General features: G+C 40.6%; 1 protein-coding gene across 3 annotated transcripts; it reads right to left on the reverse strand.

Annotated features, from left to right (window-relative positions):
• Positions 1–4,903: 4,903 nt before the first annotated feature.
• ammecr1.L (Alport syndrome, mental retardation, midface hypoplasia and elliptocytosis chromosomal region gene 1 L homeolog) lies at positions 4,904–96,464 on the reverse strand. 3 transcript variants are annotated; one of them, XM_018228936.2, is made up of 7 exons: positions 96,275–96,458; positions 42,245–42,831; positions 28,787–28,897; positions 18,181–18,295; positions 15,604–15,694; positions 12,559–12,655; positions 4,904–10,553 (listed from the first exon to the last, which is right to left on the reverse strand). In XM_018228936.2, exons 2-7 carry the CDS (start codon positions 42,628–42,630, stop codon positions 10,439–10,441), a joined length of 915 nt encoding a protein of 304 aa, XP_018084425.1. In that variant the 5' UTR covers positions 42,631–42,831; positions 96,275–96,458; the 3' UTR covers positions 4,904–10,438.
• Between the last annotated feature and the right edge of the window lie 23,984 nt (positions 96,465–120,448).

Genomic DNA, 120,448 nt, shown 5'->3' on the forward strand with positions numbered 1-120,448 from the left:
ACAGGTTTCCATATAATGGATCCTATACATATATGGGGTATATTATATATGGCAAAGTGACCAAATCTTATTCAAGTACATAGTGGGCTGCTGGACTACATTTGGGGTGCTACTTGGTGGGAGTACTTCAGTACATGTGCTGATATAATAAGAAACCATCACTGCAGTAGTTACTATGTGGAATCAATGCAGTGGACTATGGAATGCAAGATAAATCTTTCATCTACTGTAGTTCATGTCAGTGGTACTATTTACTCCAGTTTTTTCCCCTCCTTTAGCATACAATACTATAGGGGGCACACTCTTGCCTGATATCCCTCTCTCTATTCTGTTCAAAAGTAACAATGAATATAGTGAATAAAGTAGCCCCTGTTGTAAAATAAGGATATTATAGGCCACGAGGAGTTCAAAGCTTACTTCTAATATCCTCATTTTCCAAAAAGTGGTACTTTATTATAATACACAAGTTTTAGTGAGTCAGGTGACAAAAATTACATCACTACACAAAAGCCATGAATATCTTGTAAATTATATTCTTATAAACGGTGAGTTCTGATGTCATCAGTTATAAACAGTGAGTTCTGATGTCATTTCTGTCACATGACTCACTGAAATTTGTGTATTATAATAAATAAAGTACCCCCAGTTGCAAAATATGAGGATATTAGAAGTTAACTTGGAGTTCCATGACCTGTATAAAAACACTCGGCCTTCAGCCTCAGACTTTTATATGGTCATGAAACTCCTCGGTAACTTATAATATCCTTATATTTTACAAAAGGGGGTACTTTATTCACTTTATAATTCACTAGATATTCATGGCTTTTGTGTATTATAAGATGATACTACACGGGTAAATTTGGGACCAAGTACCTCTCTTCACTTCCTATAATATAAGCCACACCTCAGGCCAGTATATAATAAAATGGCCTACTTTATTTATTGAATATAAAGCCTAAATAATAAAACCAGTTAAAGGGCATGTAAAGGCAACAAAATAAAATCCCATTTTAACTTTCTTTGATGTAAAACAATCCTATCTCCAATATACTTTAATTAAAAAATGTGTACCATTTTTATAAAAAACCTGACTGTATGCAGTGAAATTCTCCCTTCATTTACTGCTGTGGATAGGAATTGTCAGACGGTCCCTAACTGCTGAGCAGGGAAACAATCATACTTTTGAACAGCAGGGGCCTTACTTCCCAGCCATGCAGAACTCAAGCAGCTTTGTTTCTGACAATCCCTAAGCAGCCCAGACCACACTGAGCATGTGCACAGTCTTAGTCTTGCAAAGATGTTTAACAAAGTTACAAGATGGTGACCCACCTGTAGCCAACTTTGAAAGCATAAATGATTTGTTTGATTAGGCTTGTGGTCCAGTAAGTTCATGTTTATGTTTAGTATACAAAATACAGCTTTTCTAGCCTTATTCTATTTTAGAATTTACATGCCCTTTAAAGCACAAACAAGCACTGATACGTTACCCTTCTTGTACAGGGATTGTGGCTGATTGGTGCTTGTGTGTATTTATTATTTAGGCTGTACATTCAGTAAAGTGGGCCTTTATATTATACCGGCCTGGGGTGTGGCGTATATCACAGGAAGGTTCAAATTATTAGATCTCTCATAGAGCCCCTCGCCCCATGGAACAGTTATAATAGAGAGGGGGTGAAGGTAATTTCTGCTCAAGGTGTTAAATATATATATAGATGGACCTATGCAAGTACACAGCAGGTGCCAGTGTGGCTCTGATATCCCTCCCATGCAGTCATGTGTTAATGTAAATGTTAATATTTGGGTGACCATTGAGTGATGTGGGTCAGACAGATCCTGCTCCTGACGATTTCCATTCTTGAAACCAAAGGCAAGTGCACAAGTAGAAAGAAGACACAGGTATTGGTTGGCGTGTGTTTCCTACAATAGCAACACATTGCTGGTTAGGGTCAGGAGTGCGTGGTTTGACCTGGCCTCAGACCTGGATTTGTGGGCAAACCACAAGCTACACTGGAAGATTTTGAGTGACAGTTAAAGCTCACACCTGCCCAATCCCCAGTGGAGAAGAATTGTGTAGGAGAGGGTGGCAGCAGTGGTTAGAGGTTGGTGTGAGCAGCTGGGCTTAAAGGAGAACTGAAGCCTAACTAAAGTAGGTAGAAATGTTGTACATTATGTTTTGGGCTTCTGTACCAGCCCAAGGCAACCACAGTCCTTTAGCAGGGAAAATCTGTGTCTCTGAAGATGCCCCAGTAGCTCCCCATCTTCTTTTCTGCTGATTCACTGCACATGCTCTGTGCTGCTGTCACTTACTGAGCTTAGGGACCCACTCACAATATACAGTACACATAGAATAGAAAATGTCACAATATAAGGCTGATTAGTCATTAATACCGATAATTATACATGGCAGCACAGAAACCAGTGCAACTAGCATCAGAATTTAATAATCAGCCCTGTAGCATCAGCTTATATTACAGACAAACACCTAAGCTTAGCTTCTCAACAGCTGCTCAGAGCCCACTGAGCATGTGAGTATCACAGACACTTTCCAAGATGGTGACCCCCTGTGACAAGTTTGAAATCCTGGATCATTGCTGCTATTGAGAAACTGAAACTTTAGGCTGGTGCAGTTCAGTATATAAAATATGGCATTTTTAGCCATTCATTTTTAGGGTTTAGTTCTCCTTTAAGTGTGAGCTGGGGACAGGTAGGTGCGCGCAATTTTTAAATCCAGCCCTGCCTCACCTGCACATCATTACTTCTATGTACTGAATTCTGTTTGGTTTTTGTGCCACTCAGTAAATGGCAACAGCCCTTCACATACTGGGCTCAAGATCTCCCTCTACATTTAAAAAAAGTGGCAGTGGGTTTCTAGTAGAAAGAGGCATGATTTGGAGTGTATGTAACAAGCAGGACATTTCCAAAGGGAGCAAGAGCATTCATTGGCTGTTGCATGGCATCCTTGCAGCAGGATCTTGACGACTAAGCAGCAGACGAGATTCAATGTTGATAAATGTAAAGTCATGCACCTGGGATGTAAAAATATCCACTTATATCCTTAATGGGACTGCACTAGGCAAATCCATTATGGAAAAGGAGCTTGGAGTTCTTGTAGATGATAAACTTGGCTGTAGCAAGCAATGCCAGTCGGCAGCATCAAGGGCAAATAAGGTCTTGAGCTGTATTAAAGGGCATGTAAAGGCAAAAATATAAAATCCCATTTTTACTTTCTTTAATGAAAAATAAATCTATCTCCAATATACTCTAATTAAAAGATGTCTACAGTTTTTATCATAAACCTGACTGTATGCAGTGCAATTCCCCCTTCTTTTACTGCTGTTGATAGGAATTGTCAGATGGTCCCTAACTGCTGTGCAGGTAAACGATCATACTTTCAAATGGCAGGGAGCCCCCCCACCTTACTTCCCAGAACTCGAGCAGCATTGTTGGATTCCCTGTAGAGATTTGTATCCAGAGACGCAGTGCAGTCTCTATATTATGATTATTAATCAGTCTTGCTGTATTGGCTTCTATGGCAGATATTATTTGACTTGTGCTGTTTTGATAATTTATGACGATCCCTAAGCTTAACCTCCCAACTGAAGCCCAGACCACACTGAGCATGTGCGAGTCTTGATATTGCAGAAATGTCTAACAAAGTTAGGCCCCCCGCGCCAACTTTGAAAGCATAAATCATTTGTCTTATTAGGCTGCTGGTGCAGTAAGTTCATGTTTATATTTAGTATACATAATACAGCATTTCTAACATTATTCTATTTTAGACTTTAGTTGCCCTTTAAAAGGGTTATTCTTCCACTGTATAGAGCACAGGTAAGGTCAGAATATGCAGTACAGTTTTGGTCTCCATCACTCAAACAGGACATTATTGTATTAGAGAGGGTACAGAGAAGGGCAACTAAGCTGGTAAAAGGTATGGAAAATCTTAGCTATGAGGAAAGACTGGCCAAATTGGGGATGTTCACGCTGGAGAAGAGGTGCTTAAGGGGTGATATGATAACTATGTATAAATATATAAGGGGATCATATAATAATCTCTCTAATGCTTTATTTACCAGTAGGTCTTTCCAGCTGACACAAGGTCACCCATTCCGATTAGAAGAAAAGAGGTTCCGCCTAAATATTCGGAAGGCGGTTCCCCATACCCCACCTCATGGTAGACATGACAATAGCTCCTAAGGAGGAGAAACCCTGCTTTGCTATTATAGGACTTGCTTTGTACTGACATTGAGTAGGAGAAACAATAGCCTGTCTATAAGCAGTTCCATCCTAAAGTGCCGGCTCTTTCTGAAAGCTCAGAATCAGGCACAATGCACAGAGATGGCTGCCTCCACACCAATATTACAGCTAAAAAAGAAGTTTGTTGGTTCAAGACCAACAATTGTAATGGTATAGAGTGACTTATGCAACCAGTGTCATTTAGAAATACAAAGGATCAAATAAAAATCATGCCAGAATCCCTTTAGCATGGACACGCTTATGTTTACTGCTGTAAAGCTGGCCATAGATGTCAAGATTTTTAAAAGATCTTTTCGTTATGGTGAGACCACGATTATCTTGAATTGTACGATTTGTCCATCAACTAAAAAGACCATTCCAGGCGATGTTGTCTGGTTGAAGCCAGGAAAACGCAGAGGAGCTGCCTGCTTGGCCCTGCAAACAGATAGATTTCAACGGGGCCGGTAACATTTTTCAACCTGGTTTAATTCCCACTAACTTCACGACGGATTGCGCTAAAATCGGTCACCAAAGAAAAAGCTTTGCGTCTATGGGGACCCCAACACGGGATAATTGGTGTATTGGTCAGTGGAAGTCGCCAAAACAATGCTGATCATGTGACACCCTGCGGGCCAATAATTGAGCTCCATAAAACAGCAGACATTTCTCAGATTTTCCATATATTTTATTGGGTAATTTAAAAGGTAACAATAGTGTTAAAACTACTACAATATCTTTCCACAGCCATATCTCACAAACAAATAACTTTCTAGAGATTTTATTTTTTTTTTGCCTTTTCTCCATTTTTAACCTTTTTTTCGTCTTACCTATCAGAATAAAATGCCCATTTTCTTGAACGGTTTCTTCACACTAATAGAAAGTATATGAGGAAGGAAGGATCTAGTATTAATGAAAAGGGGAGGTTATGCGATTTGTGATGTCATAATTGTAATCCAAGTTAATAAGAAAGAAACGAGGGAAGGGGCGGCCACTCCAGGCAGCTGTTGCCCCTCCCCCTTAATAGAACACCCTTCTTTGCTGAAGAGACCCACAATGCAATGCTCTGCACCGCAATTCAGGCATCTGGAGGTCCGAAGAATGAGCAAAATCACCATTTCATTGCAGTCAGGCTGGTGATACAAAGCAATCTGTTTCTGTAACATATAAAAACACTAACTTAGAAACTAGATCCCAAGTTTTTTTTTTTCGTTTTGTTTCCTTTCCGAAAAAGAAAAAAAAATCAACTTTGATATACAAAAACAGTCATTTAAGGTTTTATACAAAAGTTTGTTTTCTCAGTGCGTTTAGCAACCAGCTCAGTTACTGGGTCCAGCACAATATTTGCTTTTTTTTTTTTCGTTTTCTTCATGATTTAAGTCTCTCTGGAACAGTAATTAAAAGAAGAAAAAAAAACCCCAAACATTGTATAGAAAGAATCATTGCTGGTCTTAAGAATGAATGTAACACGGAACCCTAGAAGACTCGGAGGCACACGGCAGGGTTCCTTTCCAAAGTAAAAGTCATGAAAATGAAAACGTAAGCATCAAGTTTATTTCTGCGGGAGGACGCGGTCTTTCCAGGCTCCCCGAATAAACTTCAATTAAACATCACTAGAAAAAAATCCATTAGAAACTGTACAAAAATAAAAAAGTTCTTTTTTTTTTGTTTTCTCTTTAAACATGGAATCCTGCAGGGCGCTTTGATAGGACGAGAAGGCTTTAAGGAGCAGCATTAGAGTATGGCCAGAGGTTTCTTTGGTTTGGTCGAACATATACAATAGATGGAATCTATCTCTGGACAGATTGTACTTCTATTTCATTTAAAGAAACCTGTACATTTGAAGACGGGTGCTAAGAACGACGTTATACACGCGAGAGGTGCCAGCGCTATTCAGTGGGGGGTTATTCTGCAGCCTGGTCAGTAGCCAGTGGTTTTAATGATGGACTGTTTAGAAGAAGAAGCCCCTCCCATTGCGACTGCGCTGAAAAGGATTGAATGTCTGAACGTTATTCAGGATAAAAGAAAAAATACAGGGGGGGGCATATTTATCAAAGAGTGAAGTTAGGGATCGTCACAGTTCTCTAGAGTGAAATTCCACCACGCTCCATTCATTTCTACGGCATATTTATCAAAGGATGAACTTTCACTCATTGAGAAATACTCCCCCATAGAAGTGGCGGAATTTCACTCTAGAGGACTGTGATGATCCCTAACTTCACTCTTTGATAAATATATAACCCAGTGTATGACCTGCGCTTTAGCCCTGGCGCCATCAACACAGGCAGCTGGGAATTAATAGTTACTGATGTTAGGGGGGAATTATATGGAAATCATGGATTTGCTCCCATTCTCTCAATCTTTGCTTTTTTAGCAGACTTTATGCCAGTCTGATAACGCAGATCAGAATCACTGAGGGTGCTTATGGGAAACTGCCATAGAGATTGGGCTTATGGGAAACTGCCATAGAGAGGGTGTTTATGGGAAACTCATAGAGATTGGGTTTATGGGAAACTGCCATAGAGATTGGGTTTATGGGAAACTGCCATAGAGAGGGGGGTTATGGGAAACTGCCATAGAGATTGGGTTTATGGGAAACTGCCATAGAGAGGGGGCTTATGGGAAACTGCCATAGAGAGGGGGCTTATGGGAAACTGTCAGAGATTGTGTTTATGGGAAACTGTCATAGAGATTGTGTTTATGGGAAACTGCCATAGAGAGGGGGTTTATGGGAAACTGCCATAGAGAGGGGGTTTATGGGAAACTGCCATAGAGAGGGGGCTTATGGGAAACTGCCATAGAGAGGGGGCTTATGGGAAACTGCCATAGAGAGGGGGCTTATGGGAAACTGCCATAGAGAGGGGGCTTATGGGAAACTGCCATAGAGAGGGGGCTTATGGGAAACTGCCATAGAGAGGGGGCTTATGGGAAACTGCCATAGAGAGGGGGCTTATGGGAAACTGCCATAGAGAGGGGGCTTATGGGAAACTGCCATAGAGAGGGGGCTTATGGGAAACTGCCATAGAGAGGGGGCTTATGGGAAACTGCCATCGAGAGGGGGCTTATGGGAAACTGCCATCGAGAGGGGGCTTATGGGAAACTGCCATAGAGAGGGGGCTTATGGGAAACTGTCATAGAGAGGGGGCTTATGGGAAACTGCCATAGAGAGGGGGCTTATGGGAAACTGCCATAGAGAGGGGGCTTATGGGAAACTGCCATAGAGAGGGGGTTTATGGGAAACTGCCATAGAGATTGAGTTTATGGGAATCTGCCATAGAGAGGGGGCTTATGGGAAACTGCCATAGAGAGGGGGTTTATGGGAAACTGCCATAGAGAGGGGGCTTATGGAAAACTGCCATAGAGATTGGGTTTATGGGAAACTGCCATAGAGAGGGTGCTTATGGTAAAATTCCATAGGGAGGGTGTTTACTGGGAAAATGCCATAAGGAGAGTGCTTATGGGAAACCGCCATAGGGAGGGTGCTTATGAGAAAAGGCCTGGTCTCAGGCAGAAGGGCCCATATGGAGACCCTCGCAAGGACAGTGACAATATTTAAAACCCACTTAAATGAGAAAAGCAGCAGCAGATTCCCTGCAGCCAATGGCAAGGGTCTTATAAAACAGCCCGGGAATCTGCAGCATGTTGACTTTCAGTTCTTTATTGGGATAAAAGCTCTGCCCGGCTCTGCAGTTAAAAATCATTTAAAAAAAAAAAAAAAAAAAAAAAAGAGGGAAAGAGAACTGTTAATGCATTTAATATGGGATAAAACAAAGGACTTAAAATAAGTAACAAAATAAAATCCAAATTCATGATTTCACCATTTGGTGACAAGAACATGCTTTTATCACAAAAATAAAATCAAAGGAGGGAATTCAGACATTAACCCCATAACAGACGACGTGTTAGAAGTATAGAACAATGTCCCAGAATCCCCTAGTTTTGGGCTGCCTCTTGCGCGTGTATAACAGCCTTTAGACGACATTATTTTGTCAAGTCACAGCTACTAGAAGACAAATATTTTATGCACTAAGCTGGATACAAAAAGGACACACAGACAATCCTTTGTGTATTTCATTTTCTCCCCTAAGCCATGCTGGGAAGTATTGCTGACCTTGTGCTATCAAAACCTGCAGGATTGGCATTGAATTCTCAGTAACGCAATTATTACACTGGTAAGAAACATCTGTAGAACATCTGCATATATCGAGGATTAGTAAAAATCTGATGTGATCTAGAGTTGGCATGACCAGTCACGTGACCTTGTGCAAGAATCATTAGCACCTTTAAATAGAGTTTAAAAGAAAAAGGCTCATTTCAGACGGACGAGTACAACTGGGCAAGCTGAAAAACCTTGTGTCTGTGTTGGTAAAAGTTTTTTTTTTTTCTGCAGCAGAAAGTATGACTTAGCTTGTGCTCACTTTGTATGATGGATGCAAAACAAAACTGATGTGAAGCCATGGATTGCCACCCACTGGGTTCGGCCGACCGTTGGCAGCACAGAATGAGATGAACGTTTACCATGTGACGGCTAAACCTTGCTCCCAAATCCAGGAGGCTCCTGCGCAAGCAATGAAAAGGTTTAATTAAGGCATCCGCACAGAAGAACAAACCAAACCTCATTTTACTGCTCTAAGGAAGTGCCAAAAGCCCTTTACTCAGAGAAAGGCTGCAATGGTTTGAATAGCAACTGTCACGTGAGACGGCACAACCTCCATTCTGCGGGTGCAAAGGGTGACCGACTGCAATGAATTCATTCTAGCTCTGAGCTTCCTGAATAATGGATAACAAGCAAATCCAGGTGAGGTGTTCCATCAATGAAATGTGTATGACTGGCCTTCCTAAGCTGCCCCCTCCCCTTCAATGGGGCCTGAAATGCTGTAGCATTGAAACACCTACTCAATAGCACCATGGGTAATGACAAACAGAAGTCAGCCTTTCCATGACTGAAAGATCTGTAAAGCTATGAAAAGGATAATGGCACTTGAGGATGAAACCAAGTGACCTTTACCTGAACAAATGGAAACCTCAAACTGCTCCTTGGTATTATACTAGACTTACTCTGCGGGGTCCATCACTACCACACAAACTATGGCTAGTGCTCACCAGAACAACGAAGAGCAGCAACACAGACAAGCACAATTACTGGGATGGAAGGTAATCCTCTAGCCTCTACCTTGCTCTGATTCAAATATGATGTTCTTCACAATAACAAAACCAACAACTGTCCAGAGCAAGTTCCGCAGCATCTATAGATCCGTAGACCTGCCTTCACCCAACGGCGGGGATCATAAATCCCATGGCATCTACATTGATTGAATGAAGATTGAATGGCTCCATTGGTGGTGCCGTACTGCAGGGAGAATGCGTGGGCTATGGTGGGAACTAGAGGTCCAGGCAGATATCACTCTACCTAAAGAACATTGGTAGTAAAGTATTCAAGGTAACCAAACGCTAACACTGCAAGTCAATCATGAGGTAGTGATTAAAATATTCACCCTATATATGGATGTACCAATTTGATGATTTTTTTTCTTTTATATTGACTTAACACGTCTTCAGCTGTAGATGGATATATGGGTTGGTTTTGGTTATGCTCACAAGATCAGCAGCTGGCATACAACCATTTAAGGACTGAGTAAAAGCCGGCGACTGAAGTAGGTAAATCCGTGGAAATGCCAAGGGTCAAAGTGATAAATGTAGGACATGCAGCGACACTAGGACTGCCAGAGAAGATTAGTGTCATGGACTTGATGCTACCACCTGCAACTCTCAACCTTCTCATTTATACAAGAAACTCAGCAGCTCAGATTGAGACATCTCAATTATCCGCGTGTCAATCGCAGATCCGCCATAAATCAAGCCTTCCTTCCATCCAACCACAACTATAGAAAAGGCCATACAAGATAAGGTTAGCATCACATCAAACGGAAAAAGCATAAATGCTGCAAAAAAAAAAAAAAAAAAAGTCACACACACAACCTCAGTAGCTCAAAATAATTCTACTAAAAATGTGTTCTGGATACTTATTAAAGAGTCTTCCCACCCGTTGCCCTGATGAGCGTCACCACAAGAGGTGGAGCTTGAACAGGACAACGGAAACAATCATCATAAAATGGTACAGTAATAGAGATAGCTAGACCACGAGGGAGCCGGGTCCCCTGGGAAGAGTTCTGCAGAAAGGTCTAGTGACTGGTCATGCGGCTCAGTGTCAGGAATAATGGTTGTAGGGTGGGAGAGGGTGCCCGATGCCATTTTGAAAATGATGGTGCTGACGGTGGGAAAGGTATTCAGCATAACTCATAGTCATCTTCTCACTACGGTATCTGCAGAAGGAGAGAGAGAGAAATACAGGGTGTTGCTATGGTGATCTATATATTGACACATTATATGATGAAGACTATTCTCCGGCGTATAATACGACACTTACAATTAACAGACCATTCACTCATGACAGTGTCTTTCAATGTATGGAGGTCTTTTTCTATCATCAGATGAAAACCATTACCGGCTGCTCATAACACATCAACTCTTCTGGTGTGGTCACCAATCAAGCTGATCTTAAAGGAAAATTAACACCAAAAAAATGAAAGTTGTTTTAAAGGAATGATAAAATAATGCACTGTTGTCCTGCACGGGAAAAACGGGTGTGTTTGCTCCAGAAACCCAACTATAGTTTTCAGGGATCCCCAACCTTTTGAACCCGTGAGCAACATTCAGAAGTAAAAGGAGTCGGGGAGCAACACAAGCATGAAAAATGTTCTTGAGGTGCCAGATAAGTGCTGTGATTGGCCGTTTGGTAGCCCCTATGTGGATTGTCAACCTACATTGAGGCTCTGTTTGGCAGTGCACCTGGTTTTATACAAGCATATAATTAAAAAATAAACTCCTGCTTTGAGGCCTCTGGGAGCAACATCTAAGGGGATAGAGAGCAACATGTTGCTCACGAGCTACAGGTTGGGGATCACTTGTTTGTATAAACAAGCTGCTGTATAGCTGTGGGGGCAGCCATTCAAGCACAGGATACTCCGCAGATAACAGATAAGCTCTGAAGAATCCTGTTGTATGCTACAGAGCTTATCTGTTATCTGCAGTGTATCCTGTGCCTTTTCTCCTTTTTCAGCTTTAATGGCTGCCCCCATGGCTACTCAGCAGTTTGTTTATATAAACTATAGTAATATATGGACCACTTTTACAAGTGCAGAGCTACAGTACATTATATTATCATTCCTTTAAAACACAAATTTTTTGGTGTTACTGTTCCTTTAACCCGGATCTGGCCACTAACATGCTGGACCAAATCAGATCATAATGGGTCTACAGAGACCTGTCGGGATAGTACTACATCAACGTGTGACGTGTTTCTTGCCCAACAGGATCTTCATACAGACACACAGATATCAGCCCAATCAGGGAGGCCAATTGAAGGGCCCCATAGATGGCCCAATAAGCGGTCGATGGTCTGGAAAAGTCAATCAGGCAGTTGTAACGGGCCTGTGTATAACCACTGCTAAAACAGAAACCCCCAAAACAGTAGGAATAATAGTGAGCCTGCTTGAATGGCGCCCTCTGAACAGCTGTCATTTGATTCACACAGCAGACAACATTATTATGGGCAGGGAAACATGAGGCCGGTTGCTATTCTGGGTGATGGCTGCAGTAGTACTACACCGGGCAGATTAGCCACGTGTTTGAGCCATTCAGTTGTGGAGGCAGCAAGCTTTTGCTCATGGTAAGAATGGTCTATTCCGTTCTTATCCGAACGAACAGAAGCCAAATAATAGAAATGGAAAGTGCATTTATGTAGGTCAGATGTACTTGAGCTTTGTAATCTGCTGGATCTGAAAGATTGCTCAAACAGCACCCAAAGCATTCCACCTATAAGCAGATAATCTGCGAAGCAACGCACCAGGGCAAGAAAGCAGAATGAATGGCTGGAGCAGTGCAAACTCCATCCATATATCAAACAAGTGCATTGCTTCTTCTATACACATATTATATAATACACATATATTTGTGCAACAACATTCCCAGTGGTGCTGCAGAATATGTGACTAGAGGGAAAGCTGGAGATCAGAATGTAAAGGAAAGAAAATCTGCTTTAGCTCAGTAAGCTGATCTGCCAACCAAATCCCCTGGTGTGCGGAAATGTAACCAGCAGCTTGGCAACTAATGAAGTCGCGGAATGTAGGTCAGGGCAGGACAAGGGCAACCCCAACGAAACACAAGCTGCGGTGGATGTGTGCTAATCCCATTCTCCATTGGGCACAATGCGGTGCTGCGGAGCTCACTCTGCCTACAACTGTGCCGCATGGAACGCCATTCACCTACCTGGTCAGTTTAATCGTTTTCCTGAAGTCATTACTGATTGCAGCTTTATATCCACCTTTTCTCAATAAGGAATCTATGGTCTGTATGTGGTCCCAGCCTGCAGAAAATAAATACTTTTATAAGAGTGACTGCTGACGTTGCATTCTATGAGCATAACAGGATATTCATTGTGACAAACAGTTTGGAAGAAGAGCAAGCCTAGTGTATATATATCTATCCATCAGCAGTTAAATGGAGTGGGGTTCCTATAACATTCCTCGGGAATAATGCAAAGGACTTGGAGTTTTGCCTTTCCTGCCTACGACGCTATATATTAAAATAGGACTAACTGATAGCAGCATCACAGACTCTCAGAAAGACAAATGTCTTCATTATAATCTACACTGCAGACCTATTGTAAATAAAATACATAACAAGGCTGTACAGTGCGCTTTCACACAATGGCAGGAATTACACTGCAGATAAGTCCTAAACAAGATATTGTGTAACACACACACTGGGGGCCATTAAGAAACACTGGGCAAAAGTGCACCTGGGCAGTTACCCACAGCAACCAATCAGATGCTTGCATCATTGTTTTCCTTGCAGCTGGCTGGAAAAATCTAATCACCAAATGGTTGCTATGGGTTACTATTCCCTACACTAGCGGCTGCATTTGTAGCGGTGAGCAATACACACACTAAAATTGATGCAGGTCCTTCACCCACCTTGAGGTGGGCAATATCGGGCTGATCCAATGGTGGGCCCTAGGGCCCAACGATCGGATCCTAACGATCGTTAGATGCGGCCGCAATCCAACGGGATTTTTCGTCCCATCCGATCGAGATCTGGCCGACTTTCGGCCAGATCTCGATCGGTGAAGCCCGTCAGGGGGCCCCATACACGGGCCAATAAGCTGCCGACACGGTCTGACGGCAGCTTTTATATCTCTTAAGATGGCCCGTGTATGGCCACCTTAAGAGATGTAGCAAAATCAGGTAATGTGCCTCCAAATGTGGTGCTAACGTCCCCCTACACCCCGTGTAATGATCTGATTCACCACTTACATACATGTTTGTGTTCTGAGGTAGCCGACAAGCTAAAGGGAACCAGTGTGCATGTGTTCAGTATAAAAATAAAAACTGGGTAAATAGATAGGCTGTGCAAAATAAAAAATGTTTCTAATATAGTTAAGGTGGCCATAGACACACAGATCCTATCGTACGAATCGAGGATTCGTACGATTTTCGGATCGTGTGTTGCGTGTGCCGACATCTTTCGTCTGGCGGAGATCGTCGTTTGGTCGATCGGTCAGGTTTGATTTTGACCCGACCGGTCCCGACGGCAGATCGTAATCGGTTCATTCGAACAATCAGATTACACCCAATATAGCCATGTTTGTTAATGGCATAACGGGGAAAGATCCGCTCGTTTGGCGATTTTGCCAAACGAGCGGATCTTTGCATCTATGGCCACCTTAAGTTAGCCAAAAATTGTCATCTATAAACACTGGAATCACTGGATGTGTAACATAATAGCCAGAACACTACTTCCTGATTTGCAGTCCCTTGGTTTCAATTGGTTACCAGGCAGTAACCAATCAGTGACTTGAGGGGACCACATGGGTCATAACTGTTGCTTTTGAATCTGAGCTGAATGCTAAGGGTAAGGCCAGACGCAGCGTTTTTTTTAAAGAGCTCCGTCGGGCATAAATACGCCACTGAAACCACATGCTTTTTTCAGCACGTAGGTTTCTTTTCCCAACAAGCACTTCTCATTGTTCCCGTTCCCCATAATTCTGCTGGCTAGAAATAGAGAATTTATTTAGAAATAGAAAAGCCAATTTACATGCAAAATGGAGCAGGAATGATCGTCAATACGCAACGTAATTACGTCACCAGCCTAATACGCCGTAAAAACGTACGAGTAATTTATCTCGCAAGAATTTGGACTCCATATTTAAAATATGCTGCATATTTACAAAAAGTATGCTTTCAAACTTGCAGATCCCATAGAGTATATTGATTTGGTAGTTTCTTGATTTGCGTTTCTGCTGAAAAACGCCAATACTGGTGTCCCGTGGCGAATTTCATCTTGCAAGAGCCCTGTGAGAATTGCCATAGTGAGTTTTCCATTAGTTTCAGTGGTCATGCAGATTATGCGCCCGACAGGGCTTTTTTAAAAACACCACGTCTGGCCTTGCCCTAAGGATCAACTGCACACTCACTGAACAGTTCTGTCCCATGTGGGCCCCCTTATAGTCGCTGACTAACTCAGAGTTAGAGAGCTGAAAAGCAGGAAGTAGTGTTCTGTTCGACATCCAGTCACTCCAGCCTTTATACATTCCATTTTTGGCTAACAACTATATTAGAAATGTTTTTTATTTTGCACAGGCTATTTGCCCAGTTTTTATTTTCACACTGAACTGTTCCTTTAACTGCAAACAAAGGCAGATGTGTGCATGTGTAGTGGAGTTTTATTTAGGAACAGTGTGATGGCACTGATGCTTTCAGAGCGCAGTATGAGCACAGATACAATAAGGACATGCTCAGCCTCTCTGTGCCATGACTTTTATAGTGGGCATCCAAATGGGCACATAATGGGTAAGGGAGGATCTGGATTGTTTTCAGATGACACTTTAAACAGGTCTATATGTCACACACAGAGAAGCACAAGTAGGCTGCCCAGTGACATTAGCATACAAGTCTGGTGACATATCATATACATATCTAACACTACATACTCAACCTTCTCTACTAGCTAAGGGGTGTATCACACATCAGTATAATGGGGCTCACCAGCCAAACTAGAATTCCCAGCAACCTCTACCAGCCCATGACATGACCTTATACAGCCAAAGGCAATGGCTAGAATAATGCATGAGTGAACACAGACAAAAGAATACAAATTGAATGTAAGAGAGAAGCCTTACAATTAGAAATTGATCCACCATCTGACATCAGTGCAAGGTCACATATTGAATTTGGGTTTATATGAATTTTTTTTTTTTTTTTGTTTTTTTTAAATCTTTAAACCAGTTCTTATGAAATAAAGTGCATCAATGACCTTGCTCCTTTGCAACCTCCGGTAAGTACGTGGCGGTTCGTTTGGATCCTTTTTCATTGATGAATTCTATTCTAATGCCATGTACACCCACCTGAAAGAAAGCAGCAGTGTGATTAGTACAATTCAGGAGAATACATTCAACAAGTGCTCAGAAAGCACTGGCTGCTCTTATCCTGCTCTTATCCTCGTGTTACTGCTGCAAAGAAAAAAGGCAACTCGTTAACCACCGCAGGGCTGGTCTGTCACCCTCCCCCCCCTACACACAGACTCTGGGCTGATAGACAAGGAAAAATAACCCTCCAGCTGTTATAGACTCCCATGGGTCTTGTTACTTGCATTGCAGACAGCTGACAGTCTCACATCCCGCCACAGTCAGTCACAGGCATCACATGACATTCCGCCTCTGACAGTTTGCATTGGGGTTGAGGGAAAAAAAAAAAATCCCTGAGGTTCCACGCTCACACTTAACCCATTTTTTTTTTTACTGACCCTGACATTTTTATTTGAAGGCTTCAGTTAGAAAGGGACAGCTACATCATTCAAAATAAATAAGACCAATTGAAACGTTTCTTAGAAAAAGTTGAGCTATACATAAATTCATCTAACCTCTTTGCTGCTGTAGACTGGAAAACATATCAAGGGGCCGACTGCCAGTGCCATGATTTTATATTTCTGGAGTGTGAGAGAGTGAGTGTGAGAGAAAGTGCACAGCAATTAACACTATATATGTGTGTGTATGTGTGTGATCCGTTATCCATAAACCAGTAATCTAGAAAGCTCTGAATTACGGAATGGCAGTCTCCCATAGACTCCATTATAATGAAATAATCCAAATTATTTCCCTTTTCTCTGTAATAATAAAACAGTAACTTGTACTTGATCCCAACCAAGATATAATAAATCCTTATTGGAAGCAAAACCAGCCTATAGGGTCTATTTAATGTTTACATGATTTTCTAGAAGATCCAAACTACGTAAAGATCAGTTATCTGGAAAACCCCAGGTCCCGAGCATTCATAACAGGTCAGATACCTGTATATATAAAAATACATGTTTATTTTTTTCCCCATAGTTGTACTTGTTTGTGTTTGAATGGCACTTATTGTCACAATAGCCCAGACAAGTCTAACTAGGGTGGCTGCTAATCTTCACATCTCTCAGGGGATCACACATTTTAGACACCGCAGCTGAGAAGAGGTTTGCCGTGTATTTACCTATGTGCTGCCAAATGCATTTTTACCTCCTTTCAAGCTGGATTCTTTCCAAGGCCACGGACTGGGCTCCCTTATACTGTATATAAAGTAGCCAAAGCAATTCTTTTACATTACTGGTTTGTTCCAGGCACAGAACATTCCCTACATACTTTAAACAATAGAAAATGTTAAATTATGCACAGACTGTTGGAAAACAACAGACAGAGATTGTTCCAGTGCGTGTTACTTATTGTTGCTTAGCAATGTGATGTCATGTTTGACCTGTAACCCTGTGTGATTTTCTTCTTCCTGTGTGTGTCTCTATGAAAACTTCCTGTTGCGCACATGTTATACTGAAGTGTTTATCTATAAAGCAACCAAGTTATGGTGGCCATACACGGGCAGATAAAGCTGCCGATATCGGTCGTTTAGACCGATTTGACAGCTTATCTGCCCGTGTGTGGGGGCTTCCGACGGGTCTTCCCGATCGATATCTGGCCACGATATCGATCGGGAAGGTTGGATTTTTACCCGACCAACCCGTCGGAGCCACTTGGCGCATCGTAATTCGATCGTTCGGCCATACGGCCGAACGTTCGAATTACCCCCGATATAGCCATGCAGTTTAGTGGCATATCGGGGAAAGATCCGCTCGTTTGGCGATGTTTGATCTTGGAGTCTATGGCCACCTTGACTGTTCACACAGAGGTTGGTGTGTCTGTCCTCACTTACAGAGAAGCTGCACAATTTAGCAGTCATTGCAACACTGGAAACGTCCACTGAATGAACAGTAGAAAACCAGGTCTTTTCCTTGTTTCTTGCCAGCGAGTTATTGGTCAGGTTCCATTCTCTTGCAATAAGCCATCCAGTATGGTTATTGAGCCCGTTTTGCAGGCAGTCTTGTGTTTTGACTGGGGCAGAAGAAGTGATCACAAGGAACATCTGCTCCTCGCAAAGCTTGCCGAGTCTATGTGCACAACACACGTCACACACAAACTGCTGTCAAGATCTCAAATCTCTGCTGCAAATCACAAACAGGCCACATAAGTGTGCGCCAACTCCACTTGAGCTCACACACGCAACAATACAGCTACACACACTCTCAATACACTCAGCACCCCCGAAACACTCACACAATCACCATGAATATATAAGGCGTGTATCCACAAACCCCTTGCTCCATTTAGTCAATTTCAGAAAGATGGAGATAAACTGGCAAAAATGTGTAACTGACTTTTTGACATTGAATTATTTAGACGTAGGGCGTCGTAAGAAAAAATTGTTCACTTTGTCATTGAATGATTTTCTGCTTTAAATCCCCCTGCCCCTGTATTATTGGTAACAGCATTTCCATTCAGCCAGCGTACAGGTGCCATGCACTTACCTCCCAGTCCAAGTAATCACATACATCCTCAAAGTTTGTAAGTAGAGATACTGAGCAGAATAGCCGGGGCAGCTCATCCCTCGTCATTGGAGGAAAACGGCTATCTTTAAGGGCACTGCAGAAAAAGAGAGAGAGACGGTCAGGAAATTAGAATTAGCAAAATACATTGATTATACCTAGTATAATGCACAGATCTGTATGAGGGATGGGCAATCGTGTTTAACTAAAGTGATTCGGAGCTGTCCTGATGGTTCGTCTATATACAGCAAACAGATTCTAGCTGTGATGTGGGCGTACGTGCCTTTATCCTAAGATAGTAAAGCTGAAATTTGTAGATTAAAGGAATTCTGCAGACTTCTGCACTAAAATCCATTTCTCAAAAGAGCAAAGTGATTTTTATATTTATTTTTGAAATCTGACATTAGGCTAGACGTATTGTCAGTTCCCCAGATGCCCCCAGTCATGTGATTTGTGCTCTGATAAACTCCAGTCACTCTTTACTGCTGTACTGAAAGTTGGAGTGATAATCACCCTCCCCCCCCAGCAGCCTAACAAAAGAACAATGGGAAGGTAACCAGATAGCAGCTCCCTAACAAAAGATACAACTGCCTGGTAGATCTAAGAACAACACTCAATAATTAAATCCAGGTCCCACTGCGACACATTCAGTTACATTGAGTAGGAGAAGCAACAGCCTGCCAGAAAGCAGTTTCATCCTAAAGTGCTGGCTTTTTCTGAAAGCACATGACCAGGCAAATTGACCTGAGATGGCTGCCTACACACCAATATTACAACTAAAAAATGTTATATTGTAGAGTGAATTATTTGCAGTGTAAACAGTTAATTTAGAAATAAAAACTACATCATAAAAATTATGACAGAATCCCTTTAAGTTTGGTGAAACAGGGTGCATATGGCACATTTCCATTGACAGTGGCCCGACGCTTACTGCAGCTCCCACTTATACAAACGTGACTAAACATGGTACCCTAGACATATTACATGGCAAAATATCCATAAGGCTGAATTGTAAATCAGCATCTCAGTATTGTGCATTTATATGCTTTTAACTGCCTGTGTATGATCAGCTTAATGCCAGGAGTGATAACTGCTCCATTGTCCTTGTTGTTCATAGCATCCAACTATATTGCCGTTTTCCATTATAGTAAGAAAATAACATATACGGCACATGGACGTTATTATGATCGAAAAGTCTTGCTATATAATCAAACTAGCCAACCACACTTGTAGGAGACTTGTAGTTTTCATGAAGAATATGCAAACCATGGCCTGGGCTGGAATGTACAGCAATATTTTTAATGCTAGGTCTAATAGGGGCACATGAGAATTTCTTTCAGAGAGGAGCTATAATTAGACTTAGATCTTATGATAGTGCTGCCACTCCATACACAGTACTGTTTGGGTAATATAAAGATAAGACTGGATGAAATGTAACATCTAAAACTAGACTATGAAATATTAAGGTTAGCACATCTCACTATATGGGCAGATTCTGGACAATGTGATCCCCACCTCCGGTGATATTAAAAGAAAAGGGCAAAATTATCCAAATCACTAGGGCCCAAATGCTATAGTCAGATAAACCAGTGACGGAACAACCGGGGGAGCGGGGGGTGCGAGCGGGCCAGGGCCCACCGGCAGTTCGCACGCCGCTTTTGCGCAGTTCCGGGTGTACGGAGGGGGGCGGGGGCCCGGCTGCGCGTCCTGCGCCAGGGCCCGCGCCCCTCTAGTTACGTTGCTGAGACAAACAGTATTTTTATTTCTCAAATATCAGCCTGCTCTTCGACTGTCAGAACACCGGTCCCAACACCAGGATCAATGCCATTTATTTTAAATGCTCATTAATGTACAGGAGTGGGATCCGTAATCCGGAAACTCATTCAGAAAGCTCTGAATTACTGGAAGGCTGTCTCCCATAGACTCCATTTTATCCAAATTTGTAAAAATGATTTCCCTTTTCTCTAAAAAATAAAACAGTAGCTTGTATTTGACCCCAACTAACATATACAGTAATTCATCCTTATTGGAAGCAAAACCATCCTATTGGGTTTATTTACAGTTTTAATGCTTTTTTTTGTAGACAATGTATGGAGATCCAACTTACAGAAAGACCCTTGATTATGAAAACCCCAGATCCCGGCCATTCTGGATAACGGGGCCCATACCTGTACTTAGCAATAGGGATGCACCGAATCCAGTATTTTTGATTCGGCAGAACCCCTGAATCTTTTGCGAAAGACTCGGCCGAATACCGAACTGAAAGCTAATTTGCATATGCAAATTAGAGGTAAGTGGAAAACATTTTTTACTTCTTTGTTTTGTCAAGTTATTACCCTCCTTGCCCCTAATTTGCGTACACAAATTAGGATTCGGTTCGGCTGGGCAGAAGGATTCGGCCGAATCCTGGATTCGGTGGATCCCTACTTAGCAATAAGCCAATTACGATACAGGACACCCAGATAAGTGTAGGATGTATGAAAAGCTTCACGTGCAAGTACATGCTAGATAATGTGAGGAAATGAAAGGCAGGTGCCGTTCCTCACAATTGAAAGGATTTCCTAGGCAAAACAATGCAATGGGACCTGCTTACCATACCATTTGTGCTATTACAATTTCCTGCCCAGAGAAAACAGACACTATTTCTCCTCACAAAAACAGGACTGGAAAAGATGCTCGGCAGCTGGGGCTTTCAGAACTCATTGCTTTCACCCTCCCCTCTTATCACTCGCACAAGTCTGACGCTCACACAAACTCAATGCAAGTTGTCTCATCATATAATTAGTGACAATGAGAGAGAATTAGATTAGTGGGAGGTCATCAAAGTGCTTTACTGCTACTATCTGGGAACTAACTTCATTAATCAATTCTCTAAAGCAATTACAGGAACCATTCGGCGTCATTCTGCTGCACTAATAAGAGTATATGCCTGCAGAAGAACCTGCCTTATGCCACATAATCTTATTTACCTTTAAAGCGGCCCACACATACACATCAGCTACCATCTCAGCCAAGCCATGGATTGGAAACCCTGCTCTTTTCAGAGAGTATCCCATAACTCATTATTACCATAAAAAGCTACTTTTATTCAGTCATATTAAAGGAGAACTAAAGCTCAACTAAGAAGTAGCTAGAAATATTGTACATTATGTTTTGGGTTTCTGAACCAGCCCAAGGCAACCACAACCCTTTAGCAGTAAAGATCTGTGTCTCCAAAGATGCCCCAGTAGCTCCCCATCTTCTGCTGATTCACTGCACATGCTCTGTGCTGCTGTCACTTACTGAGCTTAGGGAACCACTCACAATATACAGTACATATAGAATAGAAATGTCAATATTAGTAATCAATACAGATTAAGGATAAAGTACAGCAGAGAAACAAGTGCAATTAACATCAGAATTTAATAATCAGCCCTGTAGCATCAGGTTATATTACAGACAAACTCATTTTCTCCTTGATCATTTGCGACAACCCCTAAGCTTAGCTTCTCAACAGCTGCTCAGAGCCCACTGAGCATGTGAGTGTCACAGACACTTTCCAAGATGGTGACCCCCTGTGACAAGTTTGAAGTCCTGGATCATTGCTGCTATTGACAAGCTGAAACTTTAGGCTGGTGCAATAAGGTCATTATATAAAATTTTTAGCCATTTTTATTTTTAGGGTTTAGTTCTCCTTTAAAAGAATAACAAGCATACAGACCCCATGGTATTCTGCCTCACATGTTTCATACCCTCAGGTACTTAATCATAGGCATTGATGGTACCAAATTGACAAACAAGAATTTAAACCCAAATAGGTTCCTTAAATATAATTTTAAAACCAGAAATTGCAAATTCTGGGCCTTTTTGACTGGTCATTTCTACCCCAGCATATAACTAACTTTTTCACTTTATATAGGGGGATAAGGAGGTATTTCCGTAATTTGGAACTCCATATCTAAGTCTACTAGAAAATCATGTAAACATTAAACAACCCCAATAGGCTGGGTCTGCTTCAAATATGGATTAATTATATCTTAGTTTGGATTAAGTACAAGCTACTGTTTTATTATTACAAGTATGAGACCTGTTATCCAGAAGGAAATCATTTAAAAAAAAAAAAAAGTGGCTTATTTAGATAAAATGGAGTCTATGGGAGATGGCCTTTCTGTAATTTGGAACTTTCTGGATAATGGGTTTCCATATCCTATACCTGTACAGAGAAAAGGGAAACTATTTTCTAAAATTTGGATTAACAGGATTTAATAGTCTGTGGGAGATGGCCTTTCTGCAATGCAGAGAGAGAGAGAGAGAGAGAGAGAGAGAGAGAATGTGTGTGTGTGTCTTAAAGGTACACCATCCCTGTTTTAAGGGGGAAAGCATGGAGGAAGGGACTATGGCATGCATGCAAATGGTTAACTGGATTCATGGAAAGTGTCAGGAAACAAACTTTGAATTTAACGACAGAGGTGTGAGGTTTGCCTGCTATGAAATCTATAGTTTATATACATTAAATGGTGAACAGACGAGTTGCCTCCAGGCAAATGTGTTAGGTTTGCCGATGTAGGAGCGCGGTGTCTGGAATAAATTCACTGGCAGACATGAATATGTATGAGCTCTAATAACCCTTGTCTAATGTTACAGCACTCAGTGCTTAAAGTAAAGGAGGAAAACGACAGGCAAGTCCCATGTATTTGTTTTCTGCCACAGGTATTTCTATACAGATCCGCAGTCTATTCAGCTCCCTATTCTCTCTGGTTACAACATAGCACTACATATACAGTAATATCAACCAGGCCGAATCAGAAAGGGCAGATTCTACAGTTACACTGATACAGTTAGTGCACATTTCTAAAAATATACTGCCCCCCGGGACTGACTCCAACACTCCCACCTCATTCCTCATTTCCAGCCATTCTACGCTCCCTCATTCATGTTACTGCTGACGATCCCCTGTGCAGCCATTTTTAGAAGAGACATGCAAAGAATCCAACAAGACCCACAATCTTAGGTTCACATGTGCATCTATAGGAACAAACTTGCTTAAAGGCATAGTCGCCCCAACAAAATAATTTTTTTGCCCAATAAAAGACAACCTCATTCTAATAAACTTTATAATATGTATTCAATACACTTTCTATATGGTTTTAAAGTTATTTATATATGTATTGCTATTGAAAGCAGTGTTTGTCTGTCCCTTGTGGTGGCTCAGATTGTTGATATAATGTAAAGGTGGTCATAAACGTAACAAGAAAGATCATTCGTTTCAATGGTCAGATATACAGGTAGAAACAATAGAATTCTACTGTTATCCGATGATTCAGCACTAACAATGGCCAATGTTTGGGTGTCAAAGGCACCCGGTCAATATTTTCCGTCCAGCCCGATATCCAAGTCTTCTGCCGATATCAGTCGTCTCTTTTCCCACAATACACGCACCGAATATCGTATGGAAATTAGACCTGTCTTTACTGGGGAACAGACTTTTGCAACATTATTTAAAATATAACAACTGGGAGTTAAGCGGCTTTCCATAGCAATTGTTTTTACAGCAAATGGCAACATTTTTTAATAAATGCATATTGGAAAGTTGCTTAGAATTAGGTTCTTTTATAAGGCAAATTTTTATTTTGGGCTTGACTTGCCCTTGAAATTATATTCTCCTTTAAGGCAAAGGCATGAAACTAGAAAGGAAGGTTTATAAAAGACATGGGTCTGTGTGTGAAGAAATCCTGACACTGTCCTAAAGCTCTGTTCTCTTTATACACAAACCTTGCAGAGTTATATTTATTAGGGATAGGGGGATGCACCGAACCCACTATTTGGGATTCGGCCGAATCCCTGAATCCTTGGTGAAAGATTTTGGCTGAAAACCAAACAATCCTAATTTGCATATGCAAATAGGGGCAGGCAAGGAAAAAGTGGAAAAAATTATTTTGTGATGGAAAGTCACATGATTTCCCTACCCACCCTAATTTACATATGCAAATTAGGATTCGGTTTGGCCAGGCACAAGGATTTGGCCTGGATTCACACCACCATAAACAGGGATGCATTAAATCTAGGATTCAGCCTTCTTCAACAGGATTCTGATGAATACAAGTGCCCGGAAACACAACCCCCCCCCCCCAAAAAATCACAACTTTTCATCTCACAAACAAGGAAGTAAAAAATGTTTTAACATGTGCATGCGGTTCTCTTTCCCCCTCGTTTCCCTAATTGTCATATGCCAATAAGGGTTCGGTTCAGTATTTGACTGGCTATTTGACTGATTTGTCAGAATCCTAATACTGTGGATTTGGTGCGCCCCTAATATTTACCAAGCTATTTTCATACAGCGTGTCCATATTTTCTTGCTAAACAGTGACTATTGCAAGGCATGCCAGGGACAATATGGCAGCTATGTACAAGCAAAAGCAGCCACTGTTTTTTGCCTAAACCCACTAACCCTAAAGGTAGTACAGTAGCTAAAAGTACTCACTAAATCTGTCCAATCAATGTGCTTAAAAGGGTGATTCACAATCAAGTTAACTTTAGGCATATTATAGAATGACAAATTCTAGACAACAACTTTTCATTTGGTCTTCATTATTTTTATTTTAGTTCTTTAATTATTTGCTTTCTTCTTCTTCTGACTCTTTCCAGCTTTGACCTCATCTAAATAAAAACAAATGTTCTGTAAGGCTACAGATTTATTATTTAACTTTTTATTACTCATCTTTCTATTCAGGCCCTCTCCTATTCATATTCGAATCAATGCATGGTTGCTAGGGTTATTTGGTCTCTAGTAACCAGATTGCTAAAACTGCAAACTGAAGAGCTGCTGAATAAAAAACGAAACTCAAAAACCACAAGTAATAAAAAATACAAACCAATTGCAAATTATCTCCGAATATCACTATTTACATCATACTAAAAGTTAATTTAAAGGTTAACAGCTCCTTTAAAGGAACAGTTACATGAAAAAATTAAAGTGTTTTAAAGTATTGAAAAGTGTTACCCTGCACTGGTAAAACTGATCTGTTTGCTTCAGAAACACTACTATTGTTTATATAAACAAGCTGCTGTGTAGCAATGGAGGAAATTGAAAAAAGGCTATATGTCACAGGTTAAATAGTGGATAACAATGGTCTTCCCGTATTTCAGAGCTTTGTGGATACCTGTACTATGCTGCACATTTGCCCCAGTGAAGACAAATTACAGTTTGGGCATCTAGTTAGCAGGTACTGCTTGGCTCTGTGCTCTACTCCTTTATAAAAATAAACCAGTAGTGGGATAACAATGAAGATCCAAACTATGGAAAGATCCATTATCTATCCCAGGTCCCCAGCATTCCAGATAACAGGTCCCATATACAACATACAAATGCTACTTGTTAACACTTGGGCCAACCTCAAATATGGCCATTTTGCTTGCTGACCAGTCAGCCTGTATAGTATTACACCAAAACCAGGCTTGGAGACGGCCATCTTACCACTAGACAGACATGTGGGCCTGTGCAGTTCACTCACTTCTAGAGAAACTACGAGAGCTCAACTGGGCAAGGGAAGAGCAAACTATAGCTGAAATCTAATCAGCTGAATCAAATACTCATATGACTATTTACTTTCTTTGCCCAGCATTCTGCCAAGTCAGCTTTCCTACAGCAATCAGATGACAGAGAAAAGACACAAATGTTACACCAGCTTGAAAATGTAATGTCACAGCTTTACAGCCATTACCACTGAAGCTCGGTGACGCATTGACTCTGTGCTTATTATCACACATATAAGATATTATCAGTCATTTTTATGCTTTCACTTCATGGTCACCAGTTATATACCCTTATCTATACACTTTACTTCATACATGTATGCTCCCTGTCTAACGTTTATATGAGACACCTCTGCATTAAGAGCTCTGTTCTGTTTCTTCACATAGGGAATAATGGAGACCCTACAGTAAAATAAGGATATTGTAAGTCACTAAGGAGACCTGTGACCATACAATGCAGGTCATGGAATTTCCAAGCCATTTCTAATATCCTTGTGATTTACAACAAGGCATTCATTATTTTAGAATACACATGTTTTGGTGAGTCATGTGACAAATTATATGTGAGCACCAATTAGAACTAATGAGATCACTTAGAACCAGTTAGAGCAGGGGTGTCCGGTACTGGTCGACCAGTATATCCCCGTCAAGTTCCTTGGTAGACCGTGACCAGGTGCCCCAGCATCAGAAGTGAGCCAGAGAGGGTGGGGCAGGCTGAGGGGAGAGAAGAAGGCAGGGCGGGTCTGGCAGAGAGCAGAGGAGAAGGGAGGGCAGGGATGGCACAGAGCAGAGGCAAGCACAGACACAGAAGGGAGGGCTGAGCAACAAGCACGGACACAAAAGGGAGGGCTGAGCAACAAGCACGGGAGGGGAAGGGAGGGCTGAGCAACAAGCATGATGGGGAAGGGAGGGCTGTGCAACAAGCACGGATACAGAAGGGAGGGCTGAGCAACAAGCATGAAGGGGAAGGGAGGGCTGAGCAACAAGCACGGATACAGAAGGGAGGGCTGAGCAACAAGCATGAAGGGGAAGGGAGGGCTGAGCAACAAGCACGGATACAGAAGGGAGGGGAAGGGAGGGCTGAGCAACAAGCATGAAGGGGAAGGGAGGGCTGAGCAACAAGCACGGACACAGAAGGGAGGGCTGAGCAACAAGCACAGAAGGGAGGGCTGAGCAACAAGCACAGACACAGAAGGGAGGGCTGAGCAACAAGCACGGGAGGGGAAGGGTAGGCTGAGCAACAAGCATGATGGGGAAGGGAGGGCTGAGCAACAAGCACGGACACAGAACGGAGGGAGGAACAAGCAGCATGGAGGAGAAGGGAGGCCTGAGCAACATGCACGGAGGGGAAGGGAGTGTATTTAAACTTTCATAACCACCCAAATTTTGTAAAATGAACATGGTAATTAGGAGGTGTGGCCAAAAAAATGGTGTGGTCAAAAAGAATTGCTGCGCTTTACCAAGGTAGAGCTCCTGATGGGGGCCAGGCACCAATAGTAGATCCCAGTGTAACAAAGTCTGGGCACCCCTGAGTTAGAGAGTTACATTTACAGGATATTCACTGCTGTTGTGTATTATAAGAATTTATTCTTAATCAATTATGACATGCCTCCAACCTTTTAATCCTAGTTTTTAACTGTATTCCATTTATATTTTCATACTGTTGCCATAAATTAAGTCACTTTAGCCATTACCCACAGTTAGGGTAATGGCTGGGACCAGTATTACTAATTTAGCGACATTGTATTAGCCAGTAAATTTGTAATCCCTATGGCCTGCCTCAGATCCGCGCCTCTCCCCTTCTCACCTAATACAAGGGCTACAGTCCCTTCCTGGTAAAACTCCATGACTCCGCCCCCAGAGCATCATAACTCCGGCGCCAAAATGGCACAACCCCGTACCGAACATTGACCCCCCTCCTTCCTCCTCCCCCCCAGCCTAAGTGTTACCCCTGGAAAATGTGCCTAAGTCTTTACGTAGCCCTCTGTGCAGATTCTGTCCAGTGTATTTCACAGGTGCAATCTTCAACCACTTCGGTAATTTTCGGAATGAGAGCGGCGCTTAAGCAAAACAGAAAACTGCTCCAACTGCGCATGCGCTGATACGGCACTTCCCGAAGAGAAGATTGCGCCCGTGACCTCAACCGGACAGAAACTGCACAGAGGGTAAGTAAAGACTTAGGGGCATTTGCGTCGGGTAGTAGCTAGCCTGGGGGGGGGGTCTGTGTAGGGTAGGGTTTTTTAACTTTAGGGTTTGCTTCTCCTTTAAAAAAGTGTGGCATTCCCATTGACTGGATTAATATCATATTGAGATTTTCAACAAGTGAGCTCACATAGATTCTTCTATACAAGGAACAGCCGCAGAGAATGAAACTGATCCCAATGGCCAAAACAAGGGCTTTAACAAGACAATGCTGTGTTTGATTCCAATCAGTTTATAGGTTCTCTCTAGTATCACCTAAGAAAACAATAAAACTCAGTGCATGAACCCTTTACATGCTAGAGAACCAAGGGAGCCTGAATAAAAGTACTGCTGTGCCAGCAATATAGATTCTATGGTTTCTCTTTTAATTATGCCGCACCAAGTGTCTGCGTGCAAAACAGACCCATGACACGGGAAGAGAAAGGGTAAAAGGGGTTGTGTCAACTTTTAGTATGATATAGAGATATATTCTGAGACAATTTGCAATTGGTTTTCATTTTTTATTATTTGTGGTTTTTTAGTTATTTAGCTTTTTATTCAGCAGCTCTCTAGTCTGCAATTTCAGCAATCTTGTTGCTAGAGTCCAAATTACTCTAGGAACCATGCCTTGATTCGAATAAGAGACTGGGATAAGAATTGGAGAGGGCCTAAACAGAAAGACAAGTAATAAAAAGTAACAACAATGCATTTGTAGCCTTACAGAGCATTTGTTTTTAGATGGGGCCAAAGACCCACATTTGACAAATAATAATAATAATAAAAAAATATAAATTGATAAAATTCAGACCAATTGAAAAGTTGCTTAGATTTGGCCATTCTATAACATACTAAAATGTAACTTTCAATGTTTCATTAAGCCTAAATCAGTTGTTACCTGGTAAGTGTGTACTCCCTGAGGCCAGAATGCAAGTTCATGGCAGAAAAGGTTCCTATGCAGCCACGCAGTCTCTTATCCCGTCCAGTCTTCCATGTTACAAACAACGGGCTGGAAAAACAAATGTAATGTTAAAAAATGCTGTCGTTGAGCAATATTTGAGATGCTGAATACCTACCCCTGCATTAAATATTTATTTAGCTGATTAAACTGAAATACATAGCCCCACTATAAAGCCTGCAGCTCATCTAATGCTTGACTGTTATAAGATGAGCAATGGCCACAATGACCTTATTCTAGATTTATCATCACAAGCCTGTTTTATTTCATATTTCCTCCGTGAGCAAACCATTCAGCCGCCCTGCTTGTTTTATTGAAGACACCAGATCCCTGTGCGTTCAAGTGTTGAAATGTAATAGATGGGAAGGAAATTAAAAACACACCATGGCAGCTCTAACTCAGCAGGGAATTTAAAGCATATAGTCACGGAAACATGAAAATTCATTTTTCTATGATTACGAATTCCCTGCTTCACCTGAGGTTCAGTCAGTGAGAAGGGCTAACATACCAGCAACGTTTTTAGGCTGCATTCAGTTTGGGGTTACTGACATTTTAAAGGATAAGGAAAGCTAGCAAATTTATTTTAGCAAAGTTTATTGCCAATAGATTAGCCACAAGAGTGCAAGTTAACGCTATTTATTCTGTAGAATGCTTTACCATACCGGAAGTAAACAGCTCTAGAGGCTCTCTTGGTTTGTTTAGGATAGCAGCTGCCATATTTTCTTGGTGTGACATCACTTCCTGTCTGAGTTTCCCTGCTCACTCATAGCTCTGGACTCAGATTACAACAGGGAGGGGGAAGAAGGAGCAAATTGAGCATGCCCAAGCCCTGCTCTGGAGGGTTATGCTAAAAACAGGAAGTCTGATACAGACGCCCATGTGTACACAATAGAAGGAAAGAAATGTGGGGTTTCTTTTGACAGAAGACTCAGAGCAGCATTACTTTGAGGGTTTACTGGTGTATTTATATAGACCTTTCTGATAAAGCTTACTTAATTTTAGCCTTTCCTTCTCCTTTAAAATAATCAATACAGTAAATTCTTCGGGGAGAAGTGGTTAAGCGCAGGTTCCTCCCTTTCTAAGGACAGAGACACGCTGCTATTTCGGGAGATTAGTCGCTCAGCGACAAATTGCTTCTCCTTCGGGCGACTAATCTCCCCATACTGCCTTCCTGCCGGCTAGAATCTAAATTGCCAGCGGGATGGCACTTTGAGCGCTTTGTTTTCCGAAGTCTCCCGCAGTTGCCTGACGACGATACTTCAGAAAACGATGCGCTCAGAGTGCAATCCCACCAGCGATTTAGATTCTAGCAGGCAGTTCGGGTAGATTAGACACCTGAAGGAGTGATAAGTCACCAGGCGACTAAATCTCCCCGAATCTTCTTGTGTCTCTATGCCCTAAGAATTTGGCCCTTAAATTCCCACCAACACTTAAAAATCCATTTCCCTCTGCAAGTCTCAGCATATTGAAAACATTATAATCCCATTACTAGGCTTAATTTATATAGTGCCTACATATCTCACAACATATTTTTCCTTTCTTATTTCCTTTTCCTACATCAATGATAAAACCTGCGACTGCAGGATCTATGAAATCAGCGTGTCCGTACTTATACTGTGCCATAGACTTGACAGCGGGTGGAACATAAAGGAGGTTATTTATCAAAGTCCAAATTTATGTCTATTTTCTACTACAAACTCCAATCAAATCTGCTCTGGATTTTTATTTTTATATATTTTTATAATTATTCCATTTTCCCAAAAATGTGCTTTGCTGGGAAAAATATCTGATTTTCACAAATTATTTGGACTTTTTCATCCGATTTTCACCCGAAAACTCTGGGGAATTGCCCGAAACCCAGCCCACATCAAAAAATCATTGTGACTACTCCCATTGACATATTAAACCTCGACAGGTCTGAGATGCCGGATTTTCTGATTAGGACTTTTCCATCTTCAGGGTTCGATAAATTCCGAAAAATTCGTGATTTTTTAAAAGTCAGATTTTATATAAAAAAAACATGAATTTTTCGTGATTTTTGCATTCAGAGTTTAGTAAATAACCCCCAGTGTTAAGGTAGACATTGATCGAACATGTTTGGAACCCCAGCATTCATCATTTCCATACCAAGGGTCTTTGATCTGTGCCTTGCTACTTTTGGTCATGAGCCATCAAAGAGAAACCTAGAACTGTAAAATATATGGTGTTGGCACAAAGGTACTTTTATGTCAGTACTATAGATTTTACAGAGGGTAAACCAATGTGTTAAACCATACACATGATTTTCTGGCAAAAAAAAATGTAAAATTTAAAACAGAGGGTGTGAGTAGATCTCGTAATCCTGTGTTCACGAAAAATTTAAAGGGGATGCCCACCAAGAGAGAATGTTGTTCCCCTTTGCATAAAGAAACGTATATTAATTAGAAATGTTTAATGATTTTTAGGTTATTAGTAAATACAACTGTGATTGAAGGAAGTTTTTCCCTGAGTCTTCTTGGCATCCCAGACTACAGAAACAATGTACCAGAGATTAACACTCCTCCCAGCCAGGAAGAGGAGGCAGTTTTTCGGAGACAGACAGCAATGCTTTCAATTGCAGTTATATTTACAAATAACAAATCATTTAATTTTGTTAATTCCAACATTGTTTAGAATTGGATTTTATTCCATTACGCAAAAATAAAAAAATTACAAAGCTTTTTTTGGGGGAGATGCTCTAGCTGTGTGCAGCTTTAGCGCGAGGTATTGTGCGGAGCTGGAGCCAAAATTTTGGCACCCATTATGCCCATGAGTAAGATGGGCAACGCATCAGCAGTGTTGTTTCAGACCCCCCCCATTAGAACATAAGATTGCATATACAGGTATGGGACCTGTTATTCAGAATGCTGGTGACCTGGGGTTTTCCAGATAACTAGTTATCCGGAAAGCTTCAAATTACGGAAAGGCCGTCCCATAAACTCAATTTTATCCAAATAATCCAATTTTTAAAAAATGTTTCCCTTTTTTCTGTAATAATAAACAGTCTTTCTGATCCAAATTACAGAAAGACCCATTATCCAGAAAACCCCAGGTCCCATGCATTCTGGACAACAGATCCCATAACTGTACAAGGTACTGTTTTATTAGAACACGAAAAAGGTAATCATTCTTAAAAAGTGGATAAAATTGAGTTTATGGGAGACAGCCTTTCCAAAATTCAGTTTTCTGGATAACGGGTTTCCAGATAACGGATCCCATAGGTGTATCAGCTACAGTTGCAAAAGTATCTAAGGGTAGGCAACATGTTCACCCAGAATTATGTCTCTATACAAACAAGAAATGTACGGATAGGTAAAGCAGGAAAATGGGATAATGTGCAATTTTTCATCTATGATTTCTAAATATCAATCAGCAAGAACCTGCGCCACCAACATTCATTTCAAGGGGCAAATGGGTAATGTGGATGAGAGACTCCAGGCTTCTGAATTACTTGGAAACCAATTAAGCATTGTGGCACAAAATAACTATTATTACACTGAATATCTTGGCAATATTGTCATTAATTATAAACAGTGATTCCCAGGTATGTGTGCAGAATGCAGTGGAGGGAAGAACAGGGCCAAACTAAACAAAACAGAGCAGAGCAAACGAAAACGCGGAAATTGAGAAAAGGAGGAGAAAACCATATTGATCATATTTAGAAGATGCCTTATTTCAGTATGAAGAAGCTTATATAAAACCTTCATTATCTCGATAACTACTCTTTAAAGAGTTGAAAGTCTTTTACGGCGGTCGGTCACTTCCTATTCTAATTTTGGAAAGCCGATGTCCCTAAATTTACTGGAAAATGACAGTTTCCCACCACTGCACACAGAGAAAGTCCTAAATGAACAAAGGTAATGTATTGTATTTCAGTAATGTTAGTGCATTTGAGTTTGTCAGTATCAATGATGTTCAGCTAGACTCGTATTGCACCCACAGCAATGTATAGGTGAGGAGATGCTATTTAGAGACGTAAGCTAATTAGCTACTATGTGCAGGTTTCCCAGGCTTGGGACGTCACTTTGCTTTCCGAGCAGGTCGAGGTCAGGCCAAAAGTTTTTCACTCTTGCCACACAACCCACAAAGTCATCTCCCACCAATTCCCGCCCAATCCAGTGACCTCAGCGAGGGGAAAGGGTCAGGTAGTTTAGGGTTGTGATCAGGCAGGTTAGAAGTGAGTGAACCCGCGCATCCTAGTGATGTGCGGGTCAGGCTTTTCCCTCCCAAGGCCCACTTCTGGGTTCCTTTTATAGACCCGTGCCGACCCGGCAATGACATCACAAAAGGGGCGGGTGAGAAGTGCGCGTTTATAAAAGATCAACCCGGAAGTCGGCATTTGGAAGGTCGCGGGGGGGGGGGTGAGAAGAGCTCTCAACCCGCACGTGACTCAGACCTTTGCACAACTTTATTTTTTGTAAAAAAATAAATAAATAAAAAAGGGGGGGTTGGAGCAACCATTAAATATTTAATAGTCGTTGCAGTACTGCCTGAAAATGAGCATGAGATTTTTATTTATTTGCTAAAGAGAATCCTCAATTTTACATGCCTTGATTTATAAATGTATTTCCCTGGTTTTCCATTTTCCCCCGGATTCTACATAATTTGTTTCTGGTCCCCTGAAAAAAAAAAAAAATCACACTGGAGGTTCGACTGTATAAAATAATTTTATTTTCTATCGAAATAAATGGTCTCATTATTCACCTTGAAATAAAGTCAGTTTAGTGTTTATTTATTCACTTGATTTTCTGCAGCCCTCAGGCTTGGAATTTAATTACCTCAGCAAAAAGCCAAGTTTAGAAGTCAGGATAGAATATGAATAGTACAGATACTGAAGATAAAGTACACAAATGAAAATATTTGTTTAAAAATAAAATGGAGTCCTCAGTTGCTTGACAACCAGACAGCATTTCAGTGGCAGCCTGGAAAGCAGCAGGAATAGGAATGCTAATAAACAAAAACATAAAGAAATTAAAAGTAAAAAAAAGTCCCATCTGTAACAGAGTAAACGTTAATGGTGAACTCTCTCTTTAAAGTCTACCTCCAGGGAATTTCTGAATTCTTTCTAAACTAAAAGCAAATTAGGTAAAATAGTGAAGGGTTTTGTGTTCTGAAAAGAGTGACCTTGTATGCCCTCTCAGCCCTCCTGTATCTCATCCATCTTTACTTGGATTGCAGGGATTTCAAGGTAATAAAAAACAGCTCTCGGCAGTAGTGGAGGCCATACCGCATGTTCCAGGGCCAAAGAATTTTAAAATGTCATACCAAAAAAAGTCTATTATGCAACTTTTTCCTCTTGAAATTGATGTGTTTAAACAACTGTTTAAAAAAAATATGACGTGCAAAGACCTAATGTAGCTTTTAACTTTTTTTGGTACAGAACAAATTAACTCTAAAATGCAATTTTAAAAGTTAGAAGAAAATAATGCATAAGGAAACTTTCTGTGATACATAAAAGCCTGCTCCAAACCATCAGGGTAGGGCCACACTGGGCATTTTGGGGAGATTCGCCTGGCGACTAATCGCCTCGTCTTTGCGGCGACCATTATCCCCAAACGCCTTCCCTAACTCTGCGCCAGCTAAAATGAAAAACCGCCGGTGCTAATCACACGCGGCGATTAGTTTTCCGAAGTCGCCCATAGTTTCCTTGTGAGGCAACTTCGGGAAACCAACCGCTGCATGTGATTAGCGACGTTTTTTTTTTTCATTTTAGCTGGAGCAGAGTGAGGGAAGGCGTCTCCCCAAAATACCGTGTGGCCTTACCCTCAGGCTTACAGTTTGCCCCACTATTCGAATTTCCAGATACAGATCTCTTCCACAATAAAGCAAGTGGCAGATGTGCCTCTATAAATGTCCCGCTTTTTAACCAGACGGCTATATTTCTGTTCCGGCTATTGAAAGATCATTAATCTTGCTTGCTGTTTGACGGGTATGTAAAAGAGATTCTACTATTAGAAGGCTATTTACCTTTAAATTAACTTTTAGTATGATTTAAAGAGTGATATTCTGAGGCCTTTTTGGTTTTTAGTTAAGCTTTTTATTCAGCAGCTCTCCAGTTCTGGTTGCTTGGCTCCAAATTACCCTAGCAACCACGCATGGGTTTAAATAAGAGAATAGGAGAAGGCCTGAATAGAAAGATGAATAAAAAGTAGCCATGGCAATAAATTTGTAGCCTTATAGAGTATTAGTTTTTAGATGGGATCAGTGGCCACCATTTGTGAAGAGCAAATAATTCAGAAACTATCAAAACAGGCAGCCATTTTATAACATTAAAAAGTTAACTTAAAAGTGAACCACTCCTTTAAAGTCAGGTGTTAACCCGGGCAGTATCTCCCCAGTGTATATCCACGCCATTAGAGAAAGCCCAAAATTGCCCATGCCACCTCCAAACCACCCAACACTGCAAGTACAGAAAATTTTAATGTGAAATTCACCTATATAAGCAGTGTCTCATTCCATTAAAGTCATGGGAGGTTTCAAGGTTTCTTCTGTGAGGAAATACACTAGACTTACAGGAAAAAAACGCTGTACCAGCACTTGAATTTCTAGACCTACGTCATTACCACAGGGATCCAGGACAAAAGGAGACATGTATGTTGCACTCATCACTTTCTGAGCCTTCAAATGCTTGGCCACACTCCTGACCTTCATCAGGTCCAGTTTCCAGTGGAACAGCCGTAAGACTTATCAAAATGTTTAATTATATTTGAGTGATTTTAAGACATTTTCAGCTTTGTGTAGTGGTCAAATGCATTTATGTCCCCCTATAAAACAATCACTGCACTGGTGTAACTTGGATTTTGACACAATCTTACTGTGCAATTAATTTTCATTGTTTTGGTTGGTTTTTATTATATATTTGCTGATACGGGTATAAGACCTGTTATCCAGAAAGCTCGGGACATTCTGGATAACGCGTCTCTCTACAATTTGGATCTTCAAACTTTAAAAGTCTACTAGAAAATCATGTAAACATTAAACAAACCCAACAGGATTATTTTGCCTCCAATAAGGATTAACTATATCTTAGTTGGGATCACGTACAAGGTACTGTTTTATTATTACAGAGACAAATTTAATAATTTTTAATAATGTGGATTATTTGGATTAAATGGAGTCTATGAGCGAAGGCCTTTCTGTAATTTCTGGATAACGGGTCCGATACTTTTACCAGATTACGTTCTACCTGTAAAAATCACGTGCTCAATTTTCCCTTTGGAGTCTCTATATGCCACATAGGGCTATGTAAGGCTATGCATATTGGCTATAAAACTGTCCAGAGGATACATGGAATTATTTATGTTTTATCCTACTACCTAGGGACATGTGGGAGATGTGATAATCTGGAGCAGCGCTTTGAAAATGTGATATTGTATTGCTGTGGGTTTTTGATTTATACAAGTCAGGAATTCTCATAAAACCAAACATATATGGCATCAGCTTCCTCTGGAGACATGGGGTTTTGCAAAGCAGTTGCATTTTTAAGCACATAATATGTATAGCTCTCAACTTTATTTTTTATACCTTTTTTAGGTATTTAAATTATTTCTTATAACAAAAAACATTGCACACAAATGCAAAATGTAGAAATCTTTAGAAAGCACAGAATATTCTGAACAAAACAATTTAATTGGTAATTAAGAATTCCCCCTGGAATTACCAGTGAAAGAGCACAAAATATTCATTTGTAAAGTGCAAATATCAGCTAGCAAAGTAAGGGTTATATCAGCAGAAATACCAAGAAGTCATCACATACATACACTCCTTTTCATTTTTATCCATCAGAAGTACATAAAACTTTCACTGTGGCCGAATCTTTCACGAAGGATTCGGCCGAATCCCAAATAGTGGATTCGGTGCATCCCTAATAATTATACTAATCCAATTCTTTTAGAGAAGTAACCTTTTTTTTTTTATGAGAGACTATGCATTCCTTACTATTACAGGTGTGGAATCTGTCCTGTTATCCAGAATGATGGGGTTTCCGGATAATGGATCTTCATATTGTAAGTCTAGTAGAAATCATGTAAATATTAAATAAACCCAATAAACTGGTTTTGCCTCCAATAAGGATTAATTATATCTTAGTTTGGATCAAGTACAAGGTACTGTTTTATGATTACAGTGAAAAAGGAAATCATTTTAAAAAATTGGAATTATTTGGATAAAATGGAGTAATTGGGAGACCGCCTTTTCATGATTCAGAGCTTTCTAGATAACGGATCCCATACCTCTACCTATTTGCAAACTGGTAGCCAGCAGCCTAATGATTTCATACTAGTCACAGAATTATTTTTTTTCCTAAAAAATAGGGATGTTATACCTTGAACCACACATTTCCCACAAAAAAAAGATGGAAGAAGCAACTGTAACCTGGTTTTACTTTTTTGTCTCTAAAGCTGGCCACAGACGCAAAGATCCGATCGTACGAATCAACGTACGATCGGACTTCCCCATCTCCCGACCTGCCACTAACTATTCCGATCAAATAAAGTAGAAAAGAACAGATCAGCCGATGTTCTGCCCCTGACAGCAATCGTACGAAAGTTATGTCTGACCAAAGTTAGTGACAGTCTCCCTCGGAAAATCGTACAATCCTCAATACATGCAGAGATATTACCCGCAGCCGACCTGCTGCGGGTAACCTGTCCGATTGACCAAACGACCGATCTCCGCCGGACGAAAAATGTCGGGAATCTCCGGTCTGAAAATCGTACAAATCCTTGATTCGTATGATCTATGGCCAGCTTTAGGATTACATGCAGACTGCCATGTTCTGAAAAGGAATAACTATTATCTGGCATATTATTACCTCTATTTGTAATAGGGGCAACAAGTTCTGTAGCTCTTTATAGAGAGCATGCCTATCAGTCCCTGACAGAAAGCAGCCTACAATGCAAGGTACCTATCATGTCAATTTTTATGATCCATTATTCAGAAAGTAGTTATCCAGAAAGCTACGAATTATGGAAAGGCAGTCCCCCATAGACTCCATTATATCCAAATAGTAAAAAATTATTTCCTTTTTCTCTGTAATAATAAAACAGTGCCTTGTACTTTATCCAAACTAAGATATAGTTGATTCTAATTGGAAGCAAAATCAGCCTATTGGGTTTATTTAATATTTAAATGATTTTCTAGTAGACTTTTAGTATGATGCAGAGAGTCTGAAGCGAATTTGCAATTGGTTTCATTTTTTTGTTTTCAATTACTCAGCTGCCCCCAGTCATGTGACCTGTGCTCTGCTAAACTTCAGTCACGCTTTACTGCTATACTGCAAGTTGGAGTGATATCACCCTCTCACAACATAACAGTAGGAAGGTAACCAGACAACTGCTCCCTAACACAAGATAACAGCTCCCTGGTAGATCTAAGAACAGCACTTAATAGTAAAATCCAGGTCCCACTGCAATACATTCAGTTACATTGAGTAGGAGAAACAACAGCCAGCCAGAAAGCAGTTCCATCCTAAAGTGCTGGCTCTTTCTGAAAGCACATGACCAGGCAAAATGATCTGAGATGCCTGCCTACGCACCAATAATACAAATACACTTGCTGGTTCAGGAATGAAATTTTATATTGTAGAGTGAATTATATGCAGTGTAAACAGTGTAATTTAAATTAAAAAAAAAACAATCATAAAAATCATGACAGAATACCTTTGAAGACCTGTCTGCTATGTATCCAGTTCCCTACAGATTATGGGATTAGCGTTGAAAGGATTTAACAGCTTCCTTTCTGCAAACATATAAACTATCTATCAAACCCTGTATAATTTAACAACTTTATAAAAATGACTGCCTTGTTTCCCCACTGACAACATTACACTGTTTAATGGGACCAGAAAGGAAGTACTCCACATTTTGGGCTAAATATTCAATACACATTTCCGAGACAGACTCTATTAGAAATAGGATATAATATGAGGAAGTCTATGAATCCCTTGAGTAGGTTTGGTTCCTTAAGGACCACAATCAGATCATAGGCCTATAGCTGAACAGCCCTGTCCGATACAGCCCCACAAGCAATGCTGGCACGTCTTTACGTGTATATAAAAGGTGTCAACACAATGTCATGTTTCTCATGATCTTGCTTTTTTTCTTACTGACGCATGAAAATCTGACCTCATTCTACAATCTGAAAATTTACTGAGAGTTGGCAGGACTGGCCTTTTGCCATGCACAGCTACAGTCAGAGAGCCATTAAAGGGATTCTGTCATGATTTTTATGATGTCGTTTTTATTTCTAAATTAAATGGTTTACACTGCAAATAATTCACTCTACAATATAAAATGTTATTCCTGAACCAGCAAGTGTATTTTTTTAAGTTGTAATATTAGTGTGTAGGCAGCCATTTCAGGTCATTTTACCTGGTCATGTGCTTTCAGAAAGAGCCAGCACTTTAGGATGGAACTGCTTTCTGACAATTTGCTGTTTCTCCTACTCAATGTAACTGAATGTATCACAGTGGGACCGGGATTTTACTATTGAGTGCCGTTCTTAGATCTACCAGGGAGCAGTTATCTTGTGTTAGGGAGCTGCTATCTGGTTACCTTCCCAATGTTCTGTTAGGCTGCTGGGGGGAAAAGGAAGGGGTGATATCACTCCAACTTGCAGTACAGCAGTAAAGAGTGACTGAAGTTTATCAGAGCACAAGTCACATGACTCGGGGCAGCTGGGAAACTGGCAATATGTCTATCCCCATGTCAGATTTCAAAATTAAATATAAAAAAATCTGTTTGCTCTTTTGAGAAATGAATTTCAGTAAAAAAACATTTTTTCCCATGACAGTAATCCTTTAAAGACCTGTCTGCCATGTGTCCAGCTGCCTACAGATTATGTGATTAGAGCTGAAAGGACTTAACAGTTTCCTTTCTGCAAACATATAAATGGTCTATCAAACCCTGTGTGATTTAATAACTTTATAAAAATGACTGCCTTCTTTCCCCACTGACAACTTTATACGCTGTTTAATGGGACCAGAAAGGAAGCCGGCAGATCATTACTCCCCATTTTTCACGTATTGGGCTAAATATTCGATACACATTTCCAAGACAGACTAAATTAGAAATATGATATATATAAATTCCCAATCAGTTCACAGGCCTATAGCTGAACAGCCCTGTCATGTCCCACAAGCACTGCTGCTAAGTCTTTACGTGTATATAAAGGTGTCAACACGTCATGTTTCACATGATCTTGATTTTTAAAAACTGACCTCATTTTACATTCTGAAAATGTACTGGGAGTTGGCAAGACTGGCCTTAAGCCATGCACAGTTACAGTCAGAGCCATTAATGACATTTGATCTCTCAAAGGACTATTCTAAACAGGGTTTTTTCATGATATACAAAGCAAGCTTTTGGGACAAGATATGGCAAACACCACAACTACAAACACGCTTATTACTTTGCGTTCCTAATCAAACACACCATATGTACAATGCAGATAAGCAGTTACAATTTCTGAAGTTCTTTCCTATAGTGGTGCTGCCGGCTCATTAAATCTGCAGTGAACCACATATATCAGTTATACTGACTACGGGTCTCCCCACCCGAACCTGAATGTATAAATCCATAAAAAGTCACAAAGGTATTCCTGGACAAAATAAAGGCACAGGACCACAGCCATTATAAAGCAAAACTCCAAAGTAATTTCTAATAGAAGGAATGTTTTTCTTATATGCATGGTTTAGTGTATAATTAGAATTACACCTATTATAAGGATATATTTAGAGGTTATTCATTGTTAACAGGACAAATTGTGAAATACTATTCTCCCGAGTGTTCATTTACAACAATTCTACTAGTATTTATTTATTCTAGATTAACCCGTTCCCCTGCAAATGCAATGTAATATTAGCAACCCAGCCTTTATGCCAGAGAAAAGCCCATAAGCACCATGGTGCATTCAAACACTGCCTTAATCTATGACTGGGATTTCTAATTTGTGCTTTAATCTGCACTAGTGCAGGCAGCAAATCTCCCCAAAATGCTTTCCATGGTAGCGCAGATTGCACAGAGGCAACAAATCTGCCCATGCCAGTACCAGACAAAAGTTCCGCTCATTTGGTGAAGCCACCAAACAAGTGGATCTTTTACAAATATGCCCACCTTGAGATGGGATTTTTAATCCTGCCTGATAAACAATCAGACATCAGTCAGGGAGGTGCCTTTACAGGGCCACATAAACTGTTAACATTGTCACCATCTTTTATTGGCTCATGTTAAATGTAATAGGGTTGTGTCTTTCGCCAACCAATGAATTGATGTGGCTCTTTATTCTTTGACCCAACAGCAGATATACTGGTAATGGGAAATGACTGATTTTAGGTGTTGATTGCATGTTAATGGGATGTGCCCATGGTGTTCTGATTGCTTTAAAGTCATCTTGGGAATTGTTTCTGGGTAAACACACGAAAAGAAAAACAAACCAGTTTTTTTTCTAAACTATGTAAAAAGTGCAATATATAAAATCAAAGCATTTTAAGTAAGACAGAACTAACTTGTAGACATACACTGAAATTCCTAACCCCCCCCCCCCCATCCTGACATGGCTTTTCTTTCTAGTCAGCATTTAGTCCACATCCAGCCCTGATACAAGATTTTGCATTTCAGCATTAACAAATGCAGCATACTGTAACTGCTCAAGTTAACCAATACGAGATGCCTTTTGTTCCTCTTGTTGAAGACTAGAAGCTCTAACTAGGAGGGGCTTACCCCACCCCTTCTACAAGGCTGCATTTGCCTTAGCTGCTGTTTACATATTGGCCTATTGTTTCACACTTCAAACGACAAAATATGACACCGTGGCTCATTTATAAACAATAACGCAGTTGAATGACCAGAATATGCCCACTTTCTTTCTCAAAGTAAACAAAATAATCAGAATTTATACAGAATATATATTCTGCAATTTGCTTTAAATGGAGGAAACATTTTCTAATTATAAAGCAGTAGCAGAGCCCTATTGTGCTTACTGCCCCATATTCCTTTGTGTGTAATATAGCAGATTCAGTTCACCAGAAGATAATAAGATTGACATAAACAAACCCCTCTTTTCACCCCCTTTGTTGTGACTGTTTTGCAAGGATATTCATCTGCTCAGTGGTAATCTGATTATCTACCCAATAAGAATTATAATGTTACAAACAAGGCGTAGCTTCTATTGAAATAACAGATCTTTGTGCCTGAAACAATAGGCAAAAAGAATGTTCAGCACAAGTCTAATTCGTTGAACACATACTGACAAGGGGGTCCTCTGCTCCTTTAATAAAATCGAATGTTTAGTACTGGACCCCATCGGCTTCCATCCCACCTGACCCCCTCCCCCAACCAATAACAGAGCCTTGCCCACCCTGGTCCCACAGCCGGCACTTACTATGGATCATTGGTGAAACGAGGTGTGCGGGGCGGTTGGTAGCCATACAGGTGACAATACAAAACGTCGAAGCAGAAGCAGCACATCTCGGCACACACCACCATCTTCCGAGAGCCTGGGCTGAGGCTGGAGCCACAGCCCGGGGAGAGAGTCCCGCAGCCCGGGGAAAGGCTGTTATTACAGCCCAGGCCGTTCACTCGGCTGCTTCCCACAGGCCCGCTTCCTGAGCCTCCTAGCCCCAGCTCGGCCCCGCGGCACTGGCTCTCCCCACTACAGTGCGGGCCGCCCGATCCAGAAGGCGGAGAGCTGGAGAGTTTCTGCTTCTTCACCCCGCAGCAGCCCGCCGCCATCTTGGAACAGTCTCCCACGCACCGCTTCCGACCCATGCTCCGGGGCGTCCTCCTCCACTGCGTGGTGACGTCACGCGCCGGCCTTTGGAGCCCCGCCCCTCACTGTCCGGCCTGTGACCAAAAACTCCGCCTTCTAGCTGCAGAATCCGGCTAAACGTCTGCTGGAAAAACTGTCATTCACACGCGGAGGTGACGCCCGCTCCTTCTGTGACTGATTGATCAGTTGGCTGGCAGAGCCTGGGCAAACAGATAAAAAGAAGGGACAATGTATTAGTGGAAAGAGCTGAAGTTTTAATCCAGTACAGTTTAAATGACATGTAATCCCTAAAAGAAAACAATAATTTAAGCAATTTTCCAATATTCATTCAAACTTTCAATGGCTTTCAGGCTATAAGTAAATATAGTATTATTACATAGGAAATAGCCGTTTGTTTAATATAACAATATACATTTTTTAGGGATGCACCGAATCCAGGATTCGGTTTGGGATTCGGCCTTTTTCAGCAGGATTCGGATTCGGCCGAATCCTTCTGCCCAGCCGAACCGAATCCTAATTTGCATATGCAAATTAGGGGCGGGGAGGGAAATTGCGTGACTTTTTGTCAGAAAACAAGGAAGTAACAAATGCTTTCCCCTCCCACCCCTAATTTGCATATGCAAATTAGGGTTCGGATTTGGTTCGGTATTCGGCCGAATCTTTTGTGAATGATTCGGGGGTTCGGCTGAATCCAAAACAGTGGATTCGGTGCATCCCTACATTTTTTCATAAATCAGTATTTAAAGGAGAATTCAACCATTTACCAAAAAAACCCTACCCCCACCCCATGTTGACCCCCTTCCTTCTGCCCCCTCCCAGCCTAGCTGCCCCCCCGGGGAAATACCCCTCACTTTATACTTACCCCTTGGTGCAGATTCAAGCATCGGAGTTCACAGCAGCCATCTTTCGGGTCTTCGGTAAGCTGAATGGGAGACCGGCGAAGCAGCGCATGCGCAGTTGCAGCAATTTACCTAATAGCGACAACTGCACATGAGCCGTAATGGACGGAAATTGCCGAAGCGCCAGAAGAAGACCCGGAAGATGGCTCCGGTGAACTCCAATACCTGAATCTGAAAGTATAAAGTTAGGGGCATTTCCCCGGGGGGTAGGGTTTTTTTTTGGTAAACGGTTGAATTGTCCTTTAAGTAATATTTTCCATGGGACAGAATTCTAACAATGCTTTCATGGATGTAGATCATGATGGGACAACATCACTAAGAGTAGACCTCACATTAGAAAAGAATGGGCACTCCTGCTTTAGCCACAAAAATAGAGGCTAAAGGCTTTTTAGGTATGTAATGTGCCTATTGGGTGCCTATTGACATAAGGTATAAGCCAGGTGGAAACCCTAAAAAACACAACTGGAATACTCCAGTTATAACCTAAAAGTGCTATGTCGACAGTTGCAATGATTTGGGGATGAAAAGATTGGCTTGGTACCACAGCTGCCGTTTTGGTATTGATAAGCCCTCTGCAAATGTATGGTTATACCCACTCAGTCCCTAGAGAATAACAAGGGCCCTCCTTGAAGATTATTTATCTATCCATCCAACTATCTATCTCAGGCCAGGACTGCAGCGCTGCATTTAGATCTGGTGTCACCCTAAGCACTGGACCTATGAGCACAAACCCCCCCAGCTAGTAAACTCCTCATGCAGACTGGGCACTTCTGCATGTGCTTGCAATGCCATTTCCACCATGCTGTGCCCCAAAAGACCAAGGTAACCCTCACCCCCAGCTCCTCCTCCAGATTGAGATAGTAAGGTCTCTAGCAGTGGCTGCTGCATATTTATATAAGCACCCGAATGGTCCTTCCAGACTGGGATTTAAAATAGACTCTGGCATTTCAAGTACACAGAGGCCCAAACAGCCCCCACCAGCCCACTAAATAGCAACTGACTATGACATCTTACAGCAGCCTCTTTGCCATTTACAGATCCATTCCAGGCCTGATCTATTTAGGAATCATTTCTAATATGCTCAGGTGGGGCAATTATTATAGAAGCTTCCCCTAGTAGAATTCCATACCTCCCAAAATTTGAATTATGAAATGACCACAAATCTGACCATGCTTTGTTTCTCCCTATGTCCAACAAAATGTATCCAAACCCGCACACCCTGGCCTTCAGATTACTATAAACCCGGTGCTCAATGATGGAGGGATCGGCACCCTCCCAATCCAATAGGTAGAAAAATTCACTGGCACACGTGGCAGATACAAGCAGGGTCAGGCCCTTGCGATTTATTAGTGGAAAAAAATATCACTAATAAATTGCAAGGGCCTGACCCTGCTGGTATCTGCCATGTGTGCTAGTGAATTTTTCTACTTATTGTTTCTCCCTATGCCCAGTTATGAAAGGACAACTCCCAGTTCACCCAAACACCACCCACTTTTCAGTGAAGTTTCTTATTTCTGCTCTCCAGCCCTGTCCCTCCTGGCCGATACCATGCTCCATTTTAAATCCAGACAGGATCCTACATTCAGCACAGAACCTCACAAAACTCTCAGAATTAGGAATCACACCCATTGAAAGATTTAATGTGCCACATTACACTTTTGTTCAGAAGAAAAAGCTGTCTTCCCTGCCCTGCTACTAGTACAGCAAACAGAATAAGGGGAGGCAAAACTTAGTACATTTTAGGCCAATATATGGGCAGTTCCTCAGCTGAAAGCTACAATTCTCTCTCCAGAGTATATGGCTATATATATATATATATATATATATATATATATATATATATATATATATGGCACTGCCATTATTCTAAGTTTGAGTATAGAATGGGATATTTTGTTTTTATATCTACAAAAAGAAGGCCCCAAAAAGAAGGGTGGACAGCTGAAATGAGAAATGTTGTTTGTGCAGAGGATATGTAAAACAAGTAGGGAACATTCATTAAACAAAAATCACTGAGAAGCCATATTTAGATTTTTAAGCAACCAAGCAGGGCCCTGAGCAGTCATACATATATACAATATAAGCTGTTTATAATCCACATATCTCTTCGTCTGCCTAACAGTTGTATCTCTTTCTTACTCTGCTAAAGGAGCTTAAGGTTGAACCTGTGACAGCAGTGCAGGCTGAGATGAGAGGGGGGGAGGCATCATTAAATAATTTTCAGCTGATGTAAGAGAGATGATCTGTGCACTAGACCCTGACACCAGAACAAATCCTTTCAAACGCCTTCTGTATTACATGAGTGACCAGCGTTAGTGCATAGACCATTTATTTTTATGATGATTTATGACAAAGACCATCAGTATCACGGGAACTTCAGAGTAATCACGCAATCTTTACACTGCCCGTGTCCTACAGTTTAGCCTTCTGCTTTCCCCAGGGCTGAAATAAGCATGAGCACAGACTGCAGCTTTATGTTGGAAGTAGGGTGCATGCCTCACAACTAAGATGAGAAAAGGAGCAACTGCTTTGGGACCTGGCATCATACTAGGTCCATACAAAAGAATTGATATAGGTGTGACTTAGGTTTAGGGTAGGACGGTCCGATGAGGTCCACTAGGACCTGACTGTTGGAAGATAATATGGACATAAAAATCCTCCACCCATTTTGCAATTTATAAACAAGTGTCCTTATGCACTTGTTCCCAGGTCCATTTTCTTTCTCTCAGTCTCCTCTGCCTGATTGTGAGCTCTTCAAGGCAAGGACCTCATTCCTCCTAGAAATTATTTATGCTCAATTTAATATGTAATTGTGTTTATGCCTTCTAAAGTACTGCGTAAAGCGTTTCCCCTTTTCCTGCAGCACGATCCGGGCAGGGGGTGGACCGATGATATCACAGGGCTGCCGAGGATGTCATGGGGAGGGCTGGGTGCCATCACAGGGCAGGGTCCTTAGTTGGAAAACTGGCAGGCAGTTTTGACCCAGGCAGCTCATCTGAAAACCAAAACCATCACCCTAACAACCCTAACGGTTCAGTTTTTTAGTGCTATATAAATAAATGAATGCAATAGGCAGGCATCCATTTAGCAGGAATGACTATTGAATGTTCTATAAATGTGCAATTTGCTTCCCAGTGGCTATATAGTTTTAATTTTGTTTTTTTAATTATTTTTTATTACATTTCCTCATCCCTTCCCCAGTTTTGCACAACTCTCCACCTTATGCCTTTCATTTGATTTGGTCTCTCCTTCATATGTTTCCTATCTGTTGTAATCCCTGCATAGCATTGTCTTATATTTTCTGCCATACACTGCCACACACTTCTACTAAATACTCCACCACTCACTAATACTAAATACACCACCACACGCTTCTACTAAAACTCTATCACTCTATCACTCAATTCTACTAAATACTCCACCATTCATTTTACTAAATACTCCACTACTGAATGCTACTAAATACTCCACCACTCACTTCTACTAAATACTCCACCATTCGCTTCTACTAATACTCCGTCACTCAATTCTACTAAATACTCCACCATTCATTTTACTAAATACTCCACTACTGAATTCTACTAAATACTCCACCACTCACTTCTACAAAATACTCCACCACTCGCTTTTACTAAATACTTATAGATAAGGTGGCCACCCTAACTGGATTCCAAAAATAAAATTCGTTTTGGCTTCACTCTTAGTTTTCTGTATTTTTGTATTGTTTTAAAGGGATTCATGGGAAAAAATTTTTTTTCAAAAAACAGTTAATAGCGCTGCCCCAGCAGAATCCTGCACTGAAATCTGTTTTTAAAAGCAAAAAACATATTTTTTAAAATTGAATTTTGAAATCTAACATGGGGCTAGACATGTTCGTTTCCCAGATGCCCTCAGTCATGTGACTTGTGCTCTGATAAACTCAGTCTTTACTGCTGCACTGCAAGCTGGAGTGATATCCTCCCCTCCTTTTCCCCAGCAGCCTTTCAACAGAAAAATGGGAAGGTAACCAGTTAATAGCTCCGTGACATCTGCATTGGTAAAAATGCTCCCATGCACCACCTAGCGGTAAATATGAGAATAGCACCCAATAGTAAAAAGCCAAGTCCCACCACAACTCCTCCAGTTACATTGAATAGGAGAAAAACTAGCTTATCTGAAAGCAGTTCCATTGTGAAGTGCTGGCTTTTTCTGAAAGCACAAGATAAGGCACAATGACCTAAGATGGCTGCCTACACATCTCAACTACAAAAACACATTATTGGATCAAGAATAACATTTTATATGGTAGAATGAATTATTTGTAATTTAGAAATAAAAAGTACACCATAAAAATCAAGACAGGATCCCTTTAGGTTCACTTTAGGACCCCTATGCCTACATTTGTCTTCTCTATGTCATCTGTCAGGGTAAGATCTCTTGCTTACTGCATGGGGATGTTATTCAGTTCTAATAGAACATCTTCTTGACTGATACAACAAAACACATGCAAATGACAACCTGACAAGTGTCAGGTTTGTAGTGTAGTTAAAGGGGACCTGTCACTGATAGGTGTTTAATACAAAATCCTTTTTAAATTAAATGTGAACTCCATTCTTTTTTAATTAAAACATCCATACCTGTTATCAACGTATTTAAAAATCTCAGTTGTCAATTATATTTTGCCTATCTCCCTTCTAGGCTTCTTCTGGGCACCAGGTCCATCATTCTAGGGCATAAACAAGATTTTGGGATGATGCCAAGCTTGCCTTAATAACAGTGTCCACAAAATATCACCTGCCTGCTTGCTGTGATCGTGAATTCCAAGACTGAAGGAAACAAGATATTACTAAATTACATAGTGTAAGTGAAGTTAATTTTGCTTGACAAACACAATTGATACAATTTGAATTATATCTTAAATTGGCAGGTTTCCTATAAAAAAAAAAGACAATCCACTCTGTATAAGAGTAATTTAAAGGCTATTTTAAGATATGGTCACATGGTTTAATCCTTCATCCACCAAGTTTCACCTATTTGTGTAGACTGGGGGGGTTATTTATTAAAGTCCGAAAGCTAAAAACTCAAAAAATTTGATTTTTTTAAATATAAAATCTGAAGTTTTAGTGGGGAAAAAACTCAAATTTTTTCGAGATTTATTATCCCCCAAGGCTGCAAAAAGTCAGAATCTGAAAATCCGCCATCTCAGACCTGCCGAGGTTGTATATAAGTCAATCGGAGAGGTCCCTATCCTAATTGGAATTATCCTGGTCTGCGCTAGGTTTAGCCCGAAAATCCAATAATTTCGTACAATTTGGGAAAAAAGCCGCAAAAAATAGTATGATTTTTATACGATTTTTCATATGATTTTTTTTCAGGTTTTTCTCCAAACCGATTAAATTGTGCTTTTTAAATAATAAATAAGGTCAAATCGTGGATTCTAGTTTGGTCAGAATTTTTTATTTAAAAGATCTGAAAAATTTGGATTTTGATGAATAGTCCCCTGGGTGTAAAAAATTTTTTTTTCTTCAAATGTTTCAAAATTGTTCAAAATCTAAGTGCACCGATATGTGTAGGGGCAGAAAATGTTCATTGTGATACTTAATTAGTTGAGTTGCACACACAAGCAGAGTTTAGGAACCCTGCACCTACAACTGGCCTTATGTATTGTAGCTGGAATGGGGAAGTATCAAAATCCTGACACTGCAGGAATTCTTGGGTTCAGCTGAAGTATCTAAGTGCAGTGATCACTCATTGTGTTGATGAGTAGCAACCAGTATCACCTGACACATTATCAAATTAAATTAACCAAAGTAAATCAGTTATCCTGTCTAACAGATTATATGCATTTACAAAGTACATAAAACACACGCCAATCCTCAAGTGCAAGAGACAGGATCCTAAATAGAACAGCAGCCCCACTGCATTTTAGGATTTGAAACATTTCAGGTAAATACTAGCTTGTCTGGCATGCCAGTACATGGGGGAGCATTTGTAAATTGCTTGCAGGAGATTGTCTGTATGCCACAACATCACTTGGGCACAAGGATAGTGATGAATTGGCCAATTTAAATATTATGCATTCTTTGAAGTTAATTAGGTTTAATGTGTTGCTGCAAATCATGAGGGTTATTACTTCTAACTTGACATGTTCACTTGATTTGACAAGAAAATTGTAATCTAGACATATATGTCTGCAGAATGTAAACCAGTTATTATGGCTGCATTATCCTGGTGTAGTTTAAGAAATAAAGCTAGGACAAGTCCAACTTTGCTGCCATTCAGCTCTTGTAGGGCTACACCAACCAATATCTGAAGGTCATACATCTTCAGGAACAGCTTTTAGCTAAATAAGCCTTGTCCCTGAAGCATGTGCCCTTGTAGATTATTTGCATAGAGAACAGTGTCTGATTTACAGAAGCCATTAATCATTACTGAAAGGATGTGACCTTTGGACTCTGCAGAAGGATGTAATGTACAGTACTTTAAAAGTCTATGTAATCTGCATAACGAGAACACTATCACTAAATTATAAATCACTCTAATTTAAGATAACCATCTAGAACTAAAGACATGGTTAACTGTTTTTAAAGCAAGCACGATGGGTTAAAACTCTCAGAGCTCAAAGAGCTCAAGCATTGAAATAATTTGTTTACTGTCATGTCTAAGGGTGGTGGCACACGTGGATATTAGTCGCCAAGCGACAAATTTTTTCTACTCTAATCTCCCCAAAAGCCTTCCCACGGACAAGAATGTGAATCGCCGGCAGGATGGCAAACGTATCGCTTTGTTTTCCAAGGTTGCCTCACGAGGAAACTTTGGGCCACTTCAGAAAACCGAAGCGATACGTATGCCATCCCCATCCATTCTTGCCAGCAGGAAGGCATTTCGGGGAGATTAGTCGCTCGCAAGACAGAGACCTAACTTGGTTCTCTATCAGGGAAACACCCAAGACTCTTTGGTGGTAATGCCCACATAAAAATATGACTCTGGACAACCAATAAGCTAATAAATATACATACTAAATCCATATCTAGACACAGGTCCGGATTTGTGGAAAGGCCAAAAAAGTTCCAGGCCTAGGGCAGCACCAATCGTGGGGCAGCATGCCACCGCCTGCTTCTAAATTTTACACCAATATTGAAGAAATGGGTGCACAGGAAATTCAATGTCATGCTTGCTATCCTGAAACCTAAAGAGTATGCATGCACAAATGAGTGGGATGTGTGTGGAGCAGAAGTGAGCAAGCCTTGCGGGAATGTGGGGGCGGAGGGACTGACGAAGGAGGACATAGACTTGGGGTGACCGGCTGGCCAGGCCTGACTAGACATGATCCAAACTGCCATGGTGAACAATGATCTTCTCCAAAAAGACCACACTCCAGAACGCATGGTTGATCAATATGAGAAAGATTCCATAGGACCGGCGCAAATAAAGGTTATACCTCAAACAATGGAAAGCATAAAGTAAACATCAAGTAGCCCCAGCCCCCAGGTCATCCTCATAACAAAGATATAAAGCAAAGTCAACAATTTACCAGGGCAATCTTAGGACATGGAGATAACCCCTGGTCCTAGGATAGCACTCCACTGTTTTTAATTAATTGAAACCCATCTTTATTCATATTTAAAAGACACAATATGACACAGCAACATTTCAGGCCCCTAAAGAGCTTGTACTAAGCATTTCTTATTTCTAAGAATTTCACCTGTAGCTGTGGGTGATCCAATGGAGAGTGGCTACTGTTGGGCATGCACCCTAAAAGTAGATGTATCTTTGTGCTGACTACTTCTGACTTGTTGAAACCCCTTGGCCAGAAAATGTGCTTGCTAAAAGGGCACCTATTGATGGAAAATCATATCCCCCACTGGAAGTGCAGGCTTGTCGAACTAATAGGCTAATATTATAGTATTTTGTATGATTTCACACAAGTACAAAATGAGTGAGCCGAACGACTCTTTCATTAAGCACATGTTAAGCACATGTTCATTAAGCACATGTTAAGCACATGTTCATTAAGCACATGTTTGTGATAAAAGGTGGCCATCCTCACCTGGAGCTAATTTCTGGTTTAGGCAGCATGGGGCTCACTTGGGGATTCTTAAAAAAATAGTGAGAGCTCTGTTAGCCCACAATTCCAGCAGGAGAAACAATTTTCCACTGATAGGTGCCCTTTAAGTGCTGCATTACTTATACCTGTGTATATGTAAAATGTTTTAGATTTAAGGAGAAGTTGCCTGTAAGTTTCTGTGATATGCCTCTGATACTGGATCTCAAGCTAGAGGCACTGGCTCAAATACCTGTGGCAACTTCTTATGATCCTGGATAGGTAAATCATTTTGCCTACTGACTATGGTTGCCAACTTTTGGTTCCTTTTCTACTGGTCAGGGTGGGGGCATGTCTGTGAGGTGATGAGTCCATCATCATCATTTATTTATATAGTGCCGACAAGATATGCAGTCCATGACATCAGGGGCCAGGTTGTGACATCATGGGCCCAAATCCAGGCCCAGATTTGTGGTGAGGCCACAAAGGCCCAGGCCTAGGGTGGCAAAATTTCAGGGGCAGCATACCACCCAGCTGCATTCTAAGAAACAGTGGGGACCTGCAGCTCCCCAGCATTCCCGTGCATGCGTGTGCGAAGGCTGGTGGGCGCTAGGACCATGCAGCCTAGGGGGACCAAAGAGGGAAATCCAGGCCTGTCTACATCCCAGGGAATGTAGTGAGTATGATGAGATAGAGGGAAAGTTGAGATATCTGAATGAAGCTTGGCCATATATGTATCAATTAATTAGATGGAAAATCCTATTGGGGAGACCTTTATAATACCATATGATCCAATCATTTTCACAAGGCCATTCAGCCATATTTGTCCTAACACCTGGGTGACCAATTGTATGGTCAGTTTTGCGTTAGTTCATGACAGCACTTGCTTCAGGCAGGTTGCGCTCTTTGCTAGTGGCTTGTCAATGGAGGGAAGACATGGAAGTATTATACAGTCCTCTCCAATAGGATTTTCCATCTAACTAATTGATACAGTATATGGCCAAGCTTCAGTTAGGGGAACCTCTATTGCAGAAAAACAAGAGGTAACATAAGCACTCCTTGAGTAAACGTAAAAAATACTAGCAGGGGTCTGGAGGGGGGTTGTGGCTGGGGGTCTCTTCTAGGGGGGTGGAGACAGAGATAAGGGGACCCTGTGTAGTGGAACCCCGGATGGGCCTCCAGTCCAACGCTCTTCTTGCCCTACTTGCTTTTTCATGCTATGTTAATTTACAAAGCAAATGTACACATAGAACACACATTTGCACATTATAATAACTTTATGTATTCACTAAGTATTTTGCTGTAGGCAGAATATACATGGCCACATACTTAAATGATTACAAGTAAGTGCCTATAAATAAAAAAAAGGCATTACACCAACACATTCCTACACTGAAATTAATAGGCAGTTATCCCTGATACTGCAGCACAGTGATGCTTAATGTAGAACAGGGTTTCCATATCCAGCAGTCATAAAGTAGAGCTTTTTTTTAACAGTAAACTACTTTTCATGATAGTTTGATAAGAGCATTTTGGATTAATTGTTTTCTTCAGAGCAATGGTTGTTCCTATTACACACACACACATTTATATATATATATATATATATATATATATATATATATATATATATACAGAATGAATCATGAATTATAAGCCTGTAAAAAATGCCTGGTAAAATGTCACAGCAGCTGCAGCACCCAAACCCAGTTAAATCTCTGCAAGCAGGAATTTCAGGCTGTTTTTGTAAAGGAAATATGTAATGCAGCTCACAAAAAAAGCTAACCATTGTTCCCACTTCAAACAGTTGTGAGCTAAGGCATGGCACAGGTCTCTGGGTAGCAAATTCCTTGCTCATTAGACTGGTTCACATCATTAAAAATCATCTGGCAGTAACAGGAGAACATAGAATCTGTTCCTCTACTGACTGCTATAATAGATCTGAGCAATTCCAAACATGGAAAATATATACATTCCTTCTCACAGGGGCACAGACACAATCCAGACTCCAAAATACTCCTTGTCACAGGGACATTGACAAGATCCACCTTGCTAAAGGGGTATAGGCACAATCAAAGTCCTAAAATATTCCTTCTATCAGGGACACAGACAGTGGCATAACTAGATGTGACTGGGCCCCAAAGCAAATACATTTTAGATCCAGAGGTTGTCCTTTTTATTTATATATATATGTGGAAATTGGTCATTATTTAGGACCTCATGAGGTCCCTATATCTCCTGGGCCCCCCAGCGGCCGCAGGGTCTGCTTCCTCTGTAGTTACTCCCCTGGACACAAACACAATCCAGACCCCAAAATATTCCTTCTCAAAGGGACATGGATGCAATACAGACCCCAAAATAACAAAGAGAAAATTTTAAAAAATGTGGTAGAAGAAAGAAGACAAGCAGGAGAGAAGGAGGACATAAAAAAAAGACAGGTAATTGCAAAACAAGAAGGAATGAAAGGTCACTGAAGAAGACACTGCTGAAAGATGTGGTGGGACACAAAATGCAACCAAAAGAGGAAGAAGAGGGAGAACATGAAAACTAAAGGAGGGATGGAAGAGGCAAGAGTAGAAGATACTGCTGTGGAAGTCGTCACAGTCTGGCAATAAAGACTGGTAGGTCTTTAAAGAGTGAACGAGAATTTGAAAAATACTGTTGATATTGGCTCTCGGAAGTTTGAAGAAACAGGAAATAACTATAGAGGAAAAAGGTATAAAATGAGTATAAAATGCACAGGAGATTTTGTCTAAATGCCTGTTCAGGACCAATGTTAGTCACATAGTTTTGGGTGCTATGGAAGAAGGTGTAGGGGCAGGCAAAAGTCTAAAGGATTTTCCCTTGTATGGACTCTAAAACCCTTTCCAACATATGTGCCCCTGTTCATAGTAAACAAACCCTCTAATCTTATCCACAATATAGTGGGCTGAGATACATTATTTTGCTGTGGGTACCTGCCTTGTCAACAGACGTAATGTTCCCAGAACATAAAAAAATACTGGGAATGACCTAAGATGGAGGATTTCAGACCTTTGGTTTTAACCCTTATTTTTTACCAGTGCTGTTCGATCTTTTGTCAGGATACAGGCAATGTATATAAAAATATTATAATGTTCCTGGTAGCTCCATCAAAATCTAATTCAACAAACATTCACCTCTGGATTCTAGCTTTTTTTACTGACCTCTGGGCAAGACCCCATGCCCTGCTCCAGACCAGTCCAGAGGTTTAGAACCACTGGCCTAGAGTAAGGGCTGCTAAAAAAATAGATCTTAGGATCACAATTTTATATTGTATAAATATTAGAACTGTAAAGGTATAGCCATAGAGGAACAAACACTTGGTGCCTCAACCACTTAATCTGCTCAAAAAATGCTATGTTTTCAGGTAATTGAAGGCATTCCTTTTTAATTCATCCCAAAGATCTTGTCTACTGCAGATGGTATCCATAACATCGCGTAAACTTTGATGGGCCACTTTTTATTTTACCTTTGAATCTTTATTATGAAAAAAATGCACAGACAGGTGAAAAAATATTCATTTGAGCTGAATCTAAAGAAAATGTTATGCAATGATAGTTCATAAGCAGGTGATGCAAGTATTTTAACAAATGATCAGGGTAAATACAGTGTATAAACAGATCCTAGTATTTCTACAAGAAAGCACATATGCTTATGATTATGAGCTCAGTACACTGACTAATTCGCACGCACCCTTACAAACTTGAGTCAGCACAGAACCATCAGGATGGATGAAAGTGCCACACAGTGACTAACATCCACAATCTGTCACTACTACATCTTTCTGTGAACTGAAGAAATAAAATAGCAAGCATACACAAAACTAACATTGCACTTCCATTTTTCTAAAATTTAAATCAGCGGTGGTAAAACCTATGCGTTTTGAGATCACATCGGAAGACTTCCGAAAAACAAAACAAAGCGGTTTTACCGCCGTTGATTTCAATTATTGCCCATGCAGAAGCATTTTTAGTTAGATTGATGTTCAATTAATCGCTGTAAAATCTCCCCGTTGGACATTGCCCTTAAAGGATAAAAAAAAAGAGCAACAATGTACCAACAAAAATGAGTAGTTTGTGGGTTGCAGGTAAGATTAAAGGATACATGTAAAGGTGTACAGGTCTGGACTGAGAATGAAATTAGGTATACGGTGGCCCAAACAGCCCAAATAAAGGTCCACCAGCCCAATAAATAAAGACTGTCTATGGCCATTTACAGCAGCCCCTCTGGCATTTGCCAGAACCGACAGATTTCTAGTCCGGGCCTGAAGGTGTAGGTCTGAAATATAAGCCTCTTCTACCTCCCTCAGTTGGCACCACTTCTGGTCTATATATACGATAGCAAAAAAGGGAAAGTTATGCTCACCAGCGGTTCCCATACTCTTTTGGCCCCGGGGAGCATAATTTTTTTACAAGGACCGGGGGTGGGTCGAGGGGGGGATTGGGCGTCTGTGAAATCGAGAGTGGGTCGGGAGGGGTCAGCGTCCAATTCTGGCGCACCACGTTAACTGGTTGCTATGCTCGGGTGCCCAGTTCATGACTGTCCGCAGATCAGTTCTGGGCCGCGGCCCGGCTGTAAGCCATTAAGTGGGGGGAAGGAATGAGGCTGTGACCACAACAGTCATACAGACAAATACAAGATGTCCTCTTAACTCAACCCATTATCTGTATATTTAGGACATTGAGACATTTTGTGCTTAAGGCTTCTAGAAAATGCCCTCCCATATAAAATATATTTAAAGGGATTCTGTCATTGATTTTTATGGTTTAGTTTTTATTTCTAAATTACACTGTTGACATTGCAAATAATTCACTCTCCCATTTAAAATGTTATTCTTGAACCAACAAATGTATTTTTTTAAGCTGCATTCTTTGTGTGGAGGCAGCCATCTCAGTACATTGTGCCTGATTCTGAGGTTTGAGAAGGAGCCAGCGCAGGATGGAACTGCTTTGAGACAGCTATTGGTTCTCCCCTTCCCATTGTATTTTACCACAACAATGCTCCCTAGACCAACCTACTGGTAAGCTACTGGTGTCGAGTAGCTGCTATCTGGTTTGCTACCAATTGTTCTGTAGATACATGTAGACACTACATGTTTCAAGACTAGCTCTTTATCAAGTGTGAAAAGTGGAAGTTCACACTTGATAAAGAGCTAGTCTCGAAACATCTCGTGTTAAATAAAACACAAATTTTGCAGCAATTTACTGCGTTGGATTGAAGTTCATCACACCTCTCGTTTTTTGTATTATCTGCTTTTTTGGACATAAGCATCGTGACTGAACTGGCTAAATCCATTCATCTTTACTGTTCTGTAGATAGGTAGAACCACACTATCCAAAATAATGCTTAGATCAAGTTATTGTAAAGTTGCAATCTATACCACATCATGTCATGTCAGCAACTGTGTTCACAGACAATGGTTTTCCTGATCCCATGCAGTGATTTTCAGTACAAAATTGTGGGGTGCCGCTCCCCATCTTTAATTCTGAGAGACTCCACCTCTCAGGAATCCACCATGTTATCGTGTTACTGACCCATTGCAAAATTGGTAAGATGTTCCAGATGTTGATTGGGCTGTTCCATGTCCCTTCTCAAAAAGAGAACCCTGTATGTCTTTACATTTCAGAAGTAAAAGACAAGAGGCAGGAAGACTGGTAACCTGTACACACATCAGAGGAGTAAGGAACTACAAAGGGCCACTGGTGGGTTACTATGGAAATCTCCCGTTTTTTAGAACTGTTTAATATCAAATTATTTTGCCATGTTGGCTTTTCTTCCTCATATATGACTCATTATTGTATGGTTTAAAACCCTGTAGCCCCTACAATGTATTTAAAGGTGAATGAAACCACACACCCCTAGTAGTGCCTGTGTACTGAGAGGAGACAGAAATATCTGTCTGGAAGCTGCCAGACCCCCCTTCCTCTCACTGGAGCTATGTTATTGCCTGTACAAATAGAAATTCATAAGAGAGGACACCACCCTCTCTGAAATCACTGTCCCTTCCATTAGTCACATCCTTTGCTGGTCTCACTATTAACCAGCTCTTCTCACTCCTATTGCTGGGGTGTGGCCTCTCTACCCAAATCCAACAGGGGCCCCATGTATTGCGTGCAGACTGTTTCAGTATGTTCTAATTAAACCACAATACAAAGCAATGAAATCATTTTATTCATAAGCTGCCATCGCTTATATCACATAAGCTGATATGCAATAAAACCCTGATTTTATATTTCCCAGGGGACAGTATCAAAACAGAAAAAAAAGACTGCGTGGGACTTCTAAATAAAAAAACGCATTAATTCTGGGAAAATATATAATCTGGGTATGTTAAAATGGGGGTTCTACTGTATGTGATAGACTGTGCCATGTACATCACAGTAAGAAAGTAATCATTTGCTCAGTGGATAATAAAGATCACCTGAACACAAATCTTCCAAAGCATTTGTCAGATATTCATGAAATAAGATTTTCATCCATTACTGAAAAGAGACTTAAATTTCCTAGAGCGTATTACATTCACTTTGTTTTTAATCAATCTGATTAAAATAGAACAAACATTCAGATCCTAAATCTACCTCTGTCGTCTTAACGTTAATGGCTTCTTGCCATCTCATTTGAACAATTGAACAATTCATGTAGAACAATTTAATCCTTATTTAACATGAAATTAAACGCAAACCTGTGCACCTATTGTAGCTATTCTTGAATACATCCAGTTTGCAGGGCCCAAGTCTGCTCCTCCTATTGATGCAACCTGATAAGGAAACCCAGTAGTTACTTCCATGTCCAGGATGGCAGTAGATCCAGGGTTCCCCACCATCAACAGGCTTACTTGCACACAATTCATCAGACGAGCCAGAAGGGACGTAGTGCTGCTCAGCCATAACTAGGCCACATTGCAAGGAGTGTGTTTGTCTGCAATTACTGCAGTTACTGCAATTACTTTTAAAGGAGGAAAAGGCTAAACTAAGTAAGCTTTATCAGAAACGTCTATATAAATAAACTGGTATACCCTCAACGTAGTGCTGCTCTGAGTCCTCTGTCAAAAGAAAACACCACATTTCTTTCCTTCTATTGTGTACACATGGGCTTCTGTATCAGACTTCCTGTTTTCAGCACAAACCTCCAGGACTAGGGCTTGAGCATGCTCAGTTTGCTCCTCTTTCCCTCCCCCTCCTTTATCCCCCTCCCTCCTCCCTCCCTGTTGTAATCTGAGACCAGAGCTATGAAGTGATGGAAGTGATGTCACCCCAAGCTAATTTGGCAACCGCTATGCTAAACACACAGAGAGAGCTTCTAGAGCTGTTTACTCAGGTATGGTAAAGAATAAATATAGTGTTATAGCTTGCACTATTGCGGCTAATCTATTGCCAATAAACTGCTTTGGTAGCTTTCCTTCTCCTTTAAAGAATGAAGAGTGGCCCCTGGGGTTCGATCGCCCAGGGGCCCCAAGGCAGCAGCAGGCATGTGAAATTTACATGTAATGCTGCTGCAAGTATTTCTGGACCCCCCAGTGCCGACCCCCCCCCCACTGGATCAAGCAGGAAACGGATGTAGGACCCCTTCAGCCCTTCCAGACAGATCTGCAACCTCTGCCCCAGGTTAGTGTTACAGTCACATACACTAACACACAAACAAACACTTTTTACACTGATACACACTAGAGGGCAGATTTATCAAGGGTCGAAGTGGGAATTTTCAAAGTACAAAAATTCGAAATTCAAAGTAATTTTTTGGATACTTCGACCATCGAATAGCATACTATGACTTCGACTCAAAGTAAAATCGTTCGAATATTCGACCATTCGATAATCAAAGTACTGTCTCTTTAAAAAAACGGCAACTTTAATAGTCGCCAAATTAAACCTGCCGAAGTGCTATGTTAGCCTATGGATTTCATCGTTCGATCGAATGATTTTACTTCGACCGCAAAACGGTCAAATTTGGTAAAAAAAACTTCGACTTCGATATTCGAAGTCGAAGTATAGCCATTCGATGGTCGAATTTCGAAGTATATTTCACTTCGAAATTCGACCTTTGATAAATCTGCCCCTTAAATTTACACTTACACACACACATACAGGGTGGTCACACACATTCACACCAATCTTGCACACGTGCACATAACACATAATTTGCCATGTAGACACACATATGCACACATCGTCTGTTTTTTTTCATGAAATTTTTTTTATTACCATTTCAAATATCGTATTTGCTAATCGCATTGCGCAATAACTCTTGTATGTTATTTCAGGTGCCTCTGTACACCACATAGTTTAGTAAATCTATGCATATTGGCCATTGAACTGTTCAGTAGACCATTGGTGTTTATATTTAGGATGTTTTTTGTTGGTATATTACAAAATGTGGGGCATGTAATGGGGTAAAATGCAAGCTTTGTGGCAATTTACATAAATTTCATATGTTCAGCATAGCTTTGCAGTTTGGTAGTTTGCAGTAGAAAAAGGTATATACCCATTTTGGATTTGTCAGAATGTATACTTTCCAAAAATATACAGGTTTTCTAGGGTCTCCATATTGTTAGGGGGTCTTATGGCACATAATACACATACCGGGTGCTTATATTGCAGCAGCCACAGTGTCAGATGTGAAAATGTATATGCGCTATTTTCATTTGGGGGTTTCTGTGTGCCACATAGTTTGGTAAATATATGCATATTGGGAATCAAAGTGTTCAGTACACCCCAGGTGTTCATATTTAGGATTTTTTTTGCTATGTTATGAATTGTGGGGCATACAATGGAATAAAATGCAAGCTTTGTAGTAATTTTCATAAATTTCATAAAAAATGCTACGTTTAGCATGGCTTTGCAGTTTGGTAGTTTACAGTAGAAAGATATATTTATCCATTTAGGATTTAGGATTCGTCAGGATGTGTTTTTTCCAAAAATATATGTTTTTTTACAGTCTCTGTACTGTTGGGGGGTCTTATGGCACATAATACACACACCTGGTTCTTATATTGCAGCAGTCAGAGCGTCAGCAGTGAAAATTCATATGCATTATTTCTATTTGGGTGCCTCTGTACACAACATATAGTTTGGTAAACAAATTCATATTGGGCATCAAACTGTTCAGTGGATCTCTGGCATTCATGTTAAGGATGTTTTTTCTTGGTAGTTAATGCTTTGTTTGAGATAAGATGTGTTTTTACCCTGCAAAAAATGCAGTAAATGTAATGATTATTCAGTAGCTGAAGTGACTTCCCCGACAATTTGTATGCACTAACTTTGTTTTGGAATCCTACAGACAATGGGCACCAAACTGTTCAGTGGACCACTGGCAATCATATTTAGGATGTTTATTCTTGGTACCTAATGCTGTGTAGTAAATACGAACTTGCAAAGTAAAAGTTTTGAGGTGATTTTTCCGACTTTCATAAAGTTTTATAGAAAATGCTAAGTTCATAAAAGCTTTTATGTTTGGTACTTTTGAGTACAAATACATGGTTACCCATTTTGGTTTCAGCAGAATGTGTACTTTTCAAAAATATAGGTATGGGATCTGTTATCTGGGAACCTGTTATCCAGAAAGTTCCGAATTACAGAAAGTCTCTCTCCCGTAGACTCCATTTTATCCAAATAATCCACATTTTTAAAATCAATTTCCCTTTTCTCTATAATAATAAAACAGTAACTTGTCCTTGATCCAAACTAAGATATAATTCATCCTTATTGGAAGCAAAACCAGCCTATTGGATTTATTTAATGTTTACATGATTTTCTAGTATACTTAATGCATGGAGATCCAAATTAAAGAAAGATCCCTTATCGGGAAACCCCAGGTACTGAGCATTCTGGCTAACAGGTCCCATACCTGTATATGGTTTCCTGGGGTAAATATAATGTTCACAGATTTTTTTGGCTTTGGAATCTAAAGTATGCTATATATTCTACTGTATTTCTTTTAAATTTGGTGATTTACTGCTTTTTTTTTAATCTATAAGAAATCTCCATATCTGTATTGTTTTAAATGTCAGAACCAGCAGTACAGTAAGAGACAAACAAATACTTCTTTCAATTGCATCTACATTCATTCAATTCAATTATACATTAAAAATAACTCAGAATTTTCCAGTACCGTATATGGCTAAAAATGACATTTTCTCTCATTATGCAAAAAGAAAAAGAAAAAAAGTGTCAGGCAGAATTCCTGACTGTCAACAAGCTTTGAAATATGGAATTGCTGGCCAGTGGGTCAGTGGATTCTGATCAGTTCACTGGGAAGGAGACCCGGGTTAGGGACAGGTACAGTATGTCCAATCAGAGCAACACAGGTCTCTGACCTATTTCTCTATATCTTTATTTATATAGTGCTTCCTATCCACATGCTAATAGACGTGTCCCCCAGAACCTACTACTACAAACCTACTCAGGGCCGGATTTACATAGTGGGCGCCCCTAGGCCCACTGCCATTCGTCGATCCTGTCCCCTGCCAGTGGCGGAACTACCGGGGGAGCAGGGGGTGCGAGCGGGCCAGGGCCTGCACCCCCTCAGGGTCCCCCGGCAGTCCGTTCACCGCTGAAAATGCGTCCAAATGCGGCCGTACGGAGGGGGCGGGGCCCGGCTGCACGTCACGCACCAGGGCCCGCCCCCCTCTAGGATCGCTTCTGTCCCCTGCTCTTTATTCATGCAAATTTTCATCATCTGGACTGGAGCAATGGGGATCAGCGCACAGGAAATCAAAAAAATGATTGTATCCCCAGTGTTTTTGAACCAATGTGGGTGTGGTTGGGCAGCATGCCGCCCCCCTAAAATCCTGTCGCCCTAGGCCCGGGCCTAGGTGGCCTTTCCACAAATCCAGGCCTGAACCTACTATTTACAAATGGTCCATAGCCGATTCCCCGCTGCTGCTCCGCTTGTGCTCTGACTGCACACAGAAGCATTGTCTCTTGCATTTTGTGCTGAAACCTGCCCCTCCATTCACCTGCGGAGAATCCCCAATTTTAAGCCTTAAAGCTCTTTGCAGTGCAACTATCACATTTGTTTTACCTTCACCCACAGTGTTAGGCATTTGTCATTCACTTGAGTGATTGTCTCTATGCTGGAGCTTTCAGGGTCTTGTAATCATCTCATTAAAGTGGCCATTCAATTAAAATTCATTTGCACAGTCAAAAACAATATAATATGATTCTGTCCATACTGATCATGCATCACACCAGTGTGCAGTAACAAGGGGAGGGAAATTGTTTTGGCACATGCATAAATGAATATATCACTCATAGGTTTATCTATATGGCGATGAATAATTTAGTAAAAGGTGTCAGTGTTGTAATTGCTTGAACATTAGTAGTATCGATGCATGCACCTCGCAATTCATATTTGGCCGCTTTTCTATTTAACAATTTATTTACGTGTGGAAAATAATTGACCACATTGTTAATTCCCACATATGATTTGCACCAGGGATTAGCCATTGGAAAGGGTGTTTCTGGTCAATTCATTAAAGAAGATCTCCAGTTAAAACCTGTTTTTTGCATAAGGAAAATAAAATGTAATTCTAAGCAACTACAGTACATGCAATCAAGCGTTTCAATGGTTTTACAGTTTTTTTGTAAATATTATAGCTACCAAGATTAATATTAGTGTATCCCTTTCTGTTGTATTGTTCTGACACTTGACTCAATGTAGCAGAAGTCAATACCCCTCCAGGTCTGTTAATAAGCATTGTTCCGGGGGCAAAAATGCAGACATACACTGTACACAGCAACTACATTTACATACAATTGTAAATCATCGGCACACCCCTCTTTTTCAACATGGGTTCAGTGAATAGGAATTGTGCTGAGCTTTTTGCCTACTGCTTAATCCCTCTAACTGAGTGCAAAGTCGCAGTATTTCCTGTTCTTCTGAGAATCAAAAGAAATAAGCAGTCTGCTGAAAATTCCTCTTTTAACCATATAGCCTAACAAAGGCTGCAGCTTTGGGGGAGGGGTTTGTTTATACAGAGGTTTCTCAGTGGACTGCTGGCTTGTTTTGAGTGAGCTTCATTCAAGAATCAGGAAGTAGAATGTGACTTTACTTTTTTATTTACATATCTATCTATCTCTCTATCTATCTATCTATCTATCTATCTATCTATCTATCTATCTATCTATCTATCTATCATATTCCCTACATCGAATATCTATATATCTACCCATCATCTATATCTATCTATCTATCTATCTATCTATCTATCTATCTATCTATCTATCTATCTATCTATCTATCTATCTATCTATCTATCTATCATCTATCTATCTATCTATCTATCTATCTAAATGACAAATGTTCATTTGAAGATGAACTACCAATATAAAAACGTAACCTTTAATACAGAAAGGTTTTTGATTACTCTAAAGCAGTGATCTCCAACCAGTAGCTTGTGAGAAACATGTTGTTCTACAAACCCATGGATGTTGCTCCCAGTGGCCTCAAAGCAGGTGCTTATTTTTGAATAAGTTTTGTTTTACAAGTTTTGGTTGTATAAAAACCAGGTGTACTGCCAAACAGAGCCTCAGAGGGGCTACCAAATGGATAATCACAGCCCTTATATGGCTCCCCAAGAACATTTTTTATGCTAGTGTTGCTCCCCACTTCCTTTTACTTCTGAATGTTGCTCAAGGGGTAAAAAAGTTGGGAATCCCTGCTCTAAGGAGATCAGTTGAGTCATATCAGAAGACCCCAGATGCAGGTGCTAGAGCAATAATAGGTGCAAAAGTTCTGCTTGTACCTCGTGGCAGCTTTTCCTAAATTGCACTCTACATGATTTGGAAGTTAGAAGTTGGAAGAGGCAGGAGAAGCCTCCTCTATGAGCTTCCCATTCATGAATACAGAGATCAGTTGTTCTTTTGGAAGAGCAAGGACCTATACCCACTGGTGAATTTGGCAGGGCAGGGTGCAAACTATGGGAAAGTTGTCGGCTATGCACTTTTTGGAATGCTGTTCTCTATTCCACTTTTCTTTTAAATAAAGAACACAAATTCCAATACCTGATCATCACTTTCTCATTACCACATACACAGCTGCCAGGATTACCAAATTACCTTAGACCCATACAATTTCTGTAACCTCACTGGTCGAGCTCAGATCAATTTAGTAGTAGCGTTGAACTGAAGCTCCAATGTTGTTGAGGCTGCAATGTCAAGAGGCTGGTTTTTATGATTATTTACTGTCACACAAAATGCTTAAGGAAAGCACAATGAGTCAAGTCTAGCAGGTTTAACCTCTGAAAAACAAAAAACAATCATTGAACTGCTTGATGGTTGTTGTTACGCAAGTTCTAGGAACTGATATTCTCAAATACCTTTTTTTTTGCTGATGACAATATGTTGTGTGTTTAGCTACACGCCCCCAGTGCTCCGCAGCAATGGACTGGGTTGCATGCCGTCCCTACGATACTGACGCCCTAGGCTGGGCCATTGTGGCCTTGCCACAAATCGAGGCCTGGATAGGTGGTGAAATTAACTATGACTTAAGCAAAATTTGTATGTTTTATGACATCACCAAAATTTCGCATTTGTAAACTGTGAACTATATGTAGGAGAGCCGTGGATAGAACACCATACACTATATTGTACCACTCTTTTTAAGCTGCTAAAAAATCAAAGGTGACAAAAGCCTGAAATACTGGACGTGTCAGTTCTCTACATGGGGTTGAATTATATCTCCAAGAATCCCATATAAATTCAAAGATGACTTCTTGGATAATTCACTTAACATCTGACTTCTGATATAGTGACAACCATTGCAAACTGCAGCACTCTCTTAAGGTGGCCATACACGGGCAGATTAAAGCTGCCGATATCGGTGCTTTAGACCGATTCAGCAGTTTAGCTGCCCTTGTGTGGGAGCTACCTACAGGTCCTCCCAATCGATATCAGGCCAAAAATCGGCCAGATATTGATCGGTCAAGTTTGATTTTCTCTGCAATCCAGGACCCGGTCCAATCATCTGGATTCACCCGATATCGTAAGTGGGCATATCGGGTTACGATCCACTCGTTTGGCGACCTCGTCAAACGAGGGGATCTAATAGTGTATGGCCACCTTTATTTGTGTCTGTAAATTATCTGCAGGGACCTCCTTACTTATGTCCCTCAGCACTTAAACTTGGAATGGAAATATATTTTGTATTTGTCTTATACTTATATTATTGTATTGAACCCTGCTTGTTCTATTAATGTATTGTTTTACTGTACAGCGCTATACTGTACAGCGCTATATATATATATATATATTACTGCTTGTAAATAATGCACAACTTCAGGTGACATTTGCCGTTTTGAGAAAGGTTTTGTCTCTCCAAAAAAGAGTTGTAACACCATCACATGGCATGTATTTGCTAATACAGCACAATGATAATTATATTTTCCTATAAAATACAAGGCAAGGAATAGTTTTCTATCAGACCTTCCTTACTCTGGCTGCAATAAAATCAGATTAGTATGGCAATGTACTGACCCCTTCTGGCAATCTAAATAATTACATCTTAATATTTTCAGGACAATATTTTCACTACCATTCTATAATTAACATAGATATAGAGCACCAACATATTCTGTAGCTCTGTGCAATAAATGGGTGAGTATAAAATGTAAGCACAGATTAAATACAAAAAAAACAATAACTAATACAAAAGGTAAATAAGGCCCTTTCCAGGAGATATTACAAGCGTTAAATGTCCACAGATAAAAGGGTAAAACATCCTTGTGGTTGTTCACCATTAAAGTAACGTATTTTTTTAGTGTATATAATTTACATAATTTAATACAGTAGTTGTATAATATGAATGTCTGCATCATACTAAAAGTCAAGTAAGTGGTGACCCACCCCTTTAACCAATAAGCCATAAATAAAATGTATGTATTTAATGGCTGCCTGGACAGAAATTTGTTGTAAGCCCTTTCTGTAATCCACCAGATAAATGGGTGGTAGCATGAAAATAGCTTGAAAGTCATAGTTTATAGACTATAGATTATAAACTTGAATCTGTTTTGATATTTAAGCATCAAATTTGCTTGTTTAGACAATGACAACGAGTGCAGCTATCAGCTGATTAGACAACAGTCCCTTCCCACTCTCACCAAATGCCTAATAAAGTACTACAGGTATGGAACCCGTTATCCGGAAACCCATTATCCAGAAAGAACCTAAATAAGAGACAGTCATCTCCCATAGATTCTTTTTAAATATAAAAATCTAAATTTTTAAAAATGATTTCCCATGCGTAATAATAAAACAGTACCTTGTACTCAATCCAAACTAAGATATCAAGAATCCTCGTTGGAGGCAAAAAAATCTTATTGTCTTATTTGTTTAAATTATATTTTATTAGACTTAAGGTATGGAGATCAAAATTACAGAAAGATCACTCATCCAGAAAATCCCCAGGTCCCAAGCATTCTGGATAAAAGGTCCCATACCTGGACTGCAAATTACTATTACTATAAATTTGCAACATTTATATTTTAGTAATAGTGTCACGGCCTGGTTTAATAAATGTGAATTTAATTTATTAAACCAGAAACATACATGTCTACATCTCTATACATCATCCTGCAATTTCTATATTTAACATGCTTTTGGTGCATCTCTATCCCAAGTGAGGCATCTAGTTACATCGCTCAGACAAGCCGCCAGGAGTAGGAGTAGGCAGGTTGGGTCATGCATACAAACATGGCCACCAGAGACTATTAAAGAACTCGTGCTTTTGGTAAGCAAACAGCAAAGTATCAGCTAATAGCAATTACACAGCTTTATACACAGCCCCCACCCATGTATTCATTTTCAACTGCTGACAGGTGGTTGGCACAGGGTATAACAATTGCATAGCCGAGGCCCTTATAGCGAAACTGCTGCTTAGGGGTTTCCATTTTCAAGCAATGTGTCTTTTTTGGCTAATATTAATCTTTCAATCAGTACAGACTCTAGTTTTACGAGTAGTAAAATCCATTCACCAAAGAATATTCTGGTGAAGCAGTGGTTAACCCTGCTGTGGATTGTGAGCTTGTTCTCTAAAGATAAAGCAAAGTTCAAGGGGTTTTGTTTATTCCTTTTGCCCCCTGTGCAAGAGGTATAAGATTAGACAACCATTCAAGTCTGCAGCAGATTCATCCCAGTTACATTATAATAATCATAAAAAGTGCATAGAGTGTACATTTCTTTATATAAAACAGCAGTGCCATCTGGCATCATATGCAGTGTCGGACTGGGACATCAGGGGCCCACCAAAAAAACCAGGGGCCCACCAAAATTTTTAGACCAGGGGCCCACCCACAGTACTATTTTCTTTCTCTCCTCGCTCAACCTCTATTCTCCTAGTCTCTTTTCTTTAAATACTATAATCTATTAGTTTACCTATTTAGCCACTTTGTTCTCATAAAAACAGGGAATGGCCATGAAATAGGCCAAAAGTTTAGCAGCATGAGGGCCCACTGACACCTGGGCCCACCGGGAGTTTTCCTGGCCAGTCCAACACTGATCATATGTCACTGACAAGAAACAAAAAAAAAACAAAACCCAGACTAATAGTACTTGTTCTTAAATGAAGCAATATATTCTATTTATCCAGGATATTCATCATAAAATCTGGATTTCCTAGCAGACAGTTGTAATAAATACAAGTGTGTGTATTAAAAGGATACTGTCAGTATGTCATCCCCAGGACCAAATATCCCTGAGACAATTTTTTTATAACATATATGAGTATGTATGATTATTTTATGGCATTACAGCTTTAGAAACCTTATGGGTTTAGGCTTAAGAGGCTAGCAATAGTCTCCTATAAAATTAAGCAGAAACCCGACTTCCTAAGTAAGCCAGGTTTGGAAATATTACTTCAATTAAATTTTTATAAAAGAAAAAAAGTTTCATGCACAGGATAGCAGGTACTAGAAATGGCACAGGTATGAGTTCAATTACTTTCTATTTGTGACCATTTTTTTAATATTGAAGTTTTTCACCTTCATATGTCTTTCTAAAGCAGCTGGGGGGGGGGGTCACCGACTCTGTACACTGTTCTAAATTGATACAATTGTTGATACATTTCTTATTTTTGTCCCTGCTGAGCAGAATACCCCATTTTTATTAAAGGCAGGTGTTAGAATTGATACAATAGTTGCAAATACTCCACAGATGCTGCTGAGAAATGTATCAACTAATGTAGCAAAATTGTAACAGTTCAGAGTCTGCACCTGAATCACTGAGCTGCCAGACTGAAACACCAGAGACAACAGGAACATTAAACTTCTGAAAACAATCAAACTGAAAAAAGTGTGTGGAAGGTGAACAACTCCTTTAACACTGCCAAAAATGTATTTAGGGAAAACTGCCACAGCCCACCAGTGGAATCTTTGCCATAGGTCTACCAGTCTCTTAAATCAGCCCTGCTTCCACTTGACATATTCCAACACCCTAACTGGGAAACTGATACAAAAAGTAAGACTGGGGGGCTGCTGTCACAGGGCCCCACTCCGGGCCCCCTGCTAGGTTCTTCAACTGAGCCACCCCCCTGCAGCACTGTACATGCGTGTGCGCTCTGTATTGTTTGCGACCTGCCCAAAAAAGTGAGGTCGCGGCAGGAAGCAGGTCTGGGCAGGCTAACTTCGGCCCTGCTGATACACAAACTATTCATTCACTGTGGGTTACCTCAACAACTCCTTGGTGGAGTAAAGACTGCTCCATTATAATACTAAATTGGTCCCTAAGGGTTAATCATTAACTGTTTCCTTTTCTTCTCTAAACATATAACGATCTCTGCCAAGACCTGTTACTTTTTCCATTACAATATTGCCAAGATTAACTAATCAAACAATGGATAAACTACTCACCTATGCCCTTGTCCTGTCCTGACTAGACTACTGAAACCTACTACTAGCCTGTATTAAATGTTGCTACTAGAATCACTTAAGACAGAACCAGCTACAGTGCTGATAAAATCTTTTTATGGATTCTTATTAAGTACAGGATAAGCTCAGGTTGGAGAAATGTAATAAAATGGTCAAAGTATGCTTCTTGTCTCATCACCTATAGGAATGGTCCCCAACCAATGTCTTGTGAGCATCATGTTGCTCACCAAAACCTTGGATGTTGCTTCCAGTGGCATCAGAGTAGGTGATGATATTTGAATTGCAGCCTTAAGGTGGCCATACACGGGCCGATAAAAGCTGCCGACAGACTGTGTCGGCAGCTTATTGGCCCGTGTATGGGGGCCCCCGACGGGCTTCCCCGATCGAGATCTGGCCGAAAGTCGGCCAGATCTCGATCGGATGGAACAGACCGCCCGTTTACCGAATGCTAGGATCCGATCGTTGGGCCCTAGGGCCCACGATCGGATCTGCCCGATATTGCCCACCTCAAGGTGGGCATATCGGAGGGAGATCCGCTCGTTTGGCGACATCGCCAAACGAGCGGATCTATCCATGTATGGCCCCTTTAGAGGCAAGTTTAATTGCATAGAAATCAGGTGTATTGCAAAACATAGCCTCTTTGTGGCTGCCGGTCCACATAGTGGCTACCAAATCACAGCCCTTTTTTGGCACCCCCAGAAAATTTTTTCATGGTTGTGTTGCTCCCCCAACTCTTTCTAAAATTGAATGTGGCTCATGGGTAAAAAAGGTGGGGGGCCCCTGACCTATAGCAACAAACCATCAGGAAGCATTCACTGGTCATCTGTTTAAAAGCATCTTACTGCTTGCTATGGGTTACTGCACGTGGGCAAACGTAGTGCCTTATATTACATAAGGCAGTATCTCCCTTGGATGCCAAGACACTGACATTTACCAAAGTTTTACAAATGTCACAATTAGCAAGGTTGCAAACCTAATCTAAGACGTGCCAGGAGATTACAGGCTTCTCTTACCTCCCAGCGCACCTCTCTTAGAAGTTCTGTGCACAGGCGCGCACTTCCGAGTTCTCGGGTGAGTTGACGCCGGCATCTGATGCAGAGCGTCATGACGTCACTAAGAAGCGCCTAATTCGAATCTTGGCGCCAAAACCTGCTTAAAAGCCCAGTCCTCCATTTTGACGATGCCCAAGCTGGTTCCAGTTATACTATTCCTGCCAAATCGTTTGTTTATGACTTTGAATTCCTGGTTTCGACTTCTGCCTGATCCTTGACTATGATTTCTGCCGCCTGTCTTGAACCCTTCGCCTGACTACGTCTCCTCTTTATCCTTACCGGTACCTTGTTTATGGAATTTGCACGCATCTCCTTGTTGCCTTTCGCAGCAGAAAGCCCGGGGCACCAAGAGGGCGTCGGTGAATACCAGAACCTACAGGGTCCACCTGTGCGTTCAAAGGTACTGTCACTTTACAAGGTTCCTGATAACGTGGTTGTTACAGTTAGCTTGGGCCTCAACATGGAACCATCCCAGGCCTCTGCTTCCGCGACCATGAAGGGATATTGATGAAGCGTCTGGACAGTCAAGAAACTCAGCAGGCTCATCTTGCCCAGGCCTTACAATATATCACCTTTTGCTTAGAGGCTCTCCAAATTTTGGGCGCTGGAGGCTCTTCTTCCTTTCCGCTACATGTGTCTGCATCTCCTAAACCTCCCAAGATTCCGGCACCAGTTTGTTTTGGAGGTGATCCTAATGCTTGTCGTGGATTCATCACGCAGTGTAAGATCCAGTTTGAAGACCAAGATTGATTCTTGTATGAGAGAGAAGTCTTCACTCAAATTTCGTGCTCGCAAGCCTACAACTTTTCTTAACTCCTTTGTCAAGTCCTGTGGCCTGAGTTCCATACCTCCCAAGATTGCTCTTTCTGCCCGGGCTGTGGATGGCAGACCAATTTTACCTGGTGTACTTTCTTTCGCTACTACTCTATGTAGAGGAGATGTCCTTCCTGCTCATTGATTGTCCTGAAACTCCGATCATTTTGGGATCTCCCTGGTTTCGACTCCATAACCCGTCCATCGACTGGTCCACTGGGGAACTCACGGCCTGGAGTTCGTTATGCCATTCGAACTGCATTTCATTCGTCTATTATTCCAATGTTGGCTTCTTCGCTTCTTCCTGCATCTAATCCTCATCTTCCTAAAGTGTATAAAGACTTTTCTGATGTCTTCGAAAAGAAGAATTCTGAAATTTTACCACCTCATCGTTCTTATGACTGTCCTGTTGACTTAATCCCTGGCTCTATTCTTCCTAGAGGAAGAACTTATCCCTTGTCTATGCCTAAAACACTTACCATGCAAGAATATATCCAGGAAAATCTTTCCAAGGGGTTTTATTCGGAAGTCTACTTCTCCAGCTGGAGCAGGGTTTTTTCTTTGTTCTGAAGAAAGATGGCTCTCTCAGGCCTTGCATTGACGACCGTGCCCTGAACATGATAACAATCAAAAATTGTTATCCTCTCCCGCTCATTCCAGAATTATTTGACAGATTAAGGGGAGCCAAAGTATTCACCAAGCTTGACCTGCGGGTTGCTTACAATCTTGTCCACATCCGTTGGGGATGAGTGGAAGACAGCGTTCAATAACCATGACGTTCATTATGAATATCTTGTCATGCCATTCGGTTTGTGCAACGCACCCGCAGTTTTTCAAGATTTTATTAATGATGTTCTTCGTGATCTTCTCTAATCCTGTGTTATAGTATTTTTGGATGACATTTTGGTGTATTCTTCCTCTGAACATGAATCCCAAGTTAAACAAGTTTTGCTCAAGTTAAGAAAGAATCATATTTATACAAAACTTGAGAAATGTGAGTTTCACAAGACCACTATTTCTTTTTTGGGCTACATCATTTCTCTGGCTGGCTTTGAGATGGATCCTACAAAGGTCTCTGCTGTCCTAGACTGGCCTATTCCTTCTGGTTTGAAAGCCATTCAGCGATTCTTAGGCTTTTGCGGAAGTTTATAAAAAACTTTTCTCAGATCGTGGCTCCTATTATAGCACTTAAGAGAAAACCTAGAAGTTCCTGGACACCTCAAGCACAGGAGGCTTTCTCGACCCTCAAGGAATTATTTACTAAAGCTCCTATTCTTCGTCATCCAGATCCTACCAGGCCTTTTATTGTGGAGGTCAATGCTTCCGAGGTTGGTGTTGGGGCCATTTTGTCTCAACAGGCAGAGTTCCAAGGGACCCTTCATCCATGTGCCTACTTCTCTCACAAACTGTCACCTGCTGAGAGGAATTATGATGTGGGTAATCGGGAACTTTTGGCTGTCAAGCTTGCACTGGAGGAATGGCGTCATCTGCTTGAGGAAACTGAACAGCCTATTACCTTAAGATCTTATGATACTTAACAGATCATAAGAATCTCGAATATATTTCCTCGGCTAGAAGACTCAATCCTGGTCAGACCCGTTGGGCTCTGTTTTTCTCTAGGTTTAATTTTTTCATCTCCTATAGGCCTGGTTCTAAGAATACAAAAGCTGATGCCTTGTCCAGATGTATGGTGCAGAAGGAGGGTAATCCGATCCCACCAACCCCTATTGTTTCTCCTGACTTGATTGTGGCTCCTACTTCTCGGTACTGATTTGTCCAACTTGGAGTCTTCTCCTGAATGTCCTTCTGGAAAAGTATTTGTACCGCAGTCAAGGGTGGCCCAAGTTCTAGAATGGGCTCATTATTCTAAGGTTTCTGGTCATCCTGGCATTAAGAAGACTCAGGAGTTCATTTCAAGGTATTGCTGTTGGCCTTCACTTGTTAAAGATGTCAAACTCTTTGTCTCGGCCTGCACAGTCTGTGCACAACAGAAGTCTCCTCGTTCCTTACCGTGTGGCCTTCTTCAACCATTACCCATTTCCACTCAACCCTGGCTAGATGTGGCTATGGACTTTATTGTGGACCTGCCTAGGTCTTCTGATATGACTACCATTTTGGTAGTAGTGGATAGATTCTCCAAGATGGCTCATTTTGTTCCTGAAGAAACCTTCACTGCTGGGTTGGCTCAAATTTTCATCTTTCACTTGCATGGGGTACCTCAGTCTATTGTGTCTGACCGTGGGGTGCAGTTTGTATCCAGATTTTGGCGAGCTTTCTTGAAACATTTGGGCATAAAATGTAATTTTTCTTTGGCCTATCATCCACATAGCAATGGCCAGACGGAGAGGACCGATCAGATTTTGGAACAGTTCCTGCGATGTTTCATTTCTCAAAACCAGGACAATTGGGTTGAACTTCTTCCTTGGGCTAAGTTTGCCCATAATAATCTTTTACATGAGTCTCTAGGAGTTTCCCCATTTTTTGCTGTCTTTGGCCATGACCCTTCGGCTCTTCCGCCTGATATTTTCAAGACTGAGATACCTTCAGCTGATGCACTTGTTTGTGATTTCAAAGCCATTTGGTCTCAAGCCCACCAGTCTCTACAAAAGGCTTTGTCTGTCCAGAAGATTTTGTCTGGCTTTCCACTAAGCACATAAAGCTTTGTCTACCCTCTCCCAAGTTTGGACCTCGCTATGTGGGACCCTTCAAGATTAAGGAGGTGATTAATACTGTGTCTGTTCTTCTAGAACTTCCCTGCTCCATTAACATCTCCAATCTCCAATTCCTTTCATGTTTCTCTGCTCAAGCCTTTTGTTAGAAACAGTTTTTCAACTGATCTACCTCCCCCTGCTCCTATCATGCTTCAGGATCACCAAGAGTTTGAGGTGCAGGAAATTCTGGATTCCAGGAAGGTGAGAGGCAAGATCCAATATTTGGTTCACTGGAGGGGTTTTGGACCTGAAAAGAAATCTTGGGTGAGAGCTACAGACCCCGTAGTGTACTCCTGAAGGGGGGGGGGGGTAACTGTAAGATGCGTCGGGAGATCTCAGGCTTCTCTTACCTTCCGGCACGTCTCTCTTAGCAAGTTCTGTGCGCAGGTACACAACAAAACACATATCTGTGTAGAATCCAATAAGAAATAGTTCAACAAAGTGAACTGCCCCTTTAATGCTCTCTGTCCTGTTTCTTACCTCTGGAATTGCATCACTGAATTCCTCAAGGGGCACTAGTATAGTGTCTAACTTGGCACTTACATGCCAATGCCCCAGCACAGGGGACAGAGCTCATTTTAATACATCTTTCTCTAGGCAAATTAAAGACTTTAACGTTGCAGAAATCTTTAGTTACATGACTGCTCAAGAAGTAAAGAAAACACTTGACATTCATACCCTTAGATAAGCTAAAAATGGTGTGCCATATAATACTCAATGCTCTAGATGTGCAGATGGATCCCAGTTTTTCTTGTAAAACCCCACACTATGTAGAAGCTGACAACACTTAAGTGCCAGGGGGCTTTATATAAAGGGAATAAGCACAGTTATAGGATGAAGAGTACACATGTTACCTGGTCTGGGTAGCCTCACTCTACAATTGCACTAACAACCTACTTTTAGGAATAATCATTAAACTTTTTAAGCTGTTTTCCAGAAAAGCATGATGAATGCTGACACTTGTGGGTGTCCACAGGGCCAAAGCTGGTTTTGATTAGTGGTGGTAGGTAATATAAATATGAATTCAAGTACATATATTGTAAACATAAGTAAATATAGCATTTATTTACATTACTGTATGTTGTGATTGCACTGAAGCACATGCTCCATGGTGGGTTAAGATCTCATTGATTTTTTCATGGGAGAATCTTCTTAATCTAAAAAAGATGTAAATGTAGTACAGAAGCATCCTGAGCGGAAGAAAGAGCCCTTTGTCATTTGCGAGTGACTGATCTCCATTTGCTAAATGTGGAACTAAAGCCTTGAAATAACTTAACTTATATCAGTTACTTTTATGCTTTTGAACAATTATTCTACATCCCATGGCAGGTAACCCAATGCCACTTGTGATACAGCCCCCAAATAGCTGACTTTGGATTTCTTTGGCATGCCCCCTCATTCTCTTATTCCAAGACATGGTACATCTGCTGTGTACTGACTAGGGGAACAGGGTACTTGATGCACAGGGCTCCACACGGCATGTGTTCCTTAGCCTGGAAGAGGCGTAGACTATGGGCCACACCAGTAGAAGTCAGAAAGTAAGTGAAGGTGCTAAGGGGGCTAAATAGACAGATGATGCAGGTAGAACTGAAATGTTCTTTATTAGAATTCATCTCTCTATTTTTTAACAAAATTACTAGCTATTATGTTATCTAGAAGTCTGTACCTCATTTCCTATGGGAGGCAATCATAGTATGTCCCTGGATACCACACTGTGCCAACAGTACATTAATGCCATCTGTTCCTGCACTCACTGACCCCAAATGGGCGGAGTGTATTGGAAAGTGGGTGGGTTTTTTGTATGGATCACTAGAAAAAAGATGCTAAAGCCAATTTACTGCCATTAAGTAAGTAAAGAATCATAGTGTATAAATGCTATTCACAAATTAATAATTGTGCATTTGCTCCTTGCAACAAGCACCTATTTGCCAGTTCATCATGACTGATGTCTGTGCTTAAGGCGCAAAGCACAGGGTATTAAAGGGTCCTGAAATGAACCACTACTTTCAGGATAATGTTACCTGTGCAAATGACTTGCATCTAATGGATTTCATGCTAAAGCAGCATACCTGCATTGACACTAGGGATGTAGCGAACGTCGGAAAAAAAGTTCGCGAACATATTCGCGAACTTGCGCAAAAACGCGAGCGGTTCGCGAACGGTTCGCGAACCCCATAGACTTCAATGGGAAGGCGAACTTTAACATCTAGAAAAGACATTTCTGGCCAGAAAAATGATTTTAAAGTTGTTTAAAGGGTGCAACGACCTGGACAGTGGCATGCCAGAGGGGGATCAAGGGCAAAAATGTATCTGAAAAATCTGCCTGTGTGTGCTTGGAAGAGATAGTGTAGGGGAGAGCTGTTAGTGATTTCAGGGACAGATGATAGTAAGTTTGCTGGCTAGTAATCTGCTTGATACTGCTCTGTATTGGAGGGACAGAAGTCTGCAGGGATTTGAGGGACATTTTAGCTTAGGTAGCTTTGCTGGCTAGTAATCTACTGTTCTCTTTAAACAACTGCCATACGTTGACCTTGTAGGCATTGTTTGCCCAGTTTTTTTGGACGCAGCCACTGAAGCACAGTTGCCAGAAAAAATATGCCATATAAATGCTGAAAATAGTCATTTTTCGCCATACGTTGACCTTGTAGACATTGTTTGCCCAGTTTTTTTGGACGCAGCCACTGAAGCACAGTTGCCAGAAAAATTATGCCATATAAATGCTGAAAATATAAATTTTTTTGGTTGCAGCCACTGAAGCACAGAGGCCAGAAAAATTATGCCATATAAATGCAGAAAATATGCATTTTTTTGGTCGCAGCCACTGAAGCACAGTTGACAGAAAAATTATGCCATATAAATGCTGAAAATATAAACTTTTTTGGTTGCAGCCACTGAAGCACAGAGGCCAGAAAAATTATGCCATATAAATGCAGAAAACATGCATTTTTTTGGTCGCAGCCACTGAAGCACAGTTGACAGAAAAATTATGCCATATAAATGCTGAAAATATAAATTTTTTTGGTTGCAGCCACTGAAGCACAGAGGCCAGAAAAATTATGCCATATAAATGCAGAAAATATGCATTTTTTTGGTCGCAGCCACTGAAGCACAGTTGCCAGAAAAAATATGCCATATAAATGCTGAAAATAGTCATTTTTTGCCATATACGTTGAGTCAACGTATGGCAAAAAATGACTATTTTCAGCATTTATATGGCATATTTTTTCTGGCCTCTGTGCTTCAGTGGCTGCGGCCAAAAAAACTGGGCAAACAATGCCTACAAGGTCAACGTCGTTGACCTTGTAGGCATTGTTTGCCCAGTTTTTTTGGCCGCAGCCACTGAAGCACAGAGGCCAGAAAAAAATATGCCATATAAATGCTGAAAATAGTCATTTTTTTGGTCGCAGCCACTGAAGCACAGTTGCCAGAAAAATTATGCCATATAAATGCTGAAAATATAAATTTTTTTGGTTGCAGCCACTGAAGCACAGAGGCCAGAAAAATTATGCCATATAAATGCAGAAAATATGCATTTTTTTGGTTGCAGCCACTGAAGCACAGAGGCCAGAAAAATTATGCCATATAAATGCAGAAAATATGCATTTTTTTGGATGCAGCCACTGAAGCACAGTTGCCAGAAAAAATATGCCATATAAATGCTGAAAATAGTCATTTTTTGCCATACGTTGACCTTGTAGACATTGTTTGCCCAGTTTTTTTGGTTGCAGCCACTGAAGCACAGAGGCCAGAAAAAATTAAATCAGTAGGGTTTGCACCCTAGTTTGTAACGGTGGCGGAGGGAGGAGGAGGACGCTAAAGGACAGCTGTGTGTGGAGTCATGAGGCTTGAAGAGAAGGACAGCTGCATAGAAGTCAGAACAAGTCTTCCGGCGTGCAGTAACCCTCCGAGATCCACCCCTCATTCATTTTAATAAAGGTCAGGTAATCGACACTTTTGTGACCTAGGCGAGTTCTCTTCTCAGTTACAATCCCTCCTGCTGCACTGAAGGTCCTTTCTGAGAGCACACTTGAGGCTGGGCAAGACAAGAGGTTCATGGCAAATTGTGACAGCTCTGGCCACAGATCAAGCCTGCGCACCCAGTAGTCCAGGGGTTCATCGCTCCTCAGAGTGTCGATATCTGCAGTTAATGCCAGGTAGTCCGCTACCTGCCGGTCGAGGCGTTCTTTGAGGGTGGATCCAGAAGGGTTGTGGCGCTGCCTTGGACAGAAAAACATTTGCATGTCTGACGTTACAGACTGGCCAAAGGGCTTTGTCCTTGCAGGTGTGCTCGTGGCAGGATTACTGGCACCTCTGCCCCTGGAATGTTGATGAGTTCCTGAAGTGACATCACCCTTAAAAGCATTGTACAACATGTTTTGCAGGCTGGTTTGTAAATGCCGCATCTTTTCGGACTTGTGGTATGTTGGTAACATTTCTGACACTTTATGCTTGTACCGAGGGTCTAGTAGCGTTGCGACCCAGTACAGGTCCTTCTCCTTAAGCCTCTTGATACGGGGTCCTTCAACAGGCATGACAGCATGAAAGACCCCATTCTCACAAGGTTGGATGCAGAGCTATCCATCTCCGCTTCCTCATTATCAAGGACTGCATCATCCACGGTCTCCTCCCCCCAGCCACGTACAAGACCAGGGGTCCCCAAAAGGTCACCACTAGCCCCCTGGGAAGCCTGCTCCTGTTGGTCCTCCTCCTCCTCCTCCACAAAGCCACCTTCCTCCTCTGACTCCACTTCTGGCACCTCTCCCTGCGTTGCAGCAGGTGCCTGGGTTCGTTCTGGTGATTCCGACCAGAAATCGTGCGCTTCCAGCTCCTCGTCACGCTGGTCTACAGCCTCATCTGTCACTCGTCGCACGGCACGCTCCAGGAAGAAAGCGAAGGGTATTAGGTCGCTGATGGTGCCTTCGGTGCGACTGACCATATTTGTCACCTCTTCAAAAGGTCGCATGAGCCTGCAGGCATCGCGCATAAGCACCCAGTAACGGGGGAAAAAAATCCCCAGCTGTGCAGATCCAGTCCTACCACCCAGTTCAAAAAGGTACTCGTTGACGGCCCTTTGTTGTTGCAGCAGACGTTCCAACATAAGGAGCGTTGAATTCCAGCGAGTCTGGCTGTCAGAAATCAAACGCCTGACTGGCATGTTGTAGCGCTGCTGAATGTCAGCAAGGCGTGCCATGGCTGTGTAGGAACGTCTGAAATGGGCCGACACCTTTCTGGACTGGGTGAGAACGTCCTGGAATCCTGGGTACTTGGAGACAAAACGTTGGACTATTAAATTTAACACATGTGCCATGCAGGGCACATGTGTTAAATTGCCTAGTCTCAACGCTGCCAACAGATTGCTTCCATTGTCACACACCACTTTTCCGATCTGCAGTTGGTGTGGGGTCAGCCACCGATCGGCCTGTGACTGCAGAGATGACAGGAGTACAGATCCGGTATGGTTTTTGCTTTCCAGGCACGTCATCCCCAAGACAGCGTGACAACGGCGTACCTGGCACGTCGAATAGCCTAGGGGGAGCTGGGGGTGCACAGGTGTGGAGGAGGAGAAGGAGGACCCAGCAGCAGAGTAAGAAGAAGAAGAAGACGAGGTAGAGAGCGATGGAGGAGTAGAGGTGGTGGCAGAACCGCGTGCAATCCGTGGCGGTGACACCAACTCCACTGTTGTTGTTGAGCTACCCATTCCCTGCTTCCCAGCCATTACCAAGTTCACCCAGTGGGCAGTGTAGGTGACATACCTGCCCTGACCATGCTTGGAGGACCATGCGTCAGTAGTCATATGGACCTTTGGCCCAACACTAAGTGACAGAGATGCGGTAACTTGGCTCTGCACATGTTGGTACAGGTGTGGTATTCCCTTTTTAGAAAAAAAATTGCGGCTGGGTACCTTCCACTGCGGTGTCCCAATTGCTACAAATTTGCGGAAGGCCTCAGAGTCCACCAGCTGGTATGGTAAAAGCTGGCGGGCTAAGAGTGCAGACAAGCCAGCTGTCAGACGCCGGGCAAGGGGGTGACAGTCAGACATTGGCTTCTTACGCTCAAACATGGCCTTCACAGAAACTTGGCTGGTGGCAGATGACTGGGAATGGGAACAGGTGGTCAAGGTGGAAGGCGGAGTGGAGGGTGGTTCAGACGGGTCAAGGAGAGCAGAGGTAGAGCAGTAAGATGCTGGACCAGAAGGAGTGTGGCTTTTAGTTTGCCTGTTGCCTTTGAGGTGTTGCTCCCAAAGTGCTTTGTGCTTGCCGCTCATGTGCCTTCGCATAGAAGTTGTACCTATGTGGCTGTTGGGCTTACCAAGGCTCAGTTTCTGACTGCACTCATTGCAAATTACAATGCTTTTGTCAGAGGCACACACATTAAAAAATCCCACACTGCTGACTTTTTGGAAGTGTGCGATCTGCGCGGTAACAGTAGAAGTTGGCGGAGTTGGCGGTATTGGCGGCAATGGCGGGTGCGTTGGCCGGCTGAACACAGGTGCCGATACATGTTGTTGCCCTGCTGATCCCTGCGGGCTGTCCTCCCTGCTTCTTCTAAGTCTTATTCTCCTACTGCCTCTCTGACTCTCCGTCTCTCCATCTGAACTACCCTCCTCTTGCTCTCTTCTACTAGGCACCCACAAAACATCAATCTCCTCATCATCATTCTCCTCAGATGCATCAATTTCTTCTGACACATCACAGAAGGAAGCAGCAGCGGGGACCTCCTCCTCATCACTCATTATGTCCATCTCTATCGTGTTCTCTGCCAGAATTAAATCTGGTGTAAGGTCCTCATCTCCTTCATCTTCTTCTGGCAATAATGGTTGCGCATTACTCAGTTCAAGAAACTCATTGGAAAATAACTCCTCTGACCCCAGTGAAGAAGGGGCACCGGTGGTGGAGGAAGTGTTACGTGGGGTGGCCATAGCAGTGGAGGATGAGGAGGATGTTGTGGTAAAGTTAGAAACGGTAGAGGATGGGGTGTGCTGTGTAAGCCAGTCAACTACCTCTTCAGCATTTTGGGAGTTCAGGGTCATTGGCTTTTTAAAACTGGGCAATTTGCTAGGGCCACAGGATTGCATAGCAGCACGGCCCCTAGCACGGCCTCTGCGTGGCGGCCTGCCTTTGCCTGGCATTATTTTTAAAAAAACAACAACAACAACAAAAACTCAGTTGGTTTTTCTGGAAACGATAATACACACAGCTAGATGGCGGGTTGAAGAAAACACTGTGCAAATAATGCCTACAAAGTCAACGTATACACTACTACAGCGGTGGATACGGATTACGTAAAATATATGAATGCTGCTTGAAAAAAAGTAACTCAAGTGGTTTTTCTAGAGACGATAATATTATCAATATTTAGACAAAATGTGAACAAGCTCACACAGCTCGATGGCGGGTTGAAGAAAACACTGTGCAAATAATGCCTACAAGGTCAACGTATACACTACTACAGCGGTGGATACGGATTACGTAAAATATATGAATGCTGCTTGAAAAAAAGTAACTCAAGTGGTTTTTCTAGAGACGATAATATTATCAATATTTAGACAAAATGTGAACAAGGTCACACAGCTCGATGGCGGGTTGAAGAAAACAGTGTGCAAATAATGCCTACAAGGTCAACGTATACACTACTACAGCGGTGGATACGGATTACGTAAAATATATGAATGCTGCTTGAAAAAAAGTAACTCAAGTGGTTTTTCTAGAGACGATAATATTATCAATATTTAGACAAAATGTGAACAAGCTCACACAGCTCGATGGCGGGTTGAAGAAAACACTGTGCAAATAATGCCTACAAGGCCAACGTATACACTACTACAGCGGTGGATACGGATTACGTAAAATATATGAATGCTGCTTGAAAAAAGTGACTCCGGTGTTTTTTCTGGAGACGGTAATATTATGGATATTTAGACAGAATGGGAACAAGGTCACACAGCTCGATGGCGGGTTGAAGAAAACAGTGTGCAAATAATGCCTACAAGGCCAACGTATACACTACTACAGCGGTGGATACGGATTACGTAAAATATATGAATGCTGCTTGAAAAAAGTGACTCCGGTGTTTTTTCTGGAGACGGTAATATTATGGATATTTAGACAGAATGGGAACAAGGTCACACAGCTCGATGGCGGGTTGAAGAAAACAGTGTGCAAATAATGCCTACAAGGTCAACGTATACACTACTACAGCGGTGGATACGGATTACGTAAAATATATGAATGCTGCTTGAAAAAAAGTAACTCAAGTGGTTTTTCTAGAGACGATAATATTATCAATATTTAGACAAAATGTGAACAAGGTCACACAGCTCGATGGCGGGTTGAAGAAAACAGTGTGCAAATAATGCCTACAAGGTCAACGTATACACTACTACAGCGGTGGATACGGATTACGTAAAATATATGAATGCTGCTTGAAAAAAAGTAACTCAAGTGGTTTTTCTAGAGACGATAATATTATCAATATTTAGACAAAATGTGAACAAGCTCACACAGCTCGATGGCGGGTTGAAGAAAACACTGTGCAAATAATGCCTACAAGGCCAACGTATACACTACTACAGCGGTGGATACGGATTACGTAAAATATATGAATGCTGCTTGAAAAAAGTGACTCCGGTGTTTTTTCTGGAGACGGTAATATTATGGATATTTAGAAAGAATGGGAACAAGGTCACACAGCTCGATGGCGGGTTGAAGAAAACAGTGTGCAAATAATGCCTACAAGGCCAACGTATACACTACTACAGCGGTGGATACGGATTACGTAAAATATATGAATGCTGCTTGAAAAAAGTGACTCCGGTGTTTTTTCTGGAGACGGTAATATTATGGATATTTAGACAGAATGGGAACAAGGTCACACAGCTCGATGGCGGGTTGAAGAAAACACTGTGCAAATAATGCCTACAAGGCCAACGTATACACTACTACAGCGGTGGATACGGATTACGTAAAATATATGAATGCTGCTTGAAAAAAGTGACTCCGGTGTTTTTTCTGGAGACGGTAATATTATGGATATTTAGACAGAATGGGAACAAGGTCACACAGCTCGATGGCGGGTTGAAGAAAACAGTGTGCAAATAATGCCTACAAGGCCAACGTATACACTACTACAGCGGTGGATACGGATTACGTAAAATATATGAATGCTGCTTGAAAAAAGTGACTCCGGTGTTTTTTCTGGAGACGGTAATATTATGGATATTTAGACAGAATGGGAACAAGGTCACACAGCTCGATGGCGGGTTGAAGAAAACAGTGTGCAAATAATGCCTACAGGGCAAATAATGCCTAAAAGGTCAACTTATACACTACTACAGCGGTAGTAAAATAAAAAAAAGTAAAATAAAAAAAAAATGAATATTAAAAAAAAAAATTAAAGTTGGTGCTGCTGAACTACTAGGAGCAGCAGATTAGCACACCAGTCCCACTCCCCAACACTGCTAGACTAATAGCACTGGGCTCTTATAGTAGTAGTAGTAGTAGTAGTAGTAAAACAACAAAAAAATAAATAAAAGCAGTCCTTACAAGGACTACTGTTATTGCAGCAGTCAGCAGATGAGATCAGAAGCAGGACAGCTGCCCACTGCAGCTACATACAGAGCACTGCAGTAGAAGGTAGATTACTAGCCAGCAAAGCTACCTAAGCTTAAATGTCCCTCAAACCCCTGCAGACTTCTGTCCCTCCAATAACAGAGCAGTATCAAACGATTACTAGCCAGCAAACTTTCAACTGTCCCTGAAATCACTAACAGGCAGCAGCTCTCTCCCTACACTATCTCTTCAGCACACACAGGCAGAGTGAAAAAACGCTGCAGGGCTTCGGTTTTTATAGGGAAGGGGAGTGGTCCAGGGGAGAGCTTCCTGATTGGCTGCCATGTACCTGCTGGTCTGGGGTGAGAGGGCAAAAAAAAGCGCCAACAATGGCGAACCCAAAATGGCGAACGTCGCGCGACGTTCGCGAACTTCCGGCGAGCGCGAACACCCGATGTTCGCGCGAACAAGTTCGCCGGCGAACAGTTCGCGACATCTCTAATTGACACCATCCATACCCACAGTGACAACCCTGCAACTTGCTCACAATTTACCAAAGCAGAATTAGTGAATAGCATCCATACATATGACTTGCACTTAGCACTTGTAGAAGTAAATTAACCTCATGCCCCATGTTTTTACTTCTGCATCAACTTTCATTAACTTAGAGATCTATTCTTCTAACATGCTCAGATGCATTAATCTGTCTGATAATTTTCCAGTGGTGTTAGCAAAGACGTTTACCTGTCTGCGTTAATGGGCAGTTCACCTTTACAAAACTCATCATTTTCGCCTCCAATAGTTGCTTTCTATTTTGAAACTCTGTTTTTACCCTCTCATGTTTCCCAGTGGCAGCTCAGTATGTCACATTACTGACAATTTTATACATTTTCTTGATACATCACCCAGCAGTACCTTATGCTGAATTCAGCATGCTCTGGGAGCTTTATTAAAGTCTGAAAAAGAGAGAGATTGTTATATATGATACATTAATAATATGGAATATTATATCCAATGCTGCCGACACATCAGCCATTGTATATAATTTTAACAGTTTAAAAGGTCAGAGAGCGAGCGAGAAACATATTTATTTTACAAACAGTAAAAAAACGAAAAATAAGAAAAGTTATTATTTGTGGACTGCAATATGAAAAAGATACACAGATTCATAGAAACAAACTGTCCCTTTAAGGCTACTCTAACTTGAAAAAGGTTCCTTTGTTTAATTCTGCTTAGAGCAGGTGTCTGTATATACTCAACACTATTTCATGTTTTGTATGTAAACAGGCATTCAGCAAATTTAGGGCAGAAAAAGGTACAGGTATTGCATTGCTTATTCTCTAATCCCTTATCCAAAATACAGAATTGATATTTCTCATAGTGCCCTATTCAAACAACCATTTCTATATTATTGGCTGGGTTTTTTTCTCTTTATTAAGAAGGCAGTATCTGGACTACATGTGAATTAAACTGCATTAATCTGTGTTATTGTTCTATATATTCATTTTTTTTTACGTTTTGAAATGTTTTTGGTAGCCTTATGCCATAGTGCTTCATATTACGGAAAGATACCTTTATCCAGAAAACCATTCTAAATAACAGATTCCATACCTGTACTATAAATAGAAGAAAATATTCATTTACTCTGCCTAATTTAGTTGAATGCATGTCTTTGACCAGGGTATATGTTATCTCAAGGTACCGGATATGAGTCAGCCTAGGATATCTATTGTTTACATGCTGTTTGCTGGTACTTTTTTTTTGGTTCTGGTTACTCACCAACCTACTGTGCCAAAGCCCCCAAAACAGTTTGGCATAGTATAGGTAGTTAGATTTCAACTGGTCATAGACATATTGTGTGCAGGTCTGGACTGAGAATTAAAATGGGCCCTGGCATTTCAGGTACACAGAGGCCCAAACAGCCCCCACCAGCCCACTAAATACTGACTTTCTATGGCACCTTATAGCAGCCCCTCTGGCATTTGCCAGAACTCACACATTGCCAGTCCGGGCCTGCTTGTGTGACAAAGTTGCATTTAGAGGTAAAACTCCCCATGGCAGATAGTATTCCCAATTGCCTTCTCACATTGCATCCCTTAATGCCTCTGTCCATAAATATAACTTACAACCTTCCTTCTTCTTTTCTCATGAAAAGTCCTCCTGACACTTCCTGTACCAATTCTACTAATATATATATATATATATATATATATATATATATATATATATATATATATATATATATATATATATATATATTCTTCTGCAAATACCTTGTTCTTGGATTCGGAACACTCTGTCACACTGATTATAACTTTCCAAAAATGAATAAGCACTCACTTTCCAATAAACATTTAATACAGTATACATTTTTGGGTACAACTTTAAAAGCCTTTGCAAAACCACAAAGCCGCCATCTCACCTCCAACCGACTTCCCCATGAGATGCAATTAAATTTGTCTCTGTCTCGTTATAAGATAATCTCATGTGATTTAATCTAAAACATTCAAATTCCTTCCTCACTACAGATATAAAGCTGGCAGGTCTATAATGATCAGACGCGGTTCTCATTTTAATACTGGAATGACAGCAGTTTGGCACTTATTGAAGAGAAGAAGAAGTTGAAGACGAAAAAACAAAATGGCCAAGAGAAAAACCAAGCTATGCTCTATATGCAATCTGTTTATTTTGTCTGCATATTAATGAATCATATCTGTGTTAACCAATGACCATTTGCTGTGTTTGACGTTGTATGAAAAAAAGAAAAATATTGGGCACAGAGTGCAGACATCTGCCCTCATGGTATCCTCTGTTATGACCCTGTCGTTTTCTCACACAGAATCATCTTTACAGAGCAAAGGTCTATGTAAGCCTTAATAGATTTTCATTTAGGTCCCATAAGGACAGCTAGCCCCACAGCCTGATAAACATTGCACATCACTAAACATTGCACATCACTACATCACTACAGCCACCACAAGGTATGTATGTAGAGTATGAAGAATTATAGTTTAACACCTTTCCATGCACTAAACATACTCATTTTCGTAAAGCATTAAAATAAAAATCTCCGGACCTACAGTATTAAAATAAATGTGCACAAAATGGGGAGCCTTTAACTTTATTCTGTAATTTTCATTACATGTTTTGAGAAATAAAAAGGCTCTTTCCAATGCCAATGTTGTTTAGGGGTTAGGAAACCTCTAAAATCAGAAGCCTATGGCATAGAAAGCCCTCTCTTGCATTACTATACAGCAGGGACCCCAAAAGGTAGTTCGGGATCTACCAGTAGACTTTAGCTGGTGATCAGTAGATCTCAAGACACTGTCAATAAACAGCTTGACTAAATCACCCTCCTGTTTATTCTTTTCCATCAAATAATTATTTTAAGGTTATATAAGAAACAGATGTTTGTTAAATATAACATTATTCGTTTTCTCATAAATCAGTATTTAAGTAATCTTTTCCATGCAACAGAATGCTAACAATGCTTTTATGGATGTAGATCCTCATGGGACAACATCACTAAAAGTAGACCTCACATTAGAAAAGTATGGGCACTCCTTCTATACAGTATACGATACAGTATCTGTATGTATTGTACTGCACTGAGAAACGTTTGCACCATATGAAGACGTTTATAATAATAATTGCCCAATATTTTTATGTCCTTCCGTGACCCAGTGCAATCACTTGATGCTAGGATGGAGGGCTCCCTATGCAAGATAATTTTGATTGGAAGGGCCCACTACATTAAACCCTGGGCCACCAGCCTTGCACTAATCTTCTGATTTTACTTTTGCTTAAAGGAAAACTAAAGCCTAAAATATAAAATGGTTATAAATGCTTTATTTTATGTACTTAACGTAGTCTACCAGTCCAGAGGTTCAGCATCCCTATATCTGTAATGAGCCAGGCCTTTAAATTTCTACATAGGAGCTCTCCATCTTAGATCTTGTTTAGCCATCTTTTGAGTGTCAGTAAAACTGAGCATGCACGTTTATGAAAAACTTGTCCTGTTTCATTGAAGAACAGCACATCTCTGCATTTTGAGCCGAAATCCACCAAAGTCTGTTCGCGACAAGCCCATTCAATGCGGAAGGGAGAGGAGGCTACTGGTCGTGGTAGAGCAGAAATCAACCAGCGGATTTCGGCTAATAGTATTTGGCCCCTGTGTGGCCCTAGCCTAAACTAACCATAAAACGTTCCATTTAAAAGTATTGTTTCCAGTGTTGCCCTAAGCACCAGACCACTGCCAATCCCTCCCTTTATAATCAGCTCCACCTCTAGATTGTGCAGAACAAGGGATTTTTTCACAGCCTTGTACCCACTGAATACACAGATAGTGCATGGTTCTAATTTACTCTGATTGTTATCTCAAACTAATTATGAAGCATGGGAGCATGGGTGTGATTCTGGAAGGAACAGCCAGGCTGTTATTTCTTATCCTGTTTCAATTATATAGTTAATGGGCATAATACATACAACCAACTCCAGCATTCGCATTAGTAATTGGTGTATTGGTAAAGGTAGTAATGACACAGAGTTGCTAGAGGATGAAATGGGTTCCAAACAATGTTCAATTTTTGCCCTGGGTCCAGCCAGTACCTCTTAGTAACCCAGTTTATTCTAACACAAAACTGAAGCTAATATCTTGCAGATAGCAATTATGTTGCAGTGGTATACATTGTTATACACAACACTTTGGTATTAGGGTGTTTGTGAAAAAATAATAGGATATCGTATGTTTTTATAAAGGATTTGGAGAACCAGATGTTATGCAGAAGGTATGTTGGTTTTCTTTGAGACTTACATTAAATTGCTGCTATATCACACCAAGGGGCAGATGATCGAATAAAAATCGAAGCGATTCGAACGATTTTAAGTGCTCGATCGAAGGATTTTTATTCAACCAAAAAAAAAACGTAGAAAAGTGCTGGGGAAGGTCCCCATAGGCTAACATTGCACCTCGGTAGGTTTAAAGTGGCGAAGTATGAAGTCGAAGTATTTTTTAAAGAGACGGTACTTCGATTATCGAATTGGCCGAATAGTCGAACGATTTTACTTCGAATCATTCGAATCATTCGATTCGATCGAATTTGACCAATTCGATGGTCAAACTACCCAAAAAAATACTTCGACATTCGATTTTTTTTCCATTCTGATTATTCACTCGAGCTTAGTAAATCTGCCCCTTAGCGGTTTTTTTTTTTAAAGGTCGATTTTGTGAGGTTTGTGAGGTTTTTTTCTACCTCGAAAACTTGATTGAAAGAAATCTGGAAAAAAACTTGAATACCTGGAATTTATCGAGTTTGTAGGGAAAAAACTCAAATACATCAAGTTTACGAGTGCAAACCAGTGTAAAACACCCAAAAATCATGAAGGCAAAAAACATCTTCAAATGGTTAAAGGGACCCCTGCCATTGACTTTAACATGAATTCAACAGGTTTTAGCTGGAGTATTTTCGGATTCGGACTTTAGCAGCTTTGGGCATAATAAATCTCAAAAAATTAGAGTCCCCCCCTTGACCTTTAATAAAATAACCCCCTTATTCTCAAGGTAGGAACCTCCGCGGGAGGAACAACACTAACTGGCAATATGCTTCCTATTATTCTCAGTACAGTTATAATACCACTCAATTACCTACAGAAATAAACAAAAGGGCCTTAATGGATACTCACTAGTGTAACCTATGTGTTAGGTCACAGGGAGAGCTAACCACAATAGTAGTCTTATGGTGAAGAGGAGAATGATATCCCTCACCATATAAGATATCACCGGAACAACATAGTGACAAATAGAAATATCTGTTGCTCATGAGCAAATTTCCTAATCATAGAGTGCTACATGACTCACAGGAAGAAAATCCATAATACAAGATAAGGTGACTCTTAAGAAGTACATACTGTCTGAAGTGCAACATGAGTGCATTAGCTCAGCATAGACATGAATACTAATAAACATTACTATACTGACTTCAGTAGGACACTGGGCCCCTACAAGGTAAATGCCAAACCATAAATCAGAAAGGTGTGAAATCCTTGTCTTAATATATAATAAATTAGAGAGCGCCACTTTGTTCAGAAGAATATTTTTATACCAGAGTCAGCAGCAGTGGAGTTCAGGCTTTTTCAAAGCAAGTTCTCCTTTAAGAACCAACATTTAATCAAGGCCCTCCTTAGCTCACAAGGTTACAGAGAAATGAAAACTATGTTGCCTAAGCTATTTATTTCAAGTAATATTATCTTGTCCAAAATATCTCATCTGAACTCAGCTAAGAGGGCTCTCGAGAGTATGTAGGAAAGTCAACAGACATTTCTCCTAAATCCCATCACAGAAATAAAGTTTGCAATGTAAACAACTGTGCGAAAAACAGTTACTGCATTGTGGAATGTAAATTTTTTTTCTTATATTGCAATTTTTTAATTCCCTTTACACATTTTATTACATGACTCCCTAAAACTGGATCCTTTGCCCAGTGAGGAGATGCACACGGGCACCAACTTTTGCACACGGACCTGGAGCAACCCTGGAGGGCCGACCCTGTGTAAATGTCCTATGCCAAAAGTCACCTGTAATATCAGGTAGGGGGACCAGTTTGCCAAGTGGCAGAAGCAGAATTGGCTGCTTTTGTAATAATCACCTTCACTTATTATAGGTGTATTCTATGTAACTGTTCTTGATTACACTGAATACCAATTCATCTAACATATACAGGGTAGTGGAGTGGCACAAAGTGCAGAATGCTTTGCACCCCACTGCACTGCAACTGCTCTGCCCCTACTCTTCTTTTTTTATTTTCCTGGTTTAAGTCCATCCACCCTGCTGTAACATACATTTGTGCTAATATTATGCAAAATAATTTATAAGACATAAGACATTTTGAAAAATGACTGGAATATTAATTCCCAGAATTTACACATTTTTTTAAAAAAAAAATACCCTATTTTTGTGCTTTAGTAGACTGTAGTCACTCCGAAGTGTGGCAATCTGCTGTCTGCCTTTCCCTATGTGTGAACTCACTAAAGGGTTGGGATTTTTGGACTGCCGTAGCACCCAAATAATGATATAATTAAAAATGCCAATTTCTCAATACCTTAAAGTCAAACATTATCCACAATACCACCCCTTGGTAGCACAATTTTAGCTGAAAGGATACCTGTATAGGAACAATATTCTATCCTATCAGCATAATTCACAAACATGCTATTTATGGCAAAAATATTAAAAATCTATTATACTATTATATATCAGGATTCCTTAAACATTTTGTTTGGGGACACAAATTAAGATTGGCAATTAGGTTACACCTAATTGAAGATACTGAAGTGGATGATGGCGACCCACCTGGATGAGCCCATTTTTTGGTCCCGACCCATAGGTTTCCTGATATATAATAGTCTAATAGATTTTTAATATTTTTGCCATAAATAGCATATTGACAGGCTTCTGGGTCTAGGTGCCTTGCTTGACTGTAATCAATAAGCTCCCTCCCCAATGGTAGTTATATCCCTGTTATCCCTTCAACAAAAATTCATACTTTGAAAATGCATCAAATAGCATTGCTTTTGCCCAGGCCCAGGTATTTTATTGCTGATAACAAGTATATGTGTCAAACTATTTTTAATTGTGTGGTATTGACAGGTAAACACTTCATATATAGTCCTTTTATTTTATAGGCAGACCAATGTTTAGCCCATGCAAAAAAATAAATTGCTGGCCAAATTCCCAGAAGGCTTCTGGTGTCTCCCGAGCTCAGCATAGCATTGTACCTAACAGGAAATTAAAGGACATTCCTCCTAGGCTATCCGCCCTCATAACTCTGCTGATTCATTAGAATGCATTTATACAGAGCAGCTGATAGAAGCTCTAATTTGCCACAGGCATCGCTACTAATACGTCTCTTTAAATAAGCATATTTAGAGAAAGGAGCCTGTATAGCACATTCCCCCGACATACAGTCAGGCAACAGAATAGCAGCTTACTGTACTGTACTGTGCATTGGGGTCCAGCCCACAGCACACAGTGCTGCATCATGCACTTTCTAACACACGCACATTCTTTAGGGCTTCTGTGATATGTTATAATGTGAATATGATTAATGGCAATTGTAATGCTCAGCGCCGAATATAAACATGATTAAAATATTATTTACTCCTTTATGACAAATGCCCCTTTGAGACTGAGAACTCAAACCTTTAAACCTCTGACCATTCAGAGCTGCCAACAGTGTTATGTTTATGTTTAATGACAACTTCCATAGGCCCCTACAGACAAGCAGGTATAGGTAGGAAGAGCTCAGATAGTCACCAATGAGGGACTCTGCAGGCAACAACCACATTAGTTCCTATAGTAGCAGTGGGATAATATCCTCTAGGAAAGAACTGAGACTGTGGGATAGCTGGTATAGTAGTGAGAGACGGTACCTATAGTAGCAGTGGGGATAATAGTCTTTGGGAAGGGACTGTGGCTATGGGATAGCAGGTATAGTAGGGAGAGACGGTGCCTATAGTAGCAGTGGGATAATAGTCTCTGGGAAGGGAGTGTGACTGTGGGATAGCAGGTATAGTAGTGAGAGATGGTGCCTATAGTAGCAGTGGGATAATAGTCTCCAGGAAGGCAGTGTGACTGTGGGATAGCAGGTATAGTAGTGAGAGACGGTGCCTATAGTAGCAGTGGGATAATAGTCTCTGGGAAGGGAGTGTGACTGTGAGATAGCAAGTATAGTAGGGAGAGATGGTGCCTATAGTAACAGTGGGATAATAGTCTCTGGGAAGGGAGTGTGACTGTGGGATAGCAGGTATAGTAGGGAGAGATGGTACCTATAGTAACAATGGGATAATAGCCTCTGGGAAGGGACTGTGACTGTGAGATAGCAAGTATAGTAGGGAGAGATGGTGCCTATAGTAGCAGTGGGATAATAGTCTGGGAAGGGACTGTGACTGTGGGATAGCAAATGGGGCAGGGGAAGATACTGCTAGCAACCATAGAGGTAACAGCATCTTGGATGGGACTGTGGCACAATGGAAAAGGATGGCAGCAGCAAAATATTATATATCTATTATGCACAATTTATATCCATGCATTTATTCTTGAAGTACTGGGAATTTTGTTGGGGTGTCCGAGAGTTCATCAATAGCTGATGACTTACAGATTTGACAGTCCTGTTTAAATAAATAAATTGGCAAAGTATATTTTTCCCCACTTGATAAAGGATCAACATGGATCCGAAACATGTCGTGTAGTAGCCTTGAATAAATATAATCACAGCATAATTTGCTACTTTTGAGTGCTCTCCTCATTCTTGGAAATTGTTAAGTATATTTTTCCCCAGATTATTATGCTCACTAGCCCTGTCTGAACTACTGACAAATAAACAGAGTTAGCCCACAGATATACAGACAGATAAATGCATATAGACAGAGAACTTCATTGCAATGTCTCCAAAGGATCCTACATCACTGACAGAGATTCTGTATACAAAGTAAAAGCAAATAGTGATTCACAGGAATATAAATATACGACTATAAAATAATATATATATGGGATCCTTTATCTGGAAACCAGTTATCCAAAATTTTCCAAAATATCGAAAAGGCTGTCTCCCATAGACTCCATTTTATCCAAATAATCCACATTTTTAAAAATGATTTCCTTTTTATTTGTAATAATCAAACAGTACTCTGCACTTGATTCAAATTAAGAATGAATTCTTATTGGAAGCAAAACCAGCCTATTGGGTTTATTCAATGTTTACATGACATGATTTTCTAGTAGACTTAAGGTATGAAGATCTGAATTAGGGAATTCGAAAAAACCCAAGGTCCCGAGCATTCTGGATAAAAGGTCCTATACCTGTATATATATATATATATATATATATATATATATATATATATATATATATATATATATAAAATTACTTGGTAAGGGCAGCACTCCACCTTTGCAGCATCCCTCGGGTGCACGGTAATGTATAGTATAAGCAAAAAGAAGACCAGCAACACCGAGATCTCTTGTGATATAATCAAATCTGTTTTGTGAAATCACATGCAAGCCGACGTGACGTTTCGGTCCACACAGGGACCTTTATCAAGGCCTTTTTCTTTTTTTCTTTTTTTTGAGAAAGGCTGTCGTGTCAGCCGAAACGTCAGCGATCGTCCACTGAATAAAGACATTTAAACATTTCTAAGACCTGTGAGTGCGATCTCCATTTCCAGCTTTACATTCTAACTTCAACAAGGACTGCACCCAGGCATAATTGACGACATTTTCGTGAGTGCCGGTTTTTTTCCCTTCACTATATATATATATATATATATATATATATATATATATATATATATATATATATATATATATATATATATATATATATATATATATATATATATGTGGCATTCTGCTTCAGGTCTATGCCCTGGGGTGCACGGTAAAATAGGATGCAGTGTTAAAAAGGACCAGCAAAACCAGGATTTTATACAAAACAAAAACATTGTATTTATGTGAGAATATACAGTCAAAGTGACATTTCTGTCTACTCTCTGACCTTTTGCAAGGCCCTTAAATAGGCAGATGATTAATTGTGTATGATTGTGTATGATTGTGATGTATGTAACTACATATGTTCTATGTATATAATTCATGTGATTTAGTTGTAAAATCACATTTACTTTACAGTGCTACGCAATATGTTGGCGCTATATAAATACATGTTAATAATAATAATAATAATAATGATAGACAAACAGATAGATAGATGACTAATTGATAGATAGATGATAATAGATAGAAATATAGATGATTAATTGATAAATGGATGATAGATAGATAGATAGATAGATAGATAGATAGATATTAGATCTAATATCTATGTATATGACATAGATATTAGATGTAGATAATAGGTAGATAGATAGATGACAGATAGATAATTGATACATAGATCTATAGATGAATGATAGATAGTAGACAAAAAGACAGATGATAGATAGTAGACAAAAATACATATAGATAGATAGTAGACAAAAAGATAGATAGATTGATAGATAGATAGATAGATAGATAGATAGATAGATATTAGATCTAATATCTAATATCTATGTATATGACATAGATATTAGATGTAGATAATAGGTAGATAGATAGATGACAGATAGATAATTGATACATAGATCCAGATGACTGATAGATAGTAGACAAAAAGACAGATGATAGATAGTAGACAAAAATTACATATAGATAGATAGTAGACAAAAAGATAGATTGATAGATAGATAGATAGATAGATAGATAGATAGATATTAGATCTAGATAGATAGTAGGCAAATAGATGATAGATAGATAGATAGATAGATAGATAGATAGATAGATAGACGATAGATAGATATTATATCTAATATCTCATATCTATGTATATGACATATATATTAGATATAGATAATAGGTAGATAGATAGATGACAGATAGATAATTGATACATAGATCTATAGATGACTGATAGATAGATAGTAGACAAAAAGATATATAGATTTATAGATAGATAGATAGATAGATAGATTGTTAGATAGATAATAGACAGATAGATGCTAGATAGATTAGAGAGAGAGAGAGAGAGAGAGAGATTAGATCTAATATATAATTTCTATTGTAGATAATAGGTAGATAGATAGATGACAGAGAGATAATTGATACATAGATCTATAGATGACTGATAGATAGATAGTAGACAAAAATACATATAGATAGATAGTTGACAAAAAGATAGATAGATTGATAGATTGATAGATAGATAGATAGATAGATAGATAATAGATAGATGATAGACAGATAGATGCTAGATAGATTAGATAGATAGAGGGAGAGAGAGAGAGAGAGAGAGAGAGAGAGAGAGAGAGAGAGAGAGAGAGAGAGAGAGAGAGAGAGAGAGAGAGAGATATTAGATCTAATATATATCTATGTATATGATATATATTAGATGTAGATAATAGGTAGATAGATAGATGACAGAGAGATAATTGATACATAGATCTATAGATGACTGATAGATAGTAGACAAAAATACATATAGATGGATAGTAGACAAAAAGATAGATAGATAGATAGATAGATAGATAGATAGATAGATAGATAGATAGATAGATAGATATAGATGATGGGTAGATATATAGATATTCGATGTAGGGAATATGTGGATAGACAGATGCTAGACAAACTGACAGATGGGTGAATAAAGACAGAAAGCTAGCTAGAGAGATGCATGTAACAGCTAGAGAGCTGAGAGACAGGTAGAGAGAGAGAGAGCGAAGTATAAAGACAGACAGACAGAGACAGGAGTACGTGTGTATACAGACAGGTCCGTATGTAAGATTATGTATATATAGATAATATGTGCAGACAGGGAGCTGCCAGTCGAGAGACAGAAGGTTGCAGTAAGGTAAGTGGGCATGATGCTGTGGGTGTCAGTAGTAGGTGCTGAGAGAAAGAAGAGAAGGGAGGTGTGAGGCCCACTGTGTGTATCCCGTGGCACCGAGGGCCAAGCTCAGATAGTAGTTCACCTGCAGCTCACATGATGGGAGAATGATGGGAGAAGAAGGCGCTACTTACAAGAGCTGCAGAGAAATGGAGAAACTGACAGCCCGGTGTCTCTAGATCATGCGCCCCGCCAGCCCGTCAGTGAGAAAGATCTGCATTGCGCTGCGCCCAGCACTCTCCTTACCGTGCTCTCACTGGCAGCCGATCCGTATGAGGGAGCGTGGAATCCCGATGCTGAGTTCTCACTGGCTGCCGAGCACGGAGGGGGGACAATGGCCTTAGCGCGATCACGGGGGGAAGAGCGGATCTCCTCAGACGGCTCAGAGCTGCGGCTTTTTCTCATGCTCTCTGCCTTTCCCCAGCCGCATCTGCAGCACTCATACACTCATACACTCACACACTCCTCATACACTCACGTCCCAAAATAGCCCCGGCTGCTGCCAGTGACTCGCTGAAACCTGAGAAACAATCGCTCAGCTGAAAGATGTGGGTCGCCGTGGGTGTGAGTGGATGAAAAGTCAGGAGAGAAAGGGCTGGCAGCAAGCACAGGGGGACACGTGGGGCCTGAGATATAAAGTGCAGGCATACTGACATTAACCTGCCCGACCCCTGCTCATACTATTGCTGCTGATGCCAAATAAGTACAAACACTGACCACCTCCTTTGCTCTATGGAGGTGATCCAGTAGCATGGGAACAGATATATCCCCTTTATCTTCTGCAAGGAGAAATCTGACAGTTAGTCCAATGTCATCTCAACTTTATCCCTGTGTGACCCATTTGACAGTCACAATGAAACCATGGGACCAGGACCGCCATCAGAAATCGCAGGGCCCCATACAACAACATTTCGTGGGCCCCCTGGGCTGCACCCACCGCAAGCCCCACCTACAGGTCCACCCACCCCACCCCACTGGTCTGTCCCCCACCACACAGTAAAAAAAATATTGGTCTGCCCCCCCCCACATTATGAGAAAATTGGTGGCCAGGGCCCCTTAAACCTCCATGCCTTCCCGAAGTCAGCAGCTCTCATAAAGATGGGGGGCCAGGCCAATCAAGTAAGTGTGGCGTGGTCGGGCCCCCCTTACCCTCGGGCCCCCTACATCTCTCCCCCCTGTCCCCCCCTGATGGCTGCCCTGCATGGGACACATAGAACATACTAGTTTTCTTCATATGACAAGGCTATCTCTATGTGTATATCCCCATGGATAGTTTTAAATGGGTGTATCTTATCATAGTGCATTATTGATCTTTTCGTGCACCAGCTTTTAATTACCCCACAAACAATGTAGGTCTCTATAAAAAGATAGAACAGCTCATATGTAAAACCCTGCTTCATGTAAATAAACCATTTTCATAATAATATACTTTTCTAGTAGTATGTGCCATTGGGTAATCCTAAATAGAAAATTGCCATTTCAAAAAATAAGGGCCGCCCCCTTGGATCGTACAATTCACGGTGCACACAAACAAACCGTACTTGTTAGGTCACATGAGCCAATTAACAGACAGAGTTCTGTGTTTTGCTTCAACACTTCTTCCTGTTACAGTTAGCGTTGTAGTATTTCTGGTCAGCTGATCTCTAAAGCAGCACACAGACCATCACAAAATGGTGGCTCAAGGCAAAAGATGTAAAAGGGCAAGATTTACTTAAATATATATACCAGTTTGGTAAGATTCTTTAATATGCCACTTAATTTGATGTAAACTATCTGTTGATTAAGTGTTCATTTTGGGGGGATAGTTTTCCTTTAAATTAAGTCTGCCCACTTTGGTTTATCTAGGTATTGTTGCTAATGCAAAATGTTGGCGCTCTAAAAATACTTGATAATAATAATGCATGATAAGTGATTAGTGAGTCTAGTAATATCTTCTGCAAGCTTGAGGGACTACAGTTCTCATACCTGTAGACTTTTGGCTATAGGGTGCATGTCAGATGTTCAAAATCAGTACTGTTTGACTTTCCTCTTATAGTGGGCTGATTTCTAATCCCATAGCCTCAAGTTATTATAATGAATATGTCATACAAAGAAATCTGTAAAGCCCTTGAACCGACTGTGAGTCCTTTCAGGGCAACGTCCAGCCCATGGGGCCTCCAGCTGGACAATCCTTCTCTAGGTGGGCCATTGATGTGTACAGACATGTTTCACAGCTATAGTACAACAAAATGCTACAGTGTGATAATAATGGCAGTAACAGTCTCAGGACTAAATGATATAGTAGGCACGGGGCAGTTCATGAATATCAGTTGTCCTCGGCTGGTAGATTTGAAGACCTGCTCATCTAGTAATACAAATAAATAGTTATGTCAAGTCAAAAACATCATTTCATTTTTGTTACTGGACAAACGTAATATAGTACGACCCAATGCCCTGCCCTGAAAGGTCATCAAAGTAGTTAACTTTGTAGTAGATAAACCTTTTTTCTCAAATCCTTACCCCATATCCTCCCCCTGTACCCACCTAGTTTCTCTTTCACTTTGTCGGCACAATTCCCCCTTTTCAGTGGAGCAACACCAATTAAACACCAATTAAAAGGGAAAAAATTACCAACCACCAAGGTCCCATAAACCCTGAGGTACTAGTAAACAAGATTAAAGACTGCTGAAATATTCCCTGGGATCCCTTATCCCTACTGTGGCTCTGAGCACTAATTGGTTTTCTGATGGTTTAAAGAATGGTCCCCACTGATGGGCATACATTTACTTTGGTTTAGCCATCCCCCACCCAAACAGATGCAGGAACCCACCGCTGAACACTCCATATCATCAGGTTACTAGATCATGTGAAAATGTAACTACAAGGGCTGAAGTGATTGTATTTTGTTTAGCATACTGCCCAGAAGCCTACATTATTTTAGACATCTCTAATTGTTCAGGTACTCTTGTAACCTTATCCATAGCCTCCCGGGTGGATGAAATAAACACAAAAGCAAACTAACATTATCTCTCAGCCACTGGAAATAAAAGCTTAACCCTAATAAACGATCACAAAATTAAAAAAACTTTTCTTCAGCGGGGAAGGTTTTGTCACTGCTTTAACTCTTCATCATAGGAGTATTTTGAGCACCAGAAAATAATCCAAGCAAAATGATATTGTCTTATTTTGGATCTGAAGCTCTATGGGGCATATTTACTTCCCTGAATAATTTTGCTCCGGGAAACTTTGGCATACTTCGCCTACCTCAGACGTCATCTCGTGATGAATACGCGTATTTATCAAAATGCTAAATTTTGTCTTCACAAGAGAATACTTTCGCCAGCGATAATTCGTCAGCGCGAACGTGTCTTAGCAAATTTTCTCTAGCATTACTTTCTTTCTAGCGCCATTTTAAATTAGGAATGCACTGAATCTACTATTTTGGATTCAGCCGAACCCCTGAATCCTTCGCGAAAGATTTGGCCGTATACTGAACCGAATCCGAATGAGAATTTGCATATGCAAATTAGGGATGGAAAGGGAAAAACATTTTTTACTTCCTTGTTTTGTGACAAAAAGTAATGCAATTTCCCTCCCCTCCCTAATTTGCATATTCAAATTCGGATTCGGTTCGGCCAGGCAGAAGGATTTGGCTGAATCTGAATCCTGCTGAAAAAGGCCGAATCTTGGTCGAATCCCAAACCGAATACTGAAATGGTTGCATCCATAATTGAAATATAGTAAACCTTTATGAATAGTACTGTATCGTGTGCCAACCAATGTCTAGATTAAGCTGAGCCATTAGTGCACATATCAGGTGGGTGTTGAAAGTCTGACTCCACAATTGTATACACTGAAGAAAAGAACTAATTAAGCACATTTGCTTTTTATGTTTTCTTAAGAACCACATTAGTTAGTGGTGCCAAAAATCCACATGTTTTTACTATTAATAAACTTTGTTCCATTATAGATTAGAAAGAGAGGTCTGCCACTTCTGTTCCAGTCAAAAGTTATTCCAGATGAAATGATTGATGGTGAGGGCTATTGTCCCTTGTGTTCATTTACTAAACCAGCACTGTTGTGCCATTGTGCACCAGGTATGACGTCAAAAGAAAAGAAACGTTTCTCCATCTGTAGTTCAGCAGATATCCAGTCTATTGTACTTTTGTGGGCCAGAATCCAATGAAAATTATACAATAAAAGTCTTTGTAAATCAGAACCAGGCCAACATCTCTCACAGAGGGTCACATCTAGCCCATTGGCCCTCAGCTACTCCATCTGTTGGCAGACAGCATTATGATTAAGTATTTTCCGCTTAAAGGGAACTTGTCTCCCAAACATATTATTCCAAATCTGATTTTATAATGTTAGTCAAGCAAAAGGAACTTTAATTACCCTATATAAATTAATTGAATCTTGTTTCCATCAGTCTGGGAACTCATAATTATAGCAAGCAGGCAGGAGCCATTTTGTGGACACTGTTATTAAGACAAACTTTGCATCATCTCAGAATATTGTTTGTGCACTATAATGGGGGACCGATGTCCATCCCCATGCCCTGGCTACACAAATAAATGGTAAAGAGAACGGGGGAATGTGTGGAGAGCAGTGACATCTAGTAAGTGCTGAATGGAAAGTGAAAGTAATTGCTTGCCCCGCCTCTATACCTAAGGCATAGAGGAGGGGCAGGCAATATTTGATTGACAGCTGAGGTTTTTAAATGAGTTTACAACAGCTATGAATGCTTTAATAAAAAAAAAGAATTTAGATTTCATGTTTAATTTGAAAAGGACTTTTATTATACAGCTTTTTCTGTCCACTTTCAGGTCCACTTTAATTTGTATCTGTGACCTGTTTTCCTTTCACCCCCGCTCCATCACTAACCCAGGACTGCAATCCCCACTCTTACTGGGCCACATCATTTATTGAGAAAACACAGTTGTACAGCACAGTTTACCAAACAAAACATACCATCAATATTAGTGTTTAAAAAGTTCCTTCTATCTAATCTGAAATAAACACCTTGTTACATGTTTCCCATTTCTGTACAACATCGCGGGGAGAAAGTAAATATCAAATGGCTAAATAAAACAAAATAAGTGGAAATGTAGCTTTTGGATGGTATTATAAGGGACCATTTGTGCTTAACATTATCCAAACAGCACAAAGGTAGCAAAATATTAGCTGATTGCATGACCTTTCCATGAAAGGGATTGCTCAAGTTCTGACTGTGTACATATTTGAGTGCTCAGGCAGGATACTGGCACAATATTTTTCTCAGATTTATTTTAAGAAATCAAGAACTGTGGTCAAACTGCTATAGTGCTTTATTAGCCTCTTAAAGTGGGGGTTATCTTACATCATCACATATTGAATAATGGCACATCTTGTGCCAACACAGAGGTTTTTGGCCGTATTCTATTGTACCCCAGTCATGCGTTGATCCACCCTACCCTTCTATCATTTTACAGTACCACAGGCATATTTGGCTACTAATATAGGGACTGACTAACTAGTGAAGGTTCTTTCCAAAATTAAAAGGGAAATCTAAAGTAAAACTGTTTTCAAAGTTCCAATATACATTCATTAAATATTTTAGTAGGAGAAGGAAAGGCATATTCATATGGGCTGCCAATTTGTTAGGCCAGTGATTATACAGGCATGGGACCTGTGGTTTTTCCAGATAAGGGGTCTTTCCATAATTTGGATCGCCATACCATAAGTCAAAAAAAAAAATATTGTATAAACATTCCTTAAATCCAAAAGTAGAGTTTTTCCTCCAATAAGGATTAATATCTTGGTTTGGATCAAGTACAAGATGCAGTTGTATTATTATTACAGAGAAAAAGGAAATAATTTTCAAGAATCTGAATTATTTGATTAAAATGGAGCCCATAATTTGGAGCTTTCTGGATGATGGATACTGTACCTGTAATTGTTTACCTGAGACCGTGGGCTGATGCTCCCATTAGCTGAATAGCATCATAGGTTACTACCAGGATTTTTGTCTAATTGGCAGTTTCCCCATGATTATACCTTTCCTTCTCCTTTAAAGGGATTGTTCACCTTTAACTTAACTTTGAATATGATGTAGAGAGTGATAGCCTGAGACAATTTGCAATTGGTTTTGATGTTTTATTATTTGAGTCATTTAGCTTTTTATTCAGCAGGTCTCCAGTTTGCAATTTTAGCAATCTGGTTGCTAGGGTCCAAATAACCCTAGAAACCATGCACTGATTTGAATAAGAGACTGGAATATGAATAGGAAAGGGCCTGAATAGAAAGACGAGTAGTAAAAAGTAGCAACTACAATAAATGTGTAGCCTTACAGAGCATTTGATTTTTAGATGGGGTCAGTGACCACCATTTAAAAGCTGGAAAGAGTCAGCAAGTAATTCAGAAACTATAAAAAATAAAAAATAAAAAATGAAGACCAATTAAAAAGTTGCTTAGAATTGGCCATTCTATAACATAGAATGGCTATGAACCACCCCTTTAAAGAACAAGGAAAGGCAAAAAATATAAAATCCCATTTTTACTTTCTTTAACGAAAAATAAATCTATTTCCAATATACTTTAATTTAAAATTGTGTACCGTTTTTATAAGAAACCTGACTGTATACAATGAAATCCTCCCTTCATTTACTGCTGTGAAAAGGAATTGTCAGACGGTCCCTAACTGCTCTGCAGGGAAACAATCATACTTATGAACAGCAGGGGGAGCCCCCGCCTTACTTCCCAGCCATGCAGAACTCAAGCAGCTTTGTTTGTTTCCCTGTAGAACAGTCGGGGACTGTGTAGAGATTTGTATTGGATTTTATTTTGCCTTTACATCCCCTTTAGTGTTTCCAACTCCAGCTGCAGGGACAGATTTAGACAGATAAACTGGGATTCAATTTGGAGGATACTTTGGTGCAGCCACTGATTATGGAGAGTTGGTGAAAGTTTGTATTAAAGGACATGTAAACCCTATAAACACTTACCATGTCTTTAGGTTGGGCACATATTCCCCACACAAAATGCATCATTGTCTCTGTATTGGGTCAGATAGTATCTGTATCCACTCCGTTAGCCTGCACTGTAGTGTTTTCCTGAATGCAAGATCTGCTTCAACCAGACTGCCATTTTCTATCAGCTACATCATCATTTAAATTTGTATATCCAGCCACGCCTGATGACCTTGCTCAGAAGTTTTTTTTGGTAATGTAACTTTATTAGCAAGTATGGGTAATCCTACTCACTCCTACATGTAATCCCACTCACTCATATGCATAATACCACTCACTCATGCATAATCCTGATCACTCATATGTATAATCCCACTCATACTTGCAATCCCACTCATGTGTACATGTAATCCCACTCACTCATACACATAATCCCACTCATACTCATAAATACTGTATGCATAATAATATGCATAATCCCACTCACTCAAATGCATAATCCCACTCACTCATATGCATAATACAACTCATATTCATAATCCCACTCACTCATATGCATAATCCCACTCATACTCATAATCCCACTGACTCATATTCACAATCCATACATGTATGCATGTGATTATGCATGAGAGAGTGGGATTATGCATGAGAGAGTGGGATTATGTATGAGAGAGTGGCATTATGCATGAGTGAGTGGGAGTATGCATGAGTGAGCAGGATTATGCACAAGCAAGTGGGATTATGAGGGATTATGCATGAGTGAGTGGGATTATGCATGTGTGAGTGAGTGGGATTATGCATGAGTGAGCAGTATTATGAGTGAGTGGGATTATGATGGATTATGCATGAGTGAGTGGAGTGAGTGGGATTATGCATGAGTTAGCTGGATTATGCATGAGTGAGCAGGATTATGCATGAGTGACTGGTATCATGCACAAATGAGCGGGATTATGCATGAGTGATCAGGATTATACACGAGTGAATGGGAGTTGGTGGTATTTTGCATGAGTAAGCGGGATTATGCATGAATGAGTGGTAATATGCATGAGTGAGCAGGATTATGCACAAGTGAGCGGTATTATACATGAGTGAGCAGGATTATGCATGAGTGAGTAGGATTATGCATGAGTGAGTGGGAGTGAGTGGGATTATGCATGAGTGAGGGAGATTATGCATAAATGAGTGGGATTATGCATGAGTGAGTGAGATTATGCATGAGTGAGCAGGGAGTGGGATGATGCATAAATGAGCAGGATTATGAATGAGTGAGTGGGATTATGCATAAGTGAGTGGGAACAAACAGAGTGGCAGTTTTCTAAAGATTTCAAAGAGGATGTTCTTGATCTTGCAAAGATGTTTAATAAAGTTAAACTGCCACTCTGGTTGTTCCCACTCACTCATGCATAATCCCACTCACTCATTCATAATCGTAAATCTTGCTCAAAACGATAGTAGTCCATATATTGGAAGCCGCTAGACTAATTATTGCCCAACTCTGGAAATCTGAAGAAATACCTGTAATACCAACACAGTAAAGGATATCAAAGGTCTTGGTGGTTCGCTCCCTCTGCTGGTTTCCAAAGGTGTCTGTTCTCCCTCAGACCTGTACAAGAATCCAATTCAAAGCTGCAAAGGGAAACCAGCGCTCATCCAGCACGAGGTATAGACAGACAAAGGGGCAAGAAATTGATTCTCATATAGTGTAGTATTTTTTCATAGATAGAGTCCACCCTTTTGTGAGATTAAAATATTTCTAAAAAAGGTGCCTTCTCCAGAATATGCTATTTGCCGTGCTTAAACTTCACACAATAGGTGAGTCTAATGTGAGGATACTCACGAACGTTTAAACGAAGTTTGGGCGTTTAGAAAGATAATTGGACGATCATCCCCTCAAATCTCTCCAACCTCTGTGGCTTAAAAACAATGCGCTGACATAGTGTAAAATCGTCACTTTTTTAATCCCAAAAATAACATTAAAATCACACTCACAATGTTACTGTTAAAATTTTCGCATTAAAACAAAAGTCACCAGTTCGGCATCTGTTGGAGTCACTTAGGCAGCCGGTATAGATGTTGTTGCCGGCGTCTCGTATCCCCTTTCTCGAAATTTGTTGCTCATCTGATCTAGTTGTTCCTCTAACACTTTATCTTCACTACATAAAGTGTTAGAGGAACAACTAGATCAGATGAGCAACAAATTTCGAGAAAGGGGATATAAAGAGAGAACAATAAAAGAATCTAGAGAAAAGGTAGATAAAATAATAAGAACAGATCTATTGGGAGAGAAAGTAAAGGAAAATAAAGGTGAAACAAAACAAGAGATAGTATTCTCGACTACATACAACCCATTGGCCAAGAGTATAGGAAAAATTATTAAAAGACATTGGGGAGTACTACAATGTGATATAGAATTGCGAGGAATCATTCCAGACAAACCCAAAGTGGTATTTAAAAGAGCGAACAATTTGAAACAAATTCTAACTAATAACCACTGTATCAAAAAAGAGCATATACATAAGGAACATACATGGGCGGGTTTTTACCCATGTTCTTTATGTACGGCCTGTAGATATGGGAAGAAAAAGAAAAAATTCACTTCAGATGTAAACAAAAGGGAATTTGAGATAACACAGAATATTAGATGTACAACAAAAAATGTGATTTACTGTTTACAATGCCCATGCGGACTGCAATACGTGGGAAAAACTAATAGGAAGTTGAGAGATAGAATTAGAGAACACGTTAACAATATAAAAAAAGGGAATGAGAAACATAGCGTCTCTAAACATTTTAAAGATTCCCACGCAATGAATCCTGCTGGTTTACAATATTGGGGGGTGGAAGAAGTGAAAAAAAGATGGAGAGGGGGGGATTTGATAAAAACCACCCTACAATGTGAAAGCCGCTGGATTTACAGCCTAGAAACCTTTACGCCTAAAGGACTTAATGTAGACATCAATTTGAGAGCTTTTTTATAATTTAAATGAAAAAAAATGTGTATTTGTATGTAACGACCTAATTGCCCTAGAATTATAATTTTGCTGCCTATTTGAAATTTCTAAATGACCTAGATTACAATTATGCTGTTTATGCTGTATGTGGGAACTGTTGGAATATTTTTATGGTAAAGAGTGAAGAGGCTGTGTAGTATGGGGACGTGTCTATCCATCGGTGGGAACAGTAAGGATGTCTCCCCTACGATTGAAATAGTACGTTGGGTTGTGGTAATATAGAGGAGACTTTTCGCTGGAAAGATGTTGCTATAGCAACATATAAACAAGTAGGACAGAGAAGCGGAAGGGAGGTACACGTAGCCGGATCCGATATCTCTTCATAAGGCGACATGCGCACTGACACTTTTGAAGCCCTTGAGGAAGTCAGTAGACGAAACGCGTCGGGCAGTGACGTCATCCACGAAGCGCACTGGGATACACGAGGCGGTCGAGACGCCGGCAACAACATCTATACCGGCTGCCTAAGTGACTCCAACAGATGCCGAACTGGTGACTTTTGTTTTAATGCGAAAATTTTAACAGTAACATTGTGAGTGTGATTTTAATGTTATTTTTGGGATTAAAAAAGTGACGATTTTACACTATGTCAGCGCATTGTTTTTAAGCCACAGAGGTTGGAGAGATTTGAGGGGATGATCGTCCAATTATCTTTCTAAACGCCCAAACTTCGTTTAAACGTTCGTGAGTATCCTCACATTAGACTCACCTATTGTGTGAAGTTTAAGCAAATAGCATATTCTGGAGAAGGCACCTTTTTTAGAAATATTTTAATCTCACAAAAGGGTGGACTCTATCTATGAAAAAATACTACACTATAGAGAATCAATTTCTTGCCCCTTTGTCTGTCTATATGAGCGCTGGTTTCCCTTTGCAGCTTTGAATTGGATACCTGTAATACCAAAACTCATTCATCCCCTTCAACTAACAGAGAAGCTATAATATTAAGAAGCCAGGAATAGAAACTTGCTTTACAAACATAAGGAAAAATGTGCAGCCTGGAACGTTACAAACCAAAAATAAACTGGGTCATATCCTTACTTGTTGTAGTCAAGGAAAATAATTACCACATGAGTACAGAATTCCCGACATGTTTATGTTAATTCCCACTTTATTTTCTGACTTTTCTTTGTTCCTAAGTTTTTATTTACTGGCCTCACTTTGGCCACAGGTTTGTTTATATTGTATAATCATGACTTAAATGTTATTGTGAATTACTATGTAACTGCAAAAACTTCAAATTAAAAAAAACAACTGAGTAATAATGGCGTAATTTTTTTACACACCTTTTCCTTCAAGTAACTTTCGCCAGAACTTACAAAGGTCTGAAGCAGTGTAAAATAATGATGGCAAATCTGTTGTTCACATGGTGTAAAATAAAACACACCATGATAAATTTAACATTTATTTTACACTGTTTTTTACCCATTACACAGCTTTTTACACCCTCTTTTTCAGCAAAATAGGCACCTATTTAGTCTCTGACTACATGAGGTTGCAGGAACCTAGGAGGAATCTACAAACTGCATTTTCCCTATAGTAAGTGTCCCGTCAGGATAATTTATTTGGCTTTCAGGCCACCATCCAATCTCCTATGCAAACAGATGGCCATGGATACAAAGATCCTATCATACGAATCAAGGATTTGTACGATTTTTGGACCGTGTGGAGAATCCCGACATTTTTCGTCTGGCGGAGATCTGTCATTTGGTCGATCGGACAGGTTTGATTTAGTCCTGACTGATCCCGCCGGAGCCTATTGAGCTCTCATAGGGCTGAATGTTCAGATTACCCCCGATATAGCCATGCCCGTTAGTGGCATATCGGGGAAAGATCGGCTCGTTTGGCAAAGTCGCCAAACGAGCGGATCTTAGAGTATGTGGCCACCTTTACTCTAGACCAGGGGTCCCCAACCTTTTTTACCCGTGAGCCACATTCAAATGTAAAAAGAGTTGGGGAGCAATACAAGCATTAAAAAGTCCCTTGGGGTGCCAAATAAGGGCCGTGATTGGTTATTTGGTAGCCCCTATGTGGACTGGCAGCCTACAAGAGACTCTGCTTGGCAGTATACTTCATTTTTATGCAATTAAAATGTGCTTCCAAGCCTGGAATTCAAAAATAAGCGCCTGCTTTGAAGCCACTGAGAGCAACATCCAAGGGGTTGGAGAGCAACATGTTGCTCACGAGCTACTGGTTGGGGATCACTGCTCTAGACTCTAGGAAGGGAAGCGAGAGGACCCGCTGCTGCTAGTTGAGCACCGCCAGCACAGGAACAAACTTGGTGCCGCTGTCACACAAGGAGCCGGGAAATTGCAGGAGAGGAGAGCCCGAAAGGAACGTCAGAGACAAGGTGAGAAAACACACCGTTATTAACCTTGTGTGTATATATACTCCCCACTCGTGACACTGCTGCTGCTGGACACCGGGAAGAGGATGAAGGCGATGTCTGTCAGTGAATAGCCAGGGAGGAGAAATCGATCGCTGCAGTATGGATGGTCGCCTTTTCACCTTTTCTGAAGAGGACAGGAAGTGGAATTTCTGTAAGTTATTTCTTAATAAAGGCTTTGCTATTTAAACGTTTCATTTGTCTTGGTGTTTATTTTTCCTTGTGCACTAACGAATTTTTAAACATTTTTTTTGATGTTACCGGTCCTTTAAGCTCCAGTCACTAACTCTACTCAACAGAACTCTTGTTCCCAGATATAGACATTCACAAGTCTTCTGCTGATCATAAACACATCAGGGTTCTACTTAATGCTATAACAGTATTTCTATATAGTTTAACCTTAAACAAAACTTTTCAAAATCTGCTTTTTCCGAACATTCCTCATTCTTCTCCTCCTTGAAAAAGCTAAATGATAATAAAGTTATGTGTATATTGGTATATTGGTCAGCTATATACTTATTATGGTATGGTCCATCATTCTTCTGGTGTCTGCAACTTCCACTGATTAACCACTAGGCCCATCATGCTTGTTGCAGTGTTTTCTCTGTGCATGCTTATCACATTAATATGCATTGTTGTATGTTTCCATGCATTAGGGCAAGGCCAGACCTGGCTTTTTTACGTTGCGTTTTTAAAAAAGCTCAATCGGCTGTAAATACGCATAAACTGCACTACCACTGAAATTAATGGAAAACCCATTATGGCAATTCTCACAGGGCGCTTGCAAGCCGAAATCCGCCAGTATTGGTTTTTTTCAGCAGAAATGCCAATGCGTCAAGAAACTACCAAATCAATATACTGTATGGGATCTGCTCGTTTGAAACCACACTTTACGTAAATATTTTAAATATGGCGTCCAAATTCTCACGAGATAAATGACGCATATACGTTGTTACGGCGTATTGGGCCGGTGACGTAATTACGCTGCGTATTGACGATAATTCCTGCTCCATTTTGCATGTAAATAGCTTTTCTATTTTCTATTTCTAGCCATTGGAATTATAGGGAAGAGAACAATGAGAATTGCATGTTAGGAAAAGAAACCTACGTGCTGAAAGATGCATGAAAAATGCATGTTGACGTCGCGTGTGGTTTCAGTGGTGTATTTACACTCAACCATGCGTTTTTAAAAACGCAACGTAAAGACGCCATGTGTGACCCTGCCCTTAGGTGTTTTATTAATGTCACTGACAAGCCAGTCCATTGTCTTTCTGCAGGTCATTGCTATAGAACTCTGGAATGCTGCTCTTGTTTTTTAGTGCCCGTCTGCCTGTTCTTCACCTCCTGACCTCTCTACTCCTCTCATATCTGCCGATGTCTGACCTTGCTCTTCTAAAGCTTTCAACACAGTACACACAAGATGTGTAGAACAGAGTATATATAAAGGTACCATAGAAGCTATGTATATTTTTATTTCTAAATTTTGAATGGAAGCCCTCTAGTGATGGGCGAATTTGCGCGTTTCGCTTCACCGGAAAATATGCGAATTTTGCGTGAAATGTGCGAAACAGCGAAAAATTCGCGAAACGGTGCCGGTGTCTCGTTTTTCCGCTTTTTTTCACGCTGGTGAAATTTTTTTTTGACACCGGTGAGTTTTTTCGGGCGAATTTTCACAGGCGTTTTGTGAATTTATCGCGCAAATTCGCCGCAAATTCGTGCATGGCGAATAAATTCGCCCATCACTAAAGCCCTCTAAGCTTTTGCTCATCCACAGTGGGCTTAAACAAACACCAAGCTCATTTACCGATCAGGACCCAGGTACAGATCTTATTAGAGCTCATCAGTGTAAAGCAAGAATTCTGATTAATAAACTTAAAAACCCTTGAGCAAAGACACACATAATAACACATGATGCATACGAATCTGGGATGAGTTCATTTCAGAGAGGGAAATGTTATTCTTTCTGAATAATTGTTCATAGTTCTTGATTCATCTGCATTTACAGCTCTGTAATTTGTTCTTGCTATGTTTTATTTTGCACTGCACTGTAATACTGTAATACACTGTAACTTTCTTTCCTACAGTTTATGTAAGCTGACTATTGATGCAAGCCAATTGCTTTGATCATTTTGTCATACTGTTTATTTTTAAAATGCCAATAAATATAATTGGAAAAGAAAGAAAGAAAGCAGCATCTACAGATGTCACCGTGATGAGACAGGCGAGACTGTAGGCACCCAGGAGATCATGAAGAGATTGGGGGTTCCGATAACAAAAGGTCAGCTTTTTTGATATCACTCCAACTTACAGTACAGCAGTAAAGAGAGACTGAAGTTTATTAGAGCACAAGTCACATGACCAGGGGCAGCTGGGAAATTGACAAAATGTCTAGCCCCATGTCAAATTTCAAAATTAAATATAAAAAAAAAATCTGTACCTATATCTTGCTGAAGATACATTGGATACTGCATTCCCTCCTGGAAAGCAGAAGCTCCTAAGAAACCTTTATATAGGTCACAAACTCTAAGGTGACTTCAGGGAATGTTGTTTATGAAGGATCTAAAGTACAGTTAGACAGTAAACCTCTTCTATTTTTATGTAACATGATTCCAGCAGTGTGTGTCTGTCCCCTATTTTGTGGTGAACATCAGTTGCCAGTCACTAGCAGCAGATTAAACAATATTGAGCACCCAGTCTGTCCGTGATATAAAGTTCAGTTCAGATCTTCTCATGAGGGATTTCTGCATGGAAGCAATGCTAAGCATTAACAAAATATGTTTTTATTTTTGGTATCTCCTGACATTAGTAAATGTCTAAAGGCTAATGGCTTTTTATAGTTTTCCTGTTTTTTGACCTGATTGGCAGGCAACTTTGTCATTTCCTATTTCAATTTTGTTGCAATAACTTTATTTGGTGTGTCCTAATATCTGCACAATTAGAAAACTAGTCAGGGAAAGATTGTAGTTCTTATTTGGATTTTTCTCAGGTCTATTCTTTGCAAGTATAACATAAAGTTCATGGCTGCCACATGTGACCACATCATGCAACAAGTTTCTAAACTTGTTCCCATTAACTGTCCCGGCAGTACTGTTGCTCCAGTCAATATCTGGGTTATTAAAATCCCCATTATCATTATCTTCCCCAAACTAACAGCCTTTTATATTTACATCAGGAGTGGTCTACTCTATAGCATACACCTACAATTAATGGACTCTTTACATCAGTGAAAAGCTCCACCCATAAGACTTCTGCTCCCTTGTTTTCCAACATAACCTCCTCCTTTATATTAGCTTCTAAATCCTGCCTAACAAACAGACATACTCCTCCTTTTCTATTGCCTCTGTCCCTCTGAAACAAAGTATAGCCACTGATATTAACTGCCCAGTCATGCGACTCATTCAGCCATGTTTCGGCAACACCAATCACATCATATTTTCATCTCCTGCTCTCCCATTTTACCTGTCAGACTCCTTGCATTTGAAAACATACATCATACTGGAACCAGTGTGCGAATTTTGTAAATACAACATGTGGTCCTCCCTGTCCTTAACAGTACCCCCAACCAAATCTCCTCCCCCATTTTCCCTTCTTATGCCCACTACCTCATCTAACCTGTCTTCCACTGTATCCTTTACTGAACCCTCCCCTGCCCCCAACCTAGTATAAAATCTCCTCTAACCCACTAGCCATCTTCTCCCCCAAAGCAGCTGCACCATTATCACTGAGGTGCAGCCCATCCCTGGCAAAGAGCCTGCATCTGATTTAAAAATCAGCCCAGTTCTCCAAAAACCCAAAGCGCTGCTCCCGAAACCAATCTCTGAGCCACACATTAATCTTCCTAAGCTTCCTCTGTCTTCTTAGCATTGCTGATAGCACAGGTAATATCTCTGAGAAAATTACCTTTAGAAGTCTTCGCCCTAAACTTTTCCGCTAATTTTTTAAAATCATTCTTGAGGATTTCCCCCCTCCCTTAACTTTGTCATTGGTACCTATGTGTACCAAGACTGCTGGGTCTTCCCAAGCCCCAACCAATAATCTGTCCACTTGTTCCACCACATGCCGAACCCTAGCACCAGACAAGCAGCAGACTATTTGGTGTGAAGGGTCCTTATGGCAGATTACCCTATCCACCTTTCTAATAATTTAATAACCTATAACTAAAACCTGCCTTTCCTTCATTGCACACCCCACCACCTGTATTTGAGACACTGCCTCCCAGGGTGCTCTGAGATTCAGTCTGGTCCATACACACCAGTTCAGAGCGGTCCTCCCCAGCATCTTCACCCAAAATGGCGAATCTGTTGCTTCGGACCAGCTGTGGACCAGCCCCCTACCTTTCCATCCTCTACTTCCCCTCTTGACTGTCACAAGCCTATCTCCCTTATTTGCCTCCACTGCACCTTCTCCAGCCCCCACTGCCAGTGGTAGCTCTGTGAGCCTCCTTTCCTCTCCCATGTTTGCAGCCACCCTCAGTGCTGCAAGCTCCCCCCTTAGAGTTTGCAGTTTAGATTCCATTTTTTTCAGTTCTAGTAGTAATTTAATATCAGATGCTGAATTATTACATCAGATCCAATACGACTCAAGGCATTTCCTCCCGGGGAGTCCGGAACTATGTAGGCTCTGTGTGTGTTAGCCAGAATTCCTCCTCCATTGCCTTCACCAGCTTGGTGTCTTTCATCATGTCTTTCTCATCCTCGTAATCCTCAAAGTGCACTCTCAGCAGGCAGGCAAAGTAGCGATACCTGTCCCTGAAGATACAACTGGAGTCCAGGTCCCACAAAGAGCCACCACCTTCTGTTAGGTGGCCATCATCTTGCCTGCTCCAGGCAAAATGGCGGAAATTATAGAAATTTGGAATGCTGCTCTTATTTTTTGTGCCCTATCTGCCTTTTCCTCACCGTCTGATCTCTCTATTCTTTTCCCATCTGATCAGTCTGAACTTGCTCTTCTGGTGATTTTGTTTAACACAGTACAAACAATATATGCAAAGCAGAATATAGTGAAAGCCTTGATCTGAAAACAGGTGCCATATAATCTATGTAGGTTTTTTAAGGATATTTATTGTGCAGAATTGTAGAATGCTTTAAATAGTAAGTCACCTCTTGAGGCCATGATATATAACAATTCTAGCTGTTCTGACTCATTAATGTTTACTATCCATCATGTTACCTATTTTCTTGTGTGCTCTGTTCTTGAACAACTGATAGATGGAGCCATTGCACAGTTAATGAACTCAAAGTGGATGCATGAATAATTCTGTACAATTGCCTTGGCTTTTTACAGTTGAATGTAACATTCACATTCTGGGTCCATATTGATAGCGGATTTTAGCATTCAACACATTGCTATGCATTTATTTTTCCATAGTTATAAAGTATACCAAGTAAGTAAAAGATCCTGGGAAATTCTTTAAAGGGGAACAATCATGAAAATGTTTTATAATTTTATATAAGCTTCATCATACTGAAATAAGAAACTTTCTCAATACAGTCATTTTAATATTCTGCATTGTTTCTGAAATAATCAAGTTTATCTTCACTATTCCTCTCTCAGCACCTGTTTCTCTTCATTCTGTCTTCACAGTGTCAGACTGGGCCGGCAGGACACCGGGAAAAAACCCGGTGGGCCAGCCCAGATCTGCACCCTGGTTTTCTTCCTGCCACGACCAATCACTGCAAACAAGTTGTGCAAGTGCACGCGCTGATGTGCTAATGTGCGCTGATGCGCATGCGCGAGTGCATGCTGACACGCATGCGCACAGGTGCGGCAGTTGGCTTGCCAGACAGGAGGCCCTGGGACAGCAGCCTCCAGGGTCCAGAGGGGGGCCCTGAGGCAGAAGCCCGGAGGGCCCCGGCCCCAGTCCGACTCTGTGTCTTCATGCAGCAATTGGGTGTCAGATGAATAATCCAACATATTTTATAGGGGTGCCCACTCAAATAACTGATTCCAGTACAAACAAAATCTAATAAAATAACTTTTTGCTTTTGCACAAATCCTGCATGTAGAGACATGATGTCTGGTGATTTTAATCGAGTGAGCTCTAATACATCTTCTAGGCAAAAGGAGCCCCCCAATAAGATATATTGGATCTAACTGTCAATGAATATCTGACACCCAACTCCTGCATGGAGACAGAATGAAGAGAAACAGATGCTGAGAGGGATAGTGAAGATGAACTTGATTATTTCAGAAACTATAAAGAATTTTTAATTGATTATATTTAGAAAACTTCTTATTTCAGTATGCCGAAGCTTATATTAAATCTTCATTTTTCACAATCGTTCCCTTTAAAGGGGAAAACAGAATTAGCAATGCAAAAATTGAGTAACTACATGGAGTCAGGAAATTACACAATAACAGGGTCGGACTGGGCCCCTGGCTGTTTTGCGCCCCGCCGGCCCAGATCCGAAATTCGGAAGATTCCTCCTGCTGTAAAAAATATTGCGCGCATGCGCATACACGCAGCGCTCCGGCGTGTAGCAGCGAAGGCTCAGCATGGGAGACCGGAGGGGGCCCTGGGACAGCAGCCCTGGTGGGCCCCGGGCCCCCCAGTCAGACACTGCACAATAACATATTTTATTAAAAGATGAACATGACAAAATTTGTTAAGATAAAGTTGCAGCTTAGTTATAAATGTAATAATAATGTATTAGGAATATGATCCACATGAAACACCCTGAGTATCGGTACTGAATGGAGCATACGATGAAGTGTCTCAGGAAAGTGCTGAGTACTGTATGTTACACAGATTCCACATGATGTCTCAGGCCTGTATAGATCAATTCCAATTAAGTCTAATTTCCTTCATGTTGCAATTTAAGTGTCAATTGAAGTATCACCTTATTTGCACTTGTTAAATGTTTTACACAGTGTGTTACAAGGTTTATGATATGGCTACATTTGGGATACATTGTCTGTGGTCAATCAGTGCCAGAACTACAATCTTCCAACACTTTTGGACTTTGATTATTTTAACTTTGGACTAAGGACAACAGAAGTATGGACACTGTGAACTTTGACCCTGGGGGTGTGGTGAGAGGCGGGATTGTATCTCTCTTTCACTATATATGTTTGTCACATGTAATACACCATTAGGCTTGACAAAGGGCCCAGCAGAGGCCCGAAACGTTGCCGCTTTGTTTTGTGAGCTGAATAAAACACTGATCACTGAATCAACCACATCAGCTGTGCCACAGGTCTCTTGTTTTGCTATATACAGTTCTTGGGCTTTGGGCAGCTTTGGGCCCGATACCTGGCCTCCCAGTTGTCACTTACAAGCTCCAATACACAGGACTCTACAATTTTTGCATAAACAGATGTAGATGCCATACGTATATTAAACCAAGAAAAAGGTAACAATGGTTTTCTAAGATTACCAACAGGGAATGCCCTAGCCAGTGAATTGGAAAGGGAGAAAAAACATTTGACGGGTCTTGAATTGCATTCTATCACTCTCAGTGAATATCACAAAGCCAAAAGGATCCCACGTGGACTGCTGGTACATTTGAGACTGACAATCTTTCTGGATAATACTGAATTCAGTAAACGCTATGAACAGATAATCAACAAGTGCTCGTTTGACATCTTATTATTGAACATTGAGTACCTGCAGCGAGCTATCCCCCAGATCCAGGCTAATATCACTACAATTGAACAAGAGTTACGTGGAAGCCTGAATAGAGATGAACTAGACTCGATACTTGCACGCACAGAGGAGGCGGTCCTAAAACACAGGAGAACTGCGGGGAGGACAACGAGACACCTCGAGGGACTCGCCATTTCCGGGTAATATGCGACGCGGACGGTACAATTTCCCCAGAAAACAGCAGAGGTGGGATCGCCCACCAGGATCCTCGAGTGAAAGTGCGTCTGACGACACAGCAGCTTCGGCTTCTTTTTTAGAATGCAGCCCCCAGGACCTCGCAGCAGGACACGGAGTGGGGGCAAGAGACGGCGAGCGCAGACCTCAATACACAGGGAACTGTTACCAGCACTACCCACAGGGAGCGATGACAGAGAGGAGACCACAGCCCAACCGGACGGCATGGAACACTTACAGAAAACGTAAGTATATAACATTTCTAACGCTGTATTATCTTCAGAACAAATAACTGTATTACAGGAAGATTTATCCTATTCTCCCACCAACAGGTGTGATACATTTTCACTTGACATAGACTTACAAAGGTTTTACCGTAATCTTCGTTTGAAATGCCACTTTGCTAAATTACCATCCACACTAGGAACTACATATACTAATGTGGGATTGGGACACTCACAACTATCACTGAAACAGGTGGCCCTTAAAAACAAAAGTACCTTCACGCCACCCTGCAATGATAATGTGGTAGAGGCATATGTTAAATTGGTCGAAAAAGATATAACCAAATTGATGGTACAACTCCAACGTACATCTATATCTGACCAATGCTCTAATATGACGAGCAAAGAGAGGAAGTGTCTCTTGGATCTAATGAGTAATGACAAATTAATCATTAACCCGCAGATAAGGGGGGGAGCTCTGGTGGTCATGGATAGGGAGTACTATCTGTCAGAAATCATTGACCAATTATTAGATGTTGAGGTGTATAAGAAGATTCCTGTTAACCCACTAATCTCTATACAACAATGCATAATGACCAGGGTGTATCAAGCGGTGGATGATGGTATAATTGATGACCAATTGAAAGACTTTCTGATTAAAACAAACCCAGTAACCCCTGTATTTTACACACTGCCGAAAATACATAAGAATATGGAAAAAAACCCCGGGCCACTCGGTCGCAGGCACAGATTCTGTACTCAGTCCATTAGCAATATATGTGGACAAAATTTTGCAACCCCTGGTGCACAACACCACCTCCTATGTCAAAGACACAAACCATTTACTTACAATCTTGGAAACCATACAATTACCAACACACAATATACTTTTGGTCGGTCTTGATGTCTCCAGTCTATATACTTCTATCAAACACTGCTCAGGTCTGACAGCTGTGAAATATTTCTTAGACAACACCGATTACACTATACCCCAAAAATTATTTATTATTGACCTGTTGGAGATTATCTTACATCAAAATTATTTCCTTTTTGGGGACACATACTATTTACAACAACAGGGGACCGCCATGGGGAGTAATGTGGCACCAAGTTATGCCAATCTCTTTATGGCTTACCTAGAAACACACAAGGTATATGCGCACCCCCTCTACAAAACTCACTGTCGACTATTTGTACGCTATATAGATGACCTACTTATTGTATGGGAAGGCTCTCCTGACACGTTGTCAGCCTTCATTGATTTTCTAAAGAACATGGAGTCCTCCATTAAATTTACATGGACATATGACACAAATTGCATCAGTTTCCTGGATGTCAGTATTACCAAAAAGGGATTAAAATTGGAAACTGATCTTTTCTGAAATTCAACCGACAAAAATAGCCTCTTACATTTTGACAGCTTCCACCCATATCCCCTCAAATGCTCCCTTCCGTATACACAATTCTCGAGAGTCAAGAGAATAGTATCCGACCCACATGCATACAAAGAGAGGATTGATGAAATGAATAACCGCTTTAAAGAAAGAGGTTACCCCAATGATGTTCTACATAAGGGCCTATCTCTAATTGACAATAAAAGTAGGGGTGAACTACTACATTCCCCCAGTAGAAACAAAACTAACAACAATAGAATGGTTTTTGTTTCAGGTTTCTCCACTGCCAGCAAACATGTTTCTAAAATCATACACAAACACTGGCACTTACTTACATATTGTTTGTCCAATATACCGGCATTTCAGCAACCACCCTTAATGGCCTATAAACGAAGGGTTAAAGACCGCATTTCTAAGCACAAATCCACGATTCGTAGAAACCTGACTGCTCTCCCTGTCCCTGCACACTTTCAGGAAGCTAGACATACAATAAGTCAATTACGCTTTCAAGTTATTGACTCAGTAGAAGTCCCTAGACGGGGAGGTGACAGGATTTTGATGCTTAAGAAATTGGAGATGCGATGGATACACAGACTGGATACGATTTGGCCTCGAGGGCTTAATAGGGACTATACCCCAGCAGCATTCATTTAATAATAATGTATTAGGTACGAAGTCCTGTTTTGATGGTGTATAAGACAAATGATGGATTTGATATTTGTTCTATATTCATGTTTTTAACTCTAGTCTTTGCTTTTTTCAAAGGAATATGATCCACATGGAACACCCTGAGTATCGGTACTGAATGGAGCATACGATGAAGTGTCTCAGGAAAGTGCTGAGTACTGTATGTTACACAGATTCCACATGATGTCTCAGGCCTGTATAGATCAATTCCAATTAAGTCTAATTTCCTTCATTTTCCTTCATGTTGCAATTTAAGTGTCAATTGATGGATCACATTATTTGCACTTGTTAAATGTTTTACATAGTGTGTTACAAGGTTTTCCAACACTTTTGGACTTTGATTATTTTAACTTTGGACTAAGGACAACAGAAGTATGGACACTGTGAACTTTGACCCTGGGGGTGTGTTGAGAGGCGGGATTGTACCTCTCTTTCACTATATATGTTTGTCACATGTAATACACCATTAGGCTTGACAAAGGGCCCAGCAGAGGCCCGAAACGTTGCCGTTTTGTGAGCTGAATAAAACACTGATCACTGAATCAACCACATCAGCTGTGCCACAGGTCTCTTGTTTTGCTATATACAGTTCTTGGGCTTTGGGCCCGATACTTGCCGGCACCTGACACCAATCCGGTGTTACAGACCTAGAGCAGCACTCCATTGTTGGGATTTTAGTTATAAAGGTATGGGATCCCTTATACGGAAACACATTATCTATAAAGATTTGAAAAGGGAAGGCTGTCTCCCATAGACTCCATTTTATTCAAAAATTATTTCCTTTTTCTCTGTAATAATAAAACCGTACCTTGTACTTGATCCAAACTAAGATCGAATTAATCCTTATTGAAAGCAAAACTAGCCTATTGGGTGTATTTAATGTTTACATGATTTTCTAGTAGAGTTAAGGTATCCAAATTACTGAAAGATCCGTTATCTGGAAAACCCTAGGTTCCAAGCATTCTGGATAACAGATCCCATACCTGTATTACATGATAATATTACATTCTGAGTATGGATCTATTTATATAAATGCTACTGGGAAAAGATCTGTAACTTTAAGGCACAAATATATCTAAATAAGCCAAATTAACTGTACTTAACTGATAATTAAAGAAACTTTACAGACAAACATATTTCCAGTTTAGGGTTGCCACTGGCTGGTGTTACAGTGGCCTGGCCAGTAAAAATTGTGCTTGAGGCCAATGTCATTAATAAATGGTTAGGAATGCTGTTTTTTTCCCAGAAAAATGTGGCAACCCATATCCAGTGGAAATTGCTATTACAGTATCCCTTTGACTCTGCTCTTTTTATTGTTCGTCAGGTTGCCAATTTCAGTACAAGCCCTTAAAGTGACACAATCTCTTTTTCAGGTACCTTAAATTGTGTGCTTCATTTAAACAAAAAGAAAAAAAAATGTAAACATACATAAAGTTCACCCCTTTTCTATTATGATTAAAAAGCTGCGTTTTCTGTGTAAAGGTGGAATGAACTTGCCAAGGCAGTAGCCCAGATGTATGAAAATGGGCCTCTAATACAGTTATACCAATGTTATTAATAGGGGAAACATTTTTTAAAAAAAATATGTAAACCAGGATAGAGTGGGGTATATCATACTGTAAATGTTTTTGAATTTTTTTGGGGATTGTACTCCCAAGGTTGCATCCCAGGCAGCTGCCTAGGTGAACATAACCTTCTTATGGGAGTGAAAACATTCAGCATAGTTCCTTATGTCTAATTTTAATGCAGATTTGGAAATGCAGGTACTGGTACTGGCCTAACCATACAACAGCAATATACACATGTCACAAATTGGAAACCAAATATACGTTCAGCCCAACTTTATTGCATGGTACTCAGGACTTATACATGTGATCAAATCAAACACAATCAAATGTGTGTGTAGTGTCTTGAGCACCATGTGATAAGGTTGGGATCACCCCGTTTGCTGCACGTCTCTAGTTATTGGT

Source organism: Xenopus laevis, chromosome 8L (genome assembly GCF_017654675.1).
Source record: "Xenopus laevis strain J_2021 chromosome 8L, Xenopus_laevis_v10.1, whole genome shotgun sequence".
Taxonomy (NCBI): domain Eukaryota; kingdom Metazoa; phylum Chordata; class Amphibia; order Anura; family Pipidae; genus Xenopus; species Xenopus laevis.

What these genes read in the sequence shown, in the direction of transcription:
- ammecr1.L (XM_018228936.2), bottom strand. Translation starts at nt 42,630, where the DNA reads ATGGGTCGGAAGCGGTGCGTGGGAGACTGTTCCAAGATGGCGGCGGGC. An exon ending in GGAGGTTGCAAAGGAGCAAG is followed by an intron (nt 12,656 to 15,603) that starts GTCATTGATGCA and finishes TATTTTCTGCAG; the next exon opens with GCTGGGACCACATACAGACC. An exon ending in AAAACGATTAAACTGACCAG is followed by an intron (nt 10,554 to 12,558) that starts GTAGGTGAATGG and finishes CTCCTTCTGCAG; the next exon opens with ATACCGTAGTGAGAAGATGA.